Consider the following 144,179-nt stretch of genomic DNA (forward strand, 5'->3'; position numbering starts at 1 on the left):
TAGGTAATGATAGGTCCTAATCCTACCCGAGTATGTGTAGATTGGGTTCATTTTCCCACGCTATGCTCCGGATCTCACGCAAAATTTCGGCAGCACCTCCCCGCTGTTCTCCTGATACACGTTTATGCAATAAACAGAGAGGATGTGTACCCGGAGAACAACAGGGGAGGCACTAACGAAATTTATGTGTTGGATCCGGAGCAAAGCATATGGGAAAATGAACCCAATCTACACATAATTGCGATGTCCATGGATAGCGTTGGACAACTCGAAAGAATCAAGGTTATAAATATGCAAATGCATGCATATTTATAACTATAACGCTTCCGAACGGGAGACACATATTGGTTACGCATACTGATGATTCAAGACACATATATATCTAGCTATCAAGTTTCATCGGCACGAACACTAGAACAGAGCAAGTAATTAATGGGGGAGGAGGACATGTCATTTGTGCTCACCCACGAACGAAGGGGCAGAGCTCGTCAAACGCACAGCAAGGTCGTCGAACACCAAACCTCGTAGCGATGAAAAAACTGCACATTTAAATCTACCCGATCAACACAATTATATATGATGTTTTTCATAACAAAATCGAAAAATATATGACCTAACTCATAATTCACAAATATATGACCCCATCGGCCTCTGGAAGGCCAAAGGACACCTTTTCGGGAGGTGTCGGGTGTCGTGTCGGTGTCGGGTTGCCGTGTCGGGGTCGGGGGGTTAGGGTGTCGGGGTCAGGGGGTCAGCGGGGCGGGGTGTGGTGTCGGGGTCGGGGTGTGGTGTTGGGGTCGGGGTGTCGGGGTCAGGGGGTCGGGGTGTCGGGGTGTCGTGTCGGGGTCGGGGTGTCAGGGTGTGGTGTCGGCGTCGGGGTCAGGGGGTCGGGGTGTCGTGTCGGGGTCAAGGTGTCGGGGTCAGGGGTCAGGCGGTCGGGGTGTCGGGGTGTGGTGTCGGGGTCGGGGTGTCGGGGTCAGGGGGTCGGCGTGTTTTCTTCTATCCTTCTTCTTTCTTTCTTTCTTTCTTTCTCTTCTTCTTCTTTCCTTTCTTCTTCTTCCTCTTCTTCTTTCATCTTTTTTCTACTTCTTTTCGTTTGTTCTTTTCTTCTTCTTCTTCTACTTCTTTTCTTCTTCTTCTTCTTCTTCTCTAACTTCTTTTATGTATGATCAAGTTTATCTATGAACAATATTTGAATCTTCTCTAAATTCTTTTATGTATGATTGGTTATCTTTGCAAGTCTCTTCGAATTATCATTTTGGTTTGGCCTACTAGATTGATCTTTCTTGGAGTGGGAGAAGTGCTTAGCTTTGGGTTCAATTTTGCGGTGTCCTTTCCCAGTGACAGTAGGGGCAGCAAGGCACATATTGTATTGTTGCCATCGAGGATAACAAGATGGGTTTTTTATCATATTGCATGAATTTATCCCTCTACATCATGTCATCTTGCTTAAAGCATTGCTCTGTTCTCTTGAACTTAATACTTTAGATGCATGCTGGATAGCGGTCGATGTGTGGAGTAATAGTAGTAGATGCAGGCAGGAGTCGGTCTACTTGTCTCGGACGTGATGCCTATATACATGATCATACCTAGATATTCTCATAACTATGCTCAATTCTGTCAATTGCTCAACAGTAATATGTTCACCCACCATAAAATACTTATGCTCTTGAGAGAAGCCACTAGTGAAACCTATGGCCCCCCGGGTCTATCTTCATCATATTAATCTTCCAACACTTAGTTATTTCCTTTGCTTTTTTCCTTTGCTTTTATTTTACTTTTCATCTTTATCATAAAAATACCAAAAATATTATCTTATCATATCTATCAGATCTCACTCTCGTAAGTGACCGTGTATGGATTGACTATACCTTATCGCGTTGGTTGCGAGGATTTATTTATTTTGTGTAGGTGCGAGGGACTCGCGCGTAGCCTCCTACTGGATTGATACCTTGGTTCTCAAAAACTGAGGGAAATACTTATGCTACTTTGCTGCACCACCCTTTCCTCTTCAAGGGAAAACCAACGCAAGTGCTCAAGAAGTAGCAATTACTTTGTTAGTATGCTTGAAGTATTATTATTTTTATGTCAATATTAAACTTGTGTCTTGAATCTTACGGATCTGAATATTCTTGCCACAATAAAGAATATTACATTGATAAATATGTTAGGTAGCAATCCACATCAAAAATTCTATTTTTATCATTTACCTACTCGAGGACGAGCAGGAATTAAGCTTGGGGATGCTTGATACGTCTCCAACGTATCTATAATTTTTTATTGTTCCATGCTATTATATTACCTGTTTTGGATGTTTATGGTCTCTATTATACACTTTTATATTATTTTTGGGACTAACCTATTAACTGGAGGCCCAGCTCAAATTGTTGTTTTCTTGCCTATTTCAGTGTTTCGAAGAAAAGGAATATCAAACGGAGTCCAAACGGATTGAAACCTTTGGGAGAATTCTTTTTGGAACGGAAGCAATCCAGAAGACTTGGAGTAGACGTCAGGGAAGCTTCGAGGTGGCCACGAGGCAGGGAGGAGCGCCTACCCCCCTGGGCGCTCCCCCCACCCTCGCGGGCCCCTCGTGGTTCCCCTGACCGACTTCTTTCGCCTATATATGTCCATATACCCTAAAAAACTAGAGAGCAGAATAGATCAGGAGTTCCGCCGCCAGAAGCCTCCGTAGCCACCAAAAACCAATCTAGACCCGTTCCGGCACCCTGCCGGAGGGGGCATCCCTCTCCGGTGGCCATCTTCATCATCCCAACGCTCTCCATGACGAGGAGGGAGTAGTTCTTGAAGGAAATATGCCCTAGAGGCAATAATAAATTTATTATTTATTTCCTTATATCATGAGAAATGTTTATTATTCATGCTAGAATTGTATTAACTGGAAATATAATACATGTGTGAATACATAGACAAATAGAGTGTCACTAGTATGCCTCTACTTGACTAGCTCGTTGATCAAAGCTGGTTATGTTTCCTAGCCATAGACAAAGAGTTGTCATTTGATTAACGGGATCACATCATTAGGAGAATGATGTGATTGACTTGACCCATTCTGTTAGCTTCGCACTTGATCGTTTAGTTTGTTGCTATTGCTTTCTTCATGACTTATACATGTTCCTATGACTATGAGATTATGCAACTCCCATTTATCGGAGGAACACTTTGTGTGCTACCAAACGTCACAACGTAACTGGGTGATTATAAAGGTGTTCTACAGGTGTCTCCGAAGGTACTTGTTGGGTTGGCGTATTTCGAGATTAGGATTTGTCACTCTGATTGTCGGAGAGGTATCTCTGGGCCCACTCGGTAATACACATCACTTAAGCCTTGCAACCATTGCAACTAATGAGTTAGTTGTGGGATGATGTGTTATGGAATGAGTAAAGAGACTTGCCGGTAACGAGATTGAACTGGGTATCGAGATACTGATGATCGAATCTCGGCCAAGTAACATACCGATGACAAAGGGAACAAACGTATGTTGTTATGCGGTTTGACCGATAAAGATCTTCGTAGAATATGTAGGAGCCAATATGAGCATCCAGGTTCCGCTATTGGTTATTGACCAGAGACGTGTCTCGGTCATGTCTACATAGTTCTCGAACCCGTAGGGTCCGCACACTTAAAGTTCGATGATGGTTATATTATGAGTTTATAGTTTTTGATGTACCGAAGGTAGTTCAGAGTCCCGTATGTGATCATGGACATGACAAGGAGTCTCGAAATGTTCGAGAAGTAAAGATCGATATATTGGACGACTATATTTGGATACCGGAACGGTTCCGGGTGAGATAGGAATAATACCGGAGCACCGGGAGGTTATCAGAACCCCCCGGGAGGTATATGGGCCTTAATGGGCTTTAATGAAAAGGAGGGGAAAGGAGCAAGGGAGGGGCACCCCCCCCCAAGCCCAATCCGAATTGGGAAGGGGGCCGGCCCCCCTTTCCTTCCTCCCTCCTTCCTCTTCCTTCCCTCTCCCTCTCTAAATAGGAAAAGGAGGAGTCCTACTCCCGGTGGGAGTAGGACTCCCCCCTTGGGCGCGCCTCCTCCCCTTGGCTGGCCCTCTCCTCACCTCCTTTATATACGGAGGAGAGGGGCACTGTCAGTGTCAAAACTGGCGGATCTCGGGTAGGGGGTCCCGAACTGTGCGTCTAAGGCGGATGGTAACAGGAGGCAGGGGACACAATGTTTTACCCAGGTTCGGGCCCTCTTGATGGAGGTAAAACCCTACGTCCTGCTTGACTATTCTTGATAATATGAGTAGTACAAGAGTTGATCTACCACGAGATCGGAGAGGCTAAACCCTAGAAGCTAGCCTGTGGTACGATTGTTGTATATCTCTATTGACTAACCTGGCCTTGGTTTATATAATGCACCAGAGGCCTAGGATAACAAGAGTCCTAGCCGAATACGCCGGTGGGGAGGAGTCCTCGTCTTGATCACCAAGTCTTGTGGAATCTTCCTTGTATGCAGCTGCTGTCCGAACTGGCCCATGAGTATACGGCCATGGGGGTCCTTGGCTCAATCTAATAGATCGGGAGATGACGTAGTGAGTACCCCCTAGTCCAGGACACCGTCAGTAGCCCCCTGAACCGGTCTTCAAGTTAGGGACGCTCCTCGATTTCTTCATCTTCGGTCGTCGGTCTTGAAAACTGGTTCAACAAATCTTCCCATCTTCGATCTTGAGGATCGCCAAAGTGCATCCGAAGAGTTTACACGTCGGGTATCCGAGGAGCCCCTTTAAGTTTCCGGCCTTTATCAATGCCTTGTTATTTTTATGACACACCTCGGGTTTGAAGTTGTTCCCGGGTGGTAGTGTCCTTTTGCGTCCAAGCCCCAATGTCGGACTGTATTCGAGGTATATTTTGCAGCCAAGCACCAACGTCGGACTGTGTCCAAGCTACAACGCCGGACTGTATCCGAGCTCCAACGCCGGACAATATCCGAGGTGTCATAGATCACCTTGGCTCAAAAAAGTTGAAGGAGTTTAGCCGAGCTTAATGCCGGAATTGCCCTCTATGGAGCAAACCACTGGCGCCCGAGCTTTATGCCGGACTGCTTCCGAGGTGGTGCACCACCCGACAGCAGGCTGATTTTTTGTGAATATTTTTTATTGGTGCAATTTATTCTCTGCCGAGATATAGCCGGTATATGTATATCCAGTAGCCCTCAAGGTGTGTGTCGGTCTAAAACCCGAGATGCACCTGAAGGAAAACATAAAACCGTTGTTCCCAGTAGTCCCTGAGACTCGGGTCGATGCGCGAAATCGGCCTGAGGATCAACTCCTAGCTCGGCAGCATACATATTAATAAAAACGTGGTGTAATATATTAGAAATAATAATGATTAGCGGACGGGCCCTTGAGAGAGGGTCTTGAAAATTTGTCGTAATATATTTAGCTTGACGCCGGATAGGTCCAAATGCTACCTATTGTTATCCGAAGACACGTTTGCCCATAGTTCGGTCAAGCCGAACACTTGGCAGTTGGAATTTTCTGTATTGAAATAGGCAATGCAGTAGCCCCCGAGACACTGGTCGGGTGGCAACACCAGATCAGGGGATCGATGTGCCCCTTTAATATTTGTAAATAATGAGCGCAGAGCCCAATAGCCCCCGAGCCTTAATGTGGGCATGGGTGGCCGAATTAAGGATCGATATCCAGAGTAAAATCACAGATTATGTGTAATGATTCTATGTGTCCAAGCACTTTACATCATTATTTTGACTCCATTGTGACCGTTTTATCAGTTGAAAGTGGCCCATCATCGGCTTCTTCCCCTTGGTGGATACTACGCAGGGTGTTTCCGCAATAACAAAACAACCCTTAGCCGACATCCCGGTGCCCAAAGGCGGTTGTGTTAGCGGAAACGAGGCAATCATATATGCGGGCTTTATAACTTTCATTTAGTCATAGGAGCTTTAAACTGGGGAAGCTAGCTATGATCCCTCGGTTAGTGTTCGGTGACATCCGAGGTCAAACCGTAAACACTTCGGCCAATGTTATGAACGGCCCGTCATTAACATAGTCATCGGATCGCTGACCAGTTTGCAGTTATTGTGACAGTCAGTTTTCGGCTTTCTCCACTGAGGTGCTTAACCATGCGAGCTGGAAGCACCATCGCAGTGGTTCTCCCTTTGCACACCTAGCCGAACAAAGCGGAACGTAGGAGGCAAGCACAAGAGCCGGGCAACCCAACTATTGACTGAAGACACAATTCGAAACCGATGCATATATAGCAATATCTGAGAATGTTTTTGTCGAATCCCTAAAGGTGTCCGGCGTTGCACTGCGAGACTAATGCTGGAAATGCACAAATAGTTTAAAAGGCCAAAAAACTTATCCGAACTAGATCAAGTGTTCGGTGCCAATCCGAAAATTGGACTTTAGAAGAAAAAAGTGCTTCTGCCGTGCTTTAACATGACACATCCTATCTCACGACTTCGAGCAGGTCAGCCTACGGCTTCAACCTCCAATCCCGGAGGTGGAGTACTTCTCGTTAGGCGAGTTTAGTTTGAGTTTAGCAAACTAAACTCTAGCGGCTTTGAGAGAGAAATTAGGCTATCCGGCTATTGACCATACACTTGAGTCGAAAAAGGAGCGGTAGAGAAAGACTTTGCAACGACCAAGAAGAAAACACATTTACTGTAAAATGGCTCATACTAATTTAAGAGCCCCCAAGTGATTTGGGTAAAAGAATTTTATGTATAATGATTGTATGTACGTAAGTACTTATATCATATCGGCGTTCACCCGAACTTTAAACGCGTCTTAACCGACCGTCGGTTTCTCCCTCTTCGGTCAAGGACCGAAAAGTGTTATGTACTCCATTTGTCGAGAATATCGATGGTGTTTCCGATAACCAGGCAATCAGGCCATAAGGCTGTAACAGACAAAGCGCGCTCAGGGAACTTATGCTATATTACTGACGAAGTGTAAGAAGCATCTTCGAAGAAAATAGTACCCCCACCGATACCTTTCTTCGGTGCTCATTGTTACTATGAGACTTGTGCAATAGATTTTTGGTACTCATGAGTTCCGTTGTGTGCCAACCATAATTGAAAACAATAAGAGCGCTAGCTTTCGGCTTCACCCAGTCTGAGGTCTGGCTCGGGTGACCCGATCGTGACAATCACAGAGGTGCTCCCTTTACTCCCTAGCCGAACAATCGGGAACGTAGGGGTAAACACAGGAGCGAGGCAACCCAGCTTGCAAATCATTTAAGTCAATATGGTGCATATTGTGGCATAATACACGAACAATGAACGAAGCCGTACAAGTATAATCATATGCAAGAGGAAAAGCTTCATAAAGGAAGCCCCCAAGTAAATGGGGTATTTGAATTTGTGTGTCACAAACAAAGTTTTGACAAGGAGATTTTTTACAAGAAACTTTTTTCCAAAAAAGTATAATGCTTGGTCGAACCGAACACAAGTTAAAAATTTAAAACTTTGAGCATGAAGGCAACTTAGCTGGCTAATGTGTTCGGTATTGACGACGCGCTCCGAGCTTGATGCGGGACAAGGTTCCATCCCCCAAGCCGGTCCCGAGGTGGTGGAGCAAAGAGCTCGACACTCCGAAGTGGTGACATAGCACGGTCAATGCAAGCCAGCAGAGTGATGCCGAAGTCCCCGACATGGGGTAATGAAGTGTTGACGAAGCCCCCCGTCCAGCCGAGGTGACGTGGTATGTCAGTACGCCGAGTTGACGATATTGCCCAACACGGAACATTTTCCTATGCACAAAAAATAGTGCAAACCAGAGATAATAGTAAAAAAAAATTTGCATAATAAATAATTTATGCAAAATGAGTAATAAAAGAAATATGGCATGGCGCCGAAGTCAATGTCGATGCAGGGCGTCAGCGTGATGCGGTAAGGGCGTGGCAAAGCCTGAATTCACAGGTCGGTCCGAGTTCCGGATGCGGCGTTCGCCAGACTATGTACGGAAACTGACCGAACCACCACGCGACCATCGTTAATGCGGCCATGATTTGATAGGCCTGTGTACAAATGATGGACAAACCATAGTAATAGTTCCTTGGGAAAAATAAACCCAAACAAGAAAAAAATACTAGGATTAATAGCACCTGGTTTATTTGTTGTAGCAATCTGAAGAAAGGTGATTCCCAAAATTGGGACTCGATCCGCACACCCATTCCCTGATGGGCGATAAAGTGACGGCATGGCGATGCTGTCAAAGGCTGGCTCATCGAGGTAAAGCCCTCGGTCCAGCTAACATGACGGAGCTGGTCGGCTAGTGACGCCGAAGTCTCCGGAGTAGGTTGATGAAGAGATGGCGAAGCCCCCGGTCCAGCCGAGATGTCGAAGCCTCGATGTCAGCCGATGAGTTGAAGTAGGTCGGCGTGATGGACACCGGCTTGAAGGAGCAATAGAGCGGCCCTGCCGATGCAGGTCGTGGCGTCGTCAATGCCGGCTTGATGAAGTGACCATGCAGCGATGCCGGTGTGCCTGCTCCGGGTAATCTATGGGGCGGCGATGTTGGTGATGATTTATCCTTCGCGATGTCGAACTCTTGTTCGGCTTGCCGAGATGATGATCCGAAGAAGTTGAGCTCGGCTCAACAAAGTAACGACATGTCTAGCGCAGGTCGGCAGCCATGGAGCAATATTGCCGGACTGGTTTGACACCAGCATGATGTTGAAGATCATGTTCAAAAGATTTTAAAGTTAGTGGGATGTGTTCGGGAACAAAACACAATACCCCATACAAAACTTCCTTCAAAAGGGATGTCCGAAATCCCGTTCATAAAAAAGACGAACTCGGGTCGGATTCGTTTTCGCGCAGAAAACACATCCGAAAAATGATGCACTAATAGGAAGGTTTCCGGAGTTTGGATGGTCGGATCGAGCTGAAATTTTGAGAGGTGGTAGATATGGGAATTCCGCAGACGATCAACGATTGGATCTTCCAATGGACGTCCGAGCTAGAAGCTGGACACCACGCCCTAAAATCGTCCAGATTCCCGTCCAGATTTGACAAGGCTCCGGTATATCGTGGATTGCCAGAGATTCCTCCATCGGAACTCGACAAAATGTTCCAGGGTTGTTGTAGACTCAATTCCGCACAATTCCACTGAAGCAATCGTTAAAACGACACTTGAAGAGGCAGTGGCGGCGGACACAAGTTTGCTGTCCAAAAAAACAGCACGGTCGCCCGAGGGCAATGTTGACGTTGAGCCCCCGGGCTCCCTGGATAATTCCTCCATGATCTTGATAGAGATAGGAGTTGATGTTTATAAAGGCCCTCATCCGAACATGACGATCAGAGGTAGGGTGAAGTCCTTGGTCGAACCAAGGTGACACAGTCGAGCTGGTGACGAAGATGTCGAAGTCGCAGCTGATCTGCAGGCGAGCCATCAACCTTTTGCCGAACACACAGCAGAACTCTCAATGAAAGCACCAATGTCGGTGTCAAAACCGGTGGATCTTGGGTAGGGGGCCTCGAACTGTGTGTCTAAGGCGGATGGTAACAGGAGGCAGGGACACGATGTTTTACCCAGGTTCGGGCCCTCTTGATGGAGGTAAAACCCTACGTCCTGCTTGATTATTCTTGATAATATGAGTAGTACAAGAGTTGATCTACCACGAGATCGGAGCGGCTAAACCCTAGAAGCTAGCCTATGGTATGATTGTTGTATATCTCCATCGACTAACCTAGCCTCGGTTTATATAATGCACCAGAGGCCTAGGATAACAAGAGTGCTAGCTGAATACGCCGGTGGGGAGGAGTCCTTGTCTTGATAACCAAGTCTTGTGGAATCATCCTTGTATGCGGCAGCTGTCCGAACTGGCCCATGAGTATACGGCCATGGGGGTCCTCGGCCCAATCTAACAGATCGGGAGATGACGTGGTGAGTACCCCCTAGTCCAGGACACCGTCAGGCACCCCATAGACACAACAATTGATCTCTTGGATCTTTTAGCCGTGTGCGGTGCCCCTCTCCACCATACTCCACCTCGATAATATTGTAGCGGTGCTTAGGTGAAGCCCTGCGATAGTAGAACATCAACATCGTCACCACGCCATCGTGCTGATGGAACTCTCCCTCAAAGCTCGGCTAGATCGGAGTTCGAGGGACGTCATCGAGTTCAACATGTGCTGAACTCGGAGGTACCGTGCGTTTGGTACTTGATCGGTCGGATCGTGAAGACGTACGACTACATCAACCGTGTTGTGCTAACGCTTCCACTTTCGGTCTACGAGGGTACGTGGACACACTCTCCCCTCTCATTGCTATGCATCACATGATCTTGCGTGTGCATAGGAAATTTTTTGAAATTACTACGTTCCCCAACAGTGGTATCCGAGCCTGATTTTATGCGTTGATGTTATATGCACGAGTAGAACACAAGTGAGTTGTGAGTGATACAAGTCATACTGCTTACCAGCATGTCATACTTTGGTTCGGCGGTATTGTTGGATGAAGCGGCCCGGACCGACATTGCGCGTACGCTTACGCGAGACTGGTTCTACCGACATGCTTTGCACACAGGTGGCTGGCAGGTGTCAGTTTCTCCAACTTTAGTTGAACCGAGTATGGCTACGCCCGTTCCTTGAGAAGGTTAAAACAGCACTAACTTGACGAACTATCGTTGTGGTTTTTATGCGTAGGTAAGAACGGTTCTTGCTCAGCCCGTAGCAGCCACGTAAAACTTGCAACAACAAAGTAGAGGATGTCTAACTTGTTTTTGCAGGGCATGTTGTGATGTGATATGGTCAAGACATGATGCTATATTTTATTGTATGAGATGATCATGTTTTGTAACCGAGTAATCGGCAACTAGCAGGAGCCATATGGTTGTCGCTTTATTGTATGCAATGCAATCGCCCTGTAATTGCTTTACTTTATCACTAAGCGATAGCGATAGTCGTAAGAGCAATAGTTGACGAGACGACCATGTGATGACACATTGATATAGATCAAGATGATGGAGATAATGGTGTCAAGCCGGTGACGATGTAGATCATGACGATGCTTTGGAGATAGAGATCAAAGGCACAAGATGATGATGGCCATATCATGTCACATATTTTGATTGCATGTGATGTTTATTTTTTATACATCTTATTTTGCTTAGTTCGACGGTAGCTTTATAAGATGATCCCTTACTAAAATTTCAAGGTATAAATGTTCTCCCTGAGTATGCACCGTTGCGACAGTTCTTCATGCTGAGACACAATGTGATGATCGCGTGTGATAAGCTGTACGTTCAAATACAACAGGTGTAAGACAGTTTTGGCACATGCAGAATACTCCGGTTAAACTTGATGAGCCTAGCATATGCAGATATGGTCTCGGAACAATGGAGACAAAAAGGTCGAGCGTGAATCATATAGAAGATATGATCAACATAGTGATTTTCACTATTGAAAACTACTCCATCTCAGCTGATGATCGGACATGGTTTAGTTGATTTCGATCACGTGAACAGTTAGATGATTAGAGGGCTGTCTATTGATAACCCACAAGTATAGGGGATTGCAACAGTTTTCGATAAGTAAGAGTGTCGAACCCAACGAGGAGCTAAAGGTAGAACAAATATTCCCTCAAGTTCTATCGACCACCGATACAACTCTACGCACACTTGATGTTCGCTTTACCTAGAACAAGTATGAAACTATAAGTAATTTGTAGGTGTTGTTGGATAGGTTTGCAGGATAATAAAGAGTACGTAAATAAAAAGTAGGGGCTGTTTAGATAAAGAAACAATAAAGTAAATATAGCGAGTGTGGAAAAGTGGTGGTAGGAGTTGCGAAATTGCCCCTAAGAAATTGACTACTTTACTAGACCGATAGCAAGTATTATGTGGGAGAGGCCACTGCTAGCATGTCATCCCTCACTTGGAATTATATGCACTTATGTGGAACTATTAGCAATCATCCGCAACTACTAATGTTCATTAAGGTAAAAGTCAACCATAGCATTGAGATATATTGGTCCCCCTTCAATCCCGTATGCATCAATTTCTATGCTAGGTTGAAGCTTCTGTCACTCTTGCCCTCCAATACATAGTCCTATCAACATACAACTAACCTATGGTGTGATCCATGCACGCAATCATATGATGGGCACCAAAGGACAGCAAAATAACCACAAGCAATTTAAATCAATCATAGCAATTCATCAACCACCAATAGGACAACGAAAATCTACTCAGACATCATAGGATGGCAACACATCATTGGATAATAATATGAAGCATAAAGCACCATGTTCAAGTAGAGGGTACAGCGGGTTGCGGGAGAGTGGACCGCTGTAGATAGAGGGGGGAAGGTGATGGAGATGTTGGTGAAGATGGCGGAGGTGTTGGTGTAGATCGCGGTGATGATGATGGCCCCGGTGGCACTCCGGTGCCACCGGAAGTGAGGGGGAGAGAGCCCCCCTCCTTCTTCTTCTTCTTCTTCTTCTTCCTTGACCTCCTCCCTAGATGTGAGAAGGGTTTCCCCTCTAGTCCATGGCCTCCATGGCACGGGAGGGGCGAGAGCCCCTCCGAGATTGGATCTGTCTCTCTGTCTCTCTCTGTTTCTGCATTCTCAGATTCTTCCCTTTCACCGTTTCTTATATTCCTGGAGATCCGTAACTCTGATTGGGCTGAAATTTTAACACGATCTCTATCCGGATATTAGCTTTCTTGCGGCTAAAGAAGGGCATCAACCGCCTTACGGGGTGGCCACGAGGGTCAGGGGCGCGCCTGCCTCCCCAGGGCGCGCCCCCTACCTCGTGGGCCCCTCGAGCAACGTCTCGCGTGGATTCTTCTTCCCAAAAATCATATATATTCCAAAAAAATCTCCGTCAATTTTTATTCCGTTTGGACTCCGTTTGATATGGATGTTCTACGAAACAAAAAACATGCAACAAACAAGAACTGGCACTGGGCACTGGATCAATATGTTAGTCCCAAAAATAGTATAAAAAGTTGCCAAAAGTATATGAAAGTTGAATAATATTGGCATGGAACAATTAAAAATTATAGATACGACAGAGACGTATCAGCATCCCCAAGATTAATTCCTGCTCGTCCTCGAGTAGGTAAATGATAAAAAGGATAATTTTTGATGTGGAATGCTACCTAGCATAATCTTGATCACATATCTAATCACGGCATGAATATTAAGACACGAGTGATTCAAAGCAATAGTCTATCATTTGACATAAAAACAATAATACTTCAAGCCGACTAATAAAGCAATCATGTCTTTTCAAAATAACATGGCCAAAGAAAGTTATCCCTACAAAATCATATAGTCTGGCTATGCTCCATCTTCACCACACAAAATATTCACATCATGCACAACCCCGATGACAAGCCAAGCAATTGTTTCATACTTTTGACGTTCTCAAACCTTTTCAACTTTCACGCAATACATGAGCGTGAGCCATGGACATAGCACTATAGGTGGAATAGAATATGATGGGGGAGAAGACAAAAATGAGAAGATAGTCTCACATCAACTAGGCGTATCAACGGGCTATGGAGATGCCCATCAATAGATATCAATGTGAGTGAGCAGGGATTTCCATGCAATGGATGCACTAGAGCTATAAGTGTATGAAAGCTCCAACTGAAACTAAGTGGGTGTGCATCCAACTTGCTTGCTCATGAAGACATTGGGCATTTGAGGAAGCCCATCATCGGAATATACAAGCCAAGTTCTATAATGAAAATTCCCACTAGTATATGAAAGTGATAACTCAAGAGACTCTCTATATGAAGAACATGGTGTTGCTTTGAAGCACAAGTGTGGAAAAAGGATAGTAGCACTGCCCGTTCTCTCTTTTTCTCTCATTTTTTTCTTTCTTTTTTTATTTTTTTGGTGGGTTTCTTTGGCCTCTTTTTTTATTTGGGCTTCTTTGGCCTCTTTTATTTTTTTCTAAAGTCCGGAGTCTCATCCCGACTTATGGGGGAATCATAGTCTCCATCATCCTTTCCTCACTGGGGCAATGCTCTAATAATGATGATCATCACACTTTTATTTACTTACAACTCAATATTACAAGTCAATGTCTAGAACAAAGATATGACTCTATATGAATGCCTCCGGCGGTGTACCAGGATGTCCAATGATCTAGCATAGCAATGACATCAAAAAACGGAGAAGCCATGAAAACATCATGCAAGCTATCTTACGATCATGCAAAGCAATATGAGAATGATGCTCAACTCATGTATATGATGATGATGGAAGTTTCATGGCAATATATCTTGGAATGGCTATGGGAATGCCATGATAGGTAGGTATGGTGGCTGTTTTGAGGAAGGTATATGGTGGTTTATGGTACCGGCGAAAGTTGTGCGGTACTAGAGAGGCTAGCAATGGTGGAAGGGTGAGAGTGTGTATAATCCATGGACTCAACATTAGTCATAAAGAAATCACATACTTATTGCAAAAATATATTAGTCATCGAAACAAAGTACTATGCGCATTCTCCTAGGGGATAGATTGGTAGGAAAAGACCATCGCTCGTCCCCGACCGCCACTCATAAGGAAGACAATCAATAAATAAATCATGCTCTGACTTCATTACATAACGGTTCACCATACGTGCATGCTACGGGAATCACAAACCTCAACACAAGTATTTCTACTAATCCACAACTACCCACTAGCATGACTCTAATATCACCATCTTTATATCGCAAAACTATTGCAAGGAATCAAACATATCATATTCAGTGATCTACAAATTTTATGTAGGATTTTATGACTAACCATGTGAATGACCAGTTCTTGACATCTCTCTAAATAGATATAAGTGAAGCAAGAGAGTTTAATTCTTTCTACAAAATATATACCCACCCTCTAAAAAAATATAAGTGAAGCAAAAGAGCATTCTACAAATGGCGGTTTTCTATGTAAAGAGAAACAGGCAATCCAAACTTCAAATGATATAAGTGAAGTACATGAAGCATTCTATAAAGCCATACTCAAAAGATATAAGTGAAGTACATAGAGCATTCTATAAATCAACCAAGGACCATCTCATACCAGCATGGTGCATAAAAGAAAAATGAAAACTAAATGCAAAAGACACTCCAAGATTGCACATATCACATGAACGAAACGAATCCCAAAACATACCGGTACTTGTTGAAGAAAGAGGGGATGCCTTCCGGGGCATCCCCAAGCTTAGACACTTGAGTCTCCTTGAATATTTACTTGGAGTGCCTCAGGCATCCCCAAGCTTGAGCTCTTGCCTCTCTTCCTTCTTCTCACATCGAGACCTTCTCGATCATCAAACACTTCATCCACACAAAACTTCAACGGAAAACTCGGTAAGATCCGTTAGTATAATAAAGCAAATCACTACTCTAAGTACTGTTGCAAACCAATTCATATTTTGTTTTTGCATTTTGTCTACTGTAATATAGCTTTTCCATGGCTTAATCCACTGATATGAATCGATAGTTTCATCAAAACAAGCAAACTATGCATCAAAAACAGAATCTGTCTAAAACAGAATAGTCTGTAATAATCTGAACATTCACCATACTTCTAATACTTGAAAAATTCTACCAAAATTAGTAAAAATAAAAAATTTGTATAGGAAGACAGTGCAAAAATAATCAGAACCATTTGACGTTCCAACTAAAAATGTAAAATCGCGCACTACAGCCAAAGTTTCTGTCCTGCACCGTACAAATCATCAAGCAAATGTAAACATCCTAAAGGCAAACCTTGGCACATTATTTTTATAATAAAAGGAATTGTACAAGGGGATAATTATTTTTATTTAAAAGTTTCTTTAATCAAGATTCACAAAGTTTTCGTGAGCATGAACAAAGTTCAAGGCTAGCTCCCACTTCAACAATGCTTGTCTTTCTCAGTTTCACTTTCCTTTTTGAAAAAGTTTTGGGTTCCCCTCTTTATTTTTGTTGTTTTTAAACTATATAAAAGCACTCAACAGAAATAAATGACTCTCTAAAACTTCCGGGTTGTCTCCCTGGCAGCGCTTTCTTTAAAGCCATTAAGCTAGGCATATAGTGCTCAAGTAATGGATCCACCCGGATCCCAAGATATATCAAAGCCAATTTTAATTAACAATGATTTGTAATTTAGTGGTGAGCACATGGTAACATATATCATGTAATGACGAAGTCTAACTCTCTTCCTATGCATCGGCATGTCATAAAAGAACAATTCATGCACACAAAGTAAAGGACAATGCATAGTATAAACAGTTTCTTGCAATTTTATCATATTGGAAACATAGAGAGGTGGAGATATAGTTCCTCTCTCATAATAATTGCAACTAGGAGCAGCAAGCACATGCATATTATATTCATCAAAATCATCATGTGCAACATTAAAAGGCAACCCATCAATATATTCCTTAATAAGAGCAAACTTCTCCGATATAGTGTAGTTTGGAGAATTCAAAAAGATAATAGGACTATCATGTGTGGGTGCAATAGCAACAATTTCATGTTTAACATAAGGAACTATAGCAAGTTCATCTCCATAAGCATAATTCATATTGGCATCTTGGCCACAAGCATAGCAAGCATCATCAAAAAGGTATATTTCAAAAGAATTGACGGGATCATAGCAATTATCATAATATTCATCCTTCGGTAAGCATGAAGGGGAATTAAACAATGTATGAGTTGAAGAGTTACTCTCATTAGAAGGTGGGCACGGGTGATCAATCCGCTCTTCCTCCTTTTGTTCTTCGCTCTCCTCCTCATCTTTTTCATCCAATGAGCTCACAGTTTCATCAACTTCTTCTTCCATATATTCCTGCAAAATATTAGTATCTTCTTGGACAGTGGAGACTTTCTCAATAAGCGCATTAATTTCGTAATTGTATTCATAATTCTCATAACAATATTTCAGGATAGCTAAATTTTCAGGTCTATAAACAGCATCATCAAAATCTTCAAACTCTTTAAACATAGATTCAATTTCATAAGCACCCTTAAAAGCAATAAATTCTTCTATTTGTTCCACATCATAGTAATCATATATACCATTAGCATAAGAAGCTAAGGTTTCATTATCATTAAATTCACATGAAAAGGGAAGGTGTGGAGCCTTCACCTTAGAGCAACAAGTATAATCATATCTCAAGCATAGTTGCCTAGCATACCACTTCAATATATGAATTTGATCCCATAATAGTTTCCCTTTTTGTGTCAAGCGGTAATCCCTAAAGTATTCACATTGATCCAATGTTACTCCCATTGCATAATTGAGTGGGGTTTTCTCAGGATTATTAAAGTAGTACTTAATATTTTTCACATAACCAGCATCGAGGGTTTTAGGAAGTTCCCCGTCTCCATGAGTAGCAAGTACACCTAATTTTTTTGGTATTTTGTGTTCCATATCCATAACAAAAGATAGAGAACAACTAAGAACAGAAAATAAAAATTACTTAGTGATAAAGCAAACAAGCACAAACGAGAATATTCACCCCACGCTATTGCTCCTTGGCAACGGCGCCAGAAAAAGGTCTTGATAACCCACAAGTATAGGGGACCACAACAGTTTTTGATAAGTAAGAGAGTCGAACCCAACGAGGAGCTAAAGGTAGAACAAATATTCCCTCAAGTTCTATCGACCACCGATACAACTCTACGCACACTTGATGTTCGCTTTACCTAGAACAAGTATGAAACTAGAAGTACTTTGTAGGTGTTGTCGGATAGGTTTGCAGGATAGTAAAGAGTACGTAAATAAAAAGTAGGGGCTTTTTACATAAAGAACCAATAAAGTAAATATAGCAAGTGTGGAAAAGTGGTGATAGGAGTTGCAAAATTGCCCCTAAGCAATTGACTACTTTACTAGACCGATAGCAAGTACTATGTGGGAGAGGCCACTGCTAGCATGTCATCCCTAACTTGGAATTCTATGCACTTATGATTGGAACTATTAGCAAGCATCCGCAACTACTAATGTTCATTAAGGTAAAACCCAACCATAGCATTGAGATATATTGGTCCCCCTTCAATCCCGTATGCATCAATTTCTATGCTAGGTTGAAGCTTCTATCACTCTTGCCCTCCAATACATAGTCCTATCAACATACAACTAACCCTATGGTGTGATCCACGCGTGCAATCATATGATGGGCACCAAAGGACAACAACATAACCACAAGCAAATTAAATCAATCATAGCAATTCATCAACCACCGATAGGACAACGAAAATCTACTTAGACATCATAGGATGGCAACACATCATTGGATAATAATATGAAGCATAAAGCACCATGTTCAAGTAGAGGGCACAGCGGGTTGCGGGAGAGTGGACCACTGTAGATAGAGGGGGGAAGGTGATGGAGATGTTGGTGAAGATGGCGGAGGTGTTGGTGTAGATCGCGGTGATGATGATGGCCCCCGGTGGCACTTCGGTGCCACCGAAAGCTAGGGGGAGAGAGCCCCCCTCTTTCTTCTTATTCCTTGACCTCCTACCTAGATGGGAGAAGGGTTTCCCCTCTGGTCCATGGCCTCCATGGCACGGGAGGGGCGAGAGCCCCTCCGAGATTGGATCTGTCTCTCTATCTCTCTCTGTTTCTGCGTTCTCAGATTCTTCCCTTTCACCGTTTCTTATATTCCCAGAGATCCATAACTCCGATTGGGCTGAAATTTTAACACGATCTCTAAACGGATATTAGCTTTCTTGCGGGGAAAGAAGGGCATCAACCGCCTTACGAGGTGGCCACGAGGGTCAGGGGCGCGCCTGCCTCCCCAGGGCGCGCCCCCTACCTCGTGGGCCCCTCGAGCATCGTCTCGCATGGATTCTTCTTCGCAAAAATCATATATATTCCAAAAAAAATCTTCGTCAGTTTTTATTCCGTTTAGACTCCGTTTGTTATGGATATTCTGCGAAACAAAAAACATGCAGCAAACAGGAACTGGCACTGGGCACTGGATCAATATGTTAGTCCCAAAAATAGTATAAAAAGTTGCCGAAAGTATATGAAAGTTGAATAATATTGGCATGGAACAATCAAAAATTATAGATAGGATGGAGACATATCATCTATCTAAGTGGGAGTTCTTAAGTAATATGATTAATTGAACTTAAATTTATCATGAACTTAGTACCTGATAGTATTTTGCATGTCTATGTTTGTTGTAGATATATGGCTCGTGCTGTTGTTCCGTTGAATTTTAGTACGTTCCTTGAGAAAGCAAAGTTGAAAGATGATGGTAGCAATTACACGGATTGGGTCCATAACTTGAGGATTATCCTCATTGCTGCACAGAAGAATTACGTCCTGGAAGCACCGCTTAGTGCCAAACCTACTGCAGGAGCAACACTAGATGTTATGAACACCTGGCAGAACAAAGCTGATGACTACTCGATAGTTCAGTGTGCCATGCTTTATGGCTTAGAACCTGGACTTCAATGATGTTTTGAACGTCATGGAGCATATGAGATGTTTCTGGAGTTGAAGTTAATATTTCAAGCAAATGCCCGGATTGAGAGATATGAAGTCTCCAATAAGTTCTATAGCTACAAGATGGAGAAGAATAGTTCTGTCAGTGAGCATATACTCAAAATGTCTGGGTATCATAATCACTTGACTCAACTGGGAGTTAATCTTCCTGTTGATAGTGTCATTGACAGAGTTCTTCAATCACTGCCACCAAGCTACAAGAGCTTCGTGATGAACTATAATATGCAAGGGATGAATAAGACAATTCCCGAGCTCTTCGCAATGCTAAAGGCTGCGAAGGTAGAAATCAAAAAGGAGCATCAAGTGTTGATGGTCAATAAGGCCGCCAGTTTCAAGAAAAAGGGCAAAGGGAAGAAGAAGGGGAACTTCAAGAAGAACAGCAAACAAGTAGCTGCTCAGGAGAAGAAACCTAAGTCTGGACCTAAGCTTGAGACTGAGTGCTTCTACTGCAAACAGACTGGTCACTGGAAGCGGAATTGCCCCAAGTATTTGGCGGATAAGAAGGATGGAAAGGTGAACAAAGGTATATGTGATATACATGTTACTGATGTGTACCTTACCAGAGCTCGCAATAGCACCTGGGTATTTGATACTGGTTCTGTTGCTAATATTTGCAACTCGAAACAGGGATACGGATTAAGCGAACACTGGCTAAGGATGAGGTGACGATGCGCGTGGGAAATGGTTCAAAAGTTGATGTGATCGCCGTCGGCACGCTACCTCTACATCTACCTTTGGGATTAGTTTTAGACCTAAATAATTGTTATTTGGTGCCAGCGTTGAGCATGAACATTATATCTGGATCTTGTTTAATGTGAGACGGTTATTCATTTAAATCTGAGAATAATGGTTGTTCTATTTATATGTGTAATATCTTTTATGGTCATGCCCCCTTGAAGAGTGGTCTATTTTTAATGAATCTCGATAGTAGTGATACACATATTCATAATGTTGAAGCCAAAAGATGCAGAGTTGATAATGATAGTGCAACTTATTTGTGGCACTGCCGTTTGGGTCATATTGGTATAAAGCGCATGAAGAAACTCCATACTGATGGACTTTTGGAATCACTTGATTATGAATCACTTGGTACTTGCGAACCATGCCTCATGGGCAAGATGACTAAAACGCCGTTCTACGGAACTATGGAGCGAGGAACTGATTTGTTGGAGCTCATACATATTGATGTATGTGGTCCAATGAATGTCGAGGCTCGCGGCGGGTATCATTATTTTCTCACCTTCACAAATGATTTAAGTAGATATGGGTATATCCAGTTAATGAAACATAAGTCTGAAACATTTGAAAAGTTCAAAGAATTTCAGAGTGAAGTTGAAAATCATCATAACAAGAAAATAAAGTTTCTACGATCTGATCGTGGAGGAGAATATTTGAGTTACGAGTTCGGTCTACATTTGAAACAATGCGGAATAGTTTCGCAACTCATGCCACCCGGAACACCATAGCGTAATGGTGTGTCCGAACGTCGTAATCATACTTTACTAGATATGGTGCGATCTATGATGTCTCTTACTGATTTACTACTATCATTTTGGGGTTATGCTTTAGAGACGGCCGCATTCACGTTAAATAGGGCACCATCAAAATCCGTTGAGAGGACAACTTATGAACTATGGTTCGGCAAGAAACCAAAGTTGTCATTTCTTAAAGTTTGGGGCTGCAATGCTTATGTGAAAAAGCTTCAACCTGATAAGCTAGAACCCAAATCGGAGAAATGTGTCTTCATAGGATACACAAAAGAAATAGTTGGGTACACCTTCTATCATAGATCCAAGGGCAAGACATTCGTTGCTAAGAATGGATCCTTTCTAGAGAAGGAGTTTCTCTCGAAAGAAGTGAGTGGGAGGAAAGTAGAACTTGATGAGGTAACTGTACCTTCTCCCTTATTGGAAAGTAGTTCATCACAGAAATCAGTTCCAGTGATTCCTACACCAATTAGTGAGGAAGCTAATGATGATGATCATGAAACTTCTGATCAAGTCACTACCGAACCTCGTAGGTCAACCAGAGCAAGATCCGCACCAGAGTGGTACGGTAATCCTGTTCTGGAGGTCATGTTACTTGGCCATGACGAACCTACGAACTATGAGGAAGCGATGATGAGCCCAGATTCCGCAAAATGGCTTGAGGCCATGAAATCTGAGATGGGATCCATGTATGAGAACAAAGTATGGACTTTTGTTGATCGACTTGCCCGATGATCGCAATAGAGAATAAATGGATTTTCAAGAAGAAGACTGATGCTGACGGTAATATTACTGTGTACATAGGTCGACTTGTTACGAAAGGTTTTTGACAAGTTCAAGGAGTTGACTACGATGAGACCTTCTAACCCGTAGCGATGGTTAAGTCTGTCCGAATCATGTTAGCAATTGCCGCATTTTATGATTATGAAATTTGGCAAATGGATGTCAAAATTGCATTCCTTAGTGGATATCTCAAAGAAGAGTTGTATATGATGCAACCAGAAGGTTTTGTTGATCCTAAAGGTGCTAACAAAGTGTGCAAGCTCCAGCGATCCATTTATGGACTGGTGCAAGCCTCTCGGAGTTGGAATATACGCTTTGATAGTCTGATCAAAGCATATGGCTTTATAAAGACTTTTGGAGACGCCTGTATTTACAAGAAAGTGAGTGGGAGCTCTATAGCATTTCTGATATTATATGTGGATGACATATTGTTGATCGGAAATGATACCGAATTTCTGAATAGCATAAAAGGATACTTGAATAAGAATTTTTCAATGAAAGACCTTGGTGAAGCTGCTTATATATTGGGCATCAAGATCTATAGAGATAGATCAAGACGCTTAATTGGACTTTCACAAAGCACATACCATGATAAAGTTTTGAATAAGTTCAAAATGGATCAGTCAAAGAAAGGGTTCTTCCCTGTGTTGCAAGGTGTGAAGTTGAGTCAGACTCAATGTCCGAGCACTGCAGAAGATAGAGAGAAAATGAAAGTCATTCCCTATGCCTCAGCCATAGGTTCTATCATGTATGCAATGTTGTGTACGAGACTTGATGTGTGCCTTGCTATTAGTTTAGCAGGGAGGTACCAAAGTAATCCAGGAGTGGATCATTGGACAGCGGTCAAGAACATCCTGAAATACCTAAAAAGGACTAAGGATATGTTTCCCATTTATGGAGGTGAGAAACAGCTCGTTGTAAACGGTTATGTCGATGCATTCTTTGACACTGATCCGGATGACTCTAAGTCACAAACCGGATACGTATTTTTATTGAATGGTGGAGCTGTCAGTTGGTGCAGTTCTAAGCAGAGCGTCGTGGCAGGATCTATGTGTGAAGCAGAGTACATAGCTACTTCAGAAGCAGCAAATGAAGGAGTCTGGATGAAGGAGTTCATATCCGATCTAGGTGTAATACCTAGTACATCGGGTCCAATGAAAATATTTTGTGATAATACTGGTGCAATTGCCTTGGCAAAGGAATCCAGATTTCACAAGAGAACTAAGTACATCAAGAGACGCTTCAATTCATTCGCAGTCAAGTCAAGGAGGGAGACATAGAGATTTGCAAGATACATACGGATGTGAATGTTGCAGACCCGTTGACTAAGCCTCTCTCATGAGCAAAAATGATCAGCACCAAGACTCCATGGGTGTTAGAATCATTACAGTGTAATCTAGATTATTGACTCTAGTGCAAGTGGGAGACTGAAGGAAATATGCCCTAGAGACAATAATAAAGTTGTTATTTATATTTCCTTATATCATGATAAATGTTTATTATTGATGCTAGAATTGTATTAACCGGAAACTTGGTACATGTGTGGATACATAGACAAACAGAGTGTCCTTAGTATGCCTCTACTTCACTAGCTCGTTAATCAAAGATGGTTAAGTTTCCTAGCCATAGACATGTGTTGTTGATACGTCTCTAACGTATCTATAATTTTTGATTGCTCCATGCTATATTATTTACTGTTTTGAATGTTTATGGGCTTTATTATACACTTTTATATCATTTTTGGGACTAACCTATTTGCCCAGAGCCCAGTGCCAGTTTCTGTTTTTACCTTGTTTTAGGGTTTCGAAGAAAAGGAAAACTAAATGGAGTCCAATTGACCTGAAACTTCACGGAACTCATTTTTTGGAAGGAAAGAAGCCTAGAAGACTTGGAGTGCACGTCGGGGGATCTGCTAGGAGGTCACGAGGCAGGGGAGCGCGCCCACCCCCTGGGCGCGCCCTCCACTCTCGTGAGCCCCTCGTGGCCCCCTGACGTACTTCTTCCGCCTATATATCTCCATATACCCTAAAAACATCCGGGAGCAGATTAGATCGGGAGTTCCGCCGCCAGAAGCCTCCGTAGCCACCGAAAGCCAATCTAGACCCGTTCCGGCACCCTGCCGGAGGGGCCAATCCTTCTCCGGTGGCCATCTTCGTCATCCCGCTGCTCTCCATGACGAGGAGGGAGTAGTTCTCCCTCGGGGCTGAGGGTATGTACCAGTAGCTATGTGTTTGATCTCTCTCTCTCTCTCGTGTTCTTGAGATGATACGATCTTGATGTATCGCGAGCTTTTCTATTATATTTGGATCCTATGATGTTTCTTCCCCCCTCTACTCTCTTGTAATGGATTGAGTTTCCCCTTTGAAGTTATATTATCGGATTGAGTCTTTAAAGATTTGAGAACACTTGATGTATGTCTTGCCGTGGATATCTGTGGTGACAATGGGATATCACGTGATTCATTTGATGTATGTTTTGGTGATCAACTTGCGGGTTCCGCCCATGAACCTATGCATAGGGGTTGGCACATGTTTTCGTCGTGATTCTCCGGTAGAACTTTGGGGCACTCTTTGAGGTCCTTTGTGTTGGTTGAATAGATGAATCTGAGATTGTGTGACGCATATTGTATAATCATACCCATGGATACTTGAGGTGACATTGGAGTATCTAGGTGACATTAGGGTTTTGGTTGATTTGTGTCTTAAGGTGTTATTCTAGTACGAACTCTAGGGCTGTTTGTGACACTTATAGGAATAGCCCAACGGATTGATTGGAAAGAATAACTTTGAGGTGGTTTCGTACCCTACCATAATCTCTTTGTTTGTTCTCCGCTATTAGTAACTTTGGAGTGACTCTTTGTTGCATGTCGAGGGATAGTTATGTGATCCAATTATGTTATTATTGTTGAGAGGACTTGCACTAGTGAAAGTATGAACCCTAGGCCTTGTTTCCTAGCATTGCAATACCGTTTACGCTCACTTTTACCTTTAGTTACCTTGCTGTTTTTATATTTTCAGATTACAAAAACCTTTATCTACTATCCATATTGCACTTGTATCACCATCTCTTCGCCGAACTAGTGCACCTATACAATTTACCATTGTATTGGGTGTGTTGGGGACACAAGAGACTCTTTGTTATTTGGTTGCAGGGTTGCTTGAGAGAGACCATCTTCATCCTATGCCTCCTACGGATTGATAAACCTTAGGTCATCCACTTGAGAGAAATTTGCTACTGTCCTACAAACCTCTGCACTTGGAGGCCCAACAACGTCTACAAGAAGAAGGTTGTGTAGTAGACATCAGTTGTCATTTGATGAACGGGATCACATCATTAGAGAATGATGTGATGGACAAGACCCATCCGTTAGCTTAGCATAATGATCGTTTAGTTTTTCTGCTATTGCTTTCTTCATGACTTATACATGTTCCTCGGACTATGAGATTATGCAACTCCCGAATACCGGAGGAACACCTTCTGTTCTATCAAACGTCACAACATAACTAGGTGATTATAAAGATGCTCTACAGGTGTCTCCGATGGTGTTTGTTGAGTTGGCATAGATCAAGATTAGGATTTGTCACTCCGTGTATCGGAGAGGTATCTCTGGGCCCTCTCGGTAATGCACATCACTATGAGCCTTGCAAGCAATGTGTCTAATGAGTTAGCCACGGGATGATGCATTACGGAACGAGTAAAAGAGACTTGCCGGTGACGAGATTGAACTAGGTATAATGATACCGACGATCGAATCTCGGGCAAGTAACATACCGATGACAAAGGGAACAACGTATTTTGTTGTGCTTTGACCGATAACGATCTTTGTAGAATATGTAGGAGCCAATATGAGCATCCAGGTTCCGCTATTGGTTATTGATCGGAGATATGTCTCGGTCATGTCTACATAGTTCTCGAACCCGTAGGGTCCGCACGCTTAACGTTCGATGACGATTTGTATTATGAGTTTCGTGTTTTGATGAACCGAAGTTTGTTCGGAGTCCTGGATGAGATCACGGACATGACGAGGAGCCTCAGACATAAAGATTCATATATTGGAAGGCTACATTCGGACACCGGACTGGTTCGGGTCGTTTCGGAGTACCGGGGGTTACCGGAACCCCCCTGGGAGGTTAATGGGCCACCATGGCCTTAGTGGAGAAGAGAGAGGGCCAGCCAGAGGTGGAGCACGCCCCCCTTGCCCAGTCCAAATTGGACAAGGGAGGGGGCGGCGTCCCCCTCCTTCCTTCTCTTCTCTTCCTCCTTCCCTTCTTCTCCTACTTGGACTAGGAAAGGGGGGACAGAATCCTACTTGGACCGGGAGTCCAAGTAGGACTCCCCCCATGGCACGCCCCCTAGGGCCGGCCACCTCTCCTCCCCCCTTTATATACGTGGGAGGGGGCACACCAAGTCTTCTCTTAGCCGTGTGCGGTGTCCCCCTCCATAGTTACACACCTCGGTCATATCGTCGTAGTGAAGGAAATATGCCCTAGAGGCAATAATGAAGTTGTAATTTATATTTCCTTATATCATGATAAATGTTTATTATTCATGCTAGAATTGTATTAACCGAAAACTTAGTACATGTGTGAATACATAGACAAACAGAGTGTCCCTAGTATGCCTCTACTAGACTAGCTCGTTGATCAAAGATGGTTAAGTGTCCTAGCCATAGACATGTGTTGTCATTTGATGAACGGAATCACATCATTAGAGAATGATGTGATGGACAAGACCCATCCATTAGCTTAGCACTATAATCGTTTAGTTTATTGCTATTTCTTTCTTCATGACTTATACATGTTCCTATGACTATTAGATTATGCAACTCCCGAATACCGGAGGAACACTTAGTGTGCTATCAAACGTCACAACGTAACTGGGTGATTATGAAGATGCTCTACAGGTGTCTCCGATGGTGTTTCTTGAGTTGGCATAGATCGAGATTAGGATTTGTCACTCCGATTGTCGGAGAGGTATCTCTGGGCCCTCTCGGTAATGCACATCACTATAAGCCTTGCAAGCAATGTGACTAATGAGTTAGTTACGGGATGATGCATCACGGAACGAGTAAAGAGACTTGCCGGTAACGAGATTGAACTAGGTATGATGATACGGACGATCGAATCTCGGGCAAGTAACAAACCGATGACAAGGGGAACAAACGTATGTTGTTATGCGGTTTGACTGATAAAGATCTTCGTAGAATATGTAGGAACCAATATGAGCATCCAGGTTCCGCAATTGGTTGTTGACCGGAGATGTGTCTCGGTCATGTCTACATAGTTCTCGAACCCATATGGTCCGCACGCTTAACGTTCGATGATGATATGTATTATGAGTTATGTGATTTGATGTATCGAAGGTTGTTCAGAGTCCCGGATGTGATCACGGACATGACGAGGAGTCTCGAAATGGTCGAGACATAAAGATTGATATATTGGACAATGTTATTCGGACACCAGAAGTGTTCTGGGTAGTATCGGATAAAACCGGAGTGTCGGAGGGTTACTGGAAACCCCCCGGAAAGTTAATGGGCCACCATGGGCCTTAGAGGAGAGAGGGCCGGCCAGGAGGTGGCGCCCCCCAGTCCGAATTAGACAAGGGGTGGGGGCGGCGCCCCCCTCCTTCCTTCTCTCCCCTTCCTCCTTCCTTCCCCTCCTTGCCCCTTGGGCGCGCCTCTTGAGGCCGGCCGGCCCCCCTCCCCTCCTTTATATACGGGGGAGAGGGGGCACCCCATAGACACACAAGTTGATTTCTTAGCCGTGTGCGGTGCACCCCTCCACAGTTTTCCACCTCGGTCATATTGTTGTAGTACTTAGGCGAAGCCCTGCGTCGGTAACTTCATCATCACAGTCACCACGCCATCGTGCTGACGAAACTCTCCCTCGGCCTCAGCTGGATCTAGAGTTCGAGGGACGTCACCGAGCTGAACGTGTGCAGATCGCGGAGGTGCCGTGCGTTCGGTACTTGATCGGTTGGATCGCGAAGACGTTCGACTGCATCAACCGCGTTACTAAATGCTTCCACTTTCGGTCTACGAGGGTACGTGGACACACTCTCCCCTCTCGTTGCTATGCGTCTCCTAGATAGATCTCACGTGATCGTAGGAAATTTTTTGAAATACTGCGTTCCCCAACATGTAGTGCTTAGGCGAAGCCCTGCTGTCGGTGTCAAAACCGACGGATCTCGGGTAGGGGGTCCCGAACTGTGCGTCTAGGATCGATGGTACCAGGAGACGGGAGACACAATGTTTACCCGGGTTCGGGCCCTCTCTATGGAGGTAATACCCTACGTCCTGCTTGATTGATATTGATGAATATGGGTGTTACAAGAGTTGATCTACCACGAGATCGTGATGGCTAAACCCTAAAAGCCTAGCCTATATGACTATGGTAATGAATGTGTCCTTTCCGGACTATCCTCTCCGGATTATATAGACACCGAGGGGATCTAGGGTTTACATAGAGTCGGTTACATAAGAAGGAATCTTCATTGTCGGTCGCCAAGCTTGCCTTCCACGCCAAGGAGAGTCCAATCCGGACTCAGGTATAGTCTTCGGCCTTCATGTCTTCACGGCCCATCAGTCCGGCCCATGGAGAACAGGTCGGACGCCCGAGGACCCCTTAGTCCAGGACTCCCTCACCTGCGTCGGTAACTTCATCATCACCGTCATCACGTTGTCGTGCTGATGGAACTCTCCCTCGTCCTCAACTGGATCAAGAGATCCAGGGACGTCATCAAACTGAACGTGTGCTGAACGCGGAGGTGCCGTACGTTCGGTGCTTGGATCAGTTGGATCGCGAAGACGTTCGACTACATCAACCGCGTTACTAAACGCTTCCGCTTTCTTCGTATGGCACAAACATGAGAGGGATTACTACAACAAAAGTTAAAAAAAACTCCAGGCACAAACATGTGGGACCATGACGCAGACCACAGCCTGGAATCACCACAAGCCTCCCTTTCAAGGAGGCACAGAGTTTTAGGAGATGTTATCGAGAGCTAACTATTTGGTGGGTTTCTTCATATTCTTTTGTTTCTTCAGTACCATAAAAAGGATCTTCCCTTAATATCTGAACACATCTCAACTGAGTTTGTGCATCATATAGGTTCATCCATCGTTTAAGTATGAAAAGCGTGTTTGGGTACACTTTGCTTGGCAAAGGCTAAATAGTAGCTCTTTTGTCCATACGTATAATGCCAACTTTCATAAGGTATGCATATACTAGTAGTTAATTATAACCCATTGTATTTCTTTAACACTATTGTGTGATTCTCAACATTTTTGCTCACAGAAAACAATTGTCTTGTATGTTTTCCCCATATGAAAATCGATCCAAGTTACCCGCAAAAAAAAAGATCCAAGTGTGAACTCTTGTAATTCTGATTTGTCTCAAACTGCAATTCCTAACATTTTTGCCACGATGTAATTAACACGTGTCTCATATGGTGCCCAAATATAAAATCAACCCGAGCGTGGACTCTTCTCATATGTTCACACTAATTAATTGTGATTCCTTACATTTTTACATGCGTGTACATGCGTTTCCTGACATTTTTACCGGTATCCAACAACTGTCTCGGTAACTCAAAGAGAATAAAAATTGTCGCGGTATCGCTATCGATCGGAATGCTATGCACATATATATGAATCCTACATTGCCTACCGTCAAAACCAATCCCACATTGCATTGCAGCGCTGCATCAAGCTTTTCACTTTTTCACTTGGCCACGCTCTCTCGCCTGGGCAGTCGCAGCAGCCGTGTATGGACCTCCTCATCGAGCTCCAAGACGAACTCCTCGTCAGTGCATGGACCTCCTCAGTCGCAGCGCCCGCCCCGCGCATGGACCTCCTCAGTGCGCTGCCCGACGAACTCCTCGTCACCATTCTGCATGGCCTCGACACCCGCGCCGTGCTCGCCACCGCCGTCCTAGCCAAGCGCTGTGCGCGCCTCCCCGCCAGCTCCGCTCCATCGACTTTAGGGTCACGGACGAATACGGTGAATCCTAACGCTTTGCCCGCACAACGCGAATTCCTGGCGTTGCTTATTCATGTGGATGTGTGCCCCTTGCATGTGCATGTTTCTTTCCTCTCTCTCCCTGCACACACGCTGCACACACTGACACATGCATGCCTACTTTTTCTTCCCTCTCCCTTCTAATTAAATCACCTTTTATTTTGCTCTGACAATTTAGATGGTTCATATCTTTCAAACCAAAATTGCGTTTTTAAACTTTTTACATATTTGAACTCGTGGTGCCAAGCCCTTTAGAACAAGATCAGGTTTGGATACATTTGAAAAATATTTTTGTTTGAAACAGTGAAGAACTTTATAGATTGTAGGTCTGCACTTTGTTAGAAATATTAAAAAACTTTGCTAGAAATTTTATCTGAAGCCGAAGAACTTTGTTAACACGGTTTCTGAACTTTGCCATAAAAAATAGAAGACTTTATATACACAGTGTGATTGTTAGTTCGTGGTGTGTGAAAGAAAGGAATCCCAAAATATTAATTCTGAATGTGAGATCTTAATTAGCATCCATGTAGATTAGGCGTCCAGCTAAAAAGTATTGCAGTCTGGTATTATCACCTCAAAACGTGATGAATGCAGCCACTTCTGACAAAGAATATAAAGGACTTGCATGGCTGACACGGTGGTGGCCCATGTCGATTGGACATCACGCTTGATGAGTGGCAGTGATTTCAGTTGTGCGCGCATAGAGTTAGTAAAAATCCAGACATGTTCCCGCCAGCGTACCACGAGTCCGTCGACTTGCTCGAGGATCACATGCGCCGCACCATGGCTAGCTACAACGATGGCCTCGACAGCTTCATTGAAGCGGACGCTGACGAGGATGGTAACTGAGACTATATTCCCCGACGCCTCGACAGGCTCCGGCTCGAGTTCTTCGACCCGGACGAGCCCTTCTCTGTTGACCGCCTGATCGCCAAGGCGGTCACCAACTGGGGCGTGGAGGACCTGGAGGTCTGCGTGAAGCGATCATCCAGCGCGAATAAGTTTTTTTTACTGGTGGCGGGATATACCGGTGGAGAATCCACCATCCATCAATTTTCTCAAGATGCGTGCTATCTGACTCCGTATAAATTTGTAAATTGATTCCTCTATTATACTCAGTTAATACAACAGACAAAACTGACACTGCATGTCTTTTCAGCCTTTTCATAGAGGAGAGAGAGAGTTAGAGTGGAGATGAATGACCCATGCATGCAGCCTCTCTTTCCACTCACATGGATTAATTTTCATCCTCATATTTTTGAATACTTGATATGTTTTGAACCAAATGTTCATTTTTGAAATTTTTTATATATTCGAGTCCAGGACGATAAGACCTTTCAAACAAGACCAATCTTGGATACATTTTGACTAGTTTGAATTTTATGTATCATATTTCAATATTATTGTATTTGATTATTTCACTCATCTCAAACTATATTACACTCATTCAGTTGAAATATTATATTTCACTTATTTTAAAAAAGCGATTCCACTCGTTACAAAAGATAGATTTGACTCATTTCACTAGTTTCAGAAAACATATTACACTCATTCAATTCAAATACTATATTTCACTTGTTCTAAAAAAGTGATTTCACTCGTTACAAAAGAAAGATTTCACTAGTTCAGAAAACATATTACACTCATTTAATTGAAATACTAAATTTCACTTCTTTCAAAAAAGTGCTTTCGCTCGTTACAAAAGATAGATTTCACTCATTTCACTAGTTTCAGAAAACATATTACACTCATTCAATTGAAATACTGTATTTCACTTGTTTGTAAAAAGTGATTTCACTCGTTACAAAATATATGTTTCAATTCTTTGAAATAATTGATATCTATGAACTTAGCGAAATTTATTTTTTGAACTACGTGAAATCTATGAAACGAGATTTTTTTTGAAGAATATGAAACATGTTATTTTGAATTCTAATTTAAAAATATTCAAGATTGATCTTGTTCTGAAGATCATGTTGCAAGGAATTTGAATCTACAAAAAAAAATTCTATAATGAAATTTTAATGTGAAATATGATGACCATCTAAAATTGCAAACAAAAATAAAAAGGTGGATTTGTTTGGGAGCGGGGAGAGAGGAAAAAGGTTGCATGCATGCTGAGCTGACAAAGCTGACATACTAGTACAAATAGTGGGTCATCCTCCTAACATATTACAATGATATACTAGGGGTGGGTTATAGAAATACAGTGCTATACAAAAGGTGGACCACGACGACGCACGAATCGCAAACCCAGCGAACGGCGGATCATTTGCCGGTACATCCCTGAACCGGTAAAAGAGACTTTGCGCCATCCAGCGCCCGGCGTGCCGCCTACCTCTTCCCCCACGAGCTCCTCAATGACGAGTCGGTGCAACGCATCAGCAGCCTCACGCTCGCAGGTTTCGACATCCTCCCGCCGCTGCACGAGTATGGTGGGCTCGCTGCTCTCGTCCTTCAGGGCATCAGCCAGCCGATGATGGCCTACACAGGAGTGGTCTCCATGTGCCCGCAGCTGCAGCCCGTGCACCTCAGGCGTTGCCGCGCCAAAACCCACAGTACCATACCTAGACCCAGAGTCATGGAGGTGGACGCGCCGGTATCGGGGCTCAGGGAGCTCGTCGTCGACAGCGCTGCTCGTTCTCTGTAATCCGACTGCTCTCTCACCCGGCGCTGGAGCGCATGGAGTGTAGTGGCAGCTTCCTCATTCTGGCATTCGGCAACGTCCCGCGCCTCACGCACGTAAACCTGGATGTGGGCTTCTTCATCGTCGAGGGTGAGCCCTGGGACAGGTACCAGTACGACTACACGCTGAACAAGTACGTGGTGGCGGTTGTCCCAGCGGCCGCGACGGAGCTCGTCCTCCGGTTCACTGGCACCTACAGGTGGGCCAACCAGTGTCTCGCCGGCGTGACGCCGTTCCTCGGTCTGCGGAGGCTGCTGGTGGCGGACGTACCTTTCAACTGGGACCTGTCTTTGGTCGTGCCTCCTCCTCCTCCAAGCAGCGCCCTCGCTCGAAGCCCTCCATGTCAGCATCGCCGGCTGCAAGGACTCGTGGGGGCGGCAGGCACCCAACGCCTACAACGGCTGGGTTCCGAGCAACTTCCGGCACGCTCAGATGGAGGAGCTGGTGATAGTCGGGTTCCAGCAGACGATGAGGCAGGCCTGCCTGGTCAGGTTTGCCATGAGGGTGTGCACGGCGCTGCAGCGCGTCGTGCTAGTGAAGGGCGGCCGCGTCGACGTCAGGGGGCTCTGCCGCGGCTGGGATGTGGTGGCATCGCCGGAGAGCGTGTGGAGCGACGAGGAGAAGGTGGCCACGGAGGAGGAGATCAGGACACCAAGATACTTTAAGCTGCAAGGGCGGGTGGTGGTGTTTGCATGATTTGATTTGTTCTTTCGCTTCCAAAACGCTTATTTTGGTTTGAGGTATTTCTGTCGGTAAAGCTATTTTTGGGGTCTATTTAAGTTCAACTATGAGTTCAGTCGGTTCCTTGTATGTTTTGATTTCAAAAAGGTTTATATCGGATATGTTTGTCCAACAGTTAAAGTAAATTGATTTCATTGATTTAACCTCCTTGCACAGAACAATATAGTGGTGATTAATTCAATTGATTTACTTAATTATGTGAAACAGGTGATGGAAAGACTACGTTTTGATTTACTTAATTATGTGAAACGATACCCAAGCTATGCCTACTCGAGAGAGAAAAACCAAGGTGATCAAAACAACGGATGACAAATACAACAATAATCATATCCGCACCAACCATCTCTTGATACTGCAAGGACAACGAGAATGGTTCCTCAATATCAATGCCTTCAGGAAAGAAACGATGCTCAAACGTTGTCGCCACTGGATCCAACCACCAAAGGCCAGACTATATGTTTTCACCCTAAGAACAAGTCTGAACACACTTGAGCAATGCATACCTTCAACAAGCTAACAATGCAAAAAACATCGTTTATGTTTGGAACAGGAGTGTGAAAATGCCTACTTACCTTTGAGAAAGAGACGAGAGAACAGTTAGATGAGAGAACCAAAAGTGGGATGGGCAATGGTGGGACGAGTAGACTCACTTAATCAAATGTCTTAGCAATTATCAAACAAGCAAGTATGGTGTCCAGAGTCAATTTCCTTTCAGCATTGTACAATCTGAAGCGGATATTGTTAGTAGGAAGCATTCCTACCCCTTCGTAAAGTAGTTGCATGGTATTTATTGATTGAGGCAGGAATAGCCTTGCATGGCTTACAAGAAAATTACCGATCACTTGGATTCGTCGTTACAAATAGGAGTTTGAGAGGGAGGGAGATAACGACGGAAAGTTTAGATTAGATGGACTATTACAGAAGGTGGAGAACAACACAATTGTCTAACACCCTCCCTTAATCTCTACTAACCTAAATCGAAATTGTCCTTTAATTCTTCGAATGGTCTAGATGCAAGAGCTTTAGTAAAGCCATCCCCTTGGAAAGAACCTTATGTCTAGTTTCTTCTCTACAACAGTTTCTAATAAAAAGTGAAAATCAATCCCAATATGTTTTGTACTGGCATGAAAAGCAAGATTAGCAAATAAATAAGTTTCTCCCAAATTATCATGCCACAAGCACGAAGTGTGATGTTGCTTAATTTCAAATTCTGCAAGCAGTGTTCCAACCAAAATGATCTCAGCAGTTGCATTTCCATAGAATTCAACCTCTGTACTTGACTGTGATACTGTGGCATGTTTCCTTGCACTCTGGGAAATAAGATTAGAGTCAAAAAATACTGCAAAACCTCCAGTTAATTTTCTACCATCAGCGTAGCCAGCCCAGTGAGCATGAAAGAAAGCACTAACAGGTATAAACTTCGAGTGTCTAATTCGAACCCAAATACTCATAGTATACTTGACATACTAAACAATTCATTTGACAGTTGTCGAGTTAACAGCGGCAGGTGCATGCAGATATTGAAAATATTGTTAATAGTAAATAGTATATTGTTGTGTAAGAGGCAACTACAATAAGGCTCCTATAAAACTTCTATATTTTGTACTTTCTTCTTCACTGAGGGGCTCCCCTTCATGCGCTGAAAGTTTCTCGGATGAAGGAAATGGTGTAAGAGAAGGCTTACAGTCCTTCAATACCATGTGAGCTGGAAGTTCCTATGCATATTTTTCTTGATTCAGCAATATGCCATCCCGAATCTTCTTGACGTCAATGCCTAAAAAGAAGTGAAGATCCCCAAGATCTTTTAAAGAAAATTTTGAACTCAAATCATGTAGGAGATCATTAGTGGCACTTTGTGAAGAACTTGCACCAATAATATCATTTACATATATTAATACGAATATAATAACACTTGCCTTTGTTGTAGATAAATAAAGAGGTGTCAGCTTTAGATGCAACAAAGCCAAGACACATTAACTGAGAGCTTACCTGAAGTACCATGCTCTAAGTTCTTGTTTAAATCAATAAATAGCATCAGCAAGCTTGCACCCATAGTGGAGTCTCTTCTTGTCCTTATATCCTGGTGGTTATTGCATGTAAACCTCCTCTTCCGGAACACCATCCAAAAATGCGTTCCATAGGTCTCGATGTCTCATACTCCAACCCCTGGGTACAAAAATGGCTAGCACAAGTCTTATAATTGCATATTTTATAACATAACTAATGTATCATCATAATCTATACAGTATCGTTCCTTGAAACCTTTTGCAACTAGACGTGCTTTATACTTATGAACCGAGACATCTTTTTTCTTCTTAATTATGTAAACCCACATGTAGTCAATCAGATTTTTACCTTTCTTATTTGATATGAGGTGCCAAGTTTTGTTCCTCATAAGTGCAAAGTATCCTTCATCCATTGCTTTCTTTCACTTCTGATCTCCAAGTGCATCATTCAACTTTGTTGGCTCTCCTACAATACATAACATGCCATATGGTAGAGCACCATTACACTAGTAGAAAAAGGGTCAAACGTGAAGCACATTAGTGCCGGTTTGAATTTGAGCCGGCACTAATGTGTCCATTAGTGCCGGTTCCAACGGCTAGCCGGGCCGCTCTCATTAGTACCGGTTCGTGGCGAACCTTTAGCACCGGTTCGTGCCACGAACCGGTACTAATGAGAGTGGTGGCAGGATGTTGTCAGTCTGGGGCCCCTCCAGCACCTTTAGTACCGGGTCGTATCACGAACCGGTACTAAAGGTCGTCCTACATAGACTCTTCATCCACCCGAGCTCACTCTGTTCTTCCCCTTTCCCCTCTCCTCTCTGTTCTTTTCCCTCTTCCTCTCAAGCTCATCACAAATTTTGCCCAAAATTTGTCAAGATTTGAAGGCCCCCATCCATTCAAATGATCACAAAGGTTAGCGACTTTTTCCTTTCATCTCTCATTGCTAGATTAGCTCGTGCAATGCTTTATATAGTGATTGATTTTTGAGTTTAGTAATTTGGGAGGAATTATATATATGTGCTAGTATTTGATTTATATGCAACTTGAGGTCAAAAATAACACTTAGTTTGCATATGTAGGTGTGGTTTACTTAGTACCTTCTAAATCTTCGTCGTAACCACTGTCGATCGCTCGCAACGTCCCGTCGCCGGCACCACCTTGTGGTGAGCCTCTTGTTCATGAAGTTTTATATAAAAAATTGATGTTTGTGTGATTTGGATATATAGTTACTCGTATAATTATCTTACCCATACGTTGTTTGTTATACATAGTGCCATGGTTTTGATATCTATCCCCGTCGGCCCTCGTCCGGGTTATGATTCGGATGTGGTATATTCTCTTTTAAAACTATTCATTGCATTTCGTGTTTATGACAAATTATGCCCATCAAGTTGACATACACTAGTAGAAAACAGGGCTATGGTCCAGGCCGGCTCAGCCTATTAGTCCCGGTTCAGTCTAGAACCAGGACTAATGTGAGCATTGGTCCCGGTTCGTGCGGCTAAGGCATTAGTCCCGGTTCACTCGGGCCCTTTAGTCCCGGTTTAAGACATGAACCGGGACTAAAGGGTGCGATGACCTTTAGTCCCGGTTCGTGCCTCAAACCGGGACTAAAGATTAGACCTTTAGTTCCGGTTTGAGGCATGAACCGGGACTAATGGGGTTGAGACCTTTAGTCCCGGTTCGAACAGTGTTACGGGGCTTTTAAGATCTAGAGTGGAAAAAATTGAAAAATATTCAAACAGTGGGCAAACTGTGGTCAAACAATGGTTAAACTAATTATTCTAGAATATTAGTGTTACTAAATAATTATTTTAGTTATTTCAATTTTGGTCAAATCTGGTCAAACTGTGGTCAAACTGTGGTCAAACAATGGTCAAACTTATTATTCAAGAAATATTAGTGTTACTAAATAATTATTGTTTTTTTTAAATAATAGTTTCAAACTCAAACAGTGAAATGTGTCACTTCATGCTCAAGCAAAATTCCTGAAGGTTAATAGGATTGACATCTTACTATTGTCAGGAAAACAACAAGTGCAGACTTGGAGCGAGGGAGAATAGAACCCGGAAGTTAAGCGTGCTCAGGCTGGGGGAGTGGGAGGATGGGTGACCGTTTGGGAAGTTAAATGATTTGGAATGATGAGGGGTGATTAGAGGATAAATTGAGAAGTGATGAGGGGTGGTGATTACAGACTAGAGGTTAAAATAATTCAGAAGTTTGAAAATAAAAAAAATTCAAAAAAAAATTTCAAATTTTTTTTTCAAAAAAAATCATAAAATTTCCTTTAGTCCCGGTTGGTGTTACCAACCGGGACTAAAGGTGGAGCTCCACGTGGCCGCGCCCTTTAGTCCCGGTTCTGGATTGAACCGGGACTAAAGGGTCAGGGCATTAGTACCGACACTTTAGTCCCGGTTCCCTTACGAACCGGGACTATAGGCCCTTTTTCTACCAGTGATAGATATTTGTATGTAGGAGGTAGTTGAACCGGAAATTCCAACCGACCCTATTGTCGAGAGGTTAAATTTAGTTGAAAGAGAAAACGAGGATTTGAAGGAAAAATTGAAAAGAATTGAGGGGGAGAAGATGGAATTGGAGTTGCATGTTGCCGATGTCGTCGATGATCACAAGATTAAGATGGAGAAAATGCGCTTGAAGATTAGAAAGATTAGAAAATATGCCATTCATAGTGAGGCTTGGTATCATTATGCTGTTGGATCAATTGTTACCTTAGTTGCGATCTTGATCGCATTTGTTGTTGCATTTAAATTCTTTAGCTAGAGAGTTATTTGTTTGTTGCATTTAAGTGTTGTATGATATTTATGTATGAACTTTATGTATTGTATTAATTTGATGTTTTCGGTGCTGTGTATTGAAGATGAGCCGGCAATGGATGTACGATGACCGATGCTCTCCCGAGTTCATTAATGGCATGCGTACTTTTCTGCTTGCGGCTGAGGCAAACAAGCGAGCGGATGGTTTTATGCCTTGTCCATGTGCTGGCTGAAAGAATGGTCACAATTACTCTACGTCAAGAACCATTCACGTCCACCTGTTTGAGTCCGGTTTCATGCCCCACTATAATGTTTGGACCAAGCATGGAGAAAGAGGGGCTATGATGGAAGACAATGAAGAAGAAGAGGACGACGACAGCTATCCTGGCCATGGGTTCCCTGAATACGATGATACAACAATGAGGGAAGAACCTGAGCCGGTAATGCGGGAAGAAGCTGAGCCGGCAATGTGGGAAGAAGCTGAAGAAGAGGCATCGGATGAGCCCGTTGATGATCTAGGTCGGGCCATTGCCGATGCAAAGAGAAACTGCGCAAGTGATTTGGAGAAGAAGAAGTTGCAGCGCATGTTAGAGGATCACAAAAAATTGTTGTACCCGAATTGCGTAGGCGACAAGAAAAAGCTGGGAACCACACTGGAATTGCTGCAATGGAAGGCAGAGAATGGTGTATCTGCCAAGGGATTTGGAAAGTTGATGGTAATGATAAAGGATATGCTTCCAAAGGACAACGAATTGCCCGCGAGTACGTACGAAGCAAAGAAGGCTGTCTGCCCTCTAGGGTTAGAGGTGCATAAGATACATGCATGCCCTAATGATTACATCCTCTACTGCGGTGAGTACGAGGATTTGAACGCTTGCCCGGTATGCGGTGCATTGCGCTATAAGATCAGCTGCGATGACCCTGGTGATGTCGAGGGCGAGCGCCCCAGGAAGAAGATTCCTGCCAAGGTGATGTGGTATGCTCCTATAATACCACGGTTGAAACGTTTGTTCCAAAACAAAGAGCATGCCAAGGCGATGCGATGGCACAGAGAAGACCGTAAGAAAGACGGAAAGTTGAGAGTACCCGCTGACGGGTCGCAGTGGAGAAAAATCGAAACAAAGTACGGGAAGGAGTTTGCAGATGACGCAAGGAACATATGGTTTGGTCTAAGCGCAGATGGCATTAATCCTTTTGGGGAGCAGAGCAGTAACCATAGCACCTGGCCTGTGACTCTATGTTTGTATAACCTTCCTCCTTGGTTGTGCATGAAGCGGAAGTTCATTATGATGCCAGTGCTCATCCAAGGCCCTAAGCAACCCCGCAACAACATTGATGTGTACCTAAGGCCATTAGTTGAAGAACTCTTACAACTGTGGAATGGAACAGGTGTACGTGTGTGGGATGAGCACATGGGGGAAGAATTTGACCTAAAGGCGTTGTTGTTCGTGACCATCAATGATTGGCCTACTCTCAGTAACCTTTCAGGACAGACAAACAAGGGATACCGCGCATGCACGCACTGTTTGGACGATACTGATAGTATATATTTGGCTAATTGTAAGAAGAATGTGTACCTGGGACATCGTCGATTTCTTCCAAGCAGGCATCCCGTAAGAAAGAAAGGCAAGCATTTCAAAGGTGAGGCAGATCACCGGACGAAGCCTCGCCACCGTACTGGTGCTGATGTACATGATATGGTCAAGGATTTGAAGGTGGTCTTTGGAAAGGGTCCTGGTGGACAACCTGTTCCGAATGACACTGACAGACGCGCACCCATGTGGAAGAAGAAATCTATATTTTGGGACCCGCCCAATTGGAAAGACCTAGAGGTCCGCTCCGCAATCGACGTGATGCACGTGACAAAGAATCTTTGTGTGACCCTGCTTGGCTTCTTGGGCGTGTATGGGAAGACAAAAGATACACCTGAGGCACGGGAGGACCAACAATGTATGCACGGAAAAGACGGCATACATCAGGGTCATGCAAGCTACGCTCTTACCAAAGAAGAGAAGGAAATATTTTTTGAATGCCTACTCAGTATTAAGGTACCGTCTGGCTTCTCGTCGAATATAAAGGGAATAATAAACATGGTAGAGAAAAAGTTCCAGAACCTAAAGTCTCATGACTGCCATGTGATTATGACGCAACTGCTTCCGGTTGCATTGAGGGGGCTTCTACCAGAAAACGTTCGATTAGCCATTGTGAAGCTATGTGCATTTCTCAATGCAATCTCTCAGAAGGTAATCGATCCAGAAATCATACCAAGGTTAGAGAATGATTTGGTGCAATGTCTTGTCAGTTTCGAGTTGGTGTTCCCACCATCCTTCTTCAACATTATGACACACGTCCTAGTTCACCTATGCGAAGAGATTAACGTTTTGGGTCCTGTATTTCTACACAATATGTTCCCCTTTGAGAGGTTCATGGGAGTCTTAAAGAAATATGTTCATAACCGTGCTAGGACAGAAGGAAGCATCTCCAAGGGCCATGAAAATGAGGAGGTCATTGAGTTTTGTATTGACTTTATTCCTGACCTTAAGCCGATTGGTGTTCCTGAATCGCGACATAAGGGTAGACTGGATGGAAAAGGCACGCTAGGAGGGGAACAAATAATATGTATGGACGGACATTCTCTCACTGAAGTACACTACATAGTTCTACAGAATTCCTCCTTCGTGGCTCCGTATATGGATGAACACAAGAATTTGCTACGCTCCAAACACCCGGAGCAGTCTGATGACTGGATTACACGTGAACAAACCAGGAGTTTCGCCAGCTAGTTGCAAACACGTACCATGCATGACGCCTCTATTCAAGATGACATGTACTTGCTGTCCCAGTTACCATCTTCGAATATAATGACTTTCAAAGGGTACGAGATAAATGGTAATACATTTTACACGATCGCCCAAGATAAGAAGAGCACCAACCAAAATAGTGGTGTCCGCTTTGATGCAGAAACCAAGACGGGAAAGGAAACATATTATGGTTATATATAGGACATATGGGAACTTGACTATCGACGTGGTTTGAAGGTCCCTTTGTTTCGGTGCAAATGTGTCAATATGACACGAGGCGGGGTAACGGAAGACCCGCAGTACGGAATGACAACAGTGGATCTCAACAATCTTGCGTATGCAGATGAACCATTCGTCCTAGCCAATGATGTGGCACAGGTTTTCTATGTGAAGGACATGTCTACCAAGCCGAGAAAAAGAAAAGATAAGGAAGCGAATGCATCGTACGATGAGTCAAAGCGGCACATAGTTCTTTCTGGGAAGAGAAACATCATGGGAGTGGATGACAAGACAGACATGTCAGAAGATTATGAAAAGTTTGATGAAATTGCTCCATTCACAGTGAATATTGACCCGAGCATCCCGTTAAATGATGAAGATTTTCCATGGTTACGGCGCAAAGGGACACACGCGAAGAAAAAGTTTCACACCCAAAGATCTGGGATGTGATCGACTTCACTATCATCACTTTCTTCTGTGTTTCACACCCAGGAGGGAATCTCTATAATAGTTAGTGTAGTTATGTGTTTTGGCATTTGAAACGCGAAGAAATTTTATGTGCAAACAAATTCTTTCATGCCATTACTGATTTATAAAGTTAAGTTATTCACAAACTAGTGATTCACACTAATTTCAAATAATTCAAAATTTAAACTATTCAAATTTGAAAACTACGGGCACTAACAGAAAGTTTGTAATTTTTTGTACCTAAAGCAAAAATATTCACAAATAAACTCTAAATACACAAAAAACAACTCAAAAATAAATAAAGCAAAAAAAATTAAAAAAGCCCGCCTACTGGGACAGAACGACTAGAAACCCAACCTGTTGTTGGGCCAGGATGCAGGCCCGCAAAGGCCCAGTAGGCCCACAGGGCAGCACAGAACATGTAGGCCCAGTAGGCCTGCTTTGGAGAGGAGCTCGAGAGAGCTACCGCACGGGGGGTTATAAACCAGTGCGGACGCCCCTCGGCTAGCGAGGTGGGACTAAACTTGCCGCACCGCACCTGTGCCAGCGCACCCCCTTTAGTACCGGGTGGTGGCACTAACCGGTACTAAAGGGGCGCCTTTAGTACCGGTTGGAGCCACCACCCGGTACTAAAGGGGGTGCGCTTCCCGCCGCTTGGCCTGGCCAAAACAGGCCTTTAGTACCGGTTGGTGGCTCCAACCGGTACTAAAGGTCCATCCTATATAACTAAACACTTCAAAATTTTCAGTTTCTCATCCGCTTCTTCTCCTCTGCCCCGTCGCCCGCGGCCCCCGTCTCCATATCCCTCGTCGCCGCCCCCGTCGCCGCCCCATCCCCGTCGTCGCCGCCCCGTCATCCCCGTCCCCGTCGTCCCCGTCATCACCGCCGCCCCGTCCCGGCCCGTCCCGCGTCATCCCCATCTTCGTCATCGCCGCCCCGTCCCCGTCGTCGCCGCCCCGGCCCATACGTCCCCGTCGTCGCCGCCCCGTCCCTGTCCCCGTCGTCGCCATCCCCGTCATCGCCGCGCCCGTCGCCGTCCCCGTCGCCGCCCCCCGTCGCCTCTCGCCTCGCCGGTGATCACACACACATACATTTTTTAATTTTTTAGTTATAGAAATAGTTATAAAAATGTCAGAAATTTTTCTTTTTTTAGTTATAGAAATAGTTAGTTATATAACATTGTTAGAAATGTTATAGAAATGTTAGTATTGTTTGAAATTTTTCTGTTTTTTAGTTATAGAAATAGTTATAAAAAAGTTAGAATTGTTAGAATTTTTTTTGTTTTTTAGTTATAGAAATATTTATAAAAAAGTTAGAAATTTTTCTTTTTTAGTTATAGAAATTTTAGAAATGTTATACAAATGATAGATATATATATGGAAATGTTATAATTTTTTCTGTTTTATAGTTATAGAAATATTAGAAATGTTATAGAAATGTTACTTATATAGCATTGTTAGAAATGTTATAGGAATGTTAGTTATATAGAAATGTTAGAAATTTTAGTTATCAAAATCCAATCATTAAAAAAATGTACTTTTTGCGGGCATATAGCTAGTATTTGTTCTCGACGATGCCCGGCCCGCATCCTCGCCGTCGACCCGTCCGCGACGACGTCCGGCTGACCCATGTCTGGGACTGGGCTCCGCCGGGCTGGCACTGGGAGGTGTTGCCTGGAGGGGCGCGCCGCTTGATGAGGAACCCGGCCCCGGGTCCCGTCATCGACCCTGATCTCGTTTGGTGGCGTTCGCGTGGGACAGTTTCGGTGCGGAGGGAGCCGGCCCCGCCAGAGGTGGTACGTCGCCGTGTCAGGGAGGACGAGCACGTCCATCGCTACATGGTTGCATTAGAGGGCGGCAGGTTCTCCAATACCTGGCAGTTTCTTCAGGGATCTCACTTCAGCTATGATCCTGTGAGGGTTCCTTCTCTTTGGGTGTCCACCGCCCGCGCCGCAGGAACCGCGAGTGTCCTAGATTCTTTTGTAGTATTCGATCTTTATTAGCTACCTAGCCAGTGATGTATTCGATATATAATATTCGAGACAATGTATTCGAGATTATATATTATTCGAGACGATGTATTCGAGATTATATCTATTATTCGAGACGATGTATTCGAGATTATATCTATTATTCGAGACGATGTATTCAAGATTATATCTATTATTCGAGACAATGTATTCGAGATTATATCTATTATTCGAGATGATGTATTCGAGATTATATTCGATGATGCTTATTATGTACTATGATTGATTCAGTTTTTCCTTATTAATTGATTGCATCCATGCATTGTAATTTGAATATATTTCTTTTGGATTAGTTAAACAAAACCTATGGCGGACAATACCGGCAGAGAGGGAGAAGAGGCCCTGTTCAATATCATACGCAATCCTCGCGGGCCAGATGATGATCAGAATGAAGAAGATTATGACGGCTCCGAATATCTAAACAACACCGGGGAGGGTGATATGATATTCGATCGCGACGACCGAATTGATGAAGTCATGAACTATGAACATGACGAAGAAAATGTTGATCTTGAAACAACAAAGACCGGCGAGGTATATATATTTATATAAGCAGGCATCTGGTGATCATCACATGTTTTAAATGACTTGAAGATATATTAACGAATCGATCTTTCTTCTTTCAGCCATCCGGATCGAGAAAATCTTCAGGCAACAGGACGAAACGAGGACCGAACAAAAAGTTGAAGGAGGGCATAAAGTACAATATCGAGGCAATCTGACCTAATGGCGAACCATTAGCGCCTAAGAAGATTGCGGACAAGTTCATTCGTCAGTGCGGAGTTCTTGTGAAGTACCAACTCCCAATCTCCCTTCAAGAATGGAGAGAGCCAGCAAAGCCACGTCCAGGAGTTACTTTTGTCGACGACAGACAAAAACTTCTGCTTTGGGAAACGCTCATGGAACATTTCACCCTACCAGATCATTTCACAGATGCAGATGTGGAGAAAGTCAAGGACGCTGCTCTTAGGAAGATGGCGGTTGCATTCAAGAACCACAAGATTCGTGAATGGGCCAAGTACGTCAACGAAGGAAGGAAGACTCTAGTATTTGAGGGAACACTAGAGAACCAAAGTGCTCATTGGGACGATTTCGTGAAATTCAAGGATTCGGAATTATCTAAGGAACGGTTGAGAATAAACAAGGCCAATGCCGCAAAAAAGGATAAGTTCCATAAGCTGGGGCCAGGTGGCTATGCGGTGGGACTGCCTAAGTGGGATAAGTCTAAGAAAGAGATGCTGGATGCAGGTGTCACTCCAGAAACATTGAGCTGGCCCCCCAGGTGCAGGACTTGGTTCTATGCGCATGGGGGGAGTTGGACCCGAAGACAGGCAAAGTTTCGAAGAAGGCATGTCTGGACGGAGTCGAAGATAAGCTACTTGTTGCAATAGAAGGGGCTCGATCGGGGTTGTTTGATCCCAACAGAGAGAACGACGAGCTTACGCGTGCCCTGGGAAATCCTAAACACCCGGGAAGAACATGAGGCATGGGCGCTATTCCGTGGTATGAGGGGTTTCGGACTGGAACACCGACTACAGAACCCGTGCGAGAAAGAAGATTGCGGAGGAGAAGAAGAGGAAGATGGAGGAGGAGCAGAGGAAGCTAGACTATGAACGCCTTCAAGGCCTAGAATCAGCGCGCGCGGACTTGGCAGTCAAATTCCAGCGGCAGCAGGAGCAGATCGACTCACTTAGCCAGCAAAGGGGGTCTCAGCAGCTAGCGAATGATCCACCATTGGATAGCACCGTCCCATCCATGCGGAGAAGCAGCGTGGGTTCCGCCCCGGGCGACACATTGCTGGATAGCTACCCAGTGGATGACATCATGGAGAACACTAACTGCGAGCTACACTTCAAAATGAAGAACATATCCATGAAGGTGGCGGACGCCCTTGCTTTTACAAATCCCTCCGAGGCAACCTTCCATTGCAACCCAATTCCAGCGGGCTATGCTCGTGTCTTGGTTGATGAGGTGGTGGACCAATATTCGGGGCTAGAGCTTGACATTCCTGGAGGTGACGATGAGCACACACTAGGAGAGGCCAACCATCGTATCATCCTATGGAGAAAGGATTGCATCATCTTTCGAAGGCCACCCACACTGCGTCATCCGACTCCTCGTCGCAGTCCGCCACCGAGTCAGCAGACTCCCGCTCCTCCAAGTCCACCAACGCGTCAGGCCACTCCTCCTCCAAGTCCGGCACAGCTTCAGGCCACTCCTCCTCCTCCAAGTCCGGCAAAGCGTCAGGCCACTCCTCCTCCAAGTCCGGCACAGCTTCAGGCCACTCCTCCTCCAAGTCCGGCACAGCTTCAGGCCACTCCTCCTCCTCCAACTCAGCCACGTCAGCCGTCTTTGCCGCCTCAGCAATCACGGAAGAGAGCCGCCTCAGCTATGGTGCGTAGCGGTACAAGTCGAGGTAGTACTGGAGGTATAGGCGGAGGCAAGTGATTTCAATATGGTCCAAGCCTCGCGCCTCTTCCGCAGAGGCCTTACGACAAGTCCGAGGAGGAAAACGTAGCCATATCGAAGGCCGAGGTGGAAGCCCATTTTGCACCGAAACCGCCACCGCCGCCAAGGGAGAAAGTGCCTGTGGAAAAGATTGACCACTTCATTCGTATGGCTAGAGCACCAGCTCCCAAGCCTGTTGACACAGACTATGAGCGCCACATCAAGAAGTTAAATCGAGCACGTCTACAGAAAGAGGTGAGCTCGAGCTCGAGCAAATCAGCTGGCAAAAGGAGCGGTAAAACCGTTCCCCAGCTGGGAGAACAGGCGACGCAATCAATCCCCCCGCTTGTTGTGCCAACAACACATGAGAGTAGGCACGCCCAATATTATTGTGGGCAAACCGTTAATGTTCCCGGGGTGGGCGATGTGGTAATAACCGAGGAGCATATTGCGCAGGCTGAATCGATCGGGATCACTGTTGGACAACTCCTCGATATCGAGCCCATGTCTCCGACTAGAGAGGAGGAAATAAAACGGAAATATGCCCGGGGCTAACCTTTGGTTGAGCCAGAGGAGGTCAATAAGCTCCCAACGAGAATGTATGAATTGCATCAATGGTACATGGACATTACCAAGATTTCCAATCAAGAGTCCCTCATGGTGAATGTCAACAAGGATCATTACTACCATGAGAAAGTTGTGACCGTTGAGTATTCAGAACTATTTCAGCTATACAATAAAGACGCACTCGACAAATCTATCATCAGTTGCTATTGTCTGTAAGTGATTTCTTTCTGTAATTTAAGTCTCAAGCTAGCTGTAGTGATCATTTTGATCAATCATTACCTGTAATTATCCTCACTATATTCTTTTCTATGGTATTATGCAGGATGAAGATTTATGAAATGAAAAAAGGTGGACGCTATGGCATTGGGTTCGTTGACCCAAATACCATTAATGAATACACATGGAAAATAGATCCATATCACGAAAAAAGTGTAGAGGAAAGCATGCTACAGTTCTTCAAGGAACTCAAATACAATGAAGATATACTACTTCCTTACAACTTCCAGTGAGTCACACTGTCTTGTACTACAAATTCTGTTTTTCCCTACTAGCTAGCTACATGTTTTTGCTTACATATGCCCGCTTAATTAAGAAATGCAAACGTGTGTGCATGTAGATTTCACTGGATCTTGTTAATCATTAAAGTTGATGAAGGAACAGTTGAAGTACTAGACTCACTACTTAAGAAAGCAAGTGAGTACACCATCGTGAAGGGGATAGTCAACAGGTAATTTCAATCATTATTAACTATATCTCGGCCTATTTAATTAGTTCTTCATTTCCTGATAACAACTATTTAATAACCCATTTATTCATTTTCTTTGTCGGCGGGCAGGGCTTGGGAAAAGTTCATCAGGGCCACTCCAGGCCCATGGAAACAAAATCTGAAATGGTATCGACCCAAGGTAAGTAATTAAGTAGTACTAGCTAGCTGCTATCTCTTTAATTATCATGCTTGATTAATTATTATCTGATCAAATTCCATTCTCATAAAGGCCCTGAAGCAGGCGCCGGGGAATGATCTATGTGCATACTATGTTTGCGAGAATATTCGCATGATGGCGTCCGAAAGGAGCAAATCTCAAAGACAGGAGTGGGTACGATATCGATTGTCAAAACACTATTCATAATTTTTACACCATTATTGATATCTACTCACACAACTAATACACATGCATATTGATCTCCTTCTTAACAGTTCAAAGAGGTGCGGGACAAGCTCCTATGACTTTAGCACCGGTTACCAAACCAGCACTAAAGGCCCTTACGAACCATTGCTATTGCCCGGTTCTGCACTAGTGTTAGTTCGTGTTTTTGGATTTCTTATACCTTTATGCAGTAGAGTCATGATGCAAGGAACAACTGTTGGTTGTGGTTGAAGATGTGGTGAAGGTTGTTGCACATGAGGTTGCACAGAATCTGCGGAAGATCCCTGAGAAGCAGAATCACGCGATGCCACAGGGGACGCCGAGCTAAAACCGGAGCACGTCTGTGTGGCTGACCATGTGCTTCTATCAGTACTGGTTGCAGGGTAAGCAGGCACAGAAGATGTTGATCACATCACACAATTTGAGGCAGATCAGCATGCTATGGTGGTAGGCGCCGCCATATTATCCTTGTATTCCGCTTTGGCTGCTTGTCCTTCTTGAGCATGAAATATAGCTTGGTTTCCATGTTTTGATCATTTTCAGTTGTGTTTCCTCTAGCTTGCACAGGGACGAAAGGCGGTCTAGGATTGGCACATTTATCGTATTGGTTAGTGCAATTGTTATCACCCTCATGATCAGAACTCCGGGGATGAGATGGAAAGAGAAGAATTTCTTTGTGAATGAGTGCGTCAATATTGGGATGAGAAGACTCAAATGGGAAGACCGCCTCATCAAACACGACCTCTCGAGATATGTAGACCCTTCCTATGGGAACATCGAGGAATGTCAACCCCCGACCCCTCCTACTATCAATCAGACTATATCCTAGGAAAACACATTTCTTAAATGAAATGTGAGCTTGTGCGTGTCGTATGGTCTGAGATTTGGCCAACATGGACAACCAAAAATGCGAAGAGATTTATAGTATTGCGTGATCCCAAAGAGACGTGTGATGGGAGTCTCAAATTTTATGAATTTGCTAGGAAGCAAGTTGATAAGATATGTGGCGGTTGAGGGAGTCCTGGACTAAGGGGTCCTCGGGCGTCCGGTCTGTTAGCCATGGGCCGGACTAATGGCCTGTGAAGACACGAAGACCGAAGACTGCACCCGTGTCCGGATGGGACTCTCCTTGGTGTGGAAGGCAAGCTTGGCGACCAAATATGTAGATTCTCTTCTTTGTAACCAACCTTCTGTAACCCTAGATCCTCTTGGTGTCTATATAAACCAGGGGACTTAGTCCGGAGAGGAGGATTCATCCTCATTATCATAATCATAGCCATACTAGACTTTTAGGGTTTAGTCATTACGATCTCGTGGTAGATCAAATCTTGTAATACTCATATTCATCAATATCAATCAAGCAGGACGTAGGGTATTACCTCCATAGAGAGGGCCCGAACCTGGGGAAGCATCGTGTCCCTTGTCTCCTGTTACCATCGACCTTAGACACACAGTTCGGGACCCCCTACCCGAGATCCGCTGGTTTTGATACGCACATTCGTGCTTTCATTGAGAGTTCCACTGTGCCGTCCTAAAAGGGTTCGATGACTCCTTCAATCGTCAACAATGACGCTGTCCAAAGAGAAACCTTCCTTCCCGGACAGATTTTCATGTTTCGCGGCTTCGCACTGCGGACCAGCTCGTTTGGCCATCTGGAGCAGATCAATAGCTATGCCCCCGGCCATCATATCAGATTTGGAGGCTTGAACTACGTCACGGACATCCGTGGAGATTTGATCTTCGCTGGATTTGAGACCGCGGCGATCGCTTCTGGTCACCTCGATGAACATGACCTAAATCTTTCATCAAACCACATGCAGGAGATAGCTCATGTAACTGCTCTGGCCTTAGATCTGGAGCATACGACGCCATCTAAGGACTGGAGGTTCAACCCCACCACGGAGTTCATAGATTCCCCGGCGTTGGAGCCGCACATGGACTTAAACTCACACAATGTTTGTGTCACCAGAACCCCGGACTCGTCTTTGGGTGTAAGTTCCGAACCATGTGAGTCCACGGATGCCGAACTTGATCGTTTATCGATCTTCGAGTTCAGCGCCGCAGACATCTTCCAGCACTCACCCTTGGGCGATGTGCTAATCTCATTAAAGAACCTGTCCTTGGCGGGGGACTCACAGCCAAACTATATTCGGTTCGAACTAGAAGCTGATGACAGGGAATTTCACTCCCCACCCGCCACCCACTTTATAGCCACTGTAGAAGACTTAACTAACATGCTCGATTACAGCTCCGATGACATCGACGGTATGAACGACGATGCTGGAGAAGAAGAGGCCCAGTACCCACCGTTCACCGGACGTTGGACGGCCACTTCCTCGTACAATGTGTACATGGTGGATGCACCAAAGGAGAATAGCGGCGATGACAAAGAAAATCTAGTTGAGAACAAACCTCCTGAGACACAGCAAAACGCCGGCGTCCTCGGTGCTGCTCTAAGTCACGTTGTTCAAAGGACAGCAATACCGGCACCGGAGAAAACAATACTCCGGACGATGCTGATTACCCACAAGTATAGGGCATCAATTGTAGCCTCTTTCGATAAGTAAGACTGTCGAACCCAACGAGGAGCTAAAGGTAGAACAAATATTCCCTCAAGTTCTATCAACCACCGATACAACTCTACGCACGCTTGACGTTCGCTTTACCTAAAAAAAGTATGAAACTAGAAGTACTTTGTAGGTGTTTTGGATAGGTTTGCAAGATAATAAAGAGCACATCAATAAAAGCTAGGGGATGCTTAGATAAAGAAGCAATAAAGTTAGTATAGCGAGTGTGGAAAAGTGGTGGTAGGAGTTGCGAAATTGTCCCTAAGCAATTGACTACTTTACTAGACCGATAGCAAGTTTTATGTGGGAGAGGCCACTGCTAGCATGTCATCCCTGCCTTGGAATTCGATGCACTTATGATTGGAACTATTAGCAAGCATCCGCAACTACTAACGTTCATTAAGGTAAAACCCAACCATAGCATTAAGATATATTGGTCCCCCTTCAATCCCGTATGCATCAATTTCTATGCTGGGTTGAAGCTTCTGTCACTCTTGCCCGCCAATACATAGTCCTATCAACATACAACTAACCCTATGGTGTGATCCACGCGCGCGCTCATATGATGGGCACCAAAGGACAGCAACATAACCACAAGAAAATTAAATCAATCATATAATTCACCAACCACCGATAGGACAACGAAAATCTACTCAGACATCATAGGATGGCAACACATCATTGGATAATAATATGAAGTATAAAGTACCATGTTCAAGTAGAGAGTACATCGGGTTGCGGGAGAGTGGATGATACGTCTCCAACGCATCTACTTTTCCAAACACTTTTGCCCTTGTTTTGGACTCTAACTTGCATGATTTGAATGGAACTAACCCGGACTGACGTTGTTTTCAGCAGAACTACCATGGTGTTATTTATGTGCAGGATCAAACGTTCTCGGAATGACCTGAAACTTCATGGAGACACTTTTCAGAAAATAAAAAAAATACCTGCCAAAGATGAAGGCCAGGGGGCCCACCGTCTTGCCACGAGGGTGGGGGGCGCGCCCCCCTACCTCGTGGCCCCCCTGTTGCGTCTCCGACTCCAACTCCACCTCCATATATTGAGTTTCGATGAGAAAAAAATCAGAGAGAAAAAATCATCGCGTTTTACGATACGGAGCCGCCGCCAAGCTCTGAAACCTCTCGAGAGGGCTGATCTGGAGTCCATTCGGGGATCCGGAGAGGGGAATCCGTCGTCATCGTCATCATCAACCATCCTCCATCACCAATTTCATGATGCTCACCATCGTGCGTGGGTAATTCGATCGTAGGCTTGCTGGACGATGATGGGTTGGATGGGATCTATCATGTAATCGAGTTAGTTTTGTTAGGGTTTGATCCCTAGTGTCCACTATGTTCTGAGATTGATGTTGCTATGACTTTGCTATGCCTAATGCTTGTCACTAGGGCCCGAGTACCATGATTTCAGATCTGAACCTATTATGTTTTCATCAATATATGTGTGTTCTTGATCCTATCTTGCAAGTCTATAGTCACCTATTATGTGTTACGATCCGTTAACCCCGAAGTGACAATAATCGGAATACTTACCGGTGATGACTGTAGTTTGAGGAGTTCATGTATTCACTATGTGTTAATGCTTTGTTCCGGTTCTCTATTAAAAGGAGGCCTTAATATCCCTTTGTTTCCGTAAGGACCCCGCTGCCACGGGAGGGTAGGACAAAAGATGTCATGCAAGTTCTTTTCCATAAGCACGTATGACTATATTCGGAATACATGCCTACATTATATCAATGAACTGGAGCTAGTTCTGTGTCACCCTAGGTTATGACTGTTACATGATGAACCGCATCCGGCATAATTCTCCATCACCGATCCATTTCCTACGATCTTTCCATATATTGTTCTTCGCTTATTTACTTTTCTGTTTCTATTGCTATCATCACTACAAAATACCAAAAACATTGCTTTTACTACCGTTACCTTTTGTTACCGTTATCACTACTATCATATTACTTTGCTACTAAACACTTTGCTGTAGATATTAAGTTTCCAGGTGTGGTTGAATTGACAACTCAGCTGCTAATACTTGAGAATATTCTTTGGCCCCTCTTGTGTCGAATCAATAAATTTGGGTTGAATACTCTACCCTCGAAAAATGTTGCGATCCCCTATACTTGTGGGTTATCAAGACTATTTTTTGGCGCCATTGTCGGGGAGCATAGCTTTATTCTTTGAGTCACTTGGGATATATATCTGCTTATCATTATGAAGAACTTGAGAGATCCAAAAACCAAGATCTATCCCTCAACTACGAGGGGAGGTAAGGAACTGCCATCTAGCTCTGCACTTGATTCACCTTCTGTTATGAATAAGTTTGCGACACCTACACTTGCTTCTGCTATTCGTTGTGATATGTCGCATGTTATTGATGATGCCACTTCTGCTATGCATGATACTTATGATGAAACTACCTCTACGCCTGATACTACTATGTCACTTAGTGCTTTTCTTGATGAACAACTTGCTAGGGCTAGAGAAATTGAAAATACTGAATCTGATGATACTGATGAAAGTGATGATGAAGAACCACTTGCTATCCCTAAGGGTTATGTTTTTGATCAAGATGCTTCTTTAGCCATTTTAGCTTGAAGAAATAGACCTGGACTTAAAAGATTATTAGCTAAATGGAGTAAGCAATCTCTAAATGCTAGAATGAAACCCGACCCTACTTTTGCTACTTCACCTATCTTTGTTACTGATAAGGATTATGAATTCTCTGTTGATCCAGATATAATTACTTTGGTTGAATATGATCCTTTTCATGGTTATGAATCTGAAACTGTTGTGGCACATCTTACTAAATTAAATGATATAGCTACCCTATTTACTAAAGATGAGAGAACTCGGTATTTTTATATCCTTAAAATATTTCCGTTCTCATTAAAGGGTGATGCTAAGATATGGTTTAATTCTCTTGATCCTGGTTGTGTGCGTAGTCCACAGGATATGATTTATTACTTCTCTGCTAAATATTTTCTTGCTCATAAGAAACAAGCTGCTTTAAGGGATATATATAATTTTGTGCAAATTGAAGAAGAGAGTCTCCCACAAGCTTGGGGGAGGCTTCTCCAATTACTTAATGCTTTGTCTGATCATCCTCTTAAGAAAAATGAAATACTTAATATCTTTTATAATGGACTAACCGATGCCTCCAGAGATTACTTGGATAGTTGTGCTGGTTCTATTTTCAGGGAAAGAACACTGGATGAAGATGAAATTCTATTGAATAATATGTTGACAAATGAAAATAATTGGACACCTCCAGAGCCAATTCCTGAGCCTATTCCTAAACCAACTCCAAAGAAGAGGGTATTCTATTTCTCAGTCCTGAAGATATGCAAGAGGAAAATAAATCTATGAAATAAAAGGGTATTAAAGCTGAAGATGTTAAGAATTTACCTCCTATTGAAGAAATACATGGTCTTAATTTACCGCCTGTTGAAGAAACATATAATCTTAATCCTTTACCTATTGAAGAAACTCATGGTCTTGATAACCCGACACATGTAGTAAAGGTAAATTCTCTCTATAGATATGATAAAGCTATAATCCAATTTACTAAAATTGCTAGCCCATGCTTAGATGAGTTTGATAAATTTATGGCTAAGCAAGAAGATTTTAATGCTTATTTTGGTAGACAATTGAAATACAATTCAAATATGCTTGGACACTTGGGTGATTATATGGCTAATGTTAAAGGTGAACTTAAACTTATTAGTAAACATGCTTCTATGGTTACCACTCAAGTAGAACAAGTACTTAAAGCTCAAAATGATATTCTCAATGAATTGAATAGTAAAGATAATGATTATGCTATTAGAGTGGCTACTAGAACTGGTAGAATGACTCAGGAACCTTTGTATCGTGAAGGCCACCCTAAGAGAATTGAGCAAGATTCTCAGAGAAATAATATAGATGCACCTAGATCTTCTAAAAAGAAGAAAAAGAAAAATGATAGGACTTTGCATGGTTCTAGTGATCCTATTGTTGAAACACCTAAGAATCCAAATGATATTTCTATTTCTGATGTTGAAACACAATCTCGTAATGAACCTGAAACTAGCGATAATATTAATAATAATGTCCATGACGATGCTCAACCTAGTAATGATAATGATATAGAAATTGAACCTGTTGTTGATCTTGATAACCCACAATTAAAGAATCAACGTTATGATAAGAAAGACTTTGTTGCTAGGAAACATGGTAAAGAAAGAGAACTATGGGTTCAGAAACCCATGCCTTTTCCTCCCAAACCATCCAAGAAAAAGGATGATGAGGATTTTGAGCGCTTTGCTGAAATGATTAGACCTATCTTTTTGTGTATGCGATTAACTGATATGCTCAAAACCAATCGTTATGCTAAGTACATGAAAGATCTCTACTATTAAAGGTGAATCGAACGTCATGATGGTTCGACCTCCCTCGCACCTACGTGAGAAAAATCAGACCTCCTTCCCACCATCTCCCCGCACGCTAAAGCAAAAACAAAAAACAAAAGAAAACAACCCACGTACGCACGTCCCACCCCCACTTCCGTTCCCCAAATCCCTCGCTACTGATCCCATGCCTATGAGTCGTCGCCGCCGACTTATTCTCGTCTATGGCGACCTCAAGCGGCAGCCAAGGAGGAGCTCAACGCGGGGTGGGCCGAGGACGGCGTGCAGAAGCGGCGCAGTGGCGACAACGACAGGCGACCTCAACTGGTAGTACACTGCAGCCAAAGGAGGAGCTAGACGCGGGGAGGGCGACGAGCAGGAGCGGCGCGGTGGCGACAACGACGGACGACGGCCCAGGTAGCACCATCTCCCTACCCTCGCCCCACCTCTTCTTCTCCCCATAGCCTATCCTCCTCCACCCCCTCGTACTCCTCTTCCATTGTGCTTCCTCCCTCCCTGTCAAAGCTGCCCTGTCCAGCTTTTAGTCCCATCAGATCTGCTCGGTGGGAAGGGCCTGCAACAGTTTAGCACAAGAATTGGCATCTCCCACTAGATCCCAAGGTGACCATACTTTGATTTCTGACGTTTTGGATATCCTCATGCTAATGTATTCAAACTATCTGAGTGGTTGTACTCAGGTATCCTCAAAAAATTGTGAAGTTATCTTGACATGTCAATGTGTGAAGAAACATAATGCTTGGTCATCTAGGTCTTCAGTTCTAGCACGGTCTAATATTTCCACCGGAGTAATTCCACATTGCACAACCACAATCACTGAACAATGGACTTGCTAACCATTCTAATCTTCAAAGTACAAGGCGAAGTTATTTGATAGCTTTATTTGGTATTGAGAAGAAAGTGAAGGAAAAAAATAGCGCGCTACAGAAAATAGCGTTGCCCCTGAAAATACCCTATTAGCGTGCTATAACACGCTATATCGTGCTATTAGCGAGGCATTATACATTGATTTATTTAGCGAGACAATTCTCCACACGCTATAGCATGCTATTAGGGGCGCTATAGCGCGCTATTATTTTCAGTGGAAGAAACTGGGAAGTATAGAAGACGATTTTTTATTCCACCCCACCATTCAGAATTTTTTTTGCTAAGTAGCATGCACATCTCAATCATATGCATTCCCTCTTTAATTCTTAAAACCCTGTGTGATGCAAGGGAGAACCATGTAAAATTATCAACCGTGCCAGTTGATAAAATCGGAAGGTGTTTCTTTGTGCTCACATTATCTAATTAGAATTTTATTTGCCAGCTCGATTGGATTATCATGATCTAAGTAGCGACGCCGTGCACGTGGTGTCATCATGGTTGGAGGAAATAACTCATATGAACATGCCAAGGAGACCAATCATACTACTTTACGCAATAAGGTAATGTTTTTTACTTTATTGCTATTATTGCACTATGTATCATAAATTTGTAATGTAAGAGAAGTACATGGATGATACGTCTCATTAAACACTTGAATACCTGATTATAGAATCGTGGTACTAAGAATATATTGTTTACGCTGATTTCTGAACCAATTTCCACCATTTGTATTCCGATAACTATGATGCTTGGATTTCCACTTGGGACGAAGCGAACACTTATTCATCGGTATTCCAAATTATATCACTTGGTTGTAGTATCATGGTGCTAATTAGATAATCTCTTGACTGGTTTTGACTCTATGCCAATAGTTCAGCATCTTTTTTTATGAGTATTAAAAGGAATCATTAAAAATTGGCAGATGGCCAGTAAAGTGTCAAACCCAGATGCCCTCTGCCATCTTGTGGGTAAAACAGCATCGTAAAACTAAAAAGCGATTCATATTAGCAACGTGCCCAACCTCAAATTGTTTCTTTTTATATTAATGTGCAGACTACCAGATTGCAATGCATGATTGCCAATGGCTACCAAACTGGAAAATTATTGACCTTCAGTAAATACAGATGTACTTCATACGTGCAAGTTTGATGCATGATTGCAGGTGCATGGAGGCTCAGTTTGTGCAAGGCAAGTGTATGCGTATATCAATAGTGATTACTTTATTTTCAAATGGCACCTGCAATACTCATAACAAGTGCATGCATAAATTAGTATCATGTTGCGTGCACATTGAGCTTACAATCTTATCTGAATAATTTGTCATATTTTTATTCTTCTGTTTTAAATCTTGATGTGTGCAGAACTAATTCAATGGTGAGCTGGAGTGCGTCACGTCTTCTCATAGTCTGCCGCCATCAGTCAAGGTGCGTCTCAATCGATATCGAGCTTGCAGTACTTCCTCAAGGTTGCCTTCTACTCTCGTGCCGTCGCGGGTGGGAGCATGAGGCTAGCATTCTAAGGGTGTGTGTGGCACTGGCGCGAGCACGAGACTAGGGCAACGTCCTAAGGACACGCTATGGTAGGGAAATGAGAAAGTCAGGTGGTGGTGAACAGGGGCCGTGGCGGTGGCCTAGAGGCGACGTTGCACTGTCATTGCGTTGATTCCTCTCTTTCTCTATCTCACACACACTTAACCCATCCATTTATCTCTCTGCTAATTCTCCACTTGGGTAAAAGTCGCTAGAGGTTGCTACTGCAGGAACATGGTTTGCCCATCGATCTCTTGGAGTGATTCGACCCTTGGAAACATAACCTGCTACTTCACCCGGCGCGAGGAACTGGGTAATAAGTTACAGTTTTCATTTCCAATTCTGTTGTTGATTGATTAGGCATTACTCATCTATGTTATACTGATAGTTAAGGATTTGCTGCAATTACAGAATTAAGAACTTAGGTTTCAGAACAAATAGAACATTGATCATGCTAAAACTAAAATAAATCTTGATCTGCTTCAGATGCCAACAAACTGTTGAGAGTGATTGGTTCAAAGGTTAACCATTTCCATTGTCAAACTTTTTTTTACGAAGAAACCCTGATATTTAAACTGGTTCAGAAACTAGAATTCTGTAATACAATGTACTCATCTATGACTTACATGCATGTACGAGCCATATGTTCCTTCTAAGTGATTGTCAGTTTCTTCCTTCTTGATTAATGTGTATATGATAAGCAAAAGTAAACTGTTATATATCCCATATGTTCATGTTTATCAGGACCCATCAAGTTGTCCTATCCAAATTCATAGGGTCGATTTAAAAATATCAGAATAAGAACTCTGAAGGCTTGAACAATCCTTTTCACAAACGGATTGAGATGAAATTGCGTGCTTTATCTGATAGGTTCTCTCTTAATTATTATCATTGTGTGTTTGATTATATGAGGTGTTAGCTCTTCCTGGACCTCTCATCATTTCACCTATAGCTAATGAAGCTTAGTGGGAAGCATCAATAAATAATTGTTGGCATATTTGATAATTTTAGATAGTTGCTGAGGCAGACATGCTGGTCCTCAGGTTGAAATACATTTTTTGCCTAATCTTTGTATAGGTTGTATGACTATAACTGAACCATGTGTTCCTTGATATCATATAACTGAATCATGAGTCTGTTTCATATTTTAAACCTACATGAAAGGAAGTGTGCTTGTTGACGATGGTTATTGTTGCTGAATCCATATCCTGGTTCAGACTCATATTTTGTTATTCGTAGGTGGCGGACTTGTACGGCATCACGACGGACAACTCGCGGTCCGTGTGCCACGGCATGGCTTTGGCTCTTCAGGCAATATTGGTCCAATATGGGTCTTACCATCATAGTGCTGCGAGGCCTATGTATTGCCTCGCCCTTTTCCACTGCTCAAACAGTCATCTACTACACAAGGTACAAAGAATAGGCTTCAGTTTGTTGTTACTCACAACTCACAAGTAGATGACAGTCTTTCTTGCAGTGAATAGTGTAGCTTTTAATTCTCTTCCAGTATCACTTGACAATTGACATGAGCACAGCCTCAAGGATGTAAGATTATTTGTTCTTCCTTGTAGTCTGTGATGAGACGCATGCTACTTGTACATAGATGCTAATACATATCTTCTTTATACGTAAATACTCGATCTACAGAGGGATTATGTGCAGATGAATAGCATGGGAGTAGAGGAGGCGGGGAGATAGACGCCACTTTGTTTTGTTTTGTTTTATTGCAAGGAGAGGTTGGTTATGGAGACACAATGACTTCCAAGGACTAAAATAGTGTGAGAGAGAATTGCTATTTATGGCTGCGTGAATGGAAAACCACAACTTGCAATGTTTGATACACAATAATAAAACAAAATTTTAATCAATGTGTTAGTACATTGTTTTTGTCACTCCGTGGCAACGCACGGGCATTCGACTAGTATCATTACAAATAAAAGAAAGATACCGGAAGCTGAAATTTCCACCATGCTTGCTAATTATACTTTTAAGGATGGAATACCAAAGAAACTTGGAGATCCAGGAGTACCCACTATACCATGCTCCATTAAAAGAAACTAGTCGAATGCCCGTGCGTTGCCACGGAGTGACAAAAATAATGTACTAACACATTGATTAAAATTTTGTTTTATTATTGTGTATCAAACATTGCAAGTTGTGGTTTTCCATTCACGCAGCCATAAATAGCAATTCTCTCTCACACTATTTTAGTCCTTGGAAGTCATTGTGTCTCCATAACCAACCTCTCCTTGCAATAAAACAAAACAAAACAAAGTGGCGTCTATCTCCCCGCCCCCTCTACTCCCATGCTATTCATCTGCACATAATCCCTCTTTAGATCGAGTATTTACGTATAAAGAAGATATGTATTAGCATCTATGTACAAGTAGAATGCGTCTCATCACAGACTACAAGGAAGAACAAATAATCTTACATCCTTGAGGCTACGCTCATGTCAATTGTCAAGTGATACTGGAAGAGAATTAAAAGCTACACTATTCACTGCAAGAAAGACTGTCATCTACTTGTGAGTTGTGAGTAACAACAAACTGAAGCCTATTCTTTTTACCTTGTGTAGTAGATGACTGTTTGAGCAGTGGAAAAGGGCGAGGCAATACATAGGCCTCGCAGCACTGTGATGGTAAGACCCATATTGGACCAATATTGCCTGAAGAGCCAAAGCCATGCCATGGCACACGGACCGCAAGTTGTCCGTCGTGATGCCGTACAAGTCCGCCACCTACGAATAACAAAATATGAGTCTGAACCAGGATATGGATTCAGCAACAATAACCAACGTCAACAAGCACACTTCCTTTCATGTAGGTTTAAAATATGAAACAGACTCATGATTCAGTTATATGATATCAAGGAACACATGGTTCCGTTATAGTCATACAACCTATACAAAGATTAGGCAAAAAATGTATTTCAACCTGAGGACCAGCATGTCTGCCTCAGCAACTATCTAAAATTATCAAATATGCCAAAAATTATTTATTGATGCTTCCCACTAAGCTTCATTAGCTATAGGTGAAATGATGAGAGGTCCAGGAAGAGCTAACACCTCATATAATCAACACACAATGATAATAATTAAGAGAGAACCTATCAGATAAAGCACGCAATTTCATCTCAATCCGTTTGTGAAAAGGATTGTTCAAGCCTTCAGAGTTCTTATTCTGATATTTTTAAATCGACCCTATGAATTTGGATAGGACAACTTGATGGGTCCTGATAAACATGAACATATGGGATATATAACAGTTTACTTTTGCATATCATATACACATTAATCAAGAAGGAAGAAACTGACAATCACTTAGAAGGAACATATGGCTCGTACATGCATGTAAGTCATAGATGAGTACATTGTATTACAGAATTCTAGTTTCTGAACCAGTTTAAATATCAGGGTTTCTTCATAAAAAAAAGTTTGACAATGGAAATGGTTAACCTTTGAACCAATCACTCTCAACAGTTTGTTAGCATCTGAAGCAGATCAAGATTTATTTTAGTTTTAGCATGATCAATGTTCTATTTGTTCTGAAACCTAAGTTCTTAATTCTGTAATTGTAGCAAATCCTTAACTATCAGTATAACATAGATGAGTAATGCCTAATCAATCAACAACAGAATTGGAAACGAAAACTGTAACTTATTACCCAGTTCCTCGCACCGGGTGAAGTAGCAGGTTATGTTTCCAAGGGTCGAATCACTCCAAGAGGTCGATGGGAAAACCATGTTCCTGCAGTAGTAAGCTCTAGCGACTTGTGCCCAAGTGGAGAATTAGCAGAGAGATAAATGGATGGGTTAAGTGTGTGTGAGATAGAGAAAGAGAGGAATCAACGCAATGACAGTGCAATGTCGCCTCTAGGCCACCGCCACGGCCCCTGTTCACCACCGCCTGACTTTCTCATTTCCCCACCACAGCGTGTCCTTAGGACGTTGCCCCAGTCTCGTGCTCGCGCCAGTGCCACGCACACCCTTAGAACGCTAGCCTCATGCTCCCACCCGCGACGGCACGAGAGTAGAAGGCAACCTTGAGGAAGTACTGCAAGCTCGATATCGATTGAGACGCACCTTGACTGATGGCGGCAGGCTATGAGAAGACGTGACGCGCTCCAGCTCACCATTGAATTAGTTCTGCACACATCAAGATTTAAAATAGAAGAATAAAAATATGACAAATTATTCAGATAAGATTGTAAGCTCAATGTGCACGCAACATGATACTAATTTATTCACGCACTTGTTATGAGTATTGCAGGTGCCATTTGAAAATAAAGTAATCACTATTGATATATGCATACACTTGCCTTGCACAAACTGAGCCTGCATGCACCTGCAATCATGCATCAAACTTGCACGTATGAAGTACATCTGTATTTACTGAAGGTCAATAATTTTCCAGTTTGGTAGCCATTGGCAATCATGCATTGCAATCTGGTAGTCTGCACATTAATATAAAAAGAAACAATTTGAGGTTGGGCACGTTGCTAATATGAATCGCTTTTTAGTTTTACGATGCTGTTTTACCCACAAGATGGCAGAGGGCATCTGGGTTTGACACTTTACTGGCCATCTGCCAATTTTTAATGATTCCTTTTAATACTCATAAAAAAAGATGCTGAACTATTGGCATAGAGTCAAAACCAGTCAAGAGATTATCTAATTAGCACCATGATACTACAACCAAGTGATATAATTTGGAATACCGATGAATAAGTGTTCGCTTCGTCCCAAGTGGAAATCCAAGCATCGTAGTTATCGGAATACAAATGGTGGAAATTGGTTCAGAAATCAGCGTAAACAATATATTCTTAGTACCACGATTCTATAATCAAGTATTCAAGTGTTTAATGAGACGTATCATCCATGTACTTCTCTTACATTACAAATTTATGATACATAGTGCAATAATAGCAATAAAGGAAAAAACATTACCTTATTGTGTAAAGTAGTATGATTGGTCTCCTTGGCATGTTCATATGAGTTATTTCCTCCAACCATGATGACACCACGTGCACGGCGTCGCTACTTAGATCATGATAATCCAATCGAGCTGGCAAATAAAATTCTAATTAGATAATGTGAGCACAAAGAAACACCTTCCGATTTTATCAACTGGCACAGTTGATAATTTTACATGGTTCTCCCTTGCATCACACAGGGTTTTAAGAATTAAAGAGGGAATGCATATGATTGAGATGTGCATGCTACTTAGCAAAAAAAATTCTAAATGGTGGGGTGGAATAAAAAATCGTCTTCTATACTTCCCAGTTTCTTCCACTGAAAATAATAGCGCGCTATAGCGCCCCTAATAGCATGCTATAGCGTGTAGAGAATTGCCTCGCTAAATAAATCAATGTATAATGCCTCGCTAATAGCACGATATAGCGCGTTATAGCACGCTAATAGCGTATTTTCAGGGGCAACGCTATTTTCTGTAGCGCGCTATTTTTTTCCTTCACTTTCTTCTCAATACCAAATAAAGCTATCAAATAACTTCGCCTTGTACTTTGAAGATTAGAATGGTTAGCAAGTCCATTGTTTAGTGATTGTGGTTGTGCAATGTGGAATTACTCCGGTGGAAATATTAGACCGTGCTAGAACTGAAGACCTAGATGACCAATCATTATGTTTCTTCACACATTGACATGTCAAGATAACTTCACAATTTTTTGAGGATACCTGAGTACAACCACTCAGATAGTTTGAATACATTAGCATGAGGATATCCAAAACGTCAGCAATCAAAGTATGGTCACCTTGGGATCTAGTGGGAGATGCCAATTCTTGTGCTAAACTGTTGCAGGCCCTTCCCACCGAGCAGATCTGATGGGACTAAAAGCTGGACAGGGCAGCTTTGACAGGGAGGGAGGAAGCACAATGGAAGAGGAGTACGAGGGGGTGGAGGAGTATAGGCTATGGGGAGAAGAAGAGGTGGGGCGAGGGTAGGGAGATGGTGCTACCTGGGCCGTCGTCCGTCGTTGTCGCCACCGCGCCGCTCCTGCTCGTCGCCCTCCCCGCGTCTAGCTCCTCCTTTGGCTGCAGTGTACTGCCAGTTGAGGTCGCTCGTCGTTGTCGCCACTGCGCCGCTTCTGCACGCCGTCCTCGGCCCACCCCGCGTCGAGCTCCTCCTTGGCTGCCGCTTGAGGTCGCCATAGACGAGAATAAGTCGGCGGCGGCGACTCATAGGCATGGGATCAGTAGCGAGGGATTTGGGGAACGGAAGTGGGGGTGGGACGTGCGTACGTGGGTTGTTTTCTTTTGTTTTTTGTTTTTTCTTTAGCGTGCGGGGAGATGGTGGGAAGGAGGTCTGATTTTTCTCACGTAGGTGCGAGGGAGGTCGAACCATCACGACGTTCGATTCTCCTTTAATAGTAGAGATTCTTCTTTAATAGTAGAGATTATGTAAAAACTGCTTTATGTGATCTTGGAGCCGGTGCTAGTGTTATGCCTCTCTCTCTCTATATCGTAGACTTGATTTGAATAAGTTGACACCTACTGAAATATCTTTGCAAATGGCTGATAAATCAACTACTATACCTGTCGGTATTTGTGAGGATGTGCCTGTTGTAGTTGCAAATTTTACTATTTTAACGGACTTTGTTATTCTTCATATTCCTGAGGACGATAGTATGTCTATTATTTTTGGAAGACCCTTTTTGAATACTGCAGGGGCTGTTATTGATTGCACTAAAGGCAATGTCACTTTTCATGTTAATGGTAATGAGCACACAGTACACTTTCCGAGAAAACAACCTCAAGTTCATAGTATCAACTCTATTGGAAAAATTCCATTGATTATATTTGGAGGTTTTGAATTTCCTCTTCCTACTGTCAAGAAGAAATATGATATTCTTATTATTGGGGAGGTGCATATCCCCGTTGAGGTAACATAGTGTTATTCAAAATTTCTCCGGTTCCATGTTATTCGGAGTGAGTCCGTTAACAAGACTTGAACAACCTTGTTAGTGGATTCCTTTTGATGATCATGAGATGGATGAAACTAGAAGGCACAACCTTCTATACCCCTATTTTACTTTCTGTTATTTATATTAAATAAAATAAAAATAAATATTTGTCTGTCTGTTATCCGATTATCCGTGCAATATAAAAATACCTCGAAAATAAAAGTTCTCCAAATGCCCTGAAAATTAAATATGATTTTTTCTAGAATACATGAGGATTTATGGAACAAAGAACATACCAGGGGGGCCAACCACCTTGCCACGAGGGTGGAGGGCGCGCCCCCTGCCTCGTGGGCCCACGGTGGCCCTCCTCCACTTATTCTTGCACCCACACACTTCATCTTCCTCCCCCAAACATGAATAACCAGCTCGAACCCGAGTCCAAGCTCGTTTTGCTGCCATTTTCGATCTCCTTGCTCAAAGCACCTCTCACAAAACTGCTTGGGGAGATTGTTCCTTGGTATGTGACTCCCCCATTGGTCCAATTAGTTTTTGTTCTAGTGCTTTATTCATTGCAAATTTTTGCTACTTAGGTGACCCTGTCCTTGAGGTTGCATGTCAAATTTATATGGACAAAAGTAGTTTTGATGCATGCTATAGGCCCTAGGCACTTGTAGGAGTAGTTGCTATCAATATTATTGAGTTTGGTTTACTTTTATTTTGAAGTTACTAAAAAATTTCAGAATTTTTTAGAGAAAAAAATGCTTAGGAAAATGTTCCAAGGTGGTTCTTCAAAGAAGCAAGGACCCAGGCTTGCAATGCATGATGTTGACGAAGAGCCACCAAGAGACGCTCTAGTGCATCCTTGTGAGTGGCCTTCTGAAAATTTTATGGATCAAGGGGGAATAAAAGAAGAATTCAATGCATATTTGCGTAACGCTGATCTCGTGAGCTTCGAGGAAGAGAAGTGCAGTCAGTATCATGAGCTCACTAGCTCCTTTGTGAGGAGGTTTGAATTTTCCACTTCACGTAATTCTCCAACTGTCCTGTTTGATCTTTATGATAAATCTTATACCATGGACTTAGAGGATTTTACCACTGCATGCAAACTTCCACAATGGGGTAGTATAAGGGATCCTTGCAAATCTGAATTTAGAGATTTCCTTGCTGATATAACTATGGGAGAATCTAGAGATATTACACAAGCTACCATGGGGAGCATTCACTTTCCTGCCATACATTATTTTGCTCTCTTTATAGGCAGATGCATAAATGGTAAAGATGAAGCATGTCACATGTGTGTCCCTGACCTCAGTATTCTTAGGAGTGCTGTGTTAGGAGACAAATCATATAATTTGGGAGCCATTGTTGCACGTAGGTTGCATCTTAATAGACGTAATGGAGATTTCTTTGGTGGAATTTATGCAACCCGTGTAGCTAATTTTCTTGGTATAGATGCGCACGAAGATGATATTGAATTACCTCCTGCCTATATAGATTTTAATGCTATGGTTCACCACCAGTTTGTTGAGAGGAACGAATCACCTCTCCAGTATCGACTAATCTTTGATAGACGCCGTGCTGTCCGTATTACTCTCCATGCTCCTGCCTTCTTTGATTATCAGGCAAGAGGAAGATATACTATTACCAGAGAGGAGGCAGATGAGTACGAGAGGAGAGAGGAGGCTGCTCGTCGCCACGCTGCAGCTCAGCAGGCGATAGCTGCTGCATCACAGTACGACCCCAACAACTATTATTATGGATATCCGCCAGGCCAGCCGTGGCCATAGATCAACTTAGGCCAAAAGCCTAAGCTTGGGGGAGTACGTATTTCCCACCGACATTACATTTATGCTCACACACTCATTGCTAGATGTCGGTGCTCATACTTTTTCATTGTATCATCCATACTAGTCTAATTTCCTTTTTATGCTTTCTTCTTGTGTGTTTAATAAACCTTAAGAAAAAACAAAAAAATTAGTTGTAACTTTTAGTTAGTTTAATTTCCATGCTTGTAGTAGTAAATAAAAAGAAAACCCAAAAAGATTTCATGTTCTTCTTTTGCTTGTTGGGAGCTTTCCCATGTAAATAGTTTTATTTCTTTTCTTTTCTTTGGGTGTCGATAGGAGAAGACCATGATTAAATTGTTGAAGTGGCTCTTATATGCATTATTATTGATCTGACAAAAGAGCCCATATTGCCTTGTCTTCTCCTGTTTATTGAATGCCTGCAGATTCCAACTTAGTTCAATGCACGTGCACTATTATTATTCATATCGTTCGGTCATGCGAGTGAAAGGCAATTATGATGATATATGATGGACTGGCTGAGATGAGAAAAGCTGGTATGAACTCGACCTCTTTTGTTTTTGTAAATATGATTAGTTCATCGTTCCTGATTCAGCCTATTATGAATAAACATGTTTGCAATGACAACTAGAGATCATAGTTTCTTGTGCCATGCTTGATTAGCTATGAGTTATAATGGTTTACCTTACGTGCCAACATGCTATTGAGATGGTTATGATGTGGTATGATAGGGTGGTATCCTCCTCTGAATGATTTAAGTGACTTGACTTGGCACATGTTCACGCATGTAGTTGAAACAAAATCAACATAGCCTTCACGATATTCATGTTAATGGTGGATTATATCCTACTCATGCTTGCATTCGGTGTTGATTAATTTTAATGCATGTTCATGACTGTTGTCGCTCTCCAGCTGGTCGCTTCCCAGTCTTTTGCTAGCCTTGTGCATCCAAACTCCTTAAACCCCAAAGTTATTCCACATGAGTCCACTATACCTACCTATATACGGTATCTACCTGCCGTTTCAAGTAAATTTGTATATGCCAAACTCTAAACCTTCCAATAAATATCCTATTTTGTATGCTCGAATAGCTCATGTATCAACTAGGGTTGTCTGTATCTTCCATGTTAGGCGGTTTATTCTCAAGAGGAGTGGACTCCGCTCCTCACTCACGAGATAAATGGCTGGTCACCGGGATGCCCAGTCCCATGCTTTATGCAAACTAAATCAAAATAATTGCAAACAAAACTCCCCTTGGGACTCTTGTTAGTTGGAGGCACTCGTTGTTTCGAGCAAGCCATGGATTGATGCTTGTGGTGGAAGGGGGAGCATAAACTTTACCATTCTGTTTGGGAACCGCCTATAATGTGTGTAGCATGGAACATATCACCATCTCTTGGGTGTTATGTTGACAATGAAAGTATACCGCTCAAAATAGTATTCACCTCTGTTTCAAAACCGAGCTCTGGCACCTCTACAAATCCCTGCTTCCCTCTGCGAAGGGCCTATCTATTTACTTTTATGTTGAGTCATCATCCTCTTATTAAAAAGCACTAGTTGGAGAGCACCGCTGTCATTTGCATTCATTACTGTTAGTTTACATTGAGTATGACTTGACTGGATCTCTTTTACCATGAATTACAATGTCTAGTTAGTCCTTGGTCTTTAAAGGAGCTCTGCATTTATGTTTTGCGGTCTCAGAAAGGGCTAGCGAGATACCACCTTATTATATCATATTATGATTGTTTTGAGAAAGTGGTGTCATCCGAGATTTATTATTATGGCTCGCTAGTTGATTATGCTATTGATATGAGTAAACTTGAGACCTATGCGTTATTGTGAATGTGGTTAGTTATAATCTGTGCTGAAAACTTGAATGCTGGCTTTACATATTTACAACAACAAGAGCAAACAGAGTTTGTAAAAGTTTTTCTTTATCACTTTCAGTTTGTCAACTGAATTGCTTGAGGACAAGCAAAGGTTTAAGCTTGGGGGAGTTGATACGTCTCCAACGTATCTACTTTTCCAAACATGTTTGCCCTTGTTTTGGACTCTAACTAGCATGATTTGAATGGAACTAACCCGGACTGACGCTGTTTCCAGCAGAACTACCATGGTGTTATTTATGTGCAGGATCAAATGTTCTCGGAATGACCTGAAACTTCACGGAGACACTTTTCAGAAAATAAGAAAAATACCTGCCAAAGATGAAGGCCAGGGGGCCCACCATCTTGCCACGAGGGTGGGGGGCGCGCCTGCCCCCCTAGGGCGCGCCACCTACCTCGTGGGCCCCCTGTTGCGTCTCCGACTCCAACTCCACCTCCATATATTGAGTTTCGATGAGAAAAAAAATTAGAGAGAAGAAATCATTGCGTTTTACGATACGGAGCCGTCGCCAAGCCCTAAAACCTCTCGGGAGGTCTGGTCTGGAGTCCGTTCGGGGCTCTGCAGAGGGAAATCTGTCGCCATCATCGTCATCAACCATCCTCCATGACCAATTTCATGATGCTCACCGCCGTGCGTGAGTAATTCCATCGTAGGCTTGCTGGACGGTGATGGGTTGGATGGGATCTATCATGTAATCGAGTTGGTTTTGTTAGGGTTTGATCCCTAGTGTCCACTATGTTCTGAGATTGATGTTGCTATGACTTTGCTATGCTTAATGCTTGTCACTAGGGCCCAAGTGCCATGATTTCAGATCTGAACCTATCTTGCAAGTCTATAGTCACCTATTATGTGTTATGATCCGTTAACCCTGAAGTGCCAATAATCAGGATACTTACCGGTGATGATCGTAGTTTGAGGAGTTCATGTATTCACTATGTGTTAATGCTTTGTTCCGGTTCTCTATTAAAAGGAGGCCTTGATATCCCTTAGTTTCCTTAAGGACCCCGCTGCCACGGGAGGGTAGGACAAAAGATGTCATGCAAGTTCTTTTCCACAAGAACGCATGCCTATATTCGGAATATATGCCTACAGTATATCAATGAACTGGAGCTAGTTATGTGTCACCCTAGGTTATGACTGTTACATGATGAACCGCATCTGGCATAATTCTCCATCACTGATCCATTGCCTACGAGCTTTCCATATATTGTTCTTCGCTTATTTACTTTTCCGTTGCTATTGCTATCATCACTACAAAATACCAAAAATATTGCTTTTACTACCGTTACCTTTTGTTACCGTTATCACTACTATCATATTACTTTGCTACTAAACACTTTGCTGCAGATATTAAGTTTCCAGGTGTGGTTGAATTGACAATTCAGCTACTAATACTTGAGAATATTCTTTGGCTCCCCTTGTGTCGAATCAATAAATTTGGGTTGAATACTCTACCCTCGAAAACTGTTGCGATCCCGTATACTTGTGGGTTATCAGTGGACCACTATAGATAGAGGGGGGAAGGTGATGGAGATGTTGGTGAAGATGGCGGAGGTGTTGGTGTAGATTGCGGTGATGATGATTGCCCCCGATGGCACTCCGGCGCCACCAGAAGCGAGAGGGAGAGAGCCCCCCTTCTTCTTCTTCTTCTTCCTTGACCTTCTCCCTAGGTGGGAGAAGGGTTTCCCCTTTGGTCCATGGTCTCCATGGCGTGGGAGGGGCGAGAGCCCCTCCGAGATTGGATCTGTCTCTCTTTGTTTCTGGGTTCTGAGATTCTGCCCTTTCACCGTTTCTTATATATCTGGAGATCCGTAACTCTAATTGGATTGAAACCTTCGCCCAGATTTTTCTCCGAAAATTAGCTTTCTTGCGGCCAAAGAAGAGCAGTAACCGCCTTATGGGGGGGCCACGAGGGTCAGGGGCGCGCCCAGGGGCGTCCCCCTGCCTCGTGGCCCCCTCGGGCACCGTCTCGCGTTGATTTTCTTCCCATATCTCACAAATATTCCAAAAATATTCTCCGTCCGTTTTTATTCCGTTTGGACTCTGTTTCATATGGATTTTCTGCGAAACAAAAAACATGCAACAAACAGGAACTGGCACTGGATCAATATGTTAGTCCCAAAAATAGTATAAAAAGTTGCGAAAAGTATATGAAAGTTATATAATATTGGCATGGAACAATCAAAAATTATAGATACGACCGGAGACGTATCAGATGCCGAAAACAATGAAGACCTTGCTGAGGTAACATCCGAACAGGAGGAGCAAGAAAACGGGCAAGCCAGCACCGACGAACAGGCCAGGCCCAACGACTCGGAGGACGGCAGTTATCATCCGCTCTCTGAGGATGAGGAAATCCTTGGCAACAAAGATTTCATCGTGCCTAAGAAACCTCTTGAGCAGGAGCGCTTCAAGCGCCAGCTAATAGCCACCGCGAGGAGCCTGAAAAAGAAGCAGCAGCAGCAGCTTCAAGCTGACCAAGATCTGCTTGTTGACAGGTGGACTGACGTTCTGGCAGCCGAAGAATATGGCCTCAGACGCACAGCCAAGAGTTACCCAAAATGAAGATTGCTACCTCAGTTCGACGAAGAGGCGCCGGAGCCCATACTTCCCTCGCGTAATGCGGCCGACCGAACACTACGTCGTCGGGACAGTGCGGCAGACCGACCACTTCGTGGTCGGCATAGAGCGGCAACTCAAGCCGAACACTAGCCCGCCCCTCCACCACGAAAAAATAGAGACAAAACAGTTCGGGGTCATACACGCGACCTCCGGCAGACCCTGGATAGTAGAGCAGGACATACCCGATCGATTTATGGATCGCGAGGACGTTCCTCGACAAGTGATGATGGCTACCTATTCGGACGTGACATACCTAGTCACACCCGAGCCGACAACCGCAGACAGACTCCATCGGAGCTACGCCGCGACACGGCCTGATATAGAGGCGTCACACACCTTCTTTGCTTCACTGATGAAGTAATGGATCACGAATTCCCCGAAGGGTTCAAACCCGTTAATATTGAATCATACGACGGAACAACCGACCCCGCGGTATGGATCGAGGATTTTATTCTCCATATCCACATGGCCCACGGAGATGACCTCCACGCTATCAAATATCTCCCACTAAAGCTCAAAGGGCCAGCTCGGCATTGGTTAAACAGCCTGCCTAAAAACTCTATCGGCAGCTGGGAGGACTTGGAAGAAGCCTTCCTCGACAACTTTCAAGGTACATATGTCCGGCCACTAGACACCGATGACTTAAGCCACATAGTCCAACAACTTGGAGAGTCAGCCAGGAAATTATGGACTAGGTTCCTAACCAAAAAGAACCAGATCAACGACTGTCCGGATGCCGAAGCTCTAGCAGCCTTTAAACATAGCATCAGCGATGAATGGCTTCCCCGCCATCTCGGCCAAGAAAAGCCGAAATCTATGACAGCCCTCACGGCACTTATTACCCGCTTTTGTGCGGGTGAGGATAGCTGGCTGGCTCGTAGTAAAAATACGACCAGCGACGCAGGCCCTTCCGAGGCCAAAAACAGCAACGGCAAGCTCCGACGTAGCAGACAAAAACGCCGAAGCAATGGCGATAACACCGATGACACTACTGTCAACGCTGGATTCAGCGGCTCCAAGTCCGGTCAGTGGAAAAAGCCGTATAAAAGAAACAATCAGGGACCGTCCAGCATGGACCGCATACTCGACCGACCGTGCCAAATCCTTGGCACCCCAGACAAAACAGCCAACCATACCAACAGAGATTGCTGGGTTTTTAAGCAAGCCGGCAAGTTGAATGCCGAGAACAAGGAAAAGGGATCACAGAGCGAGGACGATGACGAGGAGCCCCTACAGCCAAACACAGGGGGACAGAAGAAGTTTCCCCCTCAGGTCAAAACGGTGAACATGATATGTGCTACACACATCCCCAAGAGGGAGCGTAAACGTGCACTCAGGGACGTCTATGCGATAGAGCCAATCGCCCCAAAATTCAATCCATGGTCATCGTGCCCGATCACTTTTGATCATCGGGATCATCCGACCAGTATTCGACATGGCAGATCACCCGCACTAGTCCTAGACCCAATCATTGATGGATTCTACCTGACGCGAGTCCTCATGGATGGTGGCAGCAGCCTCAATCTGCTCTATCAGGATACAGTGTGGAAAATGGGCATTAACCCATCACGGATCAAGCCCACAAGGACTACCTTTAAAGGAGTCATACCAGGCGTAGAGGCCCGCTGTACGGGCTCAACCACACTAGAGGTTGTCTGGGGATCTCCGGACAACTTCCGAAGTGAGGAGTTAATCTTCGACATCGTCCCCTTTCGCAGCGGCTATCACACACTACTTGGACGAACTTCATTTGCTCAATTCAATGCGGTACCTCACTATGCTTATCTCAAGCTCAAGATACCCGGTCCATGTGGCGTCATAACAATCAATGGAAATATGGAACGCTCCCTCCGTACCGAAGAGCACACAGCTGCCTTAGCAGCAGAAGTACAGAGCGGCCTTCTCAAGCAGATCCTTAATTCGGCTACCGAGCCCTCGGACACCATCAAGAGAGTCTGGACTATTCTGCAGGAAGACAGCCTGGCTCGTCAAGAGCTTAACTAGCAATTTGGCCTCCGTCCCATTCCCAATCAAATGGCGGCATTCGTACTGCATGTACATAACTACGCACTCAAAATTCCATGGGCATCAATGGAGGCATAGCTAGCCCGTGATCCACGATGCGGCTCGACCGACCTTGGATCCGCACACCTTCACTTTTTCTTTTTTCTTTTCGGGTTTTTCTCTTCTCGAAGTTTTTTTGTAGTAACCTAATCATCGGACCGATCACGGGACGAATACACCAAGGAGGCAAGGAGCTTTGACATACAAAGGAATCCCCGGGTGGTCTCTGCTAACGATTGCTATACATGTTTTACATACCCGCGTGCAGCTCGCTCTCGGTCATGGCATGTTAAATAGCCTTACTTGCTTACCGTATTACTTGCACAAGTACGCCTCGACGTATTAATCAACTTACAATGGAAAATAATTGTCAGCGTCAGCTTATTACTTGATTTTTCCCCTTGCCTTTCTATTTATTACTCATCGCACCCGTACATTCTGATATGTATTACTTTGCTAGGGGCTTCATCACGCCCCATAGTACGACAATAAAGTCCAAACACTTTTTACAGTACAGTTCGGCACCCCGAACTTATAGCATTATATGCATCGGCTCCGAATCATGTCTTTGGTCAATAGTTGGGTTGCCCGGCTCCTATGCTTACTACCTTACGTTCCGCTATATCGGCTTGGGTAGTAAAGGGAGAACTACTGCGATTGTGTCCCGGTTCTTCCGCACGAGCACCTCGGTAGAGAAAGCCTAAAACTGACTGTCATGATGCAGCGAGAGCTGGTCAGCTGTTCGAGAGGTTTCAAATCCTTAGAGATTTTTTTCCACTATACGCAAGGAATCGGTTTCTATCCGATCAGGTGTGTATAGTGCCCCTAGTTCGGCCTTCCGAATACCAGGGGCTTCGCCAAAATTCTCATTGTGAAACTCCTATGGCTAAGTGAGGGCGATAAAAGCCGTATAGTCTGATTGCCTTGTTCGTTTCGCTAAACACCTCCTTTAAGGACCAGAATGTGGTGTAAAGAGTGTTTAGATTTATCTCGAACACCCTCATACTATCTACGTGGGGGCAGAAGCCAACGACTAGCTAACCCTCAGATTTCATAAATGGCCACACAGGAGGTAGAATTTTAAGAGTCACAAGCACTATATTACATAACAACCTTGTTTCATATTACAGGACAGGATAACATGAATGTTTTCATGGGAATATAACATCCTTCGCACACTGCTCCGCCACAAGGCGGGATCCCTCCAGGACACTATCAAAATATAGCTCGGGTCGGCGGTGCTCCTTGCCCTCAGGCGACCCCTCGGTCATCAGCTTCTTGACATCCATCTTCGTGCAGTGCGTCTTGGTGCGGGCAAAGGCCATCCATACACCTTCAATGCAGACTGATCGCTTCACGACTTCAAGCCGTGGGCAGGCACCCACAAGCCGCTTCACAAGTCCAAAGTAGCTGCTGGGCATGGGCTCGGCAGGCCATAGTCGGACTATTAGGTCCTTCATGGCAAGCTCGGCCGCCTTGTGCGGCTCGACCAGCTGTTTTAGCTGGTCGCTGAAGGGCACCGGATGTTCTAGTACAAGGTATTGAGACCAAAACAGTGCTTCTCCGTAGAACTCCCTTCTTCGGCTCGATAGAACTCGGCAGCATCCAATACGCTGCGCGGAAAATCCATAAACACCCCTGGAGAGCTCCAAATTCGGGTAAGTAAAAGGAACGTTTCCTACGCAGACTTGCTTTGCATAACGATCTTCTTGGCTGCCTGGATTTCCTGAATTGCGCTCTAGGCTTTGGCTCAGGCATCTTGTGTGATCTGATGGGCCTTCACAAGTTCGGACCCTTGCGTCTTAGAATCACGCTCCAGGGACTCGTAGTTCTCGACGGCATCCTGGAGCTCTTGCTGGACCTCGCTGATCCGGGCCTCGTGCTTCTCGCGCGCGGCGCGTTCCTTGGCCGCTTTGTCCTCGACCTCTGCTAACACCTTCTTGAGGGCCGCCACCTCGGTCGTGGCCCCTAATAAATTTCATGACACTTTAGTCAGCACGAACCATTCATCCTTCCTAAATATACACGCAGGTTACTGCATACCTTGGCTGTCCTCCAGTTGGTTCTTCACGAGGCCGAGCTCTTTCTCGGCCCGCTCCAGGTTCTGCTTCAGTCTGAAGACCTCCGCAGTATGAGCGGAAGCAGCCAGCAGCGACGCCTGCTTATTCACATAGACATCTTATGTTAGACTCCTGCAAAAACTATTTTGATCCTCTGTCCGGCTTTTTCTTTCCGAACACCGAACAGAGCATCAGGGGCTACTGTCTACACCATGATATTCTCTCTACAATTACATTACCTACCTCAAAGCCTGTTAGAAAGCTAGCACAAGCTTCGATAAGTCCGACATCAATCACCGCACCCATAAGGATACGGTGGTCATCCACAATGGAAGCGCCTCGCAGAACTTCCGGCAGATTATCCAGTGCCTCTGATTGGACAAAGGTCACCGGTGGAACAGGCACACCTCCTCCTTTCAGGGAAGGCTGCTCGCTTGACTCCGGAGCCGTGTAGGTCTCCGAAATGGTATCCGGCTAGGGGCCGAATTGAACTTGGCCCCCACCACCAGTCCCCATGGGGGCTTTTTCCCCCATGTGTCCGGCGGCCGAGGAGTCATCCTTTGGAGCCACCCCGGCGACCTCCCGAACCTCTCCCTGGCCTGAGAATGTCCTTTGGGACACCACCTCGTCATCACCCTTGGCTAAGGGAGAGTGAGCGGGCGGCAGTGACACGCTGGCCATCTCCTTTGAATCTAGCAAACCTCCTGTGGAGGATCGCGGGGAGCTGTCGCGGGCCGGACTGCAATAGCATAATTTAAACATATTAATATTACAAAGCGGAAAGGCCAGACATTTGGACATGCATAAGATTTTTGGTACTTACGAGGCGGCCCGAGGCTTGGTCCGGGGGAGTCGCTCCGGACTGCTATCGACATCCCACACGGAGTTGTCCGCGAGGTAACCCTTCCCCCTCTTGGGCGCCTCCGCCTCCACATTCGTGGAGGCCCCCCTTTTCTTCCTTCCCCTCTCAGGAGGGGAGTCGCTTTCTTCCTCCTCCTTGTCATCATCTTCGGCGGTCGAAGAGTGAGTCTCGTATCTGGACGTCACGTCCGAAGCACCTTTTCGGCGAAGGCCACTCCTAGCCCCTTTGGCCGTTTTCTTGGCCTTCTTCTCTGGCACATCATAAGGCGCTGGAAACATCATCTTTGTCAGAAGTGGGGTTTCTTGGTCTTCGGGTAGCAGAGCTGGACAGTTAATTCGCCCCGCTATATCGATCCAGGCCTGAAATATTAATAGGAAGGCTTAGGCTCCTTCCTCAAAATATGCCAGTAGAGGGTATACCTTGAAAACATGAAAGAACTTACCAAATTGGCCTGGCGTTTTAAGATGAGCCCGCGATCCTCGGTCATGGGCGGCGGTGTCTCGCCGGCCTTGAAGATCACTTTCCAGATGTCTTCGTGCGTCGTGCCGAATAGCTCTAGTAGCGTCTGGTGCTTGGCTGGATCGAACTCCCACAAATAGAAAGTCCGGCATTGGCACGGAAGGATCCGGTGAATGAGCATAACCTGGATCACGTTGACGAGTTTGATCCTCTTGGTTATCATGTTCTAGACGCACATCTGGAGCCCAATCAGCTCGTTCGAAGAACCCCAGGTTAGGCCTTTCTCTTGCCAGGAGGTGACCCGCATCGGAGCTCCGGATCAGAATTCGGGGGCCGCCGCCCAGCTGGTGTTGCGTGGCTCGGTGATGTAGAACCACCCCGACTGCCACCCCTTCACCATCTCCACAAAGGAGCCTTCGGGCCAGGTGATATTGGGCATCTTGCCCACCATGGCGCCTCCACACTCTGCTTGTTGGCCGCTCACCACCATCGGCTTCACATTAAAGGTCTTCAGCCATAGGCCGAAGTGAGGTGGGATACAGAGAAAGGCTTCGCACATGATAATAAAAGTTTAGATGTTGAGGATAGAGTTGGGGGCAAGATCATGGAAGTCCATCCCATAGTAAAACATCAATCCGCGGACAAATGGGTGGAGAGGGAATCCCAGCCCGCGGACGAAATGTGTGAGAAACACCACCCTCTCATGGGGCTCCGGGGTAGGGATGATTTGTCCCTTGGCCGGGAGTCGGTAAACGATCCCCTTGGCCAGGTATCCGGTCTCCCGGAGCTCCTTGATGTCCTCCTTCTCAACGCAGGAGGCCATCCACTTGCCTCCAGCTCCGGATCCGGACATGATTGGAGTGCTTTCTCGGGCAGGGAAAGCTAGAGCATGGGCGCTGAAGCTCGAGTGTGGATAGGCAGAGGAAGGAGAAGGCGTGGGAGAAGAAGAGGGATTCCTTATCTCCTTATAAAGGCAGTGAATACTGAACGCCTCCCCACTCGCCTCAAAACTCGCCTGTTCCCGAGGGCCATGTAAATGGCATGGTTGGGTTACCCACACCCGCATTAATGAAAATCCCGCAATAAGGGGACACGATCTCTGCTTTGACAAGACCTGCCAATGGCAACCATGTCTCGAAATGTGGAGTGGCAGACGAAAAAGGGTTCGAAATTATGACCGAACAGATTGGATGTCATCTTGCAAAAAGTTGTCAGCAAATTGGATTCATGGAATATCATATTCTCTCTATGGTTGTGCGTGGTGTGTGTGTTACAGATCCGGACACGATCTATACATCCGAAGACTATCTTGGAGTTTGGAAGGAGGAACCCGCCTTGCAATGCCGAAGACAGATCTACGCGCCGATACCCTATGATTGAAGCCAAGTTCAAGGGCTACTCAGGGAGTCCTGGACTAAGGGGTCCTCGGGCGTCCGACCTGTTAGCCATGGGCAGACTCATGGCTTGTGAAGACACGAAGACTGCACCCGTGTCCGGATGGGACTCTCCTTGGCGTGGAAGGCAAGCTTGGCGACCAAATATGTAGATTCCCTTCTTTGTAACCGACCTTGTGTAACCCTAGATCCTCTTGCTGTCTATGTAAACCAGGGGACTTAGTCCAGAGAGGAGGATCCATCCTCATTATCATAATCATAGCCAGACTAGACTTTTAGGGTTTAGTCATTACGATCTCATGGTATATCAACTCTTGTAATACTCATATTCATCAATATAAATCAAGCAGGACGTAGGGTATTACCTCCATAGAGAGGGCCCGAACCTGGGTAAACATCGTGTCCCCTGTCTTCTATTACCATCGACCTTAGACGCATAGTTCGGGACCCCCTACCCGAGATCCGCCAGTTTTGACACCGACAGCTGTTAAAACACTTCAGCCCAAAATTTTAGTGGCATAGATGCATTTGCTACCAAAGTGAGGCCTACTTCAACAACATGTGGTCAGGTTCTTAATGATGTAGCACCCAACACCGCCAGAGGAGGAGAAGAGTGATATCATGGTCGTGCCGCCTACGTCCTCACCCACGATAGCCTCTGCCACAAGCCTGACCGCGACCTTTGTAGGACACATTGGTTGATGTGTGGAAGCCACCACTTGACCCATCACCTAGCATCCTCTGATCGAAGGAGGAAATTTGTGCCAATTAGGTCATCATCATTGACGGAATTCTTTTATGGTGCCGACTGCTGCATGTATGGGGTCTTAGTCGCAATCAAGCCCTATGAGGATGTAGTCGACCATCTCTGGATCAAACTCCAGATGACCAACACCAACTAATTCATCCCCAAGGCTCTTCATCTCGACGATGTATGTGATGTTGGGCATGGCACCCTTCTTGGTGTTGGTGATGATGATTTTCGAGTTTGTGACCCGTGATTGTAACTGCGAGGCGAACAAGGTCATGACTACAGTCCACAGATCTAAGGAAATTACCGATCGTTTGGATTCGGTGCTACAGCTAGGAGTTTGAGAGGGAGAGAGATAATGACAGAAAGTTGAGATTGCATGGGCTATTACATAACATGGAGAACAATCCTATGGCTAGTGTTTGTAAGACTATTGTTCATTGGACCATGCAATGTAATGAAATGGTGCATTCGTTTGTGATACTACGTCTGTACTGTGTTTGCCAGCGATTCGAACAAGGGGCTGGCAAAGAAACACACGAAGATTGAAATCTACAAAGGTAGGTCGTTACACTGAGGCTCAAGGAGAAGGTGATGTACTAGGTATCATTGAGGATATCTTTGTGTTCACACCTCTCTAAACTGCTAAACATGTTAACAAAATGATTTGAAAATATAAGCAAATTGTGATATGTTAGTAGTATTTGAATATGCGTGCCTCACGCGGGTAGGTCTTTTGCTGTCCAATCCATGTGTGCCTCACGCACTAGACCCATTCGTCCCACCACACAAACACTATCCCCTTTCCAGCAAAACGACAGCCGCCCTCTTTCTCCACCCCCCGCATGAGTCACCCTCCTCCCGCATCTGCTCCTTCCCCATGGCAACCCACGCAGGCCGTGACAGAGATCAGGTGACATGCATGTTTGCATGTCACCATGTGCCTTGCGGCCGGAATTTAAATTTAAAAATTGGGAAAAAATCTGAAAAAAATCATGCATGTTCACATCTGAGCTTCTCTTTTTTGTCTCTTGATGTATGTTTTGAATTTTGATCTGAATTTTCTGGGGGTTATCTTAATATGTGCTGTGAACATGCATGATTTTTTTAGATTTTTTCACAAGGTTTAAATTTGAATTCCGGCCGCAAGGCACACGGTGACATGCAAAACATGCATGTCACCTGATCTTTGTCCTCTGGAGGCAGCAGCGGAATTTTTGGGGTGGTTGGCGACCTCTAGGCAAACCGCAATGACAACGGCGCTTGATTTGATACGGCGCCATGGATCGGCCCCTGCGGATCTACGAGGTTGCTGGACTGCCTACATCCCTCCATTGTGTGGTGCCTCCTGCGAGTGCCGCCTTACCCCACCAGCCTTGAGCATCATGGATCCGTCGGGGATGGAAGGCAGCAAGTGGAGAAAGATGAAGGCGGCACAGCACCGAGGTAGGCTTGACTCCTTTTCTCCCCTCTCTCAATTTCTAAATTGTTAGATGGATTTATCTTGATATCATATGTTAGTTAGTGATTTTATTCTCTCCTTTCCATTGCATGATGTGATTCCTTCTTCTGAGATGAATTACTAAGTTCTCGTGGAGGTGGCAGCAGCACAACCTGCAGGTTTTCTCGTGACATGTTTGTTGTAGTGCCTACCTCAAAGAGATTTAGCTGTTCACAAAATTATTTTCTACTTGGTTGTTTTGCATATGATGATGTATGAGTTGGAATGGTTGGGTTTTGAGCGGTAGCTGAACCCTATGTCGGCGGTGGTAGCGGCCATCATTGGTATACAACAATTCAACCATTGTCTCGGGTGTGCTCCTGTTCCCCCACCACCCATAGATGCTTAATTTTTGGAAAACTAATGATTTGGTACTAGAATGTTCATATGCAATCTAGATTGTTCTTGAGCTCCACGACTGGCCTAAGATTGGTAATTTGGCATCGGCACGCTTTACTTGAATCTATACTGCAAGCCCCAGGTGAATACCTTGTCTATTTGGTTTTTTCATCATGAATGCTAATAAATTGTATCGTTCATGTTTTTGAATAGTAATTGCATTAGTTGTCCTTTGTTTGTAACTTAGTTGAGTGGTTTGGTTATAGGTCGATTCAATTCCGGATAGAAACTTCGTTGTGAAAATGTGAAAGCTTGACTCATGCCTCTATGGGATGGAGCTGGAGGCTGCGCTGCTCTGTGTGAGGGTGGGTAGTCATAGGAGGTCATTGGTGGAAAGATGGTAAGCTGCGGCGACTGGCAAGGCTCACCATTTGATGTTTCCTGCTTACTACTAAATTTTCAATGGCCTCCATCAGTCAATTTCTTCACAGAATGGCCTACTGGCCACTATACATTTTTTGTGTTTAATCGGCGTGCTTGCATTAGTGGACTGACTATAAAAATGTATGCGGGCATGGTGTATGGGGTGGAGGCCAGGACTTTGGCCGTCGGCGCGAACTCGATGTTCTATGATCTGATTTCAGTTTGATTTTGTTTTGATCTACTTGCTATCTGCAGTCTCTTAGACTCTAGGTAGGAAGTTGTTAAAAGAGTAGATTTGTTAGTTTCCTAAAAATTTCCTCCATGAAAGAATATGATTATGCTCTTTAGGGTTGTTTTGCTGTTCCAAAGGCTCATGGGAGTTTGTGTAAAAACCTGACAATGGTTTCTCTTGGATATTCAGAAAACGAAGACACTTGACGATCTGGCTCTGTTGCCGGTATGCCTTTTGTGCTCCTCTATTTACTTACTATGAGCATGGTTTAGTTTAGAGAGATCTACAGTGCTTTGAGGCTATTGTATGTGTTGTGTTCCCTATTGTTCAAGGAAGTTGTTTTTTAGGCATTATTCTGCAAGGACCATGTATAACTACTTAGAAGCATGAAAGAGCTATGTAGCCATCTGCCCAGCCAAGTACTAGGTAATGTTCCTTTCTGTAATAGTAGCCATACATATTAGGGTAATGGCTTACATTCTTCGGGATATAGGTGTTTCATGGTATGGTAGAAAGTATTGGTTGTGCAGGATGCCAGGATGGTTGCAACATCTGAGCAAATAGTTGGTTTGAACATTTTGCAGTTGTGATTTGCACTAGGAGTTGTTGGCCTTTTTGTATCAGCTTCGTCATCGCCATACTTTTTTGGTAGATATTTAAACACAGCTTAGTACGTATCACACTTGCAAAGGGAAAGACAAAGCGCACTTAGAGTCGCTCAAGCTACTTGCTTCATTGCCGAACAATTAGATTTTGATATTAATGCAATGTCGATTCCTACTTTCAGGTTTATTAGTTGGTTTTTTATATTGGCTTTAGGACGACTATTGTATTTTCGTTAATATATAATGTGATGCCATTCATTAACTTAAATATATTTTCATGCTTGTTCTTTGTACATTCTTTCCGTTTAGGTTGTTTAATATATATGTGTTGCCATTTATTAACTTAAATATATTTTGATGCATGCCCTTTGTATATTCTTTTGTTTAGGTTCACAATCTGGTCACTTACTCTTTCAATTATGTTTCCGTTTCTGTTTTCTATCTCTATTTACATACATGCCATTGCCCACCAAGCAACATACTACCTCCAATTTGGGACAGAGGAAGTACCTTTTAGTTTTGTGTGCCACTGAGTATTGTTTGGTTACTACAAACCCAAGCTTATATGCAAATTCAAGAAAAAGCAATTTACTGTATAGATCAATGGTTTATGCTTCCCAATAGAGTAATGGAACCTGTATGCAAATTCCGGAAACTGTAGTTTCGGGCACAATATAGCTTCCTGTGTGCACGCCATTTCCAGACCTTTAGTACATGTTACAGTATGATAGGGAAAGGCATCAGTAATCCAATCTACATAAGTGATGAAGAAGGTCATTGCAACTTGTTTACTTTACAGTCTGTTTACACCTTTGATTAACGCTGACTATTTGAGCACTAACTAATTACTTTGAAGCCGAAAGATTCAGCTTAAAACAAAACATGGCAACATCACAAGACCCTCAGCTAAGGTACCAACTATGCTAATGTCAAAAGAGTTCCACATTTGATTTTGCCGTGTCAAAAGCGGAGTGGTTATTTCTCAAAAAAAACCTTGTGTAGTATCTTTGCCAGTCTATTTTGTGAGTCAAACAGAGTAGCACGGAGGAACTTTTCTTTTCTCCGATTAGTATTGAAACCTATGAAAATGAAATAACAGATCATGCAAAAACCGGCATGCTAGATACATGTCTGCCAAGTATAGAGAGGTACCACCACTGCGCATTAGCATTTATAATAATTAAACTACCTCCCTGTCCAATTGGTCCACATCTATGTTGGTGCCGCATACTACTCCCTTTGTTCCCTAATATAAGATCTTTTAGCTTTTTCTTGATTCAAATATATCTAGACACATTTTAGTGTGTATATGACTATATTCACTCATTATAGTATATATGTTTGTAGTCAATAGTGAAATCGCTAAAAGGTCGTATATTAGGCAAGGGAGTAGATTAAAACCATACCTTTACTTTGCCAGCTTTTAATTTTGCCTTTTACCTTTTTTCTTTGGTAATTGACATTGTTGCTACGCTATTTACTTTATTTCAGGGCCTTCATTTCTTATCACTTTAACGGTTTACTTATATTTGCATGTATAATGCAAAGTTGACCTTGCCACTTCTTTCTTATTGTTAAAGAGATTGTATTTTTCTGCAGGTTACCGACACTTCCTGCAATAGTAGGGATATTGGATGGAAGACAGGAGAATGTTTGATGAAAACCGATAACACTGAAGCAATTGCATTATTAGTCAATGGAAACATGATTGTTTTATGCGCTTTCTTTTACCGAGGATGAACTTTGTGTTGCATGCCATGAAGAAATGCACTGTTTGACTAATTTTGAATTCTATGTTGATGCAACAAGTTCATTCTTTCTGATTATATCCTATTGTTCTGTTGAGACAATCATAATGTGTGTGATCCATCTCTTGAATGGAGTATTCAATAATGCTTCACTTATGGGCAATAAATTATGTTTATATTTGCTGCCTGTGGACCTTTGTTTAATGATCACTACACTAACATTGTATCTTTGCATTGATGCTTAAGTTTTCTATCACACGTTTGTTTACAGCACCAACAAAGATATTGAATTTCTCATTCGACATCATGTAGAAAGGCTAACATTTTATGCCAACCAAGATCAACACCATATGCTCCTTAGTTAATTCTTGGTTTAAATAGGGCTTTCGTGCTCCATAACACTTCACAAACAAGTATATATCAACATCATATACTAAAAAAATCAAAGTAATCTCTTTTAGTTATTGGTTCAAGTTCGTCTTTCACACAATTTTGGCAAGTCCAAGGCTTCATCAGAGGTACTGTCCACTTTCATAAGAGCTATTTTTCACAAGATCATTGATGTGAGCTCTCCTCATGCTTAGCCGGGCTGGAAACCAAAAATAACAAAGAATTTCCATCAGCGCAGACTAATCATGGTTTGCTAATGTAACATCATGTAAATATGCCAGAAAAGATGTCCATAAAAAATCCAAGATCCAATCGCAACCGTGCGTCCTATAGCGATTGAGGCGAGCAGATGAACAAGCAGTAGAGATGGTATGCTCTGGCGTGACCCAAAGCTAAACTGACTAAAACATATATTTTATTTTGAATGGGACTTTAATCCATCGAATTAAAATGTGTATGTGTATCTCATTTTAGTCAACAATCCACCGTATTTCCTATAAAAAAGAATTAAACCATGTTTTTCTTGTCATCGCGAGCATGGGTTTAGCATGCCTCTACGCCTTTTGGCGCAACGGGTCCACTAGTACATGTCATTGATGTGTACTTTACTAATGCTCGCAGTAGTGCCTGGGTATTTGATACTGGTTCAGTTGCTAACATTTACAACTCGAAACAGGGGCTACAGATTAAGCGATGATTGGCTAAGGACGAGGTGACGATGCGCGTGGGAAATGGTTCCAAAGTCGATGTGATCGCCGTCGGCACGCTACCTCTACATCTACCTTTGGGATTAGTTTTAGACCTAAATAATTGTTATTTGGTGCCAGCGTTGAGCATGAACATTATATCCGGATATTGTTTGATGCGAGACGGTTATTCATTTAAATCAGAGAACAATGGTTGTTCTATTTATATGTGTAATATCTTTTATGGTTATGCACCCTTGATGAGTGGTCTATTTTTACTAAATATTGATAGTAGTGATACACATGTTCATATTATTGAAGCCAAAAGATGCAAAGTTGATAATGATAGTGCAACTTATTTGTGGCACTGCCATTTAGGTCATATTGGTGAAGCGCATGAAGAAACTTCATTCTGATGGACTTCTGGAATCACTTGATTATGAATCACTTGGTACTTGTGAACCATGCCTCATTGGCAAGATGACTAAAACTCCATTCTCCGAAACAATCGAGCGAGCAACAGAGTTACTGGAAATCATACATACTGATGTATGTGGTCCAATGAACATTGAAGCTCGCGGCGAATATTGTTATTTTCTTACCTTTACAGATGATTTGAGAAGATATGGATATATCTACTTAATGAAACATAAGTCTGAAAACATTTGAAAAGTTCAAACAATTTCAGAGTGAAGTGGAAAATCATCGTAACAAGAAAATCAAGTTTCTACAATCTGATCATGGAGGTGAATATTTGAGTTATGAGTTTGAACTTCATTTGAAACAATGCAAAATGGTTTCGCAACTCATGCCACCTGGAACACCACAACGTAATCGTGTGTCCGAACATCGCAACCGCACTTTATTAGATATGGTGCGATCTATAATGTCTCTCACTGATTTACCGCTATCTTTTTGGAGTTATGCTTTAGAGACGGCTGCATTCACGTTAAATAGGGCACCATCTAAATCCGTTGAGAAGACACCTTATGAACTGTGGTTTGGCAAGAAACCCAAATTGTTGTTTCTTAAAGTTTGGGGCTGCGATGCTTATGTGAAAAGGCTTCAACCGGATAAGCTCGAACCCAAATCAGAGGAATGTGTCTTCATAGGATACCCAAAGGAGACTGTTGGGTACACCTTCTATGATAGATCAGAAGGCAAGATATTCGTTGCTAAGAATGGATCCTTTATAGAGAAGGAGTTTCTCTCAAAAGAAGTGAGTGGGAGGAAAGTAGAACTTGACGAGGTAATTGTACCTTCTCCCTTATTGGAAAGTAGTTCATCACTGAAATCAGTTCCAGTGATTCCTACACCAGTAAGTGAGGAAGCTAATGATGATGATCATGAAACTTCTGATCAAGTTACTACCAAATCTCATAGGTCAACTAGAGTAAGAACTGCACCAGAGTGGTACGGTAATCCTGTTCTGGAAGTCATGTTACTTGACCATGACGAACGTACGAACTATGAGGAAGTGATGATGAGCCAAGATTCTAGAAAATGGCTTGAGGCCATGAAATCTGAGATGTGATCCATGTATGAGAACAAAGTATGGACTTTGGTTGACTTGCCCGATGATCGGCATGCCATAGAGAATAAACGGATCTTCAAGAAGAAGACTAACACTGACGGTAATATTACTATCTACAAAGCTCGACTTGTTGCAACAGGTTTTCGACAAGTTCAAGGAGTTGACTACGATGAGACCTTCTCACCTGTAGCGATGCTTAAGTCCATCCAAATCATGTTAGCAATTGCCGCATTTTATGATTATAAAATTTGGCAAATGGATGTCAAACCTGCATTCCTTAATGGATATCTTAAAGAAGAGTTGTATATGATGCAACTAGAAGGTTTTGTTGATCCAAAATGTGCTAACAAAGTGTGCAAGCTCCAACGATCCATTTATGGACTGGTGCAAGCCTCTCGGAGTAGGAATATACGCTTTGATAGTGTGATCAAAGCATATGGTTTTATACAGACTTTTGGAGAAGCATGTATTTACAAGAAAAGTGAGCGGGAGCTCTGTAGCATTTCTAATATTATATGTAAATGACATATTGTTGATCAGAAATGATACTGAATTTCTGAATAGCATAAAAGGATACTTGAATAATTAGAATTTTTCAATGAATGACCTCGGTGAAGCTGCTTATATATTGGGCATCAAGATCTATAGATATAGATCAAGACGCTTAATTGGACTTTCACAAAGCACATACCTTGATAAAGTTTTGAAGAAGTTCAAAATGGATCAGGCAAAGAAAGGGTTCTTGCCTGTATTACAAGATGTGAAGTTGAATCAGACTCAATGCCCGACCACTTCAGAAGATAGAGAGAAAATGAAAGGTGTTCCCTATGCTTCAGCCATAGGCTCTATCATGTATGCAATGCTATGTACCAGACCTGATGTGTGCGTTTCTATCAGTTGAGCAGGAAGGTACTAAAGTAATCCAGGAGTGGGTCACTGGACAGCGGTCAAGAATATCCTGAAATACCTGAAAAGGACTAAGAATATGTTTCTCGTATATGGAGGTGACAAAGAGCTCATCGTAAACGGTTACGTCGATGCAAACTTTGACACTAATCCGGATGACTCTAAGTCACAAACCGGATACATGTTTTTATTAAATGGTGGAGCTGTCAGTTGGTGCAGTTCCAAACAGAGCGTCATGGCGGAATCTACGTGTGAAGCGGAATACATTGCTGCTTCGGAAGCAACAAATGAAGGAGTCTAGATGAATGAGTTCAAATCCAATCTAGGTGTCATACCTAGTGCATCAGGTCCAATGAAAATCTTTTGTGACAATACTGGTGCAATTGCCTTGGCAAAGGAATCTAGATTTCACAAGAGAACCAAGCACATTAAGAGATGCTTCAATTCCATCCGCGATCAAGTCAAGGAGGGAGACATAGAGATTTGCAAGATACATACGGATATGAATGTTGCAGACCCCTTGACTAAGCCTCTCTCACGAGAAAAACATGATCAGCACCAATACTCCATGGGTGTTAGAATCATTACAATGTAATCTAGATTATTGACTCTAGTGCAAGTGGGAGACTGAAGGAAATATGCCCTAGAGACAATAATAAAGTTATTATTTATATTTCCTTATATCATGATAAATGTTTATTGTTCATGCTAGAATTGTATTAACCGGAAACTTAGTACATGTGCGAATACATAGACAAACAGAGTGTCACTAGTTTTCCTCTACTTGACTAGCTCGTTGAATCAATGATGGTTATGTTTCCTAACCATAGACATGAGTTGTCATTTGATTAACGGGATCACATCATTAGAGAATGATGTGATTGACTTGACCCATCCGTTAGCTTAGCACGATGATCGTTTAGTTTGTTGCTATTGCTTTCTCCATAACTTATACATGTTCCTATGACTATGAGATCATGCAACTCCCGAATACCGGAAGAACACTTTGTGTGCTACCAAACGTCACAACGTAACTGGGTGATTATAAAGGTGCTCTACAGGTGTCTCCGATGGTGTTTGTTGAGTTGGCATAGATCGAGATTAGGATTTGTCACTCCGATTGTCGGAGAGGTATCTCTGGGCCCTCTCGGTAATGTACATCACTATAAGCCTTGCAAGCAATGTAGCTAATGAGTTACTTACGGGATGTAGCATTACGGAACAACTAAAGAGACTTGCCGGTAACGAGATTGAACTAGGTATTGAGATACCGACGATCAAATCTCGGGCAAGTAACATACCGATGACAAAGGGAACGACGTATATCGTTATGCGGTTTGACCGATAAAGATCTTCGTAGAATATGTAGGAACCAATATGATCATCTAGGTTCCGCTATTGGTTATTGACCGGAGACGTGTCTCGGTCATGTCTACATAGTTCTCGAACCCGTAGGTGTGCACGCTTAACGTTCAGTGATGATCGTATTATGAGTTTATGTGTTTTGATGTACCGAAGGTAGTTCGGAATCCCGGATATGATCACGGACATGACGAGGAGTCTCAAAATGGTCGAGACATAAAGATCGATATATTGTACGACTATATTTGGACATCAGAATGGTTCCGGGTGAGATAGGTCATTTACTGATGTAGTGGGAGGTATATTGGCCTTATTGGGCCATAGTGGGAGAGAGGAGAGGGGAGCAAAGGAGGGGGCGTGCCCCCCAAGCCCAATCCGAATTGGGAGGGGGGCCGGCCCCCTTTCGTTCCTCCCCCTTCATTCTATCCTAATCCAACTAGCGAAAGGGGGGGAATCCTACTCCCGATGGGAGTAGGACTCCCCTTGGGGCGCGCCTAGGAGGCCGGCCCCCTACCCCTCCTCCACTCATTTATATACAGGGGAGGGGGCACCCCATAGACACACAAGTTGATCATTGATCTCTTAGCCATGTGCAGTGCCCCCCTCCACCATAATCCACCTCGGTCATATCGTAGCGGTGCTTAGGCGAAGCCCTGTTCCGGTAGCATCATCATGACCGTCATCACGCCGTCGTGCTGACGAAGCTCTCCCTCGACACTCTACTGGATTGTGAGTTCGTGGGACATCACCGAGCCGAACGTGTGCAGATCACTGAGGTGCCGTACCTTCGGTGCTAGGGTCGGTCGATCGTGAAGACGGACGACTACATCAACCGCGTTGTCATAACGCTTCCGCTTACGGTCTACGAGGGTACGAAGACGACACTCTTCCCTCTCGTTGCTATGCATCACCATGATCTTGCGTGTGCGTAGGATTTTTTTGAAATTACTGCATTCCCCAACACCAACACCGCCAACAGGAGGAGAGGAGTGATATCATGATCGTGCCGCCTACATCCTCACCCATGATAGCCTCTACCGCAAGCCTGACCGCAACCTTTGTAGGCTGCATTGGTTGATGTGTGGAAGCCACCACTTGACCCATCACCTAGCATCTTCTGGTCGAAGGAGGAAATTTGTGCCAATTAGGTCATCATCATTGATGGAATTTTTTATGGTGCTGACTGCTGCATCCATGGGGTCGTAGTCGCAATCATGCCCTGTGAGGATGTAGTCGACCATCTCTGGATCAAACTCCAGACGACCAACATCAACTAATTCATCCCCAATGCTCTTCATCTCGACGATGTATGTGATGTTGGGCATGGCGCCCTTCTTGGTGTTGGTGATGACGATTTTCGAGTTTGTGACCCGTGATTGTAACTGCGAGGCGAACAAGGTCATGACTACAGTCCATAGATCTAAGGAAATTACCTATCGTTTGGATTCGGTGTTACAGCTAGGAGTTTGACAGGGAGAGAGGTAACGACAGAAAGTTGAGCACTACTAGGAAAAGAGCTATAGATGATATGGCCACTAATGGCACACCAGACATGTGGTGCGCCACTACTATATAGTAATGGCGCACCATGAGTCGGTGCTCCATTAGTGTGGTAGACACTAATGGCGCACCAGACCCACGGTGTGCCATTAGTAACAAATTTTTTTCCAAAAATTCTAATGGCGCACCAGGGAGTAGTGCACCATTACTAGTTTAACTAGTAATGGCACACCTCCTACACAATGCGCCACTACTATTTTTTTGCAAAACTACTAATGGCGCACCACAAGCTGGTGCGCCATTAGTAACAAGGGTTACTAATGGCGCATTTGTCTCTGGTGCGCCATTAGTAACGTGGGACCAGCTAGATATTTTGGACAGCCGCACCTACACACTCACTTTCCCCACTTCATTTTCTCCACCTCCTCCTCCAAGCTTGTGTCGGATGCCTCCTCCTCCTCACCTAATCTACACCATAGATTCATCAAAATTAAGTGGTTAAATTACCTTTTTTGATAGGTAAGTAAGGGGAAAGCTATCTTTATGTTGTATATCTACTTTTTTTCTCCCTACCTCGCTCCAACAACGTGCACATGCACTTTTTATGGCCTTGCTAGATCTATGTATGTTTGTGGTGTTGCATATGTTTGTGGTGTTCCATATATGTTTGTGTTTGCAGGTACCGGTATTTGAAATGCGATAGTTGCCAATATTTTGCCGGAATGTCGATTCATTTCCGTTTTGGCGAGAATTTTGGCACTATGCATTCTTTTTTGTCCTATTTTTAGGGAAAGTCATGCCAAATTTTTTCTTGGTTCTAAAATATCGTTTTGCTCTACCCCGCAGGCGACCATGGTCCGCACGATGACCGAAGGCATCGTGAATAGGTTTTTGAGCTCCGCGAAGGCCGAGATGCTTCAAAAGAACGAGACGGAGATAAGATGTCCGTGTCGAAGATGCAAGCCGAAGAGCCTTATTGCGGACCCAGATTCCAGGCAGGTGCGGGACCACCTGCTCTTGTGTGGTTTCATGGATGGCTATCGGTGGCAAGGTGATGAAGATGACTATTGTGACGCCCGGATAATTAAGCTACAGCAATCCTCTGCTAATGATGCCACATCACCACGTGTAACATCCCAAAATTCTAAAATTTGGAATGTTATATTAAATAGATAGATTTGATTAGTTGCTTGATTGTTGTGTGGTTGATTGAGTGAAATTCGAAACTTTTTGAAAGTTAAATGAGAGGGAATAAAAGGACTTTCCCAAACTTTTATTTTGCATTTTGATCTCCATGAATTCAAATTCTTTTCAACACAAAACCCTAGAGAGAAGATGACATGACTTCTTCCATTTAAATCAAATGAAAAGGGTTGTTGAAAATATTCGAATTTCATTTGAAAATATTTCCAGTTCTGAAACTTTAAGCAACTCAATGATTTTCATGAGAGAAGATAAAATGACTTCTTCAAATATATGAAATATGAGTTGGAAGTTTTAAAAGAATTAAATTCAAAGTTCTTTTGAATTTATTTTCAATTTGGAGTTATTTGAGTTTTATTCAAATTATTTTTCTCCCAGAATAAAATATATTGAAATTAGGGTAAAATGATTCCCTACATCAGAATATTGGAGAGAAATTAATTTGAAACTATTTTGGTATTTTTATAATGATTTTTATTGGATTTTATTAGACCAGTAGCACTCTTTGAATTATCTGAATTTGCGTGAATTTTATTTGGCATTATAACAATGTCCATGTTGTAGAAAATCTTTTTCTACAAATTTTGGTATATTATATGCCTATATAATATTTTAGTTATTATGTTTTTTATTTTAGTTCAGTGAAAAAAAACATTCCGCCGAACTGGGCCGGCCCAGCCCGACGCCCGCGTCGCCTCCCTCCTCGCGTGCCGGTGCGGGACTCCCGCCGGAGTCCGCCGCACCCACGGCGCCGGCCGCCCCTTCCCCAAGACAGGAGCCGCCCCGGCCCCTGTATAAATGCGCCGCCCCGCCGATCTCTTCTCCTCCTCCTCCCCTCAACAGCCGCCCCTCGCCGGACTTCGCCGCCGCCAAATCTCGCTGCCGCCGCTGCTGCACTTCGCCGCCTTGCCTTCCCGCACCTCTCACTGCCGCCCCACGCCGCTAGCTACTGTTGCCGTCGCCGCCAAGCACCGCGCCGCCTCGCCCCACCGGAGCCGCATCCCGCCGTCGCGCCACACTCGCCGGAGCTTGCTGCCGCCGCCGACCGGCGTGAGAAAACCGCCGGAAAACGCACCGCCGTTGAACCGCACGAACCGGTAAAAACCCGCACAAAACCCGATCCGTTTTTTTTTCGGTTTTTCATCTTAGGTCGGTTTTTCTTTTAGTTAGATCTAATTAGAAAACGTTCGCTGGTTAGGTCTTCACAGCGAGCGAATTCGTTATTTTTTTGCTGTAGCGAACGTTCCACTAGTAGAAAACAGGGCTATGGTCCAGGCCGGCTCAGCCCATTAGTCTCGGTTCAGTGTAGAACCGGGACCAATGTCGGCATTGGTCCCGGTTCGTGAGCCCAGGGGGCCGGCCGGGCCACGTGGGCCATTGGTCCCGGTTCGCCTGGACCTTTTAGTCCCGGTTGGTGGGACGAACCGGGACCAATGCGCCTCGCTCCTGGCCCACCACCATTGGTCCCGATTGGTGGCTTGAACCGGGACCAAAGGCTCCCCTTTAGTCCCGGTTCATGCCACCAACCGGGACCAATGAGGTGCCTATATATACCCCCTCGCGCAAGAGCAGAGCACAGTGCTCTATTTTTTCTGGCCGAGGGGGAGAGGGCTTTGTGGTGCTCTAGCTCACCTCCTATACACATGAGGTGTTCGATGGAATGCCCGAGCCACACTACTTAAGCTTTCTCCTCTCGAAGCTCGACCTCCAAGCTCCATTTTCCTCGAGATTTGTACACTTCTATTAATTTGGACACTTAATTATATATAATGCACGCAGATGAACCGGCAATGGATGTACGGTGACAGACACACCCGCGAGTACATTAAGGGCGTGCATGAGTTTCTCGATGCGGCTGAGGCAAACAAGCAGAATGGTTTTATGTGTTGTCCATGCATTGAATGTGGGAATACGAGGTCTTACTCTAAACGGAAAATCCTTCACTCCCACCTGCTTTACAAGGGTTTCATGCCACACTATAATGTTTGGACGAGGCACGGAGAAATAGGGGTTATGATGGAAGACGGCGAAGAAGAAGAGTACGATGACAACTATGTGCCCCCTGAATACGGTCATGTTGCAACGGGGGGAGCTAGTGAAGATCAAGAGGAACCAGACGATGTGCCCAATGATGCTGCCACGGGTGAAGCTGCTGAAGATCAAGAGGAACCAGACGATGTGCCCGATGATGATGATCTCCGCCGGGTCATTGTCGATGCAAGGACGCAATGCATTAGTCAAAAGGAGAAGCTGAAGTTCGATCGCATGTTAGAGGATCACAAAAAAGGGTTATACCCCAATTGCGAAGATGGCAACACAAAGCTCGGTACCGTACTGGAATTGCTGCAGTGGAAGGCAGAGAATGCTGTGGCTGACAAAGGATTTGAGAAGCTACTGAAAATATTGAAGAAGAAGCTTCCAAAGGATAACGAATTGCCCGACAGTACGTATGCAGCAAAGAAGGTCGTATGCCCTCTAGGATTGGAGGTGGAGAAGATACATGCATGCCCTAATGACTGCATCCTCTACCGCGGTGCATACAAGGATCTGAACGCATGCCCGGTATGCGGTGCGTTGCGGTATAAGATCAGACGAGATGGCCCTGGTGATGTTGACGGCGAGCCCCTCAGGAAGAGGGTTCCTGTGAAGGTGATGTGGTATGCTCCTATAATACCACGGTTGAAACGTCTGTTCAGAAACGAAGAGCATGCCAAGTTGATGCGATGGCACAGTGAGAACCGAAAGAAAGATGGGAAGTTGAGAGCACCCGCTGACGGGTCGCAGTGGAGAAAAATCGAGAGAAAGTACTGGGATGAGTTTGCAAAGGACCCAAGGAATGTATGGTTTGCTTTAAGCGCGGATGGCATTAATCCTTTCGGGGAGCAGAGCAGCAATCACAGCACCTGGCCCGTGACTCTATGTATGTATAACCTTCCTCCGTGGATGTGCATGAAGCGGAAGTTCATTATGATGCCAGTTCTCATCCAAGGCCCTAAGCAACCCGGCAATGAAATTGATGTGTACCTAAGGCCATTAGTTGAAGAACTTTTACAGCTGTGGAATGGAAATGGTGTACGTACGTGGGATGAGCACAGACAGGAGGAATTTAACCTTAAGGCGTTGCTGTTCGTGACCATCAACGATTAGCCTGCTCTCAGTAACCTTTCAGGACAGACAAACAAAGGATACCATGCATGCACACACTGTTTAGATGACACTGAAAGTATATACCTAGACAAATGTAGGAAGAATGTGTACCTGGGCCATCGTCGATTTCTTCTGACCAACCATCAATGTCGAAAGAAAGGCAAGCATTTCAAAGGCGAGGCAGATCACCGGAAGAAGCCCGCCATGCGCACCGGTGATCACGTGCTTGCTATGGTCAATGATTTACACTATGTAATCTTTGGAAAGGGTCCCGGTGGACTAGCTGTTCCGAATGACGCTGAGGGACACGCACCCATGTGGAAGAAGACATCTATATTTTGGGACCTACCCTACTGGAAAGACCTAGAGGTCCGCTCCTCAATCGACATGATGCACGTGACGAAGAACCTTTGCGTGAACCTGCTAGGCTTCTTGGGCGTGTATGGGAAGACAAAAGATACACCTGAGGCACGAGAGGACCTGCAACGTTTGCACAAAAAAGACGGCATGCCTCCGAAGCAGTATAAAGGTCCTGCCAGCTACGCTCTTACGAAAGAAGAGAAAGAAATCTTCTTTGAATGCCTGCTCAGTATGAAGGTCACGACTGGCTTCTCGTCGAATATAAAGGGAATAATAAATATGCCAGAGAAAAAGTTTTAGAACCTAAAGTCTCATGACTGCCACGTGATTATGACGCAACTGCTTCCGGTTGCATTGAGGGGGCTTCTACCGGAAAACGTCCGATTAGCCATTGTGAAGCTATGTGCATTCCTCAATGCAATCTCTCAGAAGGTGATCGATCCAGAAATCATACCAAGGCTAAGGAGTGATGTGGCGCAATGTCTTGTCAGTTTCGAGCTGGTGTTCCCACCATCCTTCTTCAATATCATGACGCACGTCCTAGTTCATCTAGTCGACGAGATTGTCATCCTGGGGCCCGTATTTCTACACAATATGTTCCCCTTTGAGAGGTTCATGGGAGTCCTAAAGAAATATGTCCGTAACCGCGCTAGGCCAGAAGGAAGCATCTCCATGGGCCATCAAACAGAGGATGTTATCGGGTTTTGTGTTGACTTCATTCCTGGCCTTAACAAGATAGTTCTCCCTAAATCGCGGTATGAGGGGAGACTGGCTGGAAAAGGCACTCTTGGAAGAGACTCAATAATATGCAGGGACGGATATTCTTGGTCTCAAGCACACTACATAGTTCTATAGAACTCTACCTTGGTGACCCCGTATGTCGATGAACACAAGAACAGTCTGCGCTCCAAACACCCGGAGCAGTGCGACGACTGGATTACATGTGAACACATCAGGACTTTCAGCAGTTGGTTGGAAACACATCTCAGAGGTGACAACACTGTTTGTGATGAGTTGTACTTGTTGTCCAGGGGACCATCTTTGACTGTATTGACTTACAAAGGATACACGATAAATGGGAATACATTTTACACGATCTCCCAAGATCAAAAGAGCACCAACCAAAACAGCGGTGTCCGCTTTGATGCAGCAACTGAGAGCGGAAAGGACACATATTATGGTTACATAGTGGACATATGGGAACTTGACTATGGACCTGATTTTAAGGTCCCTTTGTTTAAGGGCAAATGGGTCAATCTGTTAGGCGGCGGGGTACAGGTAGACCCACAGTACGGAATGACAACAGTGGATCTGAAAAATCTTGGGTACACTGACGAACCGTTCGTCCTAGCCAATGATGTGGCACAGGTTATCTATGTGAAGGACATGTCTACCAAACCGAGAAAAAGAAAAGATAAGGAAGCGAATACATCATACGATGAGCCAAAGCGCCACATAGTTCTTTCAGGAAAAAGGGACATCCTGGGAGTGGACGGCAAGACAGACATGTCTGAAGATTATGAAAAGTTTCATGAAATTCCTCCCTTCAATGTCAAGGCTGACCCAAGCATCCTGATAAACAATGAAGATTATCCGTGGTTACGGCGCAATAAGCAAATGACACAAGCGAAGAAAAAGTGAAGACTTTCTCTCGCAACTATTATGATGATACCATGCCAAATTTGTAACAGACGAACATGCTACCATTGTCCGTTTTGTACATGCAGATGCTATGTGGGTGAAATTATGATACCATCCCAACTTTCAACTTTTTCAGAGTTCATTTGAAATGCTTTCATGTCTTATGGTTTGAAACTTTGATACTTCGAAAGTGATTGTCCATTTTGTACACGAAGTGCATCAAGTTTTTGTCGTAACCCTCTCTACTTTTTGGAACATGCTATGTGGGTGAAATGATGATACCATGCCAACTTTCAACCTTTCCAGAGTTCATTTTGAAATGCTTTCCAATTTCAGAGTCATTTAGCTCAAAGAATGAATTAATAGCAAACAGAATGAACTACAAAACTTTTATGAAAATAAAAACAATCAATTAAAATATTATGTTATAATCAACTAAAATAAAACTATAATATTCTTCAATAGCAAAAAGAATTTTTATAGTATTTAATTTTTGTGACCTAAAATCAAACTATAAGTATTTAATTGTAAGTATAAATAAAAAATAAATAGCAAAGAAGAAAAAAAAATTCTATTTTTATAGTAAAGTTATTCATAAACTAGTGATTCACACAAATTTTTAAAAATTCAAATTTAAACTATTCAAAATTTAAAACTAATGGCACTAACAGAAAGTTTATAATTTTTGTGACCTAAAATCAAAAAGAAATCACTAAAAAACTATAAGTATTTAGTTGTAAGTATAAATAAATAATAAATAGAAAAAAATTCTATTTTTCTAGTAAAGTTATTCATAAACTAGTGATTCACACAAATTTTTAAAAATTCAAATTTGAACTATTCAAAATTTAAAACTAATGGCACTAACAGAAAGTTTATAATTTTTGTGACATAAAAGGAAAAAGAAATCACTAAAAAACTGTAAGTATTTAGTTATAAGTAGAAATAAAAAAATAAAAAACCAAAAAAATGTAGAAATAAAAAAGAAAAAACCAAAAAAAATGCCTCCTACTGGGCCTCCACGGCCTGAATACGACTAGAAACCCTACATGGGCCAGGATTCAGGCCCGCAGAAGGCCCAATAGGCCCACAGGCAGTAGCAAGTTTAGGCCCGAAAGCCTGCATTAGAGAGGAGCTCGAATGGGGAGGCACACCCGCGCTTATAAACCAGTGCCGGCGCCTTTCAGCTAGCGATGTGGGACTAAACTTTTGGGCGCGGGGCAGCAAAGGCCATTGGTCCCGGTTGGTCGCACCAACCGGGACTAAAGGGGGCATTGGTCACGGTTGGTGGCACCAACCGGGACCAATGCCCACCTTTAGTCCCGGTTGGTGCCACCAACCGGGACCAAAGGCCGCCGCTTCCCGCCCTTTGGGCTGCTGAAAATTGGCCTTTGGTCCCGGTTCGTGGCACCAACCGGGACCAAAGGGGGGCATTGGTCACGGTTCGTGCCACGAACCGGGACCATTGCTCTGGCTATATAAGCCAACACTTGCGAAATTTTGGCCAACCGCTCCCATTCGCCCCGACGCCCCCAGGCCCTTCGTCGTCGTCGTCGCCGCCCCCCGCTCCCCGTCGCCGTCGCCCCGTGCCGCCGCAGGCCTTGTTCCCGTCGCTGCTTGCGCCGTCGCCGGCCTCCTCCTCGTCGCTGCGTGCGCAATCTCCGGCCCCGGCCCGCGCGCCCCCGTCATCGCCGTCGCCCTACCCCACCCCATTCCTCGCCGCCGAACGCGCGCCCCCTGCCCCGTCGCCGTCCTCGCCGCCGAACCTGCACCCCTGCCCCTCCCTTGGTCCGGCCGGCGCCGCCCCTCCCCTGTTTTTTCATATGCTTGTTTTTTTCAGATTATATATATATGTATATATGTTTGTATGTTCTCTGTGTATATATGTATATATGTTTTGCTTTTTGCTTTTTCATATATTATATGCTTGTTTTTGCTTAAGATTATATATATATATATGTATATATGTTTGTATGTTCTCTGTGTATATATTATATGCTTGTATTTTGCTTTTTTATAAAAATGTATATATGTTTTTATGTTCTCTGTGTATATATGTTCATATATGCAAAAGTTAGATTTAAATATTTAGAAAAGGATTATCTATATATGTTCTCTGATTTAGTACATTTTAGGTTAGTTTCATTTTTAGAAAAGTTTTATATATTTAGGAGAGGAAAAAGGAAAATAAGAAGAGGAAAAAGGAGAAGAAGAGAAGAGGAAGAAAAGGAAGAGGAGAAGAAGAAAGGAATAGAGGAGAAGAAGAAAAAATAGAAATATTTTTCTATTTTTTCTTCTTCTCCTCTATTCCTTTCTTCTTCTCCTCTTTTTTTCTTCTTTTTTTTCTTTGATCTTCTCCCCCTCCCGATAGGAAAGTTTTATATAGAAAGTTACAATTTTAGAAAAGTTTTATATATGCAAAAGTTACAATTTTAGAAAAAGAAGGATAGGAAAGAAGAAAATAAGAACAGGAAAGAAAGAAGAAGAGGAGAGGAAAAGAAGAGGAGAAATAAATAAGAAGAAGAAAAAATAAGAAAAAGAAGAGGAGAAGAATAAAGGAATAGTGGAGAAGAAGAGAAAATAGAATATATTCTATTTTCCCTTTTCTCCTCTATTCCTTTCTTCTTCTCCTCTTTTTTTTCTTCTTTTTTTTCTTCGACACGTGGGGGGGGTCGAGAACGCCGGACATTCATGAGAGAGGCGAGGAAGAAGGGGAAGAAGAGGGAGAAGAAGAGGAGAGGAAGAAGAGGAAGTCTTCTCCTCTATTCTTTCTTCTCTTTTTTTTCTTCTTCTTCTTCCTCTTTATTTTATCGGGAACGAGGGTCGTCGAGAGGTCGAGGAGTGGTAGAGGAGAAACCCTAAATAGAAAGTATCGTCGGTGTGAGATACATGTACCGTCGGTGTCGGACACTACACCCACATCCCACAAGTGGCGCGGGCTTCGACGCCCACCTCACTTGTGGGACGTGGATGTAGTGTCCGACACCGAAGGCCACATGTATCTCACACCCACGATACTTGCTAGCTATTTAGGGTTTCCTCTACCGAAAAGAAGAGGAGAAATAAATAAGAAGAAGAAAAAAGAAGAAAAAGAAGAGGAGAAGAAGAAAGGAATAGTGGAGAAGAAGAGAAAATAGAATATATTCTATTTTCTCTTTTCTCCACTATTCCTTTCTTCTTCTCCTCTTTTTTTTCTTCTTTTCTTCTTCTTCTTCTTCTTCTTCTTCTTATTAGCCGGAAGTAGAGAGAGGTTTCCTAGTGTCAAAGTATTGAAGAAATCCATGCCTTCATCATTAGCCGGAAGTAACCAGGGCATGTTGGTACAAAGTTCTGCAAAGTTATTCTGGAATGGAGTCCCGGATAGAATAATCCGCCTTTTGGTACGAATTCAGCAAAGGCCTTCCAAATAGCGATATTCGGAAGGCTCTTGCTGAACTTTGTACCAAAAAGCGAATTATCCTATCTGGGACTCCGTTCCAGAACAACTTTGAAGAGCTTCGTACCATCATGCACATGTTACTTTTGCCTAATGATGAAGACATGGTTTTGTTGAATCCCTTGACACTAGGCAACTTCCCAACCCCTCGGCGATCCTATCGAACATGAGAGGAAGAAGAGGATAAAAAAAGAAGAGGAAGAAGAAAAAAAAAAGAGGAGAAGAAAGAATAGAGGAGATCTTCTCCTCTATTCTTTCTTCTCCTCTTATTTTTCTTCTTCTTCCTCTTTTTTTTATCGGGAACGAGGGTCGTCGAGGGACATAGATGTAGTGTCGTCGTTGTCAATATATACCCCCTCCCGATAGCTTACTATGATTAGGTAGCTAGTTCTACGTTTGGCACTAATATATCCTAATATATCCATCTGTCATGTTTGAATAATAATTGTCATGTTGTAAATATTTGTAGAAACTATGGACACCGCCCTAGACGAAGCAACAAAAGAAGCGTTGTTGAGGGACATAATCGCAGAAGGAAGTGATGCCATCTCGTTGTTTCTCAACGAAACCGATGGTCTGGCTATGGTGACCTAATGCCGGTGCAAGAAGAAGAACATGAGGACGGCTCCGGTGACCCAATGCCGGTGCAAGAAGGAGACCGTGATGACGGCTCCGGTGACCGAACCGAGTCCGGCCAGGTATATATATTAGTTAAGCCTATGCTGACTAGCTGATTGATGCATTCATTGTTTTGGTATGTACACATATTAATTAAGTCTTTGTTATTTTTTCTAGCCCTCCAAATCGAGCACAACTTCGGTAAAGAGACGAGGCCCGAAGAAAAAGTTGAGCTCGGATGAAAAGTTTGAGATCATAGCAATCGCGCCCGACGGCCAACCTATTGAACCCCTCCGGACAAAGAGTGCATTTGTTGCTCAGTGCGGGGTTCTGGTTAGGGACAAGATCCCGATAAGCATCCAGCAATGGTTTAAGCCGGCTACAGAAGACCCTGAGGTGTCTTATGTCAATGATATGCAGAAAAATGATCTTTGGACTGAGCTGAAGTCAAATTTCACCCTACCGCCTGAGGATAATCCAAAGAACCCATTTAAAGAGAAATTAATCAAGTCTTTTGCTCTGAAGAGGATGGCAGAACTATTCAGGAGGTGGAAGAAAGAGCTGAATAAGTTTGTCGAAAATAATGAGACACCAGAATTCAAGGGCAGATATGAGAAGATCAGAGATCACTGGCCCGCATTTGTGGCCCACAAGACATCAGAAAAGAGTAAGAAGATGTCGGCGACAAACAAGCAAAATGCTGTGAAGAAGAAGCTTCACCATCGCACGGGGTCAGGTGGCTACCTCGTAGCCCGGCCTAAGTGGTCCAAGACTGAGAATGATCTAGTTCATAAAGGGATCAAACCAGAGACAATTAACTGGCCAGACCGTTGCCGGACTTGGTTCTTCGGGGCTGGCGGAACACTGGACCCTGTAACAGGGAAGTGCATTTGGACGAACGATCAAATGGACATACCAGTCAGTAAGCTTAAGCAGTATATCGAAGCAGCACAGGAAGGGACGTTCTTTCCAGACAGAGAGAACGACGAGCTCACAATGGCCCTCGGGAATCCTGAGCACCCTGGACGGACACGAGGCACGCCAGGCTCCATTCTGTGGAAGGTTGGGTTTCCGGACGCAGGCGGTTACAAATCCCATGAGAGGAGGAAAAAAGTGCAGCAGACCCAAATACAGGCGCTGCAAGCAAGGGTAGACGCTATAGAGGAACGAGAAGCAAATCGCAGCAAACGTACTGCCGAAGCCTCCCCCGAAGCTACCCCGCCATCTCAGCACAGAAGCAGCGTGGCTTCCACCGAGCTGCTTCAGCTGGAGCATGCCTTGACGGCTCCTGCCAGCTATCCCGTGGATGCTATAACGGAGTCTCAAAACTGCCACCTTATGACGCAATGGATGAATTTGAAGGTCAAGGCGGCTGTTGGCTCTGTTTATCCTACTGAACCCGGCGCAACTTTTCACTGCCGACCGATTCCAGAAGGATATGCTAGGGTGATGGTGGATGAGATAACGGAGGGATTTGAGGACCTCCAGCTTGACCACCCTACCGGTGAAGGGGAGACTCGGCTGGGGTCTGCTCTGAAGACTCCATGCCTATGGCGGAAGGAGCTCATCAACCTTCCAAACTGGACGCCACCGCCTCCTCCTCCTCCTCCGGCGAGTCAGGGCACTCCGCCTCCACCGCCTCCTCCTCCGGCGAGTGACGATCAGGGCCCTCGGCCGGCTCCTTCTCCGGCGCGTGGCGGCACTCCGCCTCCTTCTCCGCCTGCGCCGACGTGCCCGAGCAGCCAGCCTCCTCCTTCTCCGCCTCGTCAGCAAGGGCGGAAGAGACCTGCCGCCGCTCCAGCTGCTCCGGCACGTCGTAGTCCTTCTCCTCCGCCGCTTAAGCAAGTAAAGAAGACAACCGCTCCGTCTGCTCGGTCGGCGTCTAGCAGTACAACCAGAGGCGGGAGGACATACAGATTCAGTCCTTCTCTGAAGACTCCAGAGAAGTTACCATATGAGAGGACCCTGGAGGAGAACGCCGAGATCGCGCGAGAAGAAGTGAGGAACTTCTTTGAAGGGGTGAAAGCAAATAAACATCCACCTCCGGAGGAGAAGGTAGATCGGGTGAAAGTGAAGCGCACTCTGGCTGCCCTGACAAAACCACCGAAGTCTGATCCGCCGAAAGGAAACTATGACCGCATTATTGGAAAGGAATTTGCCGAAGCGGAGCGGTCGGGAAGTACTGCCAGTGATCAAAGGCTGAAAGAACGATGAGCTGGGAAACAAATTGCCCAGCTCGGCGAACAAGCAAAGCAATCGTGCCCCCCGCTCAAGGTGCCTAGCCACAACGTCGATAATGATCCGAGGATGGTGCCCGGTTATAGCAATCTTGCAGATTACCTGCCCGACGAAGTACATTATGAACCCATGGAGGTGCAGATACGAAGATATGAGTACGGGAAGCCTCTCATCAAAGATGAAAGATCTCTATCAACGATGATGCGAAGATTGCATGATTGGTACTTGAAAATCTGCAGAGACTCTGGGGGGAGGAGTACTTTGTATGCGAGAGTTAAACCGAAGCATGACCTCGTTGGAATTGATCTGTTGCCTGTTCCATTTGAGGAGTTCTATCAGTTTTTCAATCAATTGGCCCTCGATAAAACAACGGTCGCCTGCTACTGTCTGTAAGTAGTACTACTTCTGTCATTAAGTTTCTCTATATAGCTTAGCTCTTTCATTGCATGTATTTATAATCATCCTCACTATATTATGCAGATTGAAGATCGCCGAATTGAAGAAAAGACAAGTCGGTGATATTGGGTTCATTAACACATATCTCATAGATGCAACTGAGGTTAAACTTCATGCCGCAGCTACCGAGGCCAACTTGCTACGATCGTTCGTAATAAATCAAAACAAAGATATAATACTCTTTCCTTACAACTTCAGGTGAGTGTTACTGTCTTGTGCGTATTCGGTTTCCCTTATATATTAGTCAAGGTTATAGTAATGTAATTGATGAGTTATGCATGTGTGTGCAGTTACCACTATATTCTCCTAGAGATTAAGCTTGAGCAGGGAGTAGTAACCGTCTTGGACTCTAAACGAAAAGATCCCAAGGAGTATGCGGACATGACTGAAATTCTCAAGAAGTAAGTTAAATCGATCATTATCCACCATATTAGCAACTTTGTTCATTTCCTGATATCAAGTAATTGTTTTCTTTGTCCGACAGGGTTTGGAGAAAATTCACCAAAACAGTTCCGGGACTGCCGAAGGAGCTAGAATTTAGACACCCGAAAGTAAGTACTATAGTAGCATGTTCCGCGCATCTCCTAGTGATTCAAGCGCTAGTTTCATCAATACCATTTAGCATTCTTGCTTATAAGTTTGATTGACCTCTATTTCTTGTAAAGTGGTTGTGGCAGGAAGAAGGGAATGATTTCTGTGGATACTACATCTGCGAGTCCATCCGCCACACGACCTGTGAGCGGGGCGGGTACTCTAACGAACAATATGAAGTAAGTAAATAACAACATTCACAATTTTATTTTATTACCATCATTTGTGTTGAGTTTCATTCATTTATATATATATATGTATTGACCCCCTTCTTCAAATTAGATGTTTCGGAAGCGGGATGAACTCCTAGCACCAGCTCGCATGCGAGCAATTCAAGAGGAATTGGCGGCATTCTTTCTTGACCACGTGATCCCTGAAGACGGAGAATTCTATGTGGACCCTGAGTCTGTATGATTATATTTGTAAGAGATAGTTATTGTATATATGTAGCCGATAGTGTCAGATAGATATACGAGAACTTGTTGTTCGACCAATCTCTCGGAGAAGGAGAGGTGGTCGATATCACTTCTCTCTGTATATATGCATATATGTTCATGACGATCTTCTGTTTCCTTCATTTGCTTACTAGCTAGCTAGCGTGTCTAGTCCTCTCTATATACGTATGTATAGTATGTAGCATCGACCAAGCACGGACATAAGAGAGGACACTTCTCTCTATTAATTATAACTAGCTAACACAATATATGAAACACCTAAATTAACCCCCCAAAACCCCCAACCCCCCCCTTACAAAAAAAACAAAAACCCCAGCCACAGAAGTGCTGACGCGTGGATGCCTATTGGTCCCGGTTGGTGCCACCAACCGGGACCAAAGGGTCTCTTGACTGGGCTCTGCGCACTGCCCACGTGGAAGGCCTTTAGTCCCGGTTCTGGACTGAACCGGGACTAAAGGGGGGAGGTATTAGTACCGACACTTTAGTCCCGGTTCCGGAACCGGGACTAAAGGCCCTTACGAACCGGGACTATAGGCCCTTTTTCTACCAGTGCTCGTTAGATAGATTTTATTCTTTTTCTGTTTATTTGGTTTTCCGCCAGGGACCCGTTTGTGAGTATTTTCTTCACAGATTAGTCCCTAATCTTCAAACCCTCACTACTTTTTACTCGTTTATCCAAATCCAACGAAACCAACGCCGACTTCTTCGTTATGATCTCCTCTATCCAGATAAAACACTTAAACATGTTTTTTAAAGTTTTAAAATTTGAATTAGAATAAATTTGTATTTAAACTTCATTTGATCATAACTTGAGTTTCGTCGCTCCGTTTGAGTTGATTCTTTTTGCAAACCGAAGCTCTTGACCTAAACTTTCTGATAAGGCCAAATTTATATAATTTTGGTACTGTTAGAAATTGTTTTATGTTGCAAGAGTTATTTGCTTGGTTTTGATGTTTTCCTAATCGTCTTCTTCTATCTTTCCGATCTTTTGCGTGATTGCTTATGTGTGTTTATCATTGCTTGCTTACAATAGATTGACTAGAGTGTGACGAGTAGAACTATCAAGAGTTTTGAGTGTGAATCATCTTCACCAAAATTGCAGGCAAGCTCACACTTTGATCATACTTCCTTATACCCAGTTTTTATTGCATTAGATAAAACCTCAGACATTGCATGATTAGGATCTAATTAAATTGTGGGTTTGAGAAGTAGATGAGGTAGCACCTATTACCTGTTTTATTATCAAACCTTTGGGAGTTACTCCTACGTTTGCTTATTGCCATGCTATGCTAGTAGACGTGGATTTGGTGAGTGATATCCATGACAGATGTGAGATTATTAATTAATGGTTTATTTAAGGTGGCAACTTAAACACACATCTGGGTGGATTGAGGTACCTGGGTACTCCAGCGATTGCCTGTCTAGGCACCTGAGTATTCCAGGATTGCCTGTTTTTTATGGACCGCCACCCAGGCTCAAAGGGATCATGCGATTATTCATACTAGAAACTTCTGTGTGCAGCCACAAGCTATTATGGGCTCTAGCATAGTTGATTAAGTCGTGTGAACTCTTACAGTGGTAGACTAGCAGATGTAGGGGTTGTAGGTGGTACGGTCTACCCATGGTAAGGTGCAAACGCTTCTGAAAGACTATGTCTCGGTCATCCATTTCTCAAACACCATGTAGTGCGAGAAATCCAACGGAGGAGATCGAGTCTTGTGGGGAAAAGTGCGCAAACCTCTGCAGAGTGTATAAACTAATCATGATTAACCATGTCCCCAGTTATGGACAATTTTGAGTATCTAGTTCTTGGATTATCATGTTGATCTCATCACATTACTCATAATTAATTTGTTGGGTTTAATGATGTTATTTAATTGGGATTGAGAATGCTATCAACCATTCTCAATGTTCAACAACCACCATGATAGTTAAATAAAAATTTATTCCTTTGAAGTAGGGAAAAATTGGCTTTTCGCAAAAACCTTATAACCATAGAGCTTTTCCACCAGCCATATATGCATGTAGTGATAGCCAATGTTCATCATTTCTCTATGGTGTGAATTTGCCAGTACATTCAATGTATTGACCCTTTGTGGCTGCAACATCTCATGTTGCAGGAATTATCTTACAATGAGTAAGTGATACGTTAGGGTTACGATTTCTGCACTCAACTTTGCCGTTGGTGTTGATGGGAATCCACAACCTTGTTACTTCCGCTATTTTTGGATTGAGGTAATGGTATTTACGTTATTTGTACATGTGATTTACCTCTGTTATAAATCCTCGAGTACTGTGTGTGTCAGCATACCGATCTAGGGATGACACTTAAGCATAGAGACTTGATCCATTCGAGTCGGGTCGCTACAAGATGGTATCAGAGCACATGTTGACTGTAGGACATGACCCTAGAAATTGGCAAGCCCATAGGGAAGAATTTCTCTACAACTTCATTTTCAAAAGCTCTTTTACCTCTCTTCTCTTTTGAGCTTATTCAAATATTCCCTTTTAGTGAGACCATACCCCTTTTCCCTTTTGACCACGAAGATTCAACTGATGAGACCACACCAAGGAGTACAAGATATCAGACAACTACTACTTTGGAATGAAGAGGATTTTACCGTGCATTATAATAATGGAAACTATAACGGTTGAAGACTCCAAAGACTAGGAGAATTTGAAGGCTCTGAAGAATTTCCAGAGTGGTATGACCTAGGAAAGCTACCCTTATGGAACCTATCAGACTATGGAAGCTGTCAATACCCGAGATCAAGGTGTATCGGAGAAAGACTGAAACAAGGAGCATGAGAACTTGAAGTTTTGTCAAAGAAAACCCTAAGGCAGGAGATATCAACTATGGAATGATAGCTCATGGGAATGACAAGAGCAGAAACACGGTTATCCGTGATGTCATCGTCCGCTGATGCTATTGTCACCGTGCTGAGTTAAGGATGCATTTCTTCAGAATGGATTGGATGGAAGAAGGCTGATGGGGCACCTATCAGCAAGATGAAGTTTTAACCTTAGCTGGTGTATCACCAGGATCTAGAGTAATACATCAAGAAGTTTAAGATGGACTTTTAGGAAGTATTATTTGACAAGGAGGCCATTCGTGAAGAACTTAGGACCCAGAAGTTGAAGTAGCCAAACTGGAGGAGGAAAAACTCGAGATACCGGAGATTCGTCAGGAACTGAAGGATAGTAGGATCATGGTTCATGCCAAGGATGTTGAAACCCAGAAGTTTGGAACACAACTCCAAAAATATTACAGGACGTCACGATAGACTTTGCGACAACAGAGATGATCTGGCAAAAGGATTTGAGAAAGACAAGCATGATCAGAAGAAGCCATTGGAGGCATGAACAAGGCTTCAAGAGTTTGGAAACGTTGAAGATTTATTGACCTTTAGAAGACCAAACCCCTGTTATATACGTACGTTAGATGCGACGTTTGTGAGCTGTCATTTGTTTGATGTTTTTCCCGACAGCCACAAATAAAATCTGTCTTTTCAAAACTTTTGTTTGTACTGTGTGTATCCCTCTATATCTCTCTTATGTCACCCCAAACCCATGGACCCAATAGAGGATGAATGAAGATGAGCGTATATTTTCTGGACCGATGAGTCAATTGGAGACGGACCAATGGATTCAAAACATGGAGGATCACATGAAGAATAACCCTATAGTCGGAAAGGATATGACCCAGCATGCTCTTCAGTGCTTTGAAAGAGGTGCTGCTAGTTGGTGGAGGATGTACCAAACCATCAATGGATGGCAAGGAGTAACCACTTGGAAAGAATTTAAGTTGACTCTGCCAAAGTCTCGGCTTGTGTCCCAGAAGTTGAAGCCTTATGGAAAGGAAATGAAGAAACCTTGTGCATGCAAGATTTCTGGAGAAATAGGACACAATCATAAAGAACACAAGGATGAGTGCCCTAATTGTGAAGGAAGTCACCCAGTTGAAGAATGCCCAACTAGGAAGATTACTTGTTTCTTGTGTGAAGGGACTACCCACTATTCTGCTCAGTGTCACATTTACCCCATGGTACAACAAACCATCCAACAGAAGAAAGAAGTAATGAAAGGAGCCCTCATGGAAATTTTAGAAGAAGCTGTGATGAAGGAAGAGATGGAGGACACACCTAAAGAAGACCCGAGTAAACCCTGCACTAAGTCTTGCTATTCATGTGGAGAAGAAGGACACATCTCCCAAAATTGTTTGAATGGGGATCTAGTAGAATTCCCGACAGAGGAAGTAGAGTATGACCCACAGGAAATAGAAGCCCTAATTGGAATGGAAAAGTCCAGGAAGAGAAACCGATTGGAGCCCAGGAGGAACCTGAGTCATATCACCTGTTACAAGTGCAAGGAGTCAGGGCACTACCTCAACAGTTGTCCAAAAAGGAAACCCCGATACTTGTCAGAAGTAATATGTTTTACTTGTAATGGAGCAGGGCACCTTGCCAGAGAATGCCCCAAGGAGAAGGAGACTTTTGCTAGATAGTTGAGTTTGCAACCAAAGAAATGGAGTAGTAGAAGTGAGAACATTTTCTTTTATATCGAGGTGTTGAGTTGAGATTTTAATCAATTGAGAGTGAATAAAGTTAGCATCGTTGGTACTGATATGGATTTTATGAGTTGTTACCCTATGAAGAAGAATTTTTACCATTTTTTTTGAGGATATGAGAAATATGGTCTATGGAAGATTTGTGCTTTTTAAGGGTGGTAGTACCCTATAAGAACCCTTGACCCCTGGAAAAGATAAGGATACTCCACTAAGTGGATTTCAGACAAAATGAATACGAGTTTTGTCTCGATATGTGTGATACCCCAAGAGTATGTGGGATGAAGTTGGAGACCATCAGTTGATTGGACCAAATGTGATCAAGGAGTTAGAAGAGAATGTTAAGTTGATTCAAGGTAGACTGAAGGTAGTTCAGTCCAGGCAGAAGAGTTATGCAGACAAAAAAATGCAAGGAGGTATTCTATGAAATTGGAGACAGAGCATGTCTTCGTGTGCCCCCTCTGCGAGGAGTTAAACGATTTGGAGTTAAGGGAAAATTAGCCCCGAGATTTGTAGGATCATACCGAGTTTTGGGGCGTATGGGAGAAGTGGCCAACAAGTTGGAGTCAACCGAAGTACTCAGGAGTTCATGATGTGTTTCACATTTCTCAGTTGAAGAGTGCCATGCAGAGATGGCCAATATTTCCTTATAAGGATGCTAGACCCTGGAAAGGATAATGATGTTCCACGAAATGGAATATGGACTTCATGATTATAAGTTTTTATCTCGGTACGTGGATACTCCACGAGGATGAAGAGATAAATTACTATTGGATATAAAGGAGGTATGATGTCAGAAATATGGATCAATGGAAACTCCATGATGAGTCTGAGTAATCATGTCCTAGTTTGGTGCCAATAGAAGGAAGGAAGACAGTACAATTGGATGGATTTAAGAATACTAGGAAGTTGGAAGTTGGAATAATGATCAGTTGCCCGATGATGAGATCAAGGTTTGCAAGTGATGAGATGGGCCATAACCCACACGCCCCAGGACCTGCCAAGAAGCAATCACATTCTTGCTGAAGGAAAAACCCTGGAGGAAGATACGATGTTTATCGGTAGACGATCTTATAGGAGTAACGCAAAATCTAAGAGTTGTAAAGGAACGATAGATGTTTGTCTGGCTTGCAGAATCTATGGATATATCCGAACTTGGTCCGCCGACAAGAGAAATTCTGCAATGCTTGTGAGGATGACCGAGAGTTAGAACGCGAGATTCGCTAAACTGTATACATGGTAATGATTTGGGTGCGGGATGGATTGATCACCATACCGACTTACTCTTATTATTCGCCTTGCTATATGGGATGGTAAATCTGAGTGACTTACCTATAGTAGAGAGACGACGATATTAAGCCTTGTTTAAACCTTAGAATGGTATAATCATTTTCCCTTGTACAAGGCAGCTGTTGCCAATCGTAGGACATACGGTGAGAAAGAAGCCTAGACCCATTCCCTGCAGGAGAACCATAATTGGATGACCGCCATGAGATATCGATAGTTGTTTAGTATTGGCGCCAGACCCGTCAGCTAAGAAGACCCAGTCTCGGAATAACCATACCAAGATGAAAGGACAGAAGAATTGTGGTAAAGGTGATGCCACTACCGAAAAAGCCCAGATAAGGAATTATCCCAAAGATCTGAGAAGACCGGCCCTGTCAAGAATAAGGATGGCGTATATGAGTATTGATGGGATCGTAACGATGTTTCTAAGGGTGGTAGCACCCCAGACCCCTGGAAACAATCGATGGATTTAGAGAAGACACCAAACCTAACCTATTTCTTGCTAGCCTCTCCGAATCTCGAGGACGAGATTCATTTTAAGGGTGGTAGGTTTGTAACATCCCAAAATTCTAAATTTTGGAATGTTATATTAAATAGATATATTTGATTGGTTGCTTGATTGTTGTGTGGTTGATTGAGTGAAATTCGAAACTTTTTGAAAGTTAAACGAGAGGGAATAAAAGGACTTTCCCAAACTTTCATTTTGCATTTTGATCTCCATGAATTCAAATGCTTTTCAACACAAAACCCTAGAGAGAAGATGACATGACTTCTTCCATTTAAATCAAATGAAAAGGGTTGTTGAAAATATTCGAATTTCATTTGAAAATATTTCCAGTTCTGAAACTTTAAGAAACTCAATGATTTTCATGAGAGAAGATAAAATGACTTCTTCAAAATATATGAAATATGAGTTGGAAGTTTTAAAAGAATTAAATTAAAAGTTCTTTTGAATTTATTTTCAATTTGGAGTTATTTGAGTTTTATTCAAATTATTTTTCTCCCAAAATAAAATATATTGAAATTAGGGTAAAATAATTCCCTACATCAGAATATTGGAGAGAAATTAATTTGACACTATTTTGGTATTTTTATAATGATTTTTATTGGATTTTATTAGACCAGTAGCACTCTTTGAATTATCTGAATTTGCGTGAATTTTATTTGGCATTATAAAAATGTCCATGTTGTAGAAAATATTTTTCTGCAAATTTTGTTATATTATATGCCTATATAATATTTTAGTTATTATGTTTTTTATTTTAGTTCAGTGAAAAAAAAACCTTCCGCTGAACTGGGCCGGCCCAGCCCGACGCCCGCGTCGCCTCCCTCCTCGCGTGCCGGTGCAAGACTCCCGCCGGAGTCCGCCGCACCCACGGCGCCGGCCACCCCTTCCCCAAGACAGGAGCCGCCCCGACCCCTGTATAAATGTGCCGCCCCGCCGCCCTCTTCTCCTCCTCCTCCCCTCAACCGCCGCCCCTCGCCGGACTTCGCCGCCGCCAAATCTCGCTGCCGCCGCCGCTGCACTTCACCGCCTTGTCGTCCCGCACCTCTCACCGCCGCCCCGCGCCGCTAGCTGCTGCTGTCGCCGCCAAGCACCGCGCCGCCTCGCCCCACCCGAGCCGCATCCCGCCGCCGCGCCGCCCTCGCCGGAGCTTGCTGCCGCCGCCGACAGGCGTGAGAAAACCGCTGGAAAACGTCCCGCCATTGAACCGCACGAACCGGTAAAAACCCGCACAAAACCCGATCCGGTTTTTTTGGTTTTTCATCTTAGGTCGGTTTTTCTTTTAGTTAGATCTAATTAGAAAACGTTCACTGGTTAGGTCTTCACAGCGAACGAATTCGTTGTTTTTTTTGCTGTAGAGAACGTTCGTTAGATAGATTTTATTCTTTTTCTGTTTATTTAGTTTTCCGCTAGGGACCTGTTTGTGAATATTTTCTTCATAGATTAGTCCCTAATCTTCAAACCCTCACTACTTTTTACTCGTTTATCCAAATCCAACGAAACCAACGCTCACTTCTTCGTTATGATCTCCTCTATCTAGATAAACACCTTAAACATGTTTTTGAAAGTTTTAAAATTTGAATTAGAATAAATTTGTATTCAAACTTCGTTTGATCATAACTTGAGTTTTGTAGCTCCGTTTGAGTTGATTCTTTTTGCAAATCGAAGCTCTTGACCTAAACTTTCTGATAAGGCCAAATTTATATAATTTTGGTACTGTAGAAATTGTTTTATGTTGCAAGAGTTATTTTCTTGGTTTTGATATTTTCCGAATCGTCTTCTTCGATCTTTTCGATCTTTTGAGTGATTGCTTATGTGTGTTTGCCATTGCTTGCTTACGATAGATTGACCGGAGTGTGACGAGTAGAACTATCAAGAGTTTTGAGTGCGAATCATCTTCACCAACATTGCAGGCAAGTTCACACTTTGATCATACTTCCTTTTACCCAGTTTTTATTGCATTAGATCAAACCTCACACATAGCATGATTAGTATCTAATTAAATTGTGGGTTTGGGAAGTAGATGAGGTAGCACCTATTACCCGTTTTATTATCAAACCTTTGGGAGTTACTCCTACGTTTGCTTATTGCCATGCTATGCTAATAGACGTGGATTTGGTGAGTGATATCCATGACAGATGTGAGATTATTAATTAATAGTTTATTTAAGGTGGCAACTTAAACACACATCTGGGTGGATTGAGGTACCTGGGTACTCCAGCGATTGCCTGTCTAGGCACCTGGGTATTTCAGGATTGCCTGTTTTTTTATGGACCGCCACCCAGGCTCAAAGGGATCATGCGATTATTCATACTAGAAACTTCTGTGTGCAGGCACAAGCTATTATGGGCTCTAGCATAGTTGATTAAGTCGTGTGAACTCTTACAGTGGTAGACTAGCAGATTTAGGGGTTGTAGGTGGTACGGTCTACCCATGGTAAGGTGCAAACGCTTCTGAAAGACTATGTCTCGGTCATCCGTTTTTCAAACACCATGTAGTGCGAGAAATCCAACGGAGGAGATCGAGTCTTGTGGGGAAAAGTGCGCAAACCTCTGCAGAGTGTATAAACTAATCATGATTAGCCGTGTCCCCGGTTATGGACAATTTTGAGTGTCTAGTTCTTGGATTATCATGTTGATCTCATCATGTTACTCATAATTAATTTGTTGGGTTTAATGATGTTGCTTAATTGGGATTGAGAATGCTGTCAACCATTCTCAATGTTCAACAACCACCATGATAGTTAAATAAAAATTTATTCCTTTGCAGTAGGAAAAAATTGGTTTTTCGCAAAAACCTTATAACCATAGAGCTTTTCCACCATCCATATATGCATGTAGTGATAACCAATGTTCATCATTTTTCTATGGTGTGAATTTGCCAGTACATTCAATGTACTGACCCTTTGTGGCTGCAACGTCTCATGTTGCAGGAATTATCTTACAATGAGTAAGTGATACGTTAGGGTTACGATTTCTACACTCAACTTTGCCGTTGGTGTCGATGGGAATCCACAACCTTTTTACTTCTGCTATTTTTGGATTGAGGTAATGGTATTTACGTTATTTGTACATGTGATTTACCTCTGTTATAAATCCTCGAGTACTGTGTGTGTCAGCATACCGATCCAGGGATGACACTTAAGAACAGAGACTTGATCCATTCGGGTCGGGTCGCTACACCGCGATTACTGTTGTTAAACTCGCGTTGGTTCGAATCCGGTCCAAATTCAAATTTTAAAATAAAGTCAAAAATAAAATGTTCAAAGTGTGGAAAATAATTCATAACCAATTATGGTGGTGAACCAAATTTTTACAAAGTGGTTTAATGCCATATAATAATTAAAACAGTGGCCAAATCAATAACTTATATGCCTTTGAAATTATAAAATTTTGCAAACTATTTTATCTATGTGCCAAACCGATTTATGGCAGTGCCTAAATTTGCGTTATAAGTTATGGGCCAAGTCTCTTATTTTACAAAACCCCCTTTTGATGATTAATTTAAATTATAAACAGAGCTAAAAGAAAAGAAACAAAAAAGGAAAATAGAAAAAAGAAAAGAAAAGACCTAAACCTACTGGGCGCCTTGGCCCATTTAGCTAAAACAGGCCCAGCCCACCTAACTCATCCCCCTCCTCGCTACAGGAGCTGAGGGGGATCGTGGAGGCCATCTGCCATGGCACCGGCCACGCGTCGACCACTCCGCCGCCGCCGCCGCCTACAAGTCGACTCCCTCGCACCCGAAACCCTAATCCCCTCCCTCGCGCCCCCATCTCCTCTCCCTCGCTCTCTCTCGATGAAATCGCCCGAGCAGACGCCATGTCCATCGCCGTCGTCGCGTGGCCACTGGCCTCCCCGCGGCCGGAGCTCATGTCCAGGAGGACCTCCGGTGTCGTCTCCTTCGCCACGTGCACCCGTTCGAGCTAGGACCGCTCCAAGCCTCACCATCGAGCTCTTCTCCGCCGCGGACGTCACCATCTCGCCGTCGATTCGCCTAGCTCCGTCCAGTCTTTGGCCTCCCCGAGCTCACCGGCGACACCGTTGTGAGCTCCTCTACCAAAACCCTCTCTCCCCTCTCAATTTCGTCACCGTAGCCGCCGTCTCCGAGCTCGTCCGAGCCCCCGCGTACGCGTACACGTACGTGCGTGTTGTGATGTGCTGCTCCTATGCCGCTGCTTCTGTTGATGCTTCTGCCGTCGAGCTGCTCGCTGCGCTGCGTTAGCTGCTGCTGCTTCTGCTGTGCTGCGGCCGCTGCCTGCTGCCGGCCCCGCCGTTGTGGCCGGAGCTCTGCATCCGCGGCCGAGTCACACATGCGTGCGCTACTGCAGCCATGTCCGCCTGCACCTACTGCACCCGTGACCCGCGCCCATGTCCACGAGCGCGCCACCCCGGCCTCTACAGCGCTTGCCTGCAGCCGCCTACGCCCGCTCCAAGCTGCTGGTCGTGGCCACCGCAAGCTACGCGTGCGTGTGAGCCAGCCTTGAATCCTGCTGTGTTCTTCATTGCGTGGCTGGCCAGGTTTAATTAGGATAAGGATAGATTAGATTAGAGGCTAAACTTGCCTATGCCAAGTGGGCCTCTGTACTTAACTAGTTTAGTTAATTAGATAGATTTATTTATGTTATTGGGGTAGTCCATGGCATGTGGGCCGCATCCCCCTTCTTGACTAGTCAATTTGACTTGTCAAATTCGGATTTGTTTAAGTACAGATATTCCAGAAAATGTAGAAAATATTTAAAACATTGAAAAAATCATATAAAATAATCTATAGCTCGGATGAAAAAGTTTTATACAAGAAAGTTGCTCAGAACGACGAGACGAATCCGGATACGCCCTCCGTTCGTCTGCTACACGTCCCTAACATAGCGAACATGGAACTTTTCCCCTCTGGTCCGCTTGTCCAAAAATGCAAACTTCGGGAAAGCTTTCCTAGATGTTTCTCCCCTTCGCCGGTAGCACCTAGTACTGCGTTAGGTCACCCTAGCACCGTGTATTGCCATGTTATGCTTTGTGATGCTTTGATTGCTCTGTTATTTATTGTGTTCCCCCTCCAATACTTCTTTCCGGTAGACCCGAGACTGCGGTTGAACCAGTGATCGATTACTTCACCTTCAAGAGTCCGTTTCTGTCTGCAGAGCAACCAGGCAAGCCCCCCCCCCCCTTGATCACCAGATAACGCCTACTCTTCTCTCTACTGCTTGCATTAGAGTAGTGTAGCATGTTACTGTTTTTCGTTAATCCTATTCTGATGCATAGCCTGTCATTGTTGCTACAGCTGTTGATACCTTACCTGCAATCCTAAATGTTTAGTATAGGATGCTAGTTTGTCATCAGTGGCCCTACATTCTTGTATGTCTGCCATGCTATACTATCGGGCCGTGATCACGTCGGGTGTTGATCACGGGTATATACTATACCTACTACACATGATATATGTTGTGACTAAAGTCGGGTCGGCTCGTTGAGTAACCGTGATTGATTCACGAATTGGGGGCTGGAAGGACATACTTTCCCGACCGCCCTCTGTGTGGATCTTTGTGGCGGAGCGACAGGGCAGGTTGAGACCAACCAGATGAGAGGTGGGCCTGGACCTGGTCGGCGTTCGCGGTGACTTCAAGATAACACGCTTAACGAGATCTTGGTATTTGACTTAAGTCTGGCTACTGGCCTATACGCACTAACCAACTACGCGGGAACAGTTATGGGCACTCGACGTCATGGTATCAGCCGAAGCCTTCGTGACGTCAGCGACTGAGCGGCGCGCGTCAGGTTGGACCGCGTAACGTAACTTCCTTTGTAATGGAGGTTGCTAGGTCTGCTCACTGGCCGTGTACGCAACGTGCAGGTGTGCAATGGGCGATGGGCCCAGACCCCTGCGCCATAGGATTTAGATCGGCGTGCTGACCTCTCTATTGTGCCTAGGTAGGGCCGCGACGTGTTGATTTTCTGAGGTCGGGCATGACCCAGGAAAGTGTGTCCGGACAAAGGGGATCGAGCGTGTTGGGAAATGTGGTGCACCCTGCAGGGAAGTTAATCTTTTCGAATAGCTGTGATCTTCGATAACAGAACGACTTGGAGTTGTACCTTGACCTTATGACAACTAGAACCAGATACTTATTAAAACACACCCTTCCAAGTGCCAGATACAACCGGTGATCGCTCTCTCACAGGGCGACGAGGGGAGGATCATCGGTTAGGATTATGCTACACGATGCTACCTGGTGAACTTACCTTCTACTCTCTTCTACATGCTGCAAGATGGAGGTGGCCAGAAGCATAGACTTCGATAGGACTAGCTATCCTCCTCTTATTCCGACATTCTGCAGTTCAGTCCACACATGATACCCTTATTCCATTTGATACCAATGCATACATATGTAGTGTAGCTCCTTGCTTGCGAGTACTTTGGATGAGTACTCACGGTTGCTTTGCTCCCTCTTTTCCCCCTTCCTATACCCGATTGTTGCGACCAGACGATGGAGCCCAGGAGCCAGGCGCCACTGTCGATGACGACTACTATTACTCGGGAGGTGCCTACTACTACGTGCAGCCCGCTGACAACGACCAGGAGTAATTTAGGAGGATCCCAGGCAGGAGGCCTGCTCCTCTTTTGATCTGTATCCCAGTTTGTGCTAGCCTTCTTAAGGCAAACTTGTTTAACTTATGTCTGTACTCAGATATTATTGCTTCCGCTAACTCGTCTATGATCGAGCTCTTGTATTTGAGCCCTCGAGGGCCCTGGCTTGTAATATGATGCTTGTATGACTTATTTTTATTGTAGAGTGGTGTTGTGATATCTTCCCGTGAGTCCCTGATCTTGATCGTACACGTTTGTGTGTATGATTAGTGTACGATTGAATCGGGGGTGTCACAACTATGAAGTCGTCCATGGGGGCCGGGCAAGAAATGAGGAAGGGCAGCAAGACAACCACCGCGGCGAGGGCGGGCGAGAAGTCGAAGAATCTCCAGGACATGATCACGACGGTGATGCTGTACACAGTCATCATATAGAAGATGTCGGACATGATGATGAGGAAGATCAAGACAAAGGGCATGATCATGAAGATGAAGATGCCGGAGCAGACGACGATGGAGGCTGGGTGCAGGACCCTCATATTCAAGAGCTGCTTCTCAACCAGACGGATAACGCAAGAGCTGCCGCCCGAGAGAAAGCCAAGCTGGATCAACTGGAGATAGACGCGGTTACTCCATTGTATGAAGGATGCAGACCCGAGGATACCCGCCTGAAAGTAACGCTCATGGCTCTGGAGATGAAGGTAAAATACAAAATGGCCGACGCATGCTTCGACGAGACATGTCATTCTGGCACGAACGTCTTCCCAAGGGGAACAAGTGCCCGACCCGTTTCGAGGAGGCGAAGAAAATCGTGTGTCCTCTGGATTTACCGCACGTGAAATACCATGTGTGCATGAACAATTGCATCATTTATCGGGACGAGCACGCGGAGTCTACCATATGTCCAGTGTCCGGCGTCACTCGATACAAGAAGAGGAAGAAAGCTCCTCGAAAAGTGGCGTGGTACTTTCCGATCACTCCTCGTCTGCAGCGGTATTTCGCGGACCCTAAGGTAGCAAAGCTCCTGCGTTGGCACGCGGATAGGGAGGAGAAGAAGCGGGAAGATGACGGAAATGATCTGTAGATAAATAAAAAAGACAAGATGTTGAGTCACCCTAAGGATGCGAGCCAGTGGCAAGCGTTGAACTTCGAAGACCCAGAATTTGGGAACGATCCAAGGAACATCGTGCTGGGCGCGAGCACCGATGGAGTCAATCCGTTTGGCAGCCAGAGAAGCACACATAGCACCTGGCCTGTGTTTGTGTGGATGTACAACCTTCCCCCTGGTTGTGCATGAAGAGGAAGTACATTCACATGAGTATGCTAATTGAAGGGCCGAAACAATCAGGAAACGACATCGATCTGTATCTGGGGCTGCTGAAAGAGGAGCTAGACACGCTGTGGAAAACGCCAGCCAATATGTGGGACGCCGCAGAGAAAGAATATTTCCCTATGAGAGCCGCACTGCTCACGACGGTGCATGACTATCTCGGTTACGGATATCTCGCGGGGCAGGTGGTCCATGGATTTTCTGGATGCGTCAGGTGCATGTATGACACAATGTATCGCCAGCTAGATAGAGATCTCGGGTCTTCGAAAACCGTGTTCATGGGACATCGAAGGTGGCTTTGCGACGATGACCCGTGGAGAAAACGCAAGGATCTGTTTGATGGTGAAACCGAACCCCGAAGACGCCCGCCTACGAGGAGCGGCGAGGAAATAGACAAGCTGTTGAAAAATTGGAAAGATTGCCCACTGCCGGGAAAGAAGCAAAAGGCGCCAGAGCCGGGAAAGAAGCGAAAGGCACCAGAGCCGCTGCTGAAGGTATGGAAAATGAGGCCTGTTTTCTGGGACTTGCCGTATTGGAAGATCCACCATGTGCCTCACAGCCTTAATGTCATGCATATCACGAAGAACGTGTGCGAGAGTCTGCTTGGTACCCTGCTCAACATGCCAGAGAGGACCAAAGATGGGCCGAAAGCAAGGGCAGACTTGAAATCAATGGGCATCAGCGAGGAGCTTCACGCTAATGATGATGATGATGATGATGATGAGGCGAAGCAGGACACAGAAAGTCGTCGCAAAGGCAAAAAGTCCAAGAAGACCGGAAATGACTACCCTCCCGCGTGCTTCACTCTAAGTCAGGAGGAGATCAAGCAGTTTTTCACCTGCCTCATAGGAGTAAAACTTCCTTACGGTTACGCAGGGAAGATAAGCAGATACCTAGACCCAGCGAAGCAGAAGTTCAGCGGGATGAACTCTCACGACTGTCACGTGCTGATGACGCAGATACTTCCAGTTGCAATCCGTGGGATCATGGGCGCGCACGTCCGTGAAACGCTATTTGGCCTATGCAACTTTTTCAATGTCATCTCTCGGAAGTCGGTTGGCGTGCGGCAACTCAGAAGGCTACAGGAAGAGATCATGGTGATACTATGCGAGCTTGAGATGTACTTCCCGCCCGCATTCTTCGATGTTATGGTGCATCTGCTGGTCCATATCGTGGAGGATATCATCCAACTCAGGCCGGCGTTCCTGCACAACATGATGCCGTTCGAAAGGATGAATGGTGTCATCAAAGGATACGTCGCAACATGTCACATCCAGAGGGAAGCATGGCCAGGGGCTTTCTGACGGAAGAGTGCATCTCCTACTGCACGAATTATCTAGGCATCGAGAACCCCGTTGGTCTGCCCGTCAACAGGCACCTCAGCAGGCTCGCTAGATGGGGTCACCGTGAGGGTCGCCGTGAAATGCATGTCGACTTCGAGGGTCGACTCACAGGGTGAGAAAGAGAAAACCAAGTCGCGCTACAACACATAGACGTGGTCAATCCTTGGGTGGTAGAGCACAAAACCTTTATTGAGAAGACGTACAATGACCGAGGCCAACAGAGGACGGACGGAGATATAATCAAAGAGCGCAACTCATGTTTCACGCGTTGGTTCAAGCAGAAGCTTCGATCGTACCCTTTACATGAGGATTCTTCCGCGGAAGAACAACTCATATTCGCCTTGTCACAGGGCGTCGAGCACAACCTGATGACCTATGAGGCGTACGATATCAACGGCTACACATTCTACACCGAGGACAAGGACATGAAGAGCGATGGTTATCAGAACTCCGGGGTAACAATGGAATCCTACACCGGTAACGACAAGGACAAATACTACGGAAGGATCGAGGAAATCTGGGAGCTGAGCTACGCTGGAGAGAAGGTCCCGATGTTCCGTGTCAGATGGGCCAAGAGCATCCTAAAAGAAGACCGGTATTTCACCACCATGGTTAGCCAAATCCAAGACCGCGGGCGCAAACGTCACCACGAAAAATGAGCCATGGGTACTGGCTTCCCAAGTGGACCAATGCTTCTTCATTACCGACCCGTCAAAGCCCAGCGTGTTGTCGTGAGGACAAGCAAAAGGAAGATCATCAGAATGGATGGAGTAGCCAATGAGCAAGACTTCGACAAGTACGGCGACCCGAAGATCGAACATGACGACGACGATGAAGTAGCATCATACACCACAAGAAGAAGCAGGACCACCCTACCTAAAGGACGTCCGTTCCACAGAAGAACTCCATTTGCGAAAAAGAAGGGCAAGAAGATTGTGAACAGACAGCTAGCTAGCTAAGATCGATTGTATTTAAATCGTAGTCTTCATTTCTTGATTGTATTACATGTGCACTTTTTGAACTCATGAATATTTTTAAATTTCATGGGCACTTTTTGAATTCATGAATATTTTTTCAAATTTGATGAATATTTTTAAATCTCAATCGCTGTCCCCCTCCATCTCGATCTCGATCCCCCCGCACCCTCCCCCGCTAGCTCCACCGCCGCCGACGACCCACCGCACCCTCCCCCGCTCCACCACCGCCGCCGACCCACCGCACCCTCCCCGGCCTGCTCCACCGCCGCCGAACACCCCCCGCACCCTCCCCCGCTAGCTCCACCGCCGACGATGACCCACTGCATCCTCCCCCGCTCCACCGCCGCCGCCGACCCACCGCACCCTCCCCGGCCCGCTCCACCACCGCCGAGCACCCCCATTTGATGATATTTTTTCATATTCATAAAGAAATTATTACCGTTTTTATAAAAAAATATTTAAAAATAGCAACAAAAATAATTAAAAAAACATACTAATGGCGCACCGCTCGTGTAGTGCGCCATTGCTATCTAAAAAAACATTCTAATGGCGCACCGTTCTGGTAGTGCGCCATTGCTATATAAAAAACATTCTAATGGCGCACCGCTCTGGGTGCGCCATTGCTATCTAGAAAAAAACATTCTAATGGCGCACCGCTCGGGGGTGCGCCATTAGTAATCTTCCCTCCTAGCTCTACCTAGCCCGACCCCTTCGTCCCTCCCACTCGCCAGATCCAGTCCCCCCCCCCGCGCGCTGCCCCGACCCACGTCGCCGCTGCCCCTACGTGCGCCGCCGCCCCCGCGCCCCCACCACTGCAGCTCCGCCATAGTCGACGCCTCCACGACCTCGCCGTCGCCGACAGCCTCCCCGCGTCGGCCCCTGCCCTACGCCGCCTCTACCTCAGTCCGGGCACGGGGTGCAAGACGACGACCGCGGCCGCCGGCCTCCCCACGACCAACCGAGGCGCCCAGGAGGCATCCCCGACGACCAATCGAGCCATCCCTTCGACGCCGCCGCCGCCGACCCCAACCCCGACCCCAACCCCTCTGGCGACCGACCGCGCCCGCCCAGGTACCTCTCCTCCTTCCTCCCTCTCCACCCTTCCTCCCCATTCCATCCCTCCCTTCCCTCGACCGTGTCTGTTATCTTCTGATGATATTTGATAGCTTATGGATAGAAATGCATATTTTAGTGTTTATAGCTATTAACACTTGCAAGTTACTGCACTGCTAGCTAAATTCTGGTTAGCAAGTCTGTATCCGCCTCCTGCTGAAATTTGGTGATGTGTGTGGCTGTCTAAGTACCTACACAAAATTCCCCATGGAGAAAATGATATAGCTCCTCCTACAACATGTATAGATCAATCAGTTCAATTCTAGTGCTGCTGGACTTTTGCACCATACAAAAATGTACTACTAGTTGAAAATCTTTACTGGAGAGAGCTTCATAAGTAGAAGGTTCCAAAGAATATAAACTAGCACTAGCACACTAGCACAGTAGTACTGCCACCTCCCAGTAAACAGCAGGGTCTCTAATCAGCAATGTAGTTAATTAGTCAGGGCCTGAAAGCCTGCAAATGCATGTACACACAGGTAGGGAATGTAAGATGAAGCATGTACTTTACCAACTAATCTAATGGGCTGGCACAAAGTGAAAACCAAAACAATAGTTAATCAAGCAGAGGTAGATTAGATTAGATGGCAAAAAGCACAAATGTCCCTGCCTATCCATTTTTTCTCAAGTTGAGCTGGTAAGTTTCAGATGTTCAATGATGCTGTAGGAAAAAATTGGATGAAGAAAGATGTGTGTGGCTGCCTGAGAGAAGTATTTGCACAAACAAATTATAATTAATGTGTTGATGAAATTTTGGGTTTTCAAATTGGAACCAAAAACCAACCCATACCTTTAGACTCTTTTGGAATTTTCAGAACATTTTTTTGTTTGTTCCCTTTCACTTTTTGGGGACTTTTGACTTTAGAATGAACCTTACTAAGATTCAATTAAGACTAATTAACTGCATTTGATGTCACTATATTCTCTGAATAACTTCACTTATGATATGTACTGGAAAACTTCAGTTAACACTCATTTTTCAGTTAACTCCTTACAGTTCAGGTCATATTTTGATTGTCAATAATAGTGGACTTTAAAGGCTTTCTTAGAGGCAATACTACTGGATTTTAGGCTTTTTTACAGGCAATAATAGTGGAATTTTAGGCTTTTTTTGGAGGAGTGTGTTTCATGTTGGCCTACAGTGATGAATTAGTCAGAGGATTGTGCCAAAGTTATCCATTGTATCTATTTGCTTGTCCTTCAAATAGGGGCAAGACTGTTACAGAAAAATTACTTGCAAGCATATTGTGCTTTAGTTACAGAAAAATTACTTGCAAGCATATTGTAACTATTTTCACTCTGTCCTAAAGGTTTTTGACTACAGAATTTGTGGTGACCCACACTCTGTTGGTTCACACTCATTGAGTTCGCTCGTGAAGGTATTATATGTTCACATGGTACATTTATGTTTTTCAGCAGTTAATTGATGGTTTGATACATGATACATTTCATGCACAGGGTGCTAGAGCTGCACTTAACTTGCTAAAATCATCCCCTTGTTCTTACTGGTTATAGAAATTCATTGCTTGTCCTATGTTTTCTGTTAGGGTATTGTTCAGGAAGCTTGCTTGAGTTTGTGTCCTTTTATTTGTAAATCTGCAGTTCTAGCCACATTTAGGATAAGTTGTTGTATATACTGTCAGTAACTTGCAAAGATGATGATCATCTTTTACAGAAAACAATTTCTGTAAACACGTCAGTAACTTTGCTATTGCTGGGTTTTGTCTCCGACCATTGTGTCGTGATGAATTTGTAGGTACCTCGAGAGGCCCTTGAGTTTGCTGGAATGTCGATTAACTTCCGTTCCGGCAAATTCGGGTACTCCATATGTCCTATTTTCAGCAAAGGTCATGCTGAAATTTTCCGTGAATTTTAGCATGACTTTGCTCAAAATAGGACATATGGGGTACTTGTGACTAATGCATGGGCCGTGGTCTTAGTACTTAATTAAGTAGGATCAACTGCCCCTTTATTCTTGCTGCATTAAACCATAGGTTTTAGGGTGCCTCGGTGTCAATAAGAACCTAAATGATGAAAGCTTAGGCTTTTAGGGTGCCTCGGTGTCGACAAACCCTAAATGATAAAACCTTGCCTTTTAGAGTGCCTCGGTGTCGATAAGAACCTAAATGATGAAAGCTTAGGCTTTTAGGCTGCCTCGGCGTCGACAAACCCTAAATGATAAAACCTTGGCTTTTAGGGTGCCTCGGTGTCGATAAGAACTTAAATGATGAAAGCTTAGGCTTTTAGGGTGCCTCGGCGTCGACAAACCCTAAATGATAAAACCTTGGATTTTAGGGTGCCTCAGTGTCGATAAGAACCTAAATGATGAAAGCTTAGGCTTTTAGGGTGCCTCGGCGTCGACAAACCCTAAATGATTAAAGCTTAGCTTTTAGGATGCCTCGGTGTCGACAAAACCTAAATGATGAGACCATGATCTTGTTCCTTGACAATAACCAACTTTTTGACCAAACTTTTTTCCTATTTAGAGAGAAACATGGCCCACAACGATGAGGCCGGCGGTTCGGGTGACAAGCAATTCTGGGAGCTGTCCTAGGAGATGGAGGAAGAACCTCACCGCTATGAGGACGCCGCAGAAGACATCGATCCTGACTACACAACCCATAGTGGCGTCGGGGATGACACCACTGATGGTGCCGCCGAGGATGCCACCACTGATGCTGCCGCCGAGGATGCCACCACTGATGATGGCAGCGCACACACAGATGGCAGCCAACCGAAGAGGCAACGAAAGGACCGGCGCCCGAACGCGCTCCGCACCGTCAAGGAGGAATTTACTCAAGTGGACTCCGACGGGAATCCAACGGAGCCCAAACAAATAGTCAAGGGCTACTCGGTTCAGCTCGGGTGCATTCTCCGGAGCACCGTCTCGATCAACACCGAGAACCTAAGGCATAAGGACCGAGGGAATTTGCGCAACCTCCTCTTCATGAAGCTGCACGAACGATACAAGTTCCCCGCTGAATTTGAAAACACACGCCTCTCAGGGAATAAAGTGAACAGTGCCACCCTCACGAGGATGAGCACGGACCTGTCTACTTGGAAAAGCGCGGTGAAGAGAATGATTGACAAAGGTGATAGTTATGAGAAGATCAAGGCGAAAAATCCTTCGACCAGCGAAGATGACTACAAGGAGTTCAACATCAAGTGCGAGAGCAGTGCAACCTCCGAATCAAGTCAATGGGGGGAAGAAATGCGGGAGTTGAACTTAGGGGAACACAAACTAGGTCCCGGCGGTTACAGAGTGGCGGAGCCTATATGGGACAAGGAGGACGTGGAGCATGCCAAGCAAGGCCTACCGCCCAGCTTCGAGAAATACCATGACAAGCAGACCAGGAACTATGTCAGGGCCCGGTACAAGGAGGACCCGGTAACAAAGGAGCTTACCACGGATCCGAAGACCAGGGCGCTTGAGCTTGTTCTGGCACAGGAGATTGAAAGCAGTAGCGCGGGGTCGTCTCAGAGCACCCCTTGGGACAGCACTCTAAATAGGGCGTTGAACATAATGGAAAACAAGGATAAGCTCAGTAAGCCGTCGTCAGTTGGTCGTGTGGCTGGCAAAGGCTTGTCCACAAAATGGTCGTCATACTATAACGCTGGTGGGCGAAAGGAGAGAAAGACCAGATCAGAAAGCAAGTCGCGTGAGGTTCAAGAAGTCAAGGCACATGTGGCACGGATTCCGGAGATTGTCGAAGAGAAAGTGCAACAACGACTAGGATCGACGCTCACCGGCATTATGCCTACCTTGATTCATGGGCTGACGACGTGGATTGCGAGCGGCCAACAGGGGCCGCCCCCGATTCCCAGCTTCATGGCCAGCAACTCGCACAACGCGCAGGCGGTGCCATTGGTGTCTTCGGCGGAGGCGGTATTGGTGTCTCCGACGTTGGCACGGGCATTGGAGCTTAATGCACCCGGGTGTATGCCGGCCGGCACCTCGGCAGCAAGCGGCCCCTCCGTCAGTTGCACGCCTGCCATTGGCGGTGCCTCGACATTAGCCGAGCTCGACGCCATCATCACGGTAACTAATTAATCCTCTCGGCCGAGGACTTCATCTCCTTGCCTTTGATTGGGCATCCCTGACGCCCTACATGTTTTTGCAGGGCGCCGCCAACGTTCCGTGCACTCTCCTGCACTTCGTGAATGACGAGTTGGTCCATGTCGCCAAGGGCAAAATCGTTCAACCGGGCAACCCCATGTTCCACGGTAATCCGATGCCACGCACCGTGTATCGGGTTCAACTGGTTCGGGTGCTGCCAGGCTGCAACGAGTTGTTACCTCCGATTTGACCCGCCGGGGCCGACGAAGATGATCTGATGACCCTCAGCGCCTGCCTAAGATGGCCGCTGCTTTGGCCGAAGAGCCAGATTCGTTTGGGGGCGGGGGACACCACCCCAAAGACAACACCGCCAGTCGTGCCGGCGCCAAGCCATGGCAAGACCGCCGCAACGCTACCGGACATGCCGGACATCCCTATGGCACAGGATCCGAACATGCATATGGCACAGGATCCGGACGACGACAACAACGACGACGGTACATTTACCAACGTCGATAAGTACTTTGCCAAACATGGGTACGATGAGGAATTCTTGGGGCCTCCTTCTCAAGAACCCAACCCTACAAAAGACGATCACGATCTAGCTGGTACCACGAAGAAACCCAATTGCAACAGGCATCGTCTGGTGTTCAGTTCTCAGGAGACGCCTCCAGCTGCCGACTTCACCGAGCCTCAGATAGCCGAGGTGCGAAATATTATCAGCCCCAACACACTCAAGAAGGCGGTCTGTGAGCAGAACTCGGTCCCATTACAGAAGAAGAAAAAGGGACGGAAAATAAAGAGTAACAAGGGTGCGAGCCAGCCGGCAGCGAGTACGATCCGTGCTCAGGACGGGCCACCTTCACCTAAGGATATCTCAAGGAGGGTGCATGTGGCGGGTAGGCCGATGCTACCGACTAATATGCTCAATGCTGCAACCGGTGCTATGCAGAGTCTGCATGACAGTGTTCTTTCTTTGGAGAAGCGGCGTCTTAGAGAGAATGACATGGCATACCCGGTTTTCGTGGCCAAGGTGCCAGAGGGCAAGGGATTTGTGGATAACGCCATCGGAGGTACGATCGTTCTGCGGTTTGATGACATCTTCGCTATGTTTAACCTTCATCTGCTGCACTACACCTTTGTTCGGCTATTTTCGCTGAGTATGGAGATGCGGATCATTAGAGACAAGACCCCGGACATCGTGATAGTCGACCCTTCTACATGCGTGCCAAGATATTGGGCAGCGCTGGGGCCCGGCAAGTCGCGAGTTCTTACCTCGAAGGCGTCATTCTGGCAAACCCAGATAAGGATAACTTCCTCGTGCCTTACTTTCTCGAGTAAGTCGTCCCCTCAACCGCCCCGTAACATATGATTTCTTTGATTTCGATCGTTTTTTAACATTCCGTGTTTTGTGCAGTGACACACATTGCACACTCATCCTCTTAAGCCCGAAATATTCCATGGCCACGTATATCGACTCGGACCGTCAGTCGAAGAAAGACTACACAAATATCAAGAAAGTTCTTGATGATGTTCTCCCCGGCTACGCCAAATCTGGAGGCACCTTCACCAGGGCAGTTCGTAAGTACGACAAGCACGTGTTCGCCCACAATGCGACGTTCTGCTGCATCAAGCAGCCGCCTAGCGGTCAGAAGGATGCCTACTACACCCTCCATCACATGCGGGCGATCGTACGGGACCATAATCACCTTCTGCTACCAAATAATCTCAAAGATTGGGCCGCGAGCTTGTCGGCAATCTAGGACGCGGACATCAGACAAGAATTCTTTCGCATCCAGTCGGAGTTTGCGGAAATCATCCATCAAGATGTCCTTCGTACCTCCGGGCAGTTCAACCTCAGAAATCAACCGTCCAACAGTGAGATAGACAAAATGCTACAAATGCAGGCTAACAACGCCTGCGATTTCATGACCATCACGATAGACGGCGGCTTCATCCACGCTCCGGTCCCTTGAGTCGAGTCCAAAGTAGTGATGCTATGTGTAGTTCTGAAACATCGATTGGCTCATGTTGTAATTAAACTTTAATGAACTTGTATGTCTCTTTGGTTTGGACAGTCGTTCAACTTAGATGTAATCGATGCTATTAATGTCTTGCTTTTCTCTTCCAATCCTTTTTTTGCATACTTATATATTGCTTATGTATTGTCTATGAATTGCTACTAACGTTTTGTTTGGCTAGTGCATAGAGATGCCGTCGTATGTCGTGTACAAGGGTAAGGTTCCCGGAGTCTACGACGACTGGGAGGAGTGTCGGAGACAGGTTCACCATTTCAGCGGTAACAGTTACAAAGGGTACACCACTAGGGCAGAGGCGGAATCTAGATACGCGCGCTATCTAGTGGGAGAGAGGAGGGAGCGTTGGAGGAACCGGATGAAGACCAGTTTCATCGCGATTATGCTCATCGTGATGACCGCGGCTCTCTTCTATGTGATGGTAGTTTATATGATCGATATCGACTTGTAATGTGAAGACAAACTCGCTACTCGCGGTCTCGAGACTTGTAATGTTCTATCTTTGTTCGGTCTTTTGAATTTGGAGACTAATATGATGATTTGTATTTGGAGACTAATCTTCTATTGTATTCGATGAATCTGCTGTTGCTGTGTGGTGTTGTCTAAATTCTGTCCAATAATATATTTTGTAACCTGTGAAAATATCAAAAAAGAAAAAAAATCCCTAATATTCATACTAGTGGCACACCACTCAAGACACTAATGGCGCACTGTAAAAATAACACTAATGGCGCATCACCCACTAGTGCGTCATTAGTATGCCAAAACACATGAGTACATATGGCCCCCTGGGAGGCATTCTAATGGCGCACTGTGGGCTATACTAATGGCACACCAGTGGTGCGCCATTAGTATTTAATTCTAATGGCGTGGTGCTAGTGGCGCACCAGTAGTGCGCCATTAGTAGGCAAAACTGGTGCGCCACTAGCATGCCTTTTCCTAGTAGTGGAGATTGCATGGGCTATTACATAACATGGAGAACAATCCTATGGCTAGTGTTTGTAAGACTATTGTTTGTTGGACCATGCGATGTAATGACATGATGCATTCGTGTGTGATATTACATCTGTACTGTGTTTGCCAGCGATTCGAACAATGGGCTGGCAAAGAAACACACGAGATAGAAATATACAAAGGTAGGTCGTTACACTGAGGCTCAAGGAGAAGGTGATGTATTAGGTGTCATTGAGGATATCTTTCTGTTCACACCTCTCTAAACTGCTAAACATGTTAACAAAATGATTTGAAAATATAAGCAAATTGTGATATGTTAGTAGTATTTGAATACGTAACCGCTAGTGTGCCTTTACAATTTAGAATATTTCCCTCAAATGGACTTGCATGTTTGGTAAAGGTGAATATTTAATGTCATGTCTACCAATTCCCATCAAAAATCTCCAACCCTACAGACCCCCCTTACATTCATCCCGATGTGTGTGCGCCCTCCACGCCTCCAAGTTTGTTATCCTTGATGTTTGTTCCACCATAGCACATCTCCCCTCTAAAATTTTGATATCTCATTCGAAGAGCAACACCAACACCACATGTCACCTCATCCTCCCGGTCCCTCTCATCGCCATTGTATTTATCGCCCTCTTCATCTCCGTCAGATCATCTTTATATTTCACTACCACAGTTGCCCTATCCCCATGCCCCCCTCCCTTCTTAATTAGTTTCTCTATCGCTACCTCTCTGGTCCATAGCTGAGCCATAAATGTCCTAATTCTAACTTCTAGGCGCTATTGAGTCCCAAATCTTACTTCTATACTCGCCCTAAAAAATCTCGCTAGAGACGACGACGAAGTGATTGTGCACAAATGAAGGCAGACATTCAAGAGGTGTTTAGAGCTATATGTGAATATTAGTCATATGTGTGCTTCCATCATTTTGATTTTTAAATGAAGATGTTCGTGTATCTCTGTTTTCTACATTAAACATTTTTTCTGGCCCCTTTGTTCGGTTGGATGTGAGAACTCACAATAAATCACATCTCTGTACATAGTTGCATTCATTATTTATTTCTTCTTGTCAATTTAGCGTGTTTAGTACATTGTTATGCTCTATATGTATTGTGTAGTTTTTGCTAGCAAATAAGGAGAGCAGGAAGATGTTCTCAATTGGCTGTTTTTTCGCGAAATTTTTACGAACGGCTGGTCAGAATAATTCAAATCATACGCTGTTGGAAAGATATCGACGAGACGCAACTTTTTCATGTAGAACACTCTCTCTAATTCCTTACAGTTTAAGAGCAGTTTTAAATTTACCGAAATGCGGACATTCTGTTTCTCGCGACACCCAAATCGACGTGGGTACTTCATCCGACTGAAAACCGCACTACATCGGACGAAAAAACGCACTGCATCAGACGCATTAGAGAACTACATGGTTTATTTTATTCAAACGTAATTTTTTTAAGGACGAGAAAGTAGAGTGCACTTCACATCGGGTGTAAATGAACCACATCACTATCAAAAAGTGAACCGCATTACTTTTTTCGCTTTCGTAACAATTTTTTTGCATTACGGGATGAACAACATCACACGTCCGACCGCACTGCGTCAGAATGAAAACTGCACTGCATCAGACGGGCAAGCGAGCTGCATAAATTCTTTTTGTCGGACGTAATTTTTCTCATACGAGTTTTTATTGTCTTTTTTTTACTTTCTTGATGAACGAGAGTGGAATGCAGAGATGAGGCAAGTGAACCGTGACAAATATCATAGTGGACCACATTATTTTTTAGTTGTTTCGCTAAAAAAAATTGCACTTCCACGATGTGTGCAAGTGAACGGCATCACTCTCAAAAGCGAACCACATCCAAGGACCAAACAGACTGTAGACATTGATGTAGCCAACTAATTTTTGAAACACGAAACATTTTTTGCATTTCATACATAGGGATAATGAAACATATTCTTTTTAGACAAACTGAGTGCACTTCAAAGAAAATCTCCAAAAAATGCAACACATGGATGGACTGAACTGCGTCGCCCAACTTTATCATAAAAAATGTACTCCACACCCATGCCCCAAGGAGAAACACCGCCGCACTGCACCACCTCAAAACACAAATAGAAGTCAAGTAGTGGACTACACGCCCATGCTGCCTGAACCACGAGCCACTCGCCGACGAGCTGCATGTCTTCGACGAAGAAGAATTCACTGACGCCCATACTACAAGGTGGCGTGGAGTCGAGGAGGGCACACACGCACTGTGCACGCTGGAGTCATGGTGCATTGCATCACTATGGTCGTGATGCTCGAGTGGCGGAGTACTAGCCGAGCAAACTGCAAACAACATTTACACTAAACCACATCTGAGCATCACAAAAAGGTCGTCGCTGAAGTAGTGCACTCAGCAGGTGCGTGTAGCCATCATCGACTCCCCACTGAGTACACTTCTATACTGTGAGTCGAACATCAACATGATTCATCAGTAGCAAGTGCTCCTTCAACTGAATGGGTTGACAGAGGCTACCCCCATGGGTGCTGGACGCCGACCGCGTTGCGCCAACCGCAAGCGATAGTGGACTGCATGCCCGTGTTGTGCCAACCGCAAGCCGCTCGCTGGTGAGATGCAAGTCCTTACTGAAGAAGTTTTCGTTGTCGCGCTGTACTGGAAGGTCGCGTGCCGCCCAACTTCAGTGGTCGCTGCCTGTGACTTGCTCGTCGTCCTCCTGGTGGATGTTGGAGAAGAAGAAAAGAGTTAGAATGGGGAAAAGCGGAGACAGAAGTGGTTGTTGGGCCAGATCCGGCAACCATGGACCATGGTGGTGGATTGAGAGAGGGTGGCTGTTGGAATGCGACATGACCTGTAGAAGGGGAGAACAAGAGAAAGTCGCGCCGCCAAATTTTTCTTCACGCAAGTGCTTCACAAACTGCACAAGCGGAGCAGCTGTGTATTGCAATTCCTCATTGGACGCACTTGTATGCAAGCACGCACTGCCGCACTGCACAATCAGCGGGCTATGAGCTGCACGCGCTGGAAACATGGACCGAGGGCGACCTTCAGCGGTGCGGGACTGCACCATTTGTGGACGGCCACGCACTGCAACGGTGGGAGTGGGCACTGCACGCGGGGCCTCCCTCCACCTCCACGCTGGTCGTGCTCCTACTGGAGATCAGCCCGGCCGGCGGCGCCGGCCAAACCTCCCCCAACCCCGGATCCATAGATTCCACATCTCCCCCACGGGAATCAGGTGGCGACGCTAGAGGAAGGAGGTGGGTCGGGCCGCCGTGGTGGTTGGTGGATGTTGTGGATCAGGGGCGCGCCGGATCCGGGCGAGGTGGTCCGTCGGCAAGCTTGCAGCGGTGCCTGGGTGAGCGCGACTATGCATGTGGGACGGCGGCGACCGTTGCATCGCGGTTGGGCAGTTGGTCATGGTACGACGGCGCATGGGTGGGTCACGATGCAAGGGGTCGCCGGATTTGCAGGTGGCAGGCAACGGGATCAAGTGGCGAAGGAGCGTGGCTGCTTTGGCCTGGTCAAGGCGACAGCGCCCCGTGTCGGAGGAAGGTGGAGGGGATCGCCGGGCGGAACTGCTGCCGGCGGCGTAGGAAGTCCAGGTGGACCCGTGGATGGTGCGGGAGGGGATTGGGGGGCGACGGTGGTGAGATGTGTCAGGGAAGTTGGGTCGTGGGACGTGCAGGGAAGAAGGTGGGTAGTGCGGGGGTGGGTGCGCTCCAGGGGTGGGTGGTGGATGTGGTTCCGGTGGGGGACGAAGGAGTGTTATCAGAATAAGCCAGTTGATGTGCAGAATAACGTGCACATCAACAGCCTGTCTATTCTGATAATATTATCAGAATAGTTATTCTGATAACACTTCGGCACTGCATGCTCAACGCAAGTGCACGTCATTGTTTGAACCAAGTGTGCTGCAGTACTGAGGCGGGTGAACTTCCCGTGGCAAAAACCTGCACGCAGTGTTTTTTCTGGTACTGTTTTCGCTTTAATTTTTTAACCGTTTGTCGGAACGAGGCGTGTAATATATCATTGAAAATCTATGGGTTAGGCGCAACTTCGCCATGTTGAACACTTTTCGAGATTCCTCACGGTTTAAGAGCAATTTTGAAAATGGTGCGGCCCACAACGAGTGGCAGCGAGGGTTTTTTCGCATTTTTTTCTAAACCGCTCGTCGGAGCGAAGCAAATGATACACCGTTGGATAGATATCGTCGAGGCGCATCTTTTTCATATATATTTCTTTCTCTGATTCGTTACGGTTTAAGAGAAGTTTCAAATTTACTAAATCGCGGAATTCTGTTTTTTCAAAAAAAATCAAATTTTCAGTACTGTTTTCTCTCTAGTTTTTTAACTGTTTGTCGAAACGAGGCGTGTAATATGTCGTTGGAAAGCTATGGACAAGACGCAACTTTCACATGTAGAAATGGTTTTGAGATTCCTTACAGTTTTAAGTTAATTTTGAAAATCGTGTGGCTGACGACAAGTGGCAGCGGCCGTTTTTCACGAAATTTTTACAAACCGGTCGTCGAAATGATTCAAATTATATGTCGTTTGAAAGATATCGACGAGACGCAACTTTTTCATGTAGAACACTCTCTCTAATTCCTTACGGTTTAAGAGCAGTTTTAAATTTACCGAAATGCGGACATTCTGTTTCTCGCGACACCCAAATCGACGTGGGTACTTCATCCGACTGAAAACCGCACTGCATCGGATGAAAAACCGCACTGCATCGGACGGGTAAGAAAACTGCATGGTTTCTTTTATTCAAACGTAATTTTTTCAAGGACGAGAAAGTAGAGTGCACTTCACGTCGGGTGTAAATGAACCACAACACTATCAAGAAGTGAACCACATTACTTTTTTCGCTTCCGTAACAAGTTTTTTGCACTTACAGGATGAACAACATCACACGGCCTACCGCACAGCTTCAGAATGAAAACCGCACTGCATCGGATGGGCAAGCGAGCTGCATAATTCCTTTTATCGGACGTAAATTTTCTTCGAGTTTTTGTTGTCTTTTTTCTAACGTTTTTGTGATTGAGAATGGACCGCAGAAATGAGGGAAGGGAACCACGGCATGTATCAAAGTGAACGTTGATGTTGAATGAAGTGAGCTGCATGTTATTTTTTTTACATCATTGCCGTCTGCTCTGAACCATGGGAGTAGTGCACTGCACCAATAAAAGAAAACCACTTCATGGGACAAAAGTGAACCTCTTCGATAAAAAATCATACAAAAAATCAGGCAGTAGAAAAATATTTTCACCGCAGCACACAACCATACGAACTGCATGGCTACATCCGCCGTTGACCTGGTACTCTGCGCATTACATACAGGCATACATGTCTGCGATGGAGAAAAATCTATAAAAAATGACACCATACAGGCATATAGGTACACACTCACACACACACATACATTGTCGTCCACTATGCCCAATTCAGCACTGAAGCACCGTGAGCTATAAACTGCACTGCCAATGCATAACCAAAGCTGAATGTAATAACATTACTTGCACTCGAGAAACTTAGTCAGAGTTTAATTTCTGAAGTTTCTTAACACACAAAAAACTCCAAACTGCACTGCATATCTGGAATGGGTAAAAACTGCAAAGTGCACGGCCACGGATCCGAGCTCTGAATCCGAGCTCAGGCATGTGGCCATGATGCCGCTGTTGTGGAGGGGTGGTGTCGCTGCTCTTCCATCAGGAGTCACCGACGAACTGCACGGCCATGACGAGCGTACTGCATGACCGTTATGTAAAGGGGTGGGGTTTGCTCTCACCGGTGTCAGGGAGCTGCACGTACCCGTGTTGATGAACTACGCGGTCGCCCGGGGTGCACTGCATGGAGAGAGTGAGAGGAACTGTAGGTAGACACGTAGCGGGGGCCTCGTCATCTCTTTCTCGAGGTCGTTGATGCCCAGCCAGCGACCTCGTGGCGTGATGGAGCCGCGTGGGGGAGGGTGTGGCCATTCGAGATCCCTCAGGACGCCTGGATCCGTCGTCGGAGGGTCGTCAGATGTGGATGGACCTCCTACCACCACCTCACCGGCAAAAGCCCAGTGGAGCACCCCTTGATGTGATCTAGTGGCGTGGGGATGAGGCTGCCAGCCGGCGCGGTATTCGGCAAACTGCAGGTAGGGGAGGAGTTAGCTGCGGGGGTGACTGCCATGAACTGCAGGTAGGGGAGGAGTGAGCTGTGGGGGTGACTGCCGCCGCGGGGGGAGGGGGGAGGCGATGGCGGAGTGGGTGGGAGCACCTGATTTGGATCCGGAGGCAGGCGATGTGTTCAGCGGCAAGCAGAGGCATGCAACGGGAGGAGGCCACATCAGAGGCATGCAGCGCGCCCGTCGACATCAAGCAATAGGGACGGGGAAGGTGGAGCCAGGGACTGGTGGAGGCCGCCGTCGTCGTTGCTATCTAGGAGCTGCCGCCCTCCGCCGCAGTCCACCGAGAGGAGCGCGGGCAGTGCGGATCCCACCGAATCCGGTGCCGGGAGGGGTGCAATGGTCGCGGGGGAGGGTGGTGTCGTGGTGGTGCGGGGTAGGGGTGCGATGGTGGGCGCGCTGGAGGGTGGCGGTGCTACGCGTGTGGGAGAGGTGGCGGCCCACGACGGCGGCTCCGGGAGGCAGGTGGTCCAGCGGCGCGGCAGAAGGTGGTTTCTCAGCGGCGTGGGGGAGGGTCTGGTGTAGCGGCGCGGGGGAAGGTGGTGGTGCGGCGGTGGCGCGCGGGGAGGGGGGAGCAGGGGAGGTGGTTGTGAGGCGCCGGTACGGGGGAAGCAGGGGAGGTGGTGGTGCGGCGGCGCGACGGGGGGAAGGGGGAAGCCGTGGGGGAGAGAGAGAGGGGATTTTAGGTGGGTGAGGAGAAGATAAGGTGTGATTTTTTGCTGGATTAGTCTGTAGGCACGGGTTGCTCGATGGTGTTAGCAGAATAAGAAATTGATGTGCAGAATAAGACTCTTAGGGTGTGTTTGCTTTCTGTCATGGGATGGAACGTAATGGGTCGGACCCATCCAGAAAAACCATTCTCGCGTTTGGCTCGTCGTAGGAACCGGAACCCACCAGTTCCCAGGAACGGCATATTCGCCCATTATCCCGAACCGGGCCGTTCCTCGAAAACGAGCGGACCACGCGGAACGCCTCTCTGCCCCGACTCTGATCCTCTCCCTCGTCTCTCTCCGCCTCGGTGCACCGCCAGCCGCCACCCCTCGTCTTTCTCCCCGTCTGATCTGCGACACCGTCGGCCACTCTCGCGTCTCGCCCTCTCCGGCGCCGCCACTCCCTCCCCAATCTTGCGCGCGCCGCCACTAGCAGCCCACCGCACGCGGCGTGAATCACCACCGCCGCATCCTCGTGTTGGTGCTTCTTGCCGTCGCGCTCGCGGCCCTCTCACTCGTTTTCTTCAGCCGAGCAGGGAGACCAGGCAGCCCTCTCAGTCGTCTTCTTCAGCCGGTCGAGCGCACCTGAAGTGCCCATCTTCGGTCGCCGCGAGCTCGCGCACGTCGTTCTTCTGGTTCTAGTTTCCCTCATCTCTCTTGGTGCGGCAGCGGCGTGCGGGGCCGGTGGCCGGCTGGGCAGCGACAGGCGGCATACATGATACATGCACTAGGCAACGACTCAGTTGCGCAACAAACAACAGTAGGCAGCAGCGACTAACAACAGTTCCAGTATTATTACAATGCAACCTCTGATTATCACTCGTCACATTCGCCGTCCATTGATTTTTCCAATCCTATGATGTTGGCAGAACCATGAGTTGTGGCTACCTGAACTCTTGATTTGTTCTGCACCGCAACGTCTAATGCACCGTTCTCTGAATCAGTTTAATGAGATGAACAATTCTATTCCATTTCATATCTCAAACCAAACACCAAAACGTAATCGTTCCATTCCTCACAATTGCTCCTACCAAACATAAAGACGGAATCAACCCGTTCCGGTGGAATGGAACCATTACATTCCGTTCCACTTCGTTCTCGAACCAAACACACCCTTAAGGATGAATCCTAGTTGCCTACATACCGTCAAAACAAATCCCACATTGCATTGCAGCGCTGCATCAAATCTTTCACTTTGTCAAAGCTCTCGCCTGGGCAGTCGCAGCAGCCGCGTGCATGGACCTCCTCAGCGAGCTCCCCGACGAACTCCTCGTCGGTGCATGGATCTCCTTAGTGCACTGCCCCGACGAACTCATCGTCAGTGCATGGCCCTCCTCCGACGCAGCGGCCGCCCCGCACATGGACCTCCTCAGTGCGCTGCCCGACGAACTCCTCGTCGCCATCCTGCATGGCCTCGACCCTCGACACCCGCTCCGCACTCGCCACCGCCGTCCTAGCCAAGCGCTGGGCGCGCCTCCCCCGCCAGCTCCGCGCCATCGACTTTAGGGTCGACTTGCTCGAGGATCACATGCGCCGCACCATGGCTAGCTACAACGATGCCCTCGACAGCTTCATTGAAGCGGACGCTGACGAGGATGGTAACGGAGACTATATTCCCCGGCGCCTCGAGAGGCTCCGGCTCGAGTTCTTCGACCCGGACGTGCCCTTCTCCGTTGACCGCCTGATCGCCAAGGCGGTCACCAACTGGGGCGTGGAGGACCTGGAGGTCCGCGTGAAGCGACCATCCAGCGCCCGGCGTGCCGCCTACCTCTTCTCCCACGAGCTCCTCAATGACGAGTCGGTGCAACGTATCCGCAGCCTCACGCTCGGAGGTTTCGACCTCCTCCCGCCGCTGCACGAGTATGGCGGGCTCACTGCTCTCGTCCTTCAGGACATCAGCCAGCCGATGACGGCCTACACAGGAGTGGTCTCCATGTGCCCGCAGCTGCAGTCCGTGCACCTCAGGCGTTGCCGCGCCAAAACCCACAGCACCATACCCAGACCCAGAGTCATGGAGGTGGACGCGCCGGCATCGGGGCTCAGGGAGCTCGTCGTCGACAGCTGCTCGTTCTCTGTAATCCGACTGCTCTCTCTCCCGGCGCTGGAGCGCATGGAGTGTAGCGGCAGCTTCCTCATTCTGGCATTCGGCAACGTCCCGCGCCTCGCGCACGTAAACCTGGACGTGGGCTTCTTCATCGTCGAGGGTGAGCCCTGGGACAGGTACCAGTACGACTACACGCTGAACAAGTACGTGGCGGCGGTTGTCCCAGCGGCCGCGACGGAGCTCGTCCTCCGGTTCACCGGCACCTACAGGTGGGCCAACCAGTGTCTCGCCGGCGTGACGCCGTTCCTCGGTCTGCGGAGGCTGCTGGTGGCGGACGTACCTTTCAACTGGGACCTGTCTTGGCCGTGCCTCCTCCTCCTCCAAGCAGCGCCCTCGCTCGAAGCCCTCCACGTCAGCATCGCCGGCTGCAAGGACTCGTGGGGGCGGCAGGCACCCAACGCCTACAACTGCTGGGTTCCGACCAACTTCCGGCACGCTCAGATGGAGGAGCTGGTGATAGTCGGGTTCCAGCAGACGATGAGGCAGGCCTGCCTGGTCAGGTTTGCCATGAGGGTGTGCACGGCGCTGCAGCGCGTCGTGCTAGTGAAGGGCGGCCGCGTCGACGTCAGGGGGCTCTGCCGCGGCTGGGATGTGGTGGCATCGCCGGAGAGCGTGTGGAGCGACAAGGAGAAGGTGGCCACGGAGGAGGAGATCAGGACACCAGGATGCTTTAAGCTGCAAGGGCGGGTGGTGTTTGCATGATTTGATTTGTTCTTTCGCTTCCAAAACGTTTATTTTGGTTTGGGGTATTTCTGTTTGTTGTTCGTTTGGGGGGTGGCAAATCGAATGTTTTTTAGACAATTCATATTGTCGCGACGACGATAATTTTAGTTTGCAAACATGACAAATCCTGGCAGAAAAATGAACTGGGACATGCTTGTCATGCTTGCTAACTAAGCTTGTCATCCTGTGACAACATAAATTGTCATGCTTCCCGGCAGATGTTCGCTGGTTAAGATGGTCCATTTATGTTCAACTGTGAGTTCGGTCGGTTCATTGTATGTTTTGATTTCAAAAAAATTATATCAGATATGTTTGTCAAACTGATAAAGTAAATTGATTTCCGTTGATTGAGCCTCCTTGTACAGCATCATATAGTGGTGATTAATTCAATTCATTTACTTAATTATGTGAAACAAGTGATGAAAGAGTATGGGTTCTCAAGTATACGTGTTATGTGAAGTTCTGATATTTTCTAAGTTGAGAAGCACAATACCAATGGGTCCTGGACATTGTATTTTGTTGGAGCACTCTTTGGTTGGCATTTGCTGAAACGCATCACAAAGTCTGTCGTTTATTGACGAATGGTGCCAAATCATGGTCGTTTGCTATACAATGCATTTTTTTAAATGATAGATTTTATTGATTCAAAATGAAAAATCAAGGAGATACAAAACAATGAATGCACACCTGGCCTTTGCATAATTAGGACGCACACAACCAACACTAATGCACACATATAAAAGAGAATGAAAAAACTTCGACAAAGAGCAAAGTCATAAAAGACCCAAGCTATGCCTAATCGAGAGGGAAAAAAAACCGAGGCGATCAAAACAACAGACGATAAGCTACAACAACGACCATATCCGCGCTAAACATCTCGATACTACAAGGACAACGAGCGGTTCTTCAACATCAACGCCTTCAAAATAGAAATGATGCTCAAACGTTGCCGTCACGAGATTCAACCACCAAAGGCCAGACTCTATGTTTTCACCTTGAAGAACAAGTTTGAGCACATCCGAGCAATGCCTTTGACAAGCTAAGGATGCAAAAAAACACCGCCATTACCAGGTATAACTAATTCGGGCCAGACCTAGGGTTTTAGTGTGGAAAAGGAGTGTAGAAAGGCATACTTACCTTTGAGAAAGAGATGAGAGAACAGTTCGAAGAGGGAAAGAAAAGTGGGATGGACAACGGCAGGACAAGTCGACTTAGTTAATCGAATGTCTTAACAAATATCAAACCAAGTGCAATGTCTAGAGCCAACTTCCTTTCAGAAGTGTACTATCCGAAGTGGATATTGTCAGACGGAAGCATTCCTACCCCTCGATAAAGGAGCCACATGGTATTTATTGATTGAGACAGGAATAGCCCTGTGTGGCTTCCAAGGAAATTACCGATTGCTTGGATTCGGTGTTACAGATAGGAGTTTGAGAGGGAGAGAGATAACAACGGAAGTTGAGATTGCATGTACTATTAAGGAACATTGAGAACAATCCTATTATTTTGCACCCTCCCTTAATCTCAACTATCCTAAATTGAAGTTGTTCTTCAATTCTTGAAATGGTCTAGATGCAAGAGCTTTAGTAAAGCCATCTCTTATTTGATCTTTGGATGGAAAGAACCTTATGTCTAGTTTCTTATCTACAACTCTTTCTCGTAAAAAGTGAAATCAATCTCAGTATGTTTAGTATTGGCATGATAAGCAGGATTAACAAATAAGTAAGTTGCCTCCAAATTATTATGCCATAAAGAAGAAGTGTGATGTTGCTAATTCCTAATTCTGCAAGCAGTGTTCCAACCAAAATGATCTCAGCAGTTGCATTTGCCATAGACTTGTATTCAGCCCCTATACTTGACCCTGACACCATGGAATGTTTCCTTTCACTCTAGGAAATAAGATTAGAGATGAGAGAACAGTTAGAAGAGATAACCAAAAGTGGGATGGGCAATGGCGGGACGAGTAGACTCACTTAGTCAAATGTCTTAGCAATTATCAAACCAGAAAGTACAGTGTCCAGAGTCAATTTCCTTTCAGCATTGTACTATCCGATGCGGATATTGTCAGTAGGAAGCATTCCTACTCCTCCGTAAAGGAGTTGCATGGTATTTATTGATTGAGGCAGGAATAGCCTTGCATGGCTTACAAGGAAATTACCGATCACTTGGATTTGTCGTTACAAATAGGAGTTTGAGAGGGAGGGAGAACGACAGAAAGTTTAGATTAGATGGACTGTTACAGAAGGTGGAGAACAACACAATTGTCTAACACCCTCCCTTAATCTCTACTATCCTAAATCGAAATTGTCCTTTAATTCTTCAAATGGTCTAGATGCAAGAGCTTTAGTAAAGCCATCCCCTTGGAAAGAACCTTATGTCTAGTTTCTTCTCTACAACACTTTTTCATAAAAAGTGAAAATCAATCTCAATATGTTTTGTACTAGCATGAAAAGCAAGATTCGCAAATAAATAAGTTTCTCCCAAATTATCACGCCACAAGCACGAAGTGTGATGTTGCTTAATTTCAAATTCTACAAGCAGTGTTCTGATACGTCCATTTTGCTTCATGCTTTTATATCAATATTTATTACATTATGGGCTGTTACTACACATTATGTCACAATACTTATGTCTATTCTCTCTTATTTTACAAGGTTCACATAAAGAGGGAGAATGCCGGCAGCTGGGATTCTGGCCTGGAAAAGGAGCAAATATTAGAGACCTATTCCGCACAGCTCCAAAAGTCCTGAAACTTCACGGAAGTTATTTCCAGAATATATAAAAAATACTGAGCGCAAGAAGTACCTGAGGGGGGCCACTCACCAGCCATGAGGGTGGGGGGCGCGCCCTACCCCGCTGGGCGTGCCCCCTGCCTCGTGGGCCCCCTGGTGGCCCTCTGATGCCCATCTTCTGCTATATGGAGTCTTTCGTTGAGGAAAAAAAATCATAAGCAAGCTTTCCGGATGAGACTTCGCCGCCACGAGGCGGAACCAATCTAGGGCTCCGGCGGAGCTGTTCTGCCGGGGAAACTTCCCTCCGGGAGGGGGAAATCATCACCATCGTCATAACCAACGATCCTCTCATCGGGAGGGGGCCAATCTCCATCAACATCTGAAGGAAATATGCCCTAGAGGCAATAATAAAGCTATTATTTATTTCCTTATATCATGATAAATGTTTATAATTCATGCTAGAATTGTATTAACCGAAAACATAATACATGTGTGAATACATAGACAAACAGAGTGTCACTAGTATGCCTCTACTTGACTAGCTCGTTGATCAAAGATGGTTATGTTTCCTAACCATAGACACGAGTTGTCATTTGATTAACGGGATCACATCATTAAGAGAATGATGTGATTGATTTGACCCATTTCGTTAGCTTAGCACTTGATCGTTTAGTTTGTGGCTATTGCTTTCTTCATGACTTATACATGTTCCTATGACTATGAGATTATGCAACTCCCGTTTACCGGAGGAACACTTTGTGTGCTACCAAATGTCACAACGTAACTGGGTGATTATAAAGGTGCTCTACAGGTGTCTCCAAAGGTACATGTTGGGTTGGCGTATTTCGAGATTAGGATTTGTCACTCCGATTGTCGGAGAGGTATGTCTGGGCCCTCTCGGTAATGCACATCACATAAGCCTTGCACGCATTGCAACTAATGAGTTAGTTGCGAGATGATGTATTACGGAACGAGTAAAGAGACTTGCCGGTAACGGGATTGAACTAGGTATTGAGATACCGACGATCGAATCTCGGGCAAGTAACACACCGATGACAAAGGGAACAACGTATGTTGTTATGCGGTCTGACCGATAAAGATCTTCGTAGAATATGTAGGAGCCAATATGAGCATCCAGGTTCCGCTATTGGTTATTGACCGGAGACGTGTCTCGGTCATGTCTACATTGTTCTCGAACCCGTAGGGTCCGCACGCTTAAGGTTTCGATGACAGTTATATTATGAGTTTATGAGTTTTGATGTACCGAAGGAGTTCGAAGTTCCGAATGAGATCGGGGACATGACGAGGAGTCTCGAAATGGTCGAGACGTAAAGATCGATATATTGGACGACTATATTCGGACATCGGAAAGGTTCCTATTGGTTTGGGTATTTTTCGGAGTACCGAGGAGTTACGGGAATACGGGGGAAGAAGTATATGGGCCTTATTGGGCTTTAGAGGAGAGGGAGAGGCAGGCCGCGCGCCTCCCCATTGACTAGTCCGAATTGGACTAGGGGGAGGGGCGGGGCCCCCTCCTTCCTTCTCTTCCCTCTTCGCCTTCCTTGTCTCCTACTCCTACTACATGGAAGGACTCCTAGTTGGACTAGGAAAGGAGGAATCCTACTCCCGGTGGGAGTAGGACTCCCCTAGGGCGCGCCATAGAGAGGGCCGGCCCTCCCCTCCTCCACTCCTTTATATACGGGGGCAGGGGCACCTCTAAACACACAAGTTGATCTTCGTGATCGTTCTCTTAGCCGTGTGCGGTGCCCCCCTCCATCATACTCCTCGATAATATTGTAGCAGTGCTTAGGCGAAGCCCTGCGACGGTAGAACATCAAGATCGTCACCACGCCGTCGTGCTGACGGAACTCTTCCCCGACACTTTGCTGGATCGGAGTCAAGGGATCGTCATCGAGATGAACGTGTGCTTGAACTCGGAGGTGCCGTAGTTTCGGTGCTTGATCGGTCGGGCCGTGAAGACGTACGACTACATCAACCGCGTTGTGCTAATGCTTCCGCTTGCGGTCTACGAGGGTACGTAGACTACACTCTCCCCTCTCGTTGCTATGCATCACCATGATCTTGCGTGTGCGTAGGAAATTTTTTGAAATTACTATGTTCCCCAACAGTGGCATCCGAGCCTAGGTTTTATGCGTTGATGTTGTGCACGAGTAGAACACAAGTGAGTTGTGGGCGATATAAGTTATACTGCTTACCAGCATGTCACACTTTGGTTCAGCAGTATTGTTGGATGAAGCGGCCCGGACCGACATTACGCATACGCTTACGCGAGACTGGTTCTACCGACGTGCTTTGCACACAGGTGGCTGGCGGGTGTCAGTTTGTCCAACTTTAGTTGAACCGAGTGTGGCTACGCCCGGTCCGTGCGAAGGTTAAAACAACACCAACTTGACAAACTATCGTTGTGGTTTTTGATGCGTAGGTAACAACGGTTCTTGCTAAGCCCGTAGCAGCCACGTATAACTTGCAACAACAAAGTAGAGGACGTCTAACTTGTTTTTGCAGGGCATGTTGTGATGTGATATGGTCAAGACGTGATGAGATATAAGTGGTTGTAAGAGATGATCATGTTTTGTTGAAGTTATCGGCAACTGGCAAAAGCCTTATGGTTGTCTCTTTATTGCATAAGATGCAAGCGCCAAATAATTGGTTTACTTTATCACTATGCGATAGCAATAGTTGGCGAGACGACCGTGTGACGACACATTGATATAGATCAAGATGATGGAGATCAGGGTGTCATGCCGGTGACGATAGAGATCATGACAGTACTTTGGAGATGGAGATCAAAGGCGCAAGATGATGATGGCCATATCATGTCACATATTTTGATTGCATATGATGTTTATCTTTTATACATCTTATTTTGCTTAGTTTGACGGTAGCATTTTAAGATGATCTCTCACTAATTATCAAGAAGTGTTCTCCCTGAGTATGCACCGTTGCGAAAGTTCTTCGTGCTGAGACACCACGTGATGATCGGGTGTGATAGGCTCTACGTTCAAATACAACGGGTGCAAAACAGTTCCACACGCGGAATACTCAGGTTATACTTGACGAGCCAAGCATATACAGATATGGCCTCGGAACACGGAGACCGAAAGGTCGAGCATGAATCATATAGTAGATATGATCAACATAGTGATGTTCACCAATGAAACTAGTCCATCTCACGTGATGATCGGACATGGTTTAGTTGATTTGGATCATGTGATCACTTAGAGGATTAGAGGGATGTCTATCTAAGTGGGAGTTCTTAAGTAATATGATTAATTGAACTTTAATTTATCATGAACTTAGTCCTGGTAGTATTAGCATATCTATGTTGTAGATCAATAGCTCGCGTTGTTGCTTTCATATGTTTATTTTGATATGTTCCTAGAGAAAATTGTGTTGAAAGATGATAGTAGCAATGATGCGGATTGGATCCATGATCTGAGGTTTATCCTCATTGCTGCATAGAAGAATTATGTCCTTGATGCACCGCTAGGTGACAGACCTATTGGGGAGCAGATGTAGACGTTATGAACGTTTGGCTAGCTCAATATGATGACTACTTGATAGTTTAGTGCACCATGCTTAACGGCTTAGAATCGGGACTTCAAAGACGTTTTGAACGTCATGGACCATATGAGATGTTCCAGGAGTTGAAGTTAATATTTCAAGCAAATACCCGAGTTGAGAGATATGAAGTCTCCAACAAGTTCTATAGCTAAAAGATGGAGGAGAATCGCTCAACTACTGAGCATGTGCTCAGATTGT

General features: G+C 44.8%; 2 long non-coding RNA genes across 2 annotated transcripts; both read left to right on the forward strand.

Annotated features, from left to right (window-relative positions):
* Window positions 1-54,765: 54,765 nt before the first annotated feature.
* On the forward strand, window positions 54,766-56,652 carry LOC147976564 (uncharacterized). The gene is made up of 3 exons (XR_015602151.1): window positions 54,766-55,010; window positions 55,921-56,038; window positions 56,532-56,652. It is a non-coding gene; the product is annotated as an uncharacterized LOC147976564 (long non-coding RNA).
* A 22,756-nt stretch (window positions 56,653-79,408) lies between these two features.
* LOC147976565 (uncharacterized) lies at window positions 79,409-81,869 on the forward strand. Its single transcript, XR_015602152.1, has 3 exons — window positions 79,409-79,644; window positions 79,731-79,813; window positions 79,938-81,869. It is a non-coding gene; the product is annotated as an uncharacterized LOC147976565 (long non-coding RNA).
* The last annotated feature ends 62,310 nt before the right edge of the window (window positions 81,870-144,179 follow it).

This window comes from Triticum urartu, chromosome 4A (assembly GCF_056163025.1).
Source record: "Triticum urartu cultivar PI428250 chromosome 4A, HENAU_Tu73, whole genome shotgun sequence".
NCBI lineage: Eukaryota > Viridiplantae > Streptophyta > Magnoliopsida > Poales > Poaceae > Triticum > Triticum urartu.